We start from the raw sequence: 125,094 nt of genomic DNA, 5'->3' as shown, positions 1-125,094 counted from the left end.
TCAGGTGATGTCACTGTGTAGCCCTCCTGCATAACGGAGCTGTAATGTCAGTGTGTAGCCCTCCTGTGTAATATAGCTGTGATCAGGTGATGTCACTGTGTAGCCCTCCTGCATAACGGAGCTGTAATGTCAGTGTGTAGCCCTCCTATGTAATGTAGCTGGGATGTCACTGTGTAGCCCTGCTGTGTAATGTAGCTGTGATGTCAGTGTGTAGCCCTACTGTGTAATGCAGCTGTGATGTCAGTGTGTAGTCCTACTGTGTAATGTAGCTGTGATGTAAGTGTGTAGCCTTACTGTGTAATGTAGCTGTGATGTCAGTGTGTAGCCCTCCTGTGTAACAGAGCTGTGATGTCTGTGTGTAACCCTACTGTGTAATGTAGCTGTGATGTCAGTGTGTAGCCCTACTGTGTAATGTAGCTGTGATGTCAGTGTGTAGCCCTTCTGTGTAATGTAGCTGTGATGTCAGTGTCTAGCCCCCCTGTGTAATGTAGCTGTGATGTCACTGTGTAACCCTCCTGTGTAATGTAGCTGTGGTGTCAGTGTGTAGCCCTCCTGTGTAATGGAGCTGTAATGTCAGTGTGTAGCCCTACTGTGTAATGTAGCTGTGATGTCAGTGTGTAGCCCTCCTGTGTAATGTAGCTGTGATGTCAGTGTGTAGCCCTCCTGTGTAATGCAGCTGCGATGTCAGTGTGTAGCACTACTGTGTAACAGAGCTGTGATGTCAGTGTGTAGCCCTAATGTGTAATGTAGCTGTGATGTCAGTGTGTATCCTACTGTGTAATGTAGCTGTAATGTCAGTGTGAAGCCCCCCTGCGTAATGTAGCTGTGATGTCAGTGTGTATCCCTACTGTGTAATGTAGCTATGATGTCAGTGTGTAGCCCTACTGTGTAATGTAGCTGTGATGTCAGTGTGTAGCCCTCCTGTGTAATGTAGCTGTGATGTCAGTGTGTATCCCTACTGTGTAATGTAGCTGTGATGTCAGTGTGTATCCCTACTGTGTAATGTAGCTGTGATGTCAGGGTGTAGCCCTCCTGTGTAATGTAGCTGTGATGTCAGTGTATAGCCCTACTGTGTAATGTAGCTGTGATGTCAGTGAGTAGTCCTACTGTGTAATTTAGCTGTGATGTCAGTGTGTAGCCCTCCTGTGTAATGCAGCTGTGATGTCAGTGTGTAGCCCTACTGTGTAATTTAGCTGTGATGTCAGTGTGTAGCCCTCCTGTGTAATATAGCTGTGATCAGGTGATGTCACTGTGTAGCCCTCCTGCATAACGGAGCTGTAATGTCAGTGTGTAGCCCTCCTATGTAATGTAGCTGGGATGTCACTGTGTAACCCTGCTGCATAACGGAGCTGTAATGTCAGTGTGTAGCCCTCCTGTGTAATTTAGCTGTGATGTCACTGTGTAGCCCTGCTGTGTAATGTAGCTGTGATGTCAGTGTGTAGCCCTACTGTGTAATGCAGCTGTGATGTCAGTGTGTAGTCCTACTGTGTAATGTAGCTGTGATGTAAGTGTGTAGCCTTACTGTGTAATGTAGCTGTGATGTCAGTGTGTAGCCCTCCTGTGTATTATAGCTGTGATGTCACTGTGTAACCTTCCTGTGTAACGGAGCTGTGATGTCTGTGTGTAACCCTACTGTGTAATGTAGCTGTGATGTCAGTGTGTAGCCCTACTGTGTAATGTAGCTGTGATGTCAGTGTGTAGCCCTCCTGTGTAATGTAGCTGTGATGTCAGTGTCTAGCCCCCCTGTGTAATGTAGCTGTGATGTCACTGTGTAACCCTCCTGTGTAATGTAGCTGTGGTGTCAGTGTGTAGCCCTCCTGTGTAATGGAGCTGTAATGTCAGTGTGTAGCCCTACTGTGTAATGTAGCTGTGATGTCAGTGTGTAGCCCTCCTGTGTAATGTAGCTGTGATGTCAGTGTGTAGCCCTCCTGTGTAATGTAGCTGCGATGTCAGTGTGTAGCACTACTGTGTAACAGAGCTGTGATGTCAGTGTGTAGCCCTAATGTGTAATGTAGCTGTGATGTCAGTGTGTATCCCTACTGTGTAATGTAGCTGTAATGTCAGTGTGTAGCCCTCCTGCGTAATGTAGCTGTGATGTCAGTATGTATCCCTACTGTTTAATGTAGCTATGATGTCAGTGTGTAGCCCTACTGTGTAATGTAGCTGTGATGTCAGTGTGTAGCCCTCCTGTGTAATGTAGCTGTGATGTCAGTGTGTAGCCCTCCTGTGTAAAGCAGCTGTGATGTCAGTGTGTAGCCCTACTGTGTAATTTAGCTGTGATGTCAGTGTGTAGCCCTCCTGTGTAATATAGCTGTGATCAGGTGATGTCACTGTATAACCCTCCTGCGTAACGGAGCTGTAATGTCAGTGTGTAGCCCTCCTGTGTAATGTAGCTGTGATGTCAGTGTGTAGCCCTCTTGTGTAATGTAGCTGTGATGTCAGTGTGTAGCCCTACTGTGTAATGTAGTTGTGATATCAGTGTGTGTAGCCCTACTGTGTAATGTAGCTGTGAGGTCAGTGTGAAGCCCTCCTGTGTAATGTAGCTGTGATGTCAGTGTGTAGCCCTCCTGTGTAATATAGCTGTGATCAGGTGATGTCACTTTGTAACCCTCCTGTGTAACGGAGCTGTAATGTCAGTGTGTAGCCCTACTGTGTAATGTAGCTGTGATGTCAGTGTGTAGCCCTACTGTGTAATGTAGCTGTGATGTCAGTGTGTAACCCTCCTGTGTAACGTAGCTGTAATATCACTGTGTAGCCCTACTGTGTAATTTAGCTGTGATGTCAGTGTGTAGCACTACTGTGTAATGTAGCTGTAATGTCAGAGTGTAGCCAGTACTGTGCTTGGTACTTTAGGTTTAACCTGCCATTGCAGGACACGCCCCTGAGTGACAGTAAACACACCCCATGGGTAGAATGTGATACGCTCCCTCAACGGTGCACTGCACAATGCCTTACAGAGCAATCTATAATCTCCCTGAAACTACTTTTCAAAAGTAGGCAAGTATGATGTACAAACATTGTATCCCTCAGTATGTGGTTTTCTGACAGTGGGCCTTATTCTAGTTCACTCTTTCTGACAAAATCCTTCTTAGATGGACAAAACCATGTGCACTGCAGGTGGGGCAGATGTTACTTGTGCAGAGAGAATTAGATTTGGGTGGGGTTTTACTTCAAAGTGAGATCTATATTGCAGTGTAAAAATAAAGCAGCCAGTATTTACCCTGCACAGAAACAAAATAACTCCCCAAATCTAATTCTCTCTGCACATTTTACATCTGCCCCCCTGCAGTGCACATTGTTTTTTCCATCTAAGAAGGATTTTGTCAGAAAGAGTGAACTAGAATAAGGCTCAGTGTCACTAGGTTACAGGACCAGGAAGTTCTGTGGTTGGGGCAGTGACACAAAATATCTGCCCTATAACTAAACTAGGCACAGATTCCTCATTCTACAGATGATAAACAGGAGACACACTGAGCGGACATCTACAATGAGGGTCTGTGTAACAGCAGGTAAGGTGCCACATATATAATGATACATCTATACTATATTATTACATGAATATTATAGCACATATTACCATGGACCATACAGCACAGCATGTCAACCTTTACCATGTGTCAACCTTTTGCCAGTCAACCTAGACATTGTCCTCCTAATGACCCATGCCTGCAGGGGCTGGCTGGCAACTTTCAGCCTGGGGGGCAAAACAAGCAAGTGGGCCATCACCATCGCCATAATTTCACCACCCTACCCTCTTCCCTTTAGTATGCAGCAAGGATTAAACAATCCTTCCCCCCCCCCCCCACAGAAAAAAATTTACACTTTCATGCGCATTACACATAACGCCACACACCGTAATGCCCATTACACATAACGCCACACACCGTAATGCCCATTACACATAATGCCACACACCATAATGCCACACCGTAATGCCCACTACACATAATGCCAACACCCTAATGCCCATTACACATAATGCCACACACCGTAATGCTAATTAAACATAATGCCACACACCGTAATGCCCATTACACATAATGCCAATGCCGTAATGCCCATTACACATAATGCCAACACCCTAATGCCCATTACACATAATGCCAACACCCTAATGCCCATTACACATAATGCCAACACCCTAATGCCCATTACACATAATGCCACACACCATAATGCCAACACTGTAATGCCCATTACACATAATGTCACACACCGTAATGCCCATTACACATAATGCAACACACCGTAATGCCCACTACACATAATGCCAACACCCTAATGCCCATTACACATAATGCCACACACTGTAATGCTAATTAAACATAATGCCACACACCGTAATGCCCATTACACATAATGCCAACACCCTAATGCCCATTACACATAATGCCAACACCCTAATGCCCATTACACATAATGCCAATACCCTAATGCCCATTACACATAATGCCACACACCATAATGCCAACACTGTAATGCCCATTACACATAATGCCACACACCGTAATGCCCATTACACATAAAGCCATCACCATAATGCCCTTTACACATAATGCCAACACCATAATGCCCATTACACATAATGCCAACACCATAATTCCAACACCATAATGCCCATTACAAATAATACCAACAACATAATGCCCATAAAACATAATGCCACATGCTATAAAGCCCATTACACATAATGCCAATACCGTAATGCCCATTAAACATATTAATGCCAATTACATATTATACCATACGACTGCTGCTTACCTACATGTTCATTGTCAGAAGTATATCACTTGTTGCCAGGGGTTACAAGCTTCTTGCCATGTGTTTCATTCTTGTTTCTATGGGGATTTTTTGCCAGGGGGAAACCAGGGTACATACATGCTCATCGCCAAGGGGTACTATTTAAATAGCGCGCCAGCGCTACCCGAATCCGCACTTCCGGGTAGCGCTGGCCGCGCTGTTCACTTCTGACAGACACTAGAGGTATGGCAGTACCTCTAGTGTCTGTCTCCTATAAGGCGGCGGCCATTTTTGGAGAGGCCGTCTCCGTACATTTGTAGGACCAGGAAGCCGGGGATGAGCTGAAGTCACTGAAGTGACACACGGAGGCGGCCGGCAGCTGCGGCATCGTGTGCAAGATGCACACAGCGGCCCAGCCTGCACACAGTCCTACCGGCCTGGGGGGCATGTGGCACTCTGCCCCCCGGCCCAGCCCGCCCCTGCATGCCTGTTATAATGGATTATCAAGTCCGAAATATATAATTAGAAAATATAAGTCCCTGCCAATTGGTGCCATCTTCATTCCAGCATAGGAGAGAGTGCAGGACGGACCTCTGTCTGTCTGTGGGTGGTATCCTCAGTGGATGTTTGCTGTGTCTGATGTCTTACTCCAGGGTGCCCTGTCTGCCCTATAACAGGGCGCTGCTGCTCACTGCCCTATAACTGGGTGCTGCCGCTGTCTGCCCTATAACTGTGTGCTGCCGCTGTCTGCCCTATAACTGGGTGCTGCCGCTGTCTGCCCTATAACTGGGTGCTGCCGCTGTCTTGCCTATAACTGGGTGTGCCCACTGTCTGCCCTATACCTGGGTGCGCCCGCTGTCTGCCCTATAACTGGGTGCTGCCACTGTCTGCCCTATGACTTGGCGCTGCCGCTGTCTGCCCTATGACTGGGCGCTACCGCTGTCTGCCCTATGATTGGGGGTTGACGCTGTCTGCCCTATGACTGGGTGCTGCCGCTCCCAGCCCTATAACTGGGGGCTGCCGCTGTCTTCCCTATAACTGGGGGCTGCCGCTGTCTGCCCTATAACTGGGTGCTGCCGCTGTCTGCCCTATAACTGGGTGCTGCCGCTGTCTGCCCTATAACTGGGGGCTGCCGCTGTATGCCCTATAACTGGGTGCTGCCGCTGTCTGCCCTATAACTGGGTGCGGCCGCTGTCTGCCCTATAACTGGGTGCGGCCGCTGTCTGCCCTATAACTGGGTGCGGCCGCTGTCTGCCCTATAACTGGGTGCGGCCGCTGCCTGCGCTATAACTGGGTGCTGCCGCTTTCTGCCCTATAACTAGGTGCTGCCACTGTCTGCCCTATAACTGGGTGCTGCCGCTCCCTGCCCTATAACTGGGTGCTGCCGCTCCCAGCCCTATGACTGGGTGCTGACGCTGTCTGCCCTATGACTGGGTGCTGCCGCTGTCTGCCCTATAACTAGGTGCTGCCGCTGTCTGCCCTATAACTGGGTGCTGCCGCTGTCTGTCATATATCTGGGTTCTGCCGCTGTCTGCCCTATAACTGGGTGCTGCCGCTGTCTGCCCTATAACTGGGTGCTGCCGCTGTCTGCCCTAAAACTGGGTGCTGCCGCTGTCAGCCGTATAACTGTGTGCTTCCCCTGTCTGCCCTAAAACTGGGTGCTGTCGCTGTCTGCCCTATAACTGGGTGCTGCCGCTGTCTGCCCTATAACTGGGTGCTGCAGCTGTTTAACCTGTAACTGGGCGCTGCCACTCTCTGCCCTCTAACTGGGCGCTGCTGCTCCCTGCCCTGTAACTGGGCGCTGCTGCTCCCTACCCTGTAACTGGCCACTGCCGCTAACCTGCCCTGTAACTGGGTGCTGCCGCTAACCTGCCCTGTAACTGGGTGCTGCCGCTGTCTGCCCTATAACTGGGTGCTGCCGCTCTCTGCCCTATAACTGTCTGCTGCCGCTGTCTGCCCTATAACTGGGTGCGGCCACTGTCTGCGCTATAACTGGGTGCAGCCGCTTTCTGCCCTATAACTGGGTGCTGCCGCTGTCTGCCCTATAACTGGGTGCTGCCGCTCCCTGCCCTATAACTGGGTGCTGCCGCTCCCAGCCCTATGACTGGGTGCTGCCGCTGTCTGCCCTATGACTGGGTGCTGCCGCTGTCTGCCCTATAAAAAGGTGCTGCCGCTGTCTGCCCTATAACTGGGTGCTGCCGCTGTCTGTCATATATCTGGGTGCTGCCGCTGTCTGCCCTATAACTGGGTGCTGCCACTGTCTGCCCTATAACTGGGTGCTGCCGCTGTCTGCCCTATAACTGGGTGCTGCCGCTGTCTACCCTATAACTGGGTGCTGCCGCTGTCTGCCCTATAACTGGGTGCTGCCGCTGTCTGCCCTATATCTGGGTGCTGCTGTTGTCTGCCCTATAACTGGGTGCTGCTGCTGTCTGCCCTATAACTGGATGCTGCCGCTGTCTGCCCTATAACTGGGTGCAGCCGCTGTCTGCCCTATTACTGGGTGCTGCCGCTGTCTGCCCTATAACTGGGTGCTGCCGCTGTCTGCCCTATAACTGGGTGCGCCCACTGTCTGCCCTATACCTGGGTGCACCCGCTGTCTGCCCTATAACTGGGTGCTGCCGCTGTCTGCCCTATGACTGGGCGCTGCCGCTGTCTGCCCTATGACTGGGCGCTGCCGCTGTCTGCCCTATGATTGGGGGTTGACGCTGTCTGCCCTATGACTGGGTGCTGCCGCTCCCAGCCCTATAACTGGGGGCTGCCGCTGTCTTCCCTATAACTGGGGGCTGCCGCTGTCTGCCCTATAACTGGGGGCTGCCGCTGTCTGCCCTATAACTGGGTGCTGCCGCTGTCTGCCCTATAACTGGGGGCTGCCGCTGTTTGCCCTATAACTGGGTGCTGCCGCTCCCTGCCCTATAACTGGGTGCTGCCGCTCCCAGCCCTATGACTGGGTGCTGCCGCTGTCTGCCCTATGACTGGGTACTGCCGCTGTCTGCCCTATAACTAGGTGCTGCCGCTGTCTGCCCTATAACTGGGTGCTGCCGCTGTCAGCCCTATAACTGGGTGCTGCCGCTGTCTGCCCTAAAACTGGGTGCTGCCGCTCCCTGCCCTATAACTGGGTGCTGCCGCTCCCTGCCCTATAACTGGGTGCTGCCACTCCCTGCCCTATAACTGGGTGCTCCCTCTCTCTGCCCTATAACTGGGTGCTGCCGCTGTCTGCCCTATAACTAGGTGCTGCCGCTCCCAGCCCTATAACTTGGTGCTGACGCTCCCAGCCCTATAACTGGGTGCTGCCGCTCCCAGCCCTATAACTGGGTGCTGCCGCTCCCAGCCCTATAACTAGGTGCTGCCGCTGTCTGCCCTATAACTAGGTGCTGCCGCTGTCTGCCCTATAACTAGGTGCTGCCGCTGTCTGCCCTATAACTAGGTGCTGCCGCTCCCTGCCCTATAACTGGGTGCTGCCGCTTTCTGCCCTATAACTGGGTGCTGCCACTGTCTGCCCTATAACTGGGTGCTGCCGCTCCCTGCCCTATAACTGGGTGCTGCCGCTCCCAGCCCTATGACTGGGTGCTGACGCTGTCTGCCCTATGACTGGGTGCTGCCGCTGTCTGCCCTATAACTAGGTGCTGCCACTGTCTGCCCTATAACTGGGTGCTGCCGCTGTCTGTCATATATCTGGGTTCTGCCGCTGTCTGCCCTATAACTGGGTGCTGCCGCTGTCTGCCCTATAACTGGGTGCTGCCGCTGTCTGCCCTAAAACTGGGTGCTGCCGCTGTCAGCCGTATAACTGTGTGCTTCCCCTGTCTGCCCTAAAACTGGGTGCTGCCGCTGTCTGCCCTATAACTGGGTGCTGCCGCTGTCTGCCCTATAACTGGGTGCTGCAGCTGTTTAACCTGTAACTGGGCGCTGCCACTCTCTGCCCTCTAACTGGGCGCTGCTGCTCCCTGCCCTGTAACTGGGCGCTGCTGCTCCCTACCCTGTAACTGGCCACTGCCGCTAACCTGCCCTGTAACTGGGTGCTGCCGCTAACCTGCCCTGTAACTGGGTGCTGCCGCTGTCTGCCCTATAACTGGGTGCTGCCGCTCTCTGCCCTATAACTGTCTGCTGCCGCTGTCTGCCCTATAACTGGGTGCGGCCACTGTCTGCGCTATAACTGGGTGCAGCCGCTTTCTGCCCTATAACTGGGTGCTGCCGCTGTCTGCCCTATAACTGGGTGCTGCCGCTCCCTGCCCTATAACTGGGTGCTGCCGCTCCCAGCCCTATGACTGGGTGCTGCCGCTGTCTGCCCTATGACTGGGTGCTGCCGCTGTCTGCCCTATAAAAAGGTGCTGCCGCTTTCTGCCCTATAACTGGGTGCTGCCGCTGTCTGTCATATATCTGGGTGCTGCCGCTGTCTGCCCTATAACTGGGTGCTGCCACTGTCTGCCCTATAACTGGGTGCTGCCGCTGTCTGCCCTATAACTGGGTGCTGCCGCTGTCTACCCTATAACTGGGTGCTGCCGCTGTCTGCCCTATAACTGGGTGCTGCCGCTGTCTGCCCTATATCTGGGTGCTGCTGTTGTCTGCCCTATAACTGGGTGCTGCTGCTGTCTGCCCTATAACTGGATGCTGCCGCTGTCTGCCCTATAACTGGGTGCAGCCGCTGTCTGCCCTATTACTGGGTGCTGCCGCTGTCTGCCCTATAACTGGGTGCTGCCGCTGTCTGCCCTATAACTGGGTGCGCCCACTGTCTGCCCTATACCTGGGTGCACCCGCTGTCTGCCCTATAACTGGGTGCTGCCGCTGTCTGCCCTATGACTGGGCGCTGCCGCTGTCTGCCCTATGACTGGGCGCTGCCGCTGTCTGCCCTATGATTGGGGGTTGACGCTGTCTGCCCTATGACTGGGTGCTGCCGCTCCCAGCCCTATAACTGGGGGCTGCCGCTGTCTTCCCTATAACTGGGGGCTGCCGCTGTCTGCCCTATAACTGGGGGCTGCCGCTGTCTGCCCTATAACTGGGTGCTGCCGCTGTCTGCCCTATAACTGGGGGCTGCCGCTGTTTGCCCTATAACTGGGTGCTGCCGCTCCCTGCCCTATAACTGGGTGCTGCCGCTCCCAGCCCTATGACTGGGTGCTGCCGCTGTCTGCCCTATGACTGGGTACTGCCGCTGTCTGCCCTATAACTAGGTGCTGCCGCTGTCTGCCCTATAACTGGGTGCTGCCGCTGTCAGCCCTATAACTGGGTGCTGCCGCTGTCTGCCCTAAAACTGGGTGCTGCCGCTCCCTGCCCTATAACTGGGTGCTGCCGCTCCCTGCCCTATAACTGGGTGCTGCCACTCCCTGCCCTATAACTGGGTGCTCCCTCTCTCTGCCCTATAACTGGGTGCTGCCGCTGTCTGCCCTATAACTAGGTGCTGCCGCTCCCAGCCCTATAACTTGGTGCTGACGCTCCCAGCCCTATAACTGGGTGCTGCCGCTCCCAGCCCTATAACTGGGTGCTGCCGCTCCCAGCCCTATAACTAGGTGCTGCCGCTGTCTGCCCTATAACTAGGTGCTGCCGCTGTCTGCCCTATAACTAGGTGCTGCCGCTGTCTGCCCTATAACTAGGTGCTGCCGCTCCCTGCCCTATAACTGGGTGCCGCCGCTCCCAGCCCTATAACTGGGTGCTGCCGCTGTCTGCCCTATAACTGGGTGCTGCCGCTCCCTGCCCTATAACTAGGTGCTGCCGCTGTCTGCCCTATAACTAGGTGCTGCCGCTCCCAGCCCTATGACTGGGTGCTGACGCTGTCTGCCCTATAACTAGGTGCTGCCGCTCCCTGCCCTATAACTAGGTGCTGCCGCTGTCTGCCCTATAACTAGGTGCTGCCGCTGTCTGCCCTATAACTAGGTGCTGCCGCTCCCTGCCCTATAACTAGGTGCTGCCGCTGTCTGCCCTATAACTAGGTGCTGCCGCTCCCAGCCCTATGACTGGGTGCTGACGCTGTCTGGCTTCTCACAATGCAATCTACAGCGATTACCTTACATTAGGGGGGAAATTTACTAATATGAAAAACCTAGTTTTTCATATTAGTATTTCCCCTACGACTGCATAGGACTGTTTCAGTCGTATGCACAGTCGTGTTCAGGAGGGAAATTTACAAAGCAGTCAGATCCGACTGCTTTGTAACCCTCCGATGGTGTAATGATTCATATTAGCTGACCATATATACGGGCGCTAATATGAATTTTTCAGGCAGTCTGCACGGATCAGTCAGATCCGTGCAGGCTGCAAGGTGTAAAAAAAATAGAAAAATAAATAAATAATTTAAAAAAACAGCGTGGGGTCCCCCCCACAGCTGTAACCGGCTGAAAGAGCCGGGGCCGGTAATTAAGAACCCGACAAATAGGGGTTCCCTGATTTTTAACAACCAGCCCCAGGCTCCAGGTCCGGGACTGGTTCCCAAAATGAGTAGGGGTCCCCCGTATTTTAAGAACCAGCCCCAGGCACAACCAGCCAGCAGGGTAATGTCACACCCGGGGGACACTTATTATATAAGGTCCCGCGGCCAAAACATCACCCTACTGACCAGTCAGCCTGGCCAGGGGCCCTGGGGAAGTGGGGACCAACCCAATAAAGGGGTCCCCCCCCCCTCCAGGACTTACCTGACCAGGCTGAAGCCTGGTGCTGTCCCCGGTGGCCCTGTGCGGTGGCCAGCGGGCTGATTCTGTGTAAAAGAATAGATGAAAACCTATTTTTTAAAACTGTGGAAATATGAGTCCCAGCAAGCCTCTCCCGCAAGCTGGGACTTGGAGAACCACAAGTCTCAGCCTGCGGGGCATTAAAGGGCCCACTGGCACTTGTAGTTCCACAGTAATAAAAATAGTACAATAAACACACACTAACACAATGAACATAAAAGTGTTACGCTTGCCGTTAGGCACAGGGTGATGGTAACTTGGAACCGGGAATGGGAAGTTAGGCGTGAGCCCGCAGCCGGGACCGCCGGTTAGGACGGCCACAGCGAACCCTATACTAACTCTGTTGAGTACCCCGGGCAGATGACCAATCCCTGCGGAAGCTAGGCTTCACCTGTGGCCGCCGCGTTCGAAGGAGCGAGTTAGGCCCGCTCCAACCCCGATGCAGCTAGGTCTATGAATGGACAAAGGAGAAGTGATCGTCAGGGGTAACTCAAAAGGAAATACTAACTACCGGGCCTGACTGAAAGGTAACCCCTGTCTGCCGGCACCAGGCCAATAACGGGAATACGACCCAGTCGCAGACACCAGGAGAACTTAACGGGGAATCTCCAAAAGAATACAATATAATGCAAGAAAGTGAATCCCCAAAACCCCCCAGCAGGAGTGGAAAGGCAGGGAAGGCCCTGCCTAGGACAGACAGGAAAGAGAAGGCAAGAACAAGGGTAAAATACAGATGGAGTCAGGTTCTGAATAAGGCCCACGGCGGGGCAGGTCCGATGCCCCAGCAGGGGAGCGGAACCAGTGTGGGCACAGGCAGATCAGAGACAAAGGAGCTCAGAGGCTCCACATAATAAACCAGGCTCCAAGGAGCACTTACTTGACCCCCAAGATCTGCAGAGAAGCTGCACAGGTCACAGGAGAAGGCTGAGACGCTGACCTCCAACGATAGGCAGGCAGGGAGACTGGAGATCTTCCAGGAAGGGACCCAGGAGGGCTGGAGAGCGCTGGAGGATGCCAGGGACCGGGCAGGCGTATAGAAACGCTATAACCGGCGTCTGTGCCCAGCAGACGCCGGCTTCTTATTTGAATTTGGCGCCGCCTGCATGACGTCAGGCGCGCCGTACGGGTGCTGCTGCCGGGCGGAAGTTCGGGGACGTTGCCTAGCAACGCCCCGACGCCCGAGCTGACAGGGAGGCTTGGAACGCTGCCGAGCAGCGTCACCAGCCTCGCAGCCCCGCTCTCCATCCGCCGACCGTCCGGGTACTGGAGATACCGGACGGCGGCGTGTAACAAAAAGTTTAATACATCCATTACACACATACTGATACTTACCTATCTTGATCCCGTAGGTAGCCCTCTGTCCTGGTGTCCGGTGTCCTATGTCGTCCTCCAGGTCCATGTCGGCAGTCCGTGTCGTCCTCCAGGTCCATGGCGGTGTCCAGGTCCGAAGTAATCCATGGTGGAGCTGTTGAAGGAAATCCTACTCACCTGGTCCTGTGCTGAAGATGTCTTGTCTTGGTCCGACGTAGTCCAGGTAATCTTCAAGCTGTCGCCGGTCCCCGCACTGTCCGCATCGCACTGAGGAGAGATGCAGAGATATTTCATACTCGGCACCTCTCCTCAGAATGATTCCATTGGCCGCCTAGCGGTCAATCAGGAGCCAAGAAAGTCGGCTCCTGATTGGCCGCTAGGCGGCCAATGGAATCATTCTGAGGAGAGGCGCCGAGTATGTAATATCTCTGCATCTCTCCTCAGTGCGATGCGGACAGTGCAGGCACAGGCGACAGCTTGAAGATTACCTGGACTACGTCGGACCAAGACAAGACATCTTCAGCACAGGACCAGGTGAGTAGGATTTCCTTCCACAGCTCCAACATGGATTTCTTCAGACCCGGACACCGCCATGGACCTGGAGGACGACACGGACTGCCGACATGGACCTGGAGGACGACACAGGACACCAGGACAGAGGGCTACCTACGGGATCAAGATAGGTAAGTATCAGTATGTGTGTAATGGATGTATTAAACTTTTATTTTCATTGTGTCAGTGTGTGTTTATTGTACTATTTTTATTACTGCCCCACAGGCTGGGACTTGTGGTTCTCCAAGTCCCAGCTTGCGGGGGAGGCTTGCTGGGTCTTATAGTTCCACAGTTTTAAACAATAGGTTTTCATCTATTCTTTTACACAGAATCAGCCCGGTGGCCACCGCACAGGGCCACCTGGGACAGCACCAGGCTTCAGCCTGGTCAGGTAAGTCCTGGAGGGGAGGAGACCCCTTTATTGGGGGGGTCCCCTCTCCCCCAGGGCCCCTGGCCAGGCTGACTGGTCGGTAGGGTTAATGTTTTGGCCGCGGGACCTTATATAATAAGTGTCCCCCGGCTGTGACATTACCCGGCTGGCTGGTTGTGCCTGGGGCTGGTTCTTAAAATACGGGGGACCCCTACTCATTTTGTCCCCCATATTTTGGGAACCAGCCCCGGACCTAGAGCCTGGGGCTGGTTGTTAAAAATCAGGGTACCCCTATTTGTCGGGTTCCCTGATTTTTAATTACCGGCCCGGCTCCTTCAGCCTGGTGCTGGTTACAGCTGTGGGGGGGACCCCACGCTGTTTTTTTTTTATTATTTATTTCTTTTTCTATTTTTTTTACACTAAAGCCTGCACAGATCTGACTGATCCGTGCAGGCTTAAGCCCAATACGACAGGACAATCAAGGTGTATTTTTCTGTCGTATTTTCGGGCCTGTTTTACACCAATTAGCAGCCGTATTATCAGTACGGCTGCTTAGTAAATCAGGAACCACCATTCTTTTGAATGGTGATTCCTGTCGTATTCTATAGATGGTGTAGACATTCGTATTTGTAAATACAAATACGAATGTCCCATCATTAGGAATACGAATTGCTGTATTTTTGGGATAGTAAATCCTGAAAATACAAATGTGTAAAAAATAGGTGTATTTCTGCCTACGAATACACCTATTTTTTACGAATCCATATTGGTAAATATCCCCCTAGCTGTCATTAACACTGTATGCCTGTGTGGATCTCATATTGGAAGGTTGTTTATGCGTGCAGGTTGCTGATGTGTCACAGGATGGAGGAAGCCGCTGATACTCGGGGAAAGGCGGATAAATGCGTAATTTGAGCCCCTGGACAATTGTTGTTTTCTGGCATTGTCCCAACCATCGCCAAACAGGAATTCTGTGACAGGTCCAGAATCTGTACCCATAAATGACCCACACAGGCTTTCAGCGCTGGTGCCAGCTAATGGCCCTTATTCTAATCGGATCGGTACGGCCCGCGTGCGGCCGTACCGCCGATGTTTTTACTCTGCACATGCGCAGAGGTGAATCTGCGCATGTGCAGCCCCCTTCGCCGCAGACGTATTTCGTCCGCCGCAAAGGGGGCGTATAGGGGCGTGAGAGGCATCATGCCCTCATTTCCCTATGTGTACGCCCCGCGTTTCATGGGCGTTCCCATGCAAACGCGGGGCGTATGCATGGTAATGAGGCCATGACGCAACTCATGGGGGCGGAAAGCTGACGTCGCCGGATGTCAGCTTTCAGCCCCCATACAAGCTACCACACGGACGATTGTCCGTGTGGTCTCAGCTTGCGGGAGCTGCCGCGGCGTGCGGACCTGCCTTCGATGGTCGACGACCATCGAATGCAGGGGGCAGCTCCCACCATGGTGGAGGCGTAGCCTCCACCATTTTTATGCGGATCGCCAGCCGTCCGTGTACGGACGGCCGTGGCGATCCGTAGGGTGGGCGGGGATTGGTTTGTGCGGCCGGAGCCCCGTGTGCGGCTCTGGCCGCACCAACCAGAATAAGGGCCAATGTGAGGTCATCTCTGTAGACTGCACTGTGAGAGGTCAGTGCACTGTAAGGTTTTGCTCTGACATAAATGGGAGTATTGAATATTGGGGCTGATTGGCACTGCCTGTAATATCAGAGGAAGCTGATTCCAGTCACAGCACTGATAATATTAAGCCCTTCAAGCGACTATTCTATAGAAAGGGATAAGAATAATTATTAATCGCTATCACTGCGGAGAAGAAAAGCTAGAATATGTTTTTTTTTTATTAGAAATATATTTCTGATCAATAATTGTGTGGATAAAAGTATATCTCAGCAGCGCTACATATGATCCCTGCCAGGGATATAGGGTGACATTCTATGGGTTGCGATTAGCTTTTTTTGCGTTAATTAGTCCAAAAAATGGCGATATCGCATTTGTCCTTCAAAACGCATATTTAATAGGATGCGCTAAGAGACAGAAATCGCATATTATGTGCGTTAATGCATGCTGACCAAAAGTGCGAGATTAATTCGCATTTTGATCGCATCCAGATGTTTTCGTACAGAACAGTATACAACTCGCTTATTTAATGCAATGCGCATTTGCAAATCCCACTTTTTAGGTGTCTAATTAGCGCACTTATTTCAGACCAGGTTCTGTTTGGCGAAATAGCCAGAACCCTGCACAGATCGCAATGTTCTGTGCAGGGTTCTGGTGTTAAAATAAAAAAAAACGGTTAAAATGAAAAAAAAAAAACTAGCGCGGGGTCCCCCGCCCGAGCATAACCAGCCCCGGACTCATTGAGCCGGTGCTGGTGACATAAAATCAGGGTCCCCGACAAATAGGGGTCCCCTTGATTTCATGAAACCAGCACCAGGCTCAAGGTCCGGCGCTGGTTCCCAAAATGCGGGGGACAAAATGACTTGGGGTCCCCCGTATTTTAAGAACCAGCACCGGACCCAACCAGCCAGCAGGGTAATGCCACAGCCGGGGGACACTTATTATATAAGCTCCCGTGGACAAAGCATTAACCCCCTGGCTGGTCAGCATGGGCAGGGGTCCTGGGGAAGTTGGGACCCCCCCAATGAAGGGGTCCCCCCCCTCCAGGACTTACCAGCCCATGCTGACAGTCCGGGGCTGTCCCCGATGCCCCTGGGCGGTGGGCATCGGGCTGATGGATTGTGTAAAAAAAAGATGAAAAACTATTGTTTTCCACTGGCGAACTATGAGTCCCAGCAAGCCTACCCCGCATGCTGGGACTTGGAGAACCACAAGTCCCAGCATGCGGGGCATTAAAGGGCCCGCTGGCACTTGTAGTTCAACAGTACAAAAAATAGTTAAAGAAAATACACTGACACCCTGTAAAATAAAAGTTTAATACACACATAACACACACACACTGATACTTACCTACCTTGAGCCCGTCGGTCGGTCCCTGGATCCTGGGTCCGGGCTCCGGGGCTCCAGGGCAGAAGAGTCCGGTTCCGGGGCCTTGGTCCTGGTTCCGGGGCTGGTCCTGGGGTTCCGGGGCTCCTGGCCTGAAGAATCCGGGGTCCGGGATCCGAGGTAGTCCCCAGGGGTACCTAAGGAAGGAAATCCTACTCACCTGGTCCCCGGCGACGACCTCGGCATCCTCCAGGAGCCCCGGAACCCCAGGACCAGCCCCGGAACCAGGACCAAGGCCCCCGGAACCGGACTCTTCTGCCCCGGAGCCCCGGAGCCTGGACCCAGGATCCATGGACCGACCTACGGGCTCTAGGTAGGTAAGTATCTGTGTGTGTGTGTTATGTGTGTATTAACCCCTTCCTGACAGAGCCAGTTTTTGCGTTCCTGACAGAGCCCTTTTTTTCAAATCTGACATGTCTCACTTAAGTGGGGATAACTTTTTTTTGCTTTTACTTATCCCAGTGATTTTGAGATTGTTTTTTCGTGACACATTGTACTTCAAATTAGTGGTAAATTTGGGTCGATACAGTCTGTGTTTTTTTGTGAAAAATACCAAAATATCGTGAAAAAATGGAAAATTTAGCGATTTGCAAAATGTTAAATTTTCTGCTTGTGAGACAAATAATCTTACCACTCAAAATAGTGAATAACTAACATAGACCATATGTCTACTTTATGTTGACATCATTATTTCAACTTCCTTTTAATTTTTTGGGACACTAGGAGGCTTACAATATGAATAGCAAATTCTCAAATTTTCAAGAAAATTTCAAACACTGATTTTTTTAGGGACCAGTTTAGTTCTGATGTGACTTTGAGGGACTTGTATGTGAGACACCCCCATAAATGATACCATTTCAAAAACTGCACCCCTCACAGTATTCAAAACAGCATTTTGGAAGTTTGTTAACCCTTTAGGTGTTTCACAGGAATTAAAACAAAGTGTAGGTGAAATTTCAAAATTTCTTTTTTTTTGCAGATTTGCAATTTTAATACATTTTTCTAAGGAACACAGTACATTTTACTAGAGAAATGTGACTGAAAATTGATTCCCCCAATTCTTTTGTTTTCATAAATATCCTACATGTGGCCCTAGTGTGCACGGTGACCAAACCACAGGCTTCATAATAGAAGGAGCACCTACTTGATTTTGGAGCCTCCTTTTTATGAGATTATTTTTTAGGCACCATGTAGGTTTCTAGGCACCATAAAATGCTAAAAGTTAGGAACCCCCCCACAAGTGACCCCATTTTGCAAACTACACCCCTCAGGGAATTCATCTAGGGGTATAGTGTACATTTCAAACCCCCAGGGGTTTCACCAATTGTGGTACAACTGGGCAGTGAAAATGAAAAATTATTTTTTTTACACAAAAATACAGTTCTGGCTCCAAATTTGTCATTTTCAGAAGGTATGAAGGAGACAAAGCACCCCAAAATCTGTGCCCCAATTTCTCCCGAGTACGGCAATGCCTCACATGTGACCAAAAAATACCAGTTGGGTGCATGGCAGGACTCAGAAGGGAAGGAGTGATTTTTGGATTTTGCAGCTCAGATTCTGGTGGAATTTTGGTGGGTGCTATGTCGCATTAGCAAGACCCCCCAAGCACCAATACAGTGGAACCCCCCCACAAGTGACCCCATTTTGCAAAGTACACCCCTCAGGGAATTCATCTAGGGGTATAGTGTACATTTCAAACCCCCAGGGGTTTCACCAATTTTGATACAAGTGGGCAGTGAAAATGAAAAATTACATTTTTTTACACAAAAATGCAGTTCTGGCTCAAAATTTTTCATTTTCAGAAGGTATGAAGGAGAAAAAGCACCCCAAAATCTGTGCCCCAATTTCTCCCGAGTACGGCAATGCCTCACATGTGACCAAAAAATACCAGTTGGGTGCATGGCAGGACTCAGAAGGGAAGGAGTGATTTTTGGATTTTGCAGCACAGATTCTGGTGGAATGAATGGTGGGTGCTATGTTGCACCAATACAGTGGAACCCCCCCACAAGTCACCCCATTTTGCAAAGTACACCCCTCAGGGAATTCATCTAGGGGTATAGTGTACATTTCAAACCCCCAGGGGTTTCACCAATTTTGATACAAGTGGGCAGTGAAAATGAAAAATTACATTTTTTTACACAAAAATGCAGTTCTGGCTCAAAATTTTTCATTTTCAGAAGGTATGAAGGAGAAAAAGCACCCCAAAATATGTGCCCCAATTTCTCCCGAGTACGGAAATGCCTCACATGTGCCCCAAAAATACCAGTTGGGTGCATGGCAGGACTCAGAACGGAAGGAGTGATTTTTGGATTTTGCGGCTCAGATTCTGGTGGAATTTTGGTGGGTGCTATGTCGCATTAGCAAGACCCCCCAAGCACCAATACAGTGGAACCCCCCCACAAGTCACCCCATTTTGAAAACTACACCCCTCAGGGAATTCATCTAGGGGTATAGTGTACATTTCAAACCCCCAGGGGTTTCACCAATTTTGATACAAGTGGGCAGTGAAAATGAAAAATTACATTTTTTACACAAAAATGCAGTTCTGGCTCGAAATTTTTCATTTTCAGAAGGTATGAAGGAGAAAAAGCACCCCAAAATCTGTGCCCCAATTTCTCCCGAGTACGGCAATGCCTCACATGTGACCAAAAAATACCAGTTGGGTGCATGGCAGGACTCAGAACGGAAGGAGTGATTTTTGGATTTTGCAGCTCAGATTCTGGTGGAATTTTGGTGGGTGCTATGTCGCATTAGCAAGACCCCCCAAGCACCAATACAGTGGAACCCCCCCACAAGTCACCCCATTTTGAAAACTACACCCCTCAGGGAATTCATCTAGGGGTATAGTGTACATTTCAAACCCCCAGGGGTTTCACCAATTTTGATACAAGTGGGCAGTGAAAATGAAAAATTACATTTTTTTACACAAAAATGCAGTTCTGGCTCAAAATTTTTCATTTTCAGAAGGTATGAAGGAGAAAAAGCACCCCAAAATCTGTGCCCCAATTTCTCCCGAGTACGGAAATGCCTCACATGTGACCAAAAAATACCAGTTGGGTGCATGGCAGGACTCAGAACGGAAGGAGTGATTTTTGGATTTTGCAGCACAGATTTTGGTGGAATGAATGGTGGGTGCGATGTTGCACCAATACAGTGGAACCCCCCCACAAGTCACCCCATTTTGCAAAGTACACCCCTCAGGGAATTCATCTAGGGGTATAGTGTACATTTCAAACCCCCAGGGGTTTCACCAATTTTGATACAAGTGGGCAGTGAAAATGAAAAATTACATTTTTTTACACAAAAATGCAGTTCTGGCTCAAAATTTTTCATTTTCAGAAGGTATGAAGGAGACAAAGCACCCCAAAATCTGTGCCCCAATTTCTCCCGAGTACGGCAATGCCTCACATGTGACCAAAAAATACCATTTGGGTGCATGGCAGGACTCAGAAGGGAAGGAGTGATTTTTGGATTTTGCAGCTCAGATTCTGGTGGAATTTTGGTGGGTGCTATGTCGCATTAGCAAGACCCCCCAAGCACCAATACAGTGGAACCCCCCCACAAGTGACCCCATTTTGCAAACTACACCCCTCAGGGAATTCATCTAGGGGTATAGTGTACATTTCAAACCCCCAGGGGTTTCACCAATTTTGATACAAGTGGGCAGTGAACATGAAAAATTACATTTTTTACACAAAAATGCAGTTCTGGCTCAAAATTTTTCATTTTCAGAAGGTATGAAGGAGAAAAAGCACCCCAAAATCTGTGCCCCAATTTCTCCCGAGTACGGCAATGCCTCACATGTGACCAAAAAATACCATTTGGGCGCATGGCAGGACTCAGAAGGGAAGGAGTGATTTTTGGATTTTGCAGCTCAGATTCTGGTGGAATTTTGGTGGGTGCTATGTCGCATTAGCAAGACCCCCCAAGCACCAATACAGTGGAACCCCCCCACAAGTGACCCCATTTTGCAAACTACACCCCTCAGGGAATTCATCTAGGGGTATAGTGTACATTTAAAACCCCCAGGGGTTTCACCAATTTTGATACAAGTGGGCAGTGAAAATGAAAAATTACATTTTTTACACAAAAATGCAGTTCTGGCTCAAAATTTTTCATTTTCAGAAGGTATGAAGGAGAAAAAGCACCCCAAAATCTGTGCCCCAATTTCTCCCGAGTACGGCAATGCCTCACATGTGACCAAAAAATACCAGTTGGGTGCATGGCAGGACTCAGAAGGGAAGGAGTGATTTTTGGATTTTGCAGCACAGATTCTGGTGGAATGAATGGTGGGTGCTATGTTGCACCAATACAGTGGAACCCCCCCACAAGTCACCCCATTTTGCAAACTACACCCCTCAGGGAATTCATCTTGGGGTATAGTGTACATTTCAAACCCCCAGGGGTTTCACCAATTTTGATACAAGTGGGCAGTGAAAATGAAAAATTACATTTTTTTACACAAAAATGCAGTTCTGGCTCAAAATTTTTCATTTTCAGAAGGAATGAAGGAGACAAAGCACCCCAAAATCTGTGCCCCAATTTCTCCCGAGTACGGCAATGCCTCATGTGTGACCAAAAAGTGGCAGGACTCAGAAGGGAAGGAGTGATATTTGGATTTTGCAGCAGAAATTCTGGTGGAATGATGGTGGGTGCTATGTCGCATTAGCAAGACCCCCAAAGCACCAATACAGTGGAACCCCCCCACAAGTGACCCCATTTTGCAAACTACACCCCTCAGGGAATTCATCTAGGGGTATAGTGTACATTTCAAACCCCCAGGGGTTTCACCAATTTTGATAAAACTGGGCAGTGAACATGAAAAATTACATTTTTTTACACAAAAATGCAGTTCTGGCTCAAAATTTTTCATTTTCACAAGGAATGAAGGAGACAAAGTACCCCAAAATCTGTGCCCCAATTTCTCCCGAGTACGGCAATGCCTCACATGTGACCAAAAAATACCAGTTGGGTGCATGGCAGGACTCAGAAGGGAAGGAGTGATTTTTGGATTTTGCGGCTCAGATTCTGGTGGAATGAATGGTGGGTGCTATGTGGCATTAGCAAGACCCCCGAAGCACGGTGAAATTATGAACCTAATATTCCATAGATGTGTGGTATATTTTAAAACACTCCTTTATACATAGGCCGGGTTTGTCGGGGCAAGTGTCACACTGGAAAATAGTTTGCTTTCTTATTCCCTTTTTATAGCAAACTTTGCACCTTTTTTGTGTCCTGCCCTTTTTTCCAGTGGAGGGGATTTCATCAGGAAAATGCTGCCCTGGTACAATACGGGGGCCAGTACTAGAAGTACTGGGGCCCTCTGCCTGCTGGTTCCCAAATATTAGGCCCTTTATGACTTCCTCTTGAAAGTGCATAAATGTCCCCCTCTGGCCGGTAGAACGGAATAGCACGTAAGCGTTATACAGTGCCATCTGGATGATATACACGGCCACCTTCTTGTACCAGATTTTTGTTTTCCGCAGGGCACTGTACGGCTTCAGTACCTGATCTGAAAGATCCACTCCGCCCATGTACCTATTGTAATCCAGGATACAATTAGGTTTTGAGGTGTGGGTACTGGTACCTCGTACAGGGATGGAGGTGGTACTGTCTCCATGAATTGTTGTCAGTATAAGGACATCCCTCTTGTCCTTATATTTGACCAACAACATATTTTCGTTGCATATTCCCCTGCTTTCACCCCTTCTCATTACTTGGGCAATGTGCGTTTTTGGGAGGCCTCTTTGGTTCTTGCGCACAGTACCGCAAGCTGCTGTACCTCTTGAACCAAGGGCCTTAAACAGGGGGATGCTAGTGTAAAAGTTATCCACATAGAGGTGATAACCTTTATCCAGGAAGGGGTGCACTAAATCCCAGACAATTTTCCCACTAACACCTACGAGGGAGGGGGGGCATTCTGGCGGTTGAATTCTTGAATCCTTCCCTTCATAAACCCTAAACCTGTGGGTGTACCCTGAGGTGCTTTCACACAGTTTATACATTTTTATGCCATACCTTGCCCTCTTACTGGGAAGGTACTGGCGGAATTTAACCCTTCCTTTAAAATGTATAAGGGACTCGTCGATACAAATAAATTTTTCAGGGATGTACACCTCTTCAAATTTGGCACTGAAATGATCAATGACCGGCCTGACTTTGAATAGCCGGTCAAAGGTGGGATCATCTCTGGGTGGGCACTGTGCATTATCGGTGTAATGTATAAATTTAAGAATTGTCTCAAATCGAGTCCGGGGCATGGCCATACGGTAAAATGGAGTACTGTACAGAACATCTGTACTCCAATATTGCCTAATTTCTGGCTTTTTTACTATGCCCATATGAAACACCAGACCCCAAAACGTCATCATCTCTACTGCATCTACAGGGGTCCACCTAGCAAATGATGACGTGGGGTTTTGAGCAATAAACTGCTGGGCATATAAATTAGTTTGGTCCACCATTAAATTTATAAAATCATCAGAGAAAAATAATTTGAAAAAGTCAATTTCTCTGAGACCTGTGGAATCAAATTGGATTCCTGGCATGGCCAAAAACTCAGGAACCTGGGGCTCAAAATTGTCTGGTGGTGGGGTCCATACTAGATCAATTATTGGGGGGGGAATCTCAGCTGATCTACGGGGGCGTCTTTGAGGGGGTCCCTCATCACCAGAGGAGGAAGAGGAGCTTAAGACGAATCCTTCAAATTCCCCGCTTGCATCACTGCCTGTGTCAGAGTCAGAGGCAAGCATGGCATATGCCTCCTCCACTGAATACATTCTCCTGGATGACTGGGAGGACATTTGGGAGGACATTTGGGAGGACATTTGGGAGGACATTTGGGATGCCATTTTTATTTTTGTGTTACTGGTAGTGAAATGTTTCAACACGTGTATAGTGTAGGGGGGGGTACAAACTTTATTTCAACACGGGGGATATGTAGTGTGTATGTAGTGCAGAAAAAAAAAAATACTTTATACCAATAAAAAAAAAAAAAAATGAAGGGGTTAAAAATAAAAAATTGAAGGGGTTAAAAAAAAAAAAAAAAGGTCCTGCGCCAAAAATTGAGCACAGATGTTGGTCAGTAACGTCTGCCACTGAACAGCGCTCAAAGGCAACAGGAATCTGATCAAAAAAAAAAAAAAAATAGATCAACCCTGTGCCGAAAAAGCTGATCAGTGATGTACGTCACTGATCGGCGCACAGTGGCCACAGGACACCCACAAAATCAGTGTGTGTAAAAAAAAAATTAAAAAAAGACCCCACAGCACTCACAAAAAAAAAAAAGGTGATCAGTGATGCGACACTGATTACCAGTGAGGGACAGCAGGTGCACAACCTTTGGTGCAACTGACAGTGCAACTGGCAGCAACTGACAGGTATATATATAAAAAAAAAAACTCTGCGCCCCCAAAAAGTTGCTGATCAGCACAGATATACTGATCAGCACAAAAGGGGGGGTAGCAGACACAAAATATACACTCTCTATCACTCTCTGTCACTATCTCTCTCTATCTCTCTATCTCTCACTATCTCTCACTATCTATCACTCTAGGACACTGCAGCAGCAGCACTGACAGTTATATGTATAAAAAAAAACCTGCACCCCCAAAAAGGGGGGGTAGCAGACACAAAATATACACTCTCTATCACTCTCTGTCACTATCTCTCTATCTCTCACTATCTATCACTATCTATCACTCTATGACACTGCAGCAGCAGCACTGACAGTTATATATATATATAAAATAAAACCCCTGCACCCCCAAAAAGGGGGGGTAGCAGACACAAATCTCTCTATCTCTCTACCTCTCACTATCTATCACTATCTATCACTATCTATCACTGTATGACACTGCAGCAGCAGCACTGACAGTTATTTATTTATTTATATATAGAAAACCCCTGCACCCCCAAAAAGGGGGGGTAGCAGACACAAAATATAGCTCTCTCTGTCACTATCTCTCTCTATCTCTCTCTATCTCTCTCTATCTCTCTCTATCTCTCTCTCTATCTCTCTATCTCTCTATCACACTGCAGCAGCAGCAGGAAGTCTCAGGAAGTCAGATCCAGGAAGCGTCCAGCACGCTACAAGCAGTGATAAGGTGATCAGGTAAGGTATTTGCAAGGATCAGGTAAGTATTAGCAAGGATCAGGTCGGTATTCACGGCAGGCAGGCACGGTGACCGTTCTGCACGCTATTCCAGACCGGAATGGCGTCTGCAGCGCAGTCACCGTCAGTTTAAATGTCGCGCCTTGGCTGTGATTGGTCCGTGGGTCCCACGGACCAATCACAGCCTTGGGGGCAGGTGGGGTGAGGGTGGGGTGAGGTGTCATCGTCACCGATGACCCCCTCATGCCCCCTGACGCCCGGCGGTGATTGACACCTGTGTTACCGAGCGTCCGATTCGCTGGTAACACAGGAAAACGCTGTGAATGGCTGTTCACACTGAACAGCCAATCACAGCGATCGCCGACGGGGGGGCGGCATCGCAGCCCCCCCTGGGCATGCAGGGACATGTCTGCTGTCAGGGACAGCAGACATCGTCCCTCTGTCACTGCGTCTCGAGACGCAGTGACAGTTTAAACTCATGACGTACATTTATGCCATGTGTCGGGAAGTACCTCCCGGCCATGACGTAAATGTACGTCAAATGTCGGGAAGGGGTTAAACTTTTATTTTACAGGGTGTCAGTGTGTTTTCTTTATCTATTTTTTGTACTGTTGAACTACAAGTGCCAGCGGGCCCTTTAATGCCCCGCATGCTGGGACTTGTGGTTCTCCAAGTCCCAGCATGCGGGGTAGGCTTGCTGGGACTCATAGTTCACCAGTAGAAAACAATAGTTTTTCATCTTTTTTTTACACAATCCATCAGCCCGATGCCCACCGCCCAGGGGCATCGGGGACAGCCCCGTACTATCAGCATGGGCTGGTAAGTCCTGGAGGGGGGGACCCCTTCATTGGGGGGGTCCCCACTTCCCCAGGACCCCTGCCCATGCTGACCAGCCAGGGGGTTAATGCTTTGGCCGCGGGAGCTTATATAATAAGTGTCCCCCGGCTGTGGCATTACCCTGCTGGCTGGTTGGGTCCGGTGCTGGTTCTTAAAATACGGGGGACCCCTAGTCATTTTGTCCCCCGTATTTTGGGAACCAGCGCCGGACCTTGAGCCTGGTGCTGGTTTCATGAAATCAAGGGGACCACTATTTGTCGGGGACCCTGATTTTATGTCACCAGCACCGGCACAATGAGTCCGGGGCTGGTTATGCTCTGGCGGGGGACCCCGCGCGCGTTTTTTTTTTTTGACTTTGCGCTTTCCTGCAAACGTGCAATTTTCAGACATGAAAATCGCACATTTTCAGGACTAAAGACAGCGCACCAATTCGCCGCAAATCGCACCACTTCGCACTTTTCAGCCTCCAAAACGCATCCTATTAAATATGCGAATTTTGACTGAAAAGTGCGATTTGAAAAAGTGCGATTTGCGGCGATGTGGTGCGCTAAAAAAACATGCGCATTTATCTCAATCCATAGAATGTCACCCATAGAGTTATAAGGTGGTTGTATAGGACGTTTCTCCAATCACTTACTTACTATGAGCAGCAGCTGAGACAGATATAATCCCTACGGAATGGGATCATTCGTCAGACTGCATTTAGGTCTACAGTCATTAGGTCGACCCCACTAGGTCGACTGGCAGGAAGGTCGACCAGACTTAAGGTCGACATGGGCCAAGGTCGACATGACTTAAGGTCGAATTTGCATAAAGGTCGACATGAGGAAGGTCGACTGGTCATAAGGTCGACATGGGATTTTCACTGTTTTTTGATCCGAATGTCGACACAGTCGACATGGACACAGTTGGCAATGAGAATTGGACCCTCGCATCGCTCGCTTCGCTCGCAATGCTTCGGGCACGGTGCCTCGCTGCGCTCGGCACACTATTTTATTCTCCCACCACGCCCTAGTGGATGGTAGGGCATGAAATACCGCCTGTCGGCACATGTCGGCTCAAAAAACAGTGAAAAACCCACGTCGACCTTATGAGCAGTCGACCTTCCTCATGTCGACCTTTATGCAATTTCGACCTTAAGTCATGTCGACCTTGGCCCATGTCGACCTTAAGTCAGGTCAACCTTCCTTCCAGTCGACCTAGTGGGGTCGACCTAATGACTGTAGACCTAAATGCAGTCTGACGAATGACCGCATCCCATCCCTACACAGGGACTTTCTGAATTTGTCTCCACTGGTTAATAATCAGCCCCTGAACATTTGTGTTGTATTTCCTGTGGGTCATTAACGCCTCTTAAGAGTGCGCATTGTCAACAACAGTGAGTGTAGACCAGTGGTCTCCAACCTTTTTGTGGCGTGAGCTACTTAAGACAAAATAAACCACCTGAAGAGCTAATAAAAAAGAAAAAAAAGAAATTGGCATAATAATCGAAAAATGCCTTTACACATTACACCACACTCTGTAATGCCCCTGACACATTACGCCACACTCTGTAATGCACCAGACACATTATGCCACATACCGCAATGCCCCAGACACAATATGTCACACACTACAATGTCCAATATCTGCATACATACCTCCCAACACTGGAGGCAGAGGAGAAGGGACATCTGGGGGCATGACCTACTATCATGGTACTCCTGCAAGGCCACATCCCCCATTTTTTTCGCTCTGAGAGCTGTGCCATATATACACATGCCCCCCAGCAGTGCCAGATAAACAATGCCCATCCAATTGTGGTGTCATTCTAAATAAATAGTATGGCGGCACTGTCTCAAAAAATGGGTGATGCCACATGGGGTGAATCTAATGAAAATGGGGGTGTGATACACATATGCCCCAATAGTGCAGTGCCAGATATACATATGCCCAAATGGTGCCAAATGCACATATGCCCCCAATAGTGCCATATACACATATGCCCCCAATAGTGTCAGATACATATATGTCCCCAATAGTGCCAGAAACACATATGCTCACATGGTGCCAGGTATGTCCCCACAGTGCCAGAAACAGGTATGCCCCCACGGTGCCAAGTATGCCCCTACTGTACCAGATATGCCCCCACTGTGTTAGAAACAGGTATACCCTCACAGTGCCTGAAACAGGTATGCCCCCACTGTGCCAGATATGCCCCTAATGTGCCAGATATACCCCAACTGTGCCAGATATTACCCACTGTGCCAGCAGCAGTACAACTCACCATTGTTTCTCCTGCTGCTATCGGGGGTAGGAGAGTTCGGTGTCCCCCTGCTGGCTGGCCTGGTTGTCTGTCTCTGTCTCCTCTGTCTCCTCCTCCTACGCACTGCCGGTTCCCATATGAGGGCAGGAGAGCACAGCACATTGCGCGTCTCTCCTTCCCTGTGACTGGGCCGTCAGCAAATCAAAGCTCGCGGTCCGGCTCCTGATTGGCTGCTGGCCCGCGAGCTCTGATGGCTGACGGCACAGTCACAGGGATACACAGTGAGGGGAAGGAGAGAAGCATGATTCACTCTCCTCCCCTCAAAAGGCGAAGCAGTGGCAGCGGCGGGCAATGGAGGGATGGGCGGGCGGTTGCAGTGGTCGAGCCACCCAGATCGCTACTGCGAGCTACCAGTAGCTTGCAATAGAGGGGTTAGCGACCACTGGTGTACACAGGGGATGATATTACAAATGATCTGGTACAGAAGGGACAAAATTATCGATATCACTTGTACATTAGCGCTACTCTTTACAGTATAACCCAAGTGTTTATTTCCATATTTCATCTACATTATGTGCCCACATCAGGTCTCCTGCTATCACTAGAACCCTACAGATGTATTTGTCACCACCACATCCCGCAGTAACATTGTCAGATTGGCTGATGATTGATGTCTGGATTCTTCTCTTCCAGTTCTCCTCAGTCTGTGGATGGATCTGACCGGTGGAACCATCAGTATTCAGCTGATCCCTCAGTATCCGGCGATCCGGAAATCTGTCACCCTGGCTGTTACTGGGGTCACTGGGACGATTGTAGCTTTCGCTTGGTATAAAGGACCAAACACAGATGCTCGGTATCAAATCCTCGGATATTTTACTGCTGATAATTCCCCACTAGGTGCTGGGCCTCTATATGTCTCTCGGATCAGACCTTCCTCTGATGGCTCATTACTGATCACAGAGCTCCGTATAACTGATACTGGTAATTATATAGTGGTAATAAAGACAGATAAACCACAAGAACAAGCGTCTGTGACCCTGACTGTCTATGGTGAGTAGTAACAATGGTGTAACTTCCCCAGGTGGCCGTGTAACGGATAATGAGCTGGGCCTAATCCTTGTAACTCTGGGTACAGGGGTAGCTCCAGCCAGGGGTGTAAAGAGAACTTTGTGGGCCCCATAACAAATTTTTGAAAGGCCCAAACACCTCCATTATCACTACAATGGTGCTTAGGGGGACGGAACAAATTATATAAATTCAGATGTACTAAAGTAGAAATTCTGTAAAAAAAAAAAAACATGCATTGTAATGCTGCTGTGTGAGGGATCTGACAAGGATCTCTCCCAGCATGCACCTCTGTTGCATGCACAGAGGGCCTCCTGAGTTATGGACCCGGAGGTTCAGGTAGTGGCGGGGATAGCAATGGGCAGCGCTTATCGGAAGGGCTGCCCTTTGTGCTGCTCATTGTATATGTTAGTGCATATGTGATATGTGATGAGCGGCTGGATGTACCGCCACTGCTTGGTGCATTGTGCCACAAGAGAGAGTCAGAGAAAGAGAGAGAAGTGTGAACGAAGGAGAGAGGGGTGGTCAGGAAGAGAGAGAGGGCTTTGTGGAAAAAGAGGGAATAAGCAACTGAGAGAGGTGCGAGTGAGAGAATGTCAGGGAGGGAAAGAGAAAGATGAGATCAAGTGAGTGAGCGTGTCATGGAGAGAAGGAGGGGCAAACTTAGGCAACTTAGCTGGTTGCCTTCAGGCAGAATGACATCATCATTTCTTTTGTCAGTCGAGCTGCTACGTGATGCGTCATTCACTATGTAGTCTGTAACCATGGTAACTAAAAATAACAACAATATATTTAAAAACAGATGTCACAGGGATGCCTAGTTAATGGTAATTAAACAAAACATATGTATATCATAGTGTATTTTAACCCGGGACAATGAGACTGAGGCACATTGATCTCCCATTAGTAACAAGATATTGTGAGTGCAGTGAGCCACAGAGCCCGCAAGGGGATTTTTTGCGATTGCCCCTCTGTCGGAGTACCGTCGGGAGGGATTCCGATGTCTATATACTGACCATTGAGATCACCCCTCTCTGGAAACCCCCCCCCCATGCAAATCCTGCGTTAGCCCCCGTGACTCCTATCCTATGACCCTTGTTGATGGACAAGTGGAATATGTAACAAAAAGTCTGTATCACACTACTCGTCACTTAACAAAAGGGTACTGGAAAATTATAGTGACTGTGGCTGCCAAGGCCAAGACAGCCTTTTCCACCCCAGAGGGTCACTTGTAGTTGTGACTTTCTTTTATTGTCCACGTCATCTTATTTAATAGGTTCCCTATTACCAGTCCCCGGAAAAGGTAACCTGGCTGCCCCAACACATGGGGCATTATAAAGAAGTCAACAATTGCCCAATGCTTTCCTAGTGGCAATATGATACTTGGGCTCACATAGGATTGTTTTCCAATGATGGATCCTCTAGTAAATGAAATGATCTGTACAAGCACCATGGGGATATGATCATATAAAGGAGCAAAATGTCATTATTAGTTATCAAATTAATTTTATTTATGTGTAATTTTACATAGTGATATAATTAACAATATCTATATGTAACCTCTTAACAGCTTCTATGTTCCTCCATTCACAGAGCCGGTCAGTAAGCCTACGGTCACAGCGTCTAACTCCCAGCCCAAGGAGAATGGAACATTCTCCCTGACGTGTAACACCAATAAGAGAGCTGAGAGGATACTATGGCGTAAGAACAGCCTCAGTCTCCCCTCTGGTCCCAGCCTATCAGCAGATAACAGGACGGTCACCTTCTCCAGAGCTGAACGGTCAGACACAGGAGAATACAGATGCAGGGCTGAGAACCCAGTCAGTAAGAGTATCAGCGATCCCTACACAGTGACCGTATCCTGTGAGTACTTGAGACATTACTGACTATAAAGGTCAACATACATTAGGTCAACCACTAAAGATCAACAGGGCTTAGGTCAACACATAAAATAGGTCGACATGGCTAAGGTCAATAAGGGTCAGAAGGTCAACACAAGCATTTGGTCGGCAATGGTAAGGTCAACAGTCCAAAGGTCGATGAGTTTTTCAAATTTTTTCCCCAAAAAACAGGCGGTATTTCATACCCTAGGGCATGGAGGTGTCCATGTCAACTTACATCAAAATCACATTGTCAGCCTAATGCTGGTGTCGACCTTAGACAAGTTGGCCTAGTTCATGTGTCGTCCTAAACCATTTAGAGGCCAACCTAATGTGTGTCGACCTTCATAGTGTTGGACCTATGACCCTTAACCATTTCAGGCTCCTTCTCACCTGTCATTGCGCCCAGTTTCCTTCCTATAACGGACCCTCTCAGACCCCACCATTCCTGGGAATGTCACAATGAGTTCTGCAGGCTGTCACATATTGGGCGAGATGTATTAAAATACATCGCGCCCCCCCACTGCGATGCCAGCGCATATGTACTAACATATGCGACTGGCATCGCGGTGCGCTAACGGAGCCCCCCCGCGATACCTGTACTCTGGTCTGCATGGGGGGGGTCTCCGTCACCTCCCAGCCGGCTTCTGATGCCTACATGCCAGGGACAGCTAAGCAGGCTGTCCCCGGCGCCTCCTCCTCCCCCTGCAGCCAGAAGGACGTCCGGCTGCGTTGATAGGGGGAGAAAGGGCTTGCCTTCCTTTGTCCAGGAGGACCTGCAAGAAGGTAAGCCCAAGGGAGGGGGAGAGGGGGGGTCGGCGAGGCGGCGGGGTTGCGTAGGCATAGGCTTCTATAGGGTATCGCCACCCAAAGGTGATAATGGTGCGGCCGGGTAATAGTACATAGGAAAATGCGGTAAAACGGGGGTTTTACCGCATTTTCCCTTTAGTACATCTCACCCATTGTAGTTTAAAACAAATAAGCAATGGGTGGGCTATAGCACATCAGCACATCAGAAACATAAAGAAAGGATATGAACAACATAGCCTCTCATCACACTACAAAACAACACACGGACAAGACCCACACACCTTAAACTTTACTATCATCACACAAGTAAAACCAAACTGGAGAGGGGGGACCATGGCAAAAGACTTGACCGAGAGGAACTTAAATGGATTTACAACCTCAAAACGCTAGAACCAGCAGGAGGAACATTGATTTTAACATAGCGACCATAATGTGACACTAAACGGTTAAATCCTGATCACAAGACGACCAGCACATCAGTCGAACACAAAAATAGAATAGGTCCATCTGACAGACTTCTTTTTCTGACATTATCAATATTGCCATCCACTAAAGTGGCCCATACACACACATAGACCAGACCAGAAAGATTAACCCATATCCCCAATACCCAATACAACCACATCCCACAGATCAGCAACAGACCAGGACACAGAGCTACTTTATCTCTCCCACAGCAGCAAACACATTGACCAACATTATATAGCATCTAACATCAATCATCTCGAGTTAAACATGCCACAATAAGTACAGATAGGCAAATAATGACCAATACAATTACCAACTTTATCTCTCTCTTTTGAACAATATCCACACACAAAGGACAATATACAGACCACCACCAACCCCCCAGTAACGGAATCCACACATAGACATGAGATCATGTCCCCCTAACAACATCAAAGACTACACAGCTATCGACATAGTTGTCGACACGGACCAAGCATACTGTGTCAACTACCGCACAATTCAACATCACACGCTCACAGATCATTATCCCCATTAGAGATGAGGGGAGGGTGAATAGAACGGTAACCTCCCATAGAGACCGAGAAACCAGTTTGATTTTGCAGTGTAAATGATTGCCGCTTTAAAAAAACTGGAGATTTCTTCCCAAATCTCTCACTTTCTGAATCTCTCATCCTATTAAATCTCACCCAATGAGTTTGGTTTCAAATTCAACAAAATATAATAACATTTTTGGATATTGCACACTTTGTAGTAGGTACTAAGTTGGAAACAGAAACATATCCAACCTGTTGACCAAAATAGAAATTAAGACTATAACTGTTCACATGTGAAAATATGAAAGGAAAATGTTCCAAAAGGACAACTCATTAGAATTAAGAGAAATTGCTCTATTGGATGCATTCTACAGAGGAGAAAGGACTTACTTTTCAGCTGGCTTGTCTTCTGTGAATTGGTGTTGGGCACTTACGTCATACTGTATGAGCTGGTAGGCACATGCTTGCATTCACAGGTGTCCGTCCAGCCTGTCTGTTAGTCAGCCGTTTTTTACTTGCATGTTACATGTATGTGTCAGAAATGAATGGGTTCTTTCAGATGCGAGCCGAACTTTCCTGGGTTTTGGGTCCAATATAAGTCCCTGCCAATTGGTGCCATCCTCATTCCAGCATAGGAGAGAGCGCAGGACAGACCTCTGTCTGCCTGTGGGTGGTAATGTCAGTGGGTGCTAGCTGTGTCTGCTGTCTTACTCCAGGGTGCCTGGTCTGCCCTATAACTGGGTGCTGCCGCTGTCTGCCCTATAACTGGGTGCTGTAACTGTCTGCCCTATAACTGGGTGCTGCCTCTATCTGCTCTATAACTGGGTGCTGCCTCTGTCTGCCCTATAACTGGTGCTGCCGCTGTCTGCCCTATAACTGGGTGCTGTAACTGTCTGCCCTATAACTGGGTGCTGCCTCTATCTGCGCAATAACTGTGTGCTGCCTCTGTCTGTCCTATAACTGTGCGCTGCCTCTGTCTGTCCTATAACTGTGCGCTGCCTCTGTCTGTCCTATAACTGTGCGCTGCCTCTGTCTGTCCTATAACTAGGTGCTGCCTCTTTCTGTCATATAACTGTGCGCTGCCTCTGTCTGCCCTATAACTGGGTGCTGCCGCTGTCTGCCCTATAACTGGGTGCTGCCGCTGTCTGCCCTATAACTGGGTGCTGCCTCTATCTGCTCTATAACTGGGTGCTGCCTCTGTCTGCCCTATAACTGGTTGCTGCCACTCTCTGCCGTATAACCGGGCACTGCGGCTGTCTGCCATATAACTGGGCGCTGCCGCTGTCTGCTCTATAACCAGGTGCTGCCGCTGTCTGTCGTATTACTGGGTGCTGCCGCTGTCTGCTCTATAACCAGGTGCTGCCGCTGTCTGCCCTATAACTGGGTGCTGCCGCTGTCTGCCCTATAACTGGGAGCTTCCACTGTCTGCCCTATAACTGGGTGCTGCCGCTGTCTGCCCTATAACTGGGTGCTGCCGCTGTCTGCCCTATAACTGGGTGCTGCCTCTATCTGCTCTATAACTGGGTGCTGCCTCTGTCTGCCCTATAACTGGTGCTGCCACTGTCTGCCCTATAACTGGGTGCTGCCGCTGTCTGCCCTATAACTGGGTGCTGCCTCTGTCTGCCCTATAACTGGTGCTGCTGCTGTCTGCCGTATAACTGGTTGCTGCCACTCTCTGCCGTATAACCGGGAACTGCGGCTGTCTGCCATATAACTGGGCGCTGCCGCTGTCTGCTCTATAACCAGGTGCTGCCACTGTCTGCCCTATAACTGGGTGCTGCCTCTGTCTGCCCTATAACTGGGTGCTGCCTCTATCTGCTCTATAACTGGGTGCTGCCTCTGTCTGCCCTATAACTGGTGCTGCCACTGTCTGCCCTATAACTGGGTGCTGCCGCTGTCTGCCCTGTAACTGGGTGCTGCCTCTGTCTGCCCTATAACTGGTGCTGCCGCTCTCTGCCCTATAACTGGTTGCTGCCACTCTCTGCCGTATAACCGGGCACTGCGGCTGTCTGCCATATAACTGGGCGCTGCCGCTGTCTGCTCTATAACCAGGTGCTGCCGCTGTCTGTCCTATTACTGGGCGCTGCCGCTGTCTGCTCTATAACCAGGTGCTGCCGCTGTCTGCCGTATTACTGTGTGCTGCGGCTGTCTGCATATAACTGAGCGCTGCCACTGTCTGCTCTATAACCAGGTGCTGCCGCTGTCTGTCGTATTACTGGGTGCTGCGGCTGTCTGCCCTATAACTGGGAGCTTCCACTGTCTGCCCTATAACTGGGCGCTGCCGCTGTCTGCCCTATAACTGGGTGCTGCCGCTGTCTGCCCTATAAATGGGGGCTGCCGCTGTCTGCCCTATAACTGGGTGCTGCCTCTATCTGCTCTATAACTGGGTGCTGCCTCTGTCTGCCCTATAACTGGTGCTGCCGCTCTCTGCCCTATAACTGGTTGCTGCCACTCTCTGCCGTATAACCGGGAACTGCGGCTGTCTGCCATATAACTGGGCGCTGCCGCTGTCTGCTCTATAACCAGGTGCTGCCACTGTCTGCCCTATAACTGGGTGCTGCCTCTGTCTGCCCTATAACTGGTGCTGCCGCTCTCTGCCCTATAACTGGTTGCTGCCACTCTCTGCCGTATAACCGGGCACTGCGGCTGTCTGCCATATAACTGGGCGCTGCCGCTGTCTGCTCTATAACCAGGTGCTGCCGCTGTCTGTCCTATTACTGGGCGCTGCCGCTGTCTGCTCTATAACCAGGTGCTGCCGCTGTCTGCCGTATTACTGTGTGCTGCGGCTGTCTGCATATAACTGAGCGCTGCCACTGTCTGCTCTATAACCAGGTGCTGCCGCTGTCTGTCGTATTACTGGGTGCTGCGGCTGTCTGCCCTATAACTGGGAGCTTCCACTGTCTGCCCTATAACTGGGTGCTGCCGCTGTCTGCCCTATAACTGGGTGCTGCCGCTGTCTGCCCTATAAATGGGGGCTGCCGCTGTCTGCCCTATAACTGGGTGCTGCCACTGTCTGCCCTATAAATGGGTGCTGTCGCTGTCTGTTTTATAACTGGGTGCTGCCGCTGTCTGTGTGGCAGCCTCTACTTGCATAGAATTGTACATATGTAAATACGGCTTAAGTTTAGAACTGTATGATGCCTGATAAGCCTTGGAGAATATTAAGGGAGGCTGAGTAATCTGTGTATTGTATATATAGGGAACATTACAGTGACTTTATTGTTAAAACACTGAGCCCCCTTCCGAGGGGAGAATGGACTGGTCACCTCAGGAACAATAGTACCCGACTAGTCCACACACCCCGTACAGCGGGGGAGAGAATTTATGACAGTTAACTCCTTGTAAATAAAGTTGGCTGGCTCATGGAGCGAGTGGGGAGTAAGAACCACGAGGACAAGTAGATAAAAGGGACTAGGAGTAACGGCTGTGGCGCAGAAAGCGAAGAGAAAAAGAAACGAGCAGAGCTGCGCAGCCGGACAGTGAGTAGACAGCGTTGCTGAATAAAAATGCGAATTATACTCACCGATAATTCCTTTTCTTCTGAGATATCCCATGGCAGCCAGTATACTGGGATATTCCCCTTTCCAACCAATCAGACAGGTGATCTTTTGCAGGGACCGCCCACTCTGGGTACATCAGCTCCCTTCTACCTCCCTTCAGTGTCATTCGAGTGTCTCCGGACCAACAAAGTCCCTGCAAGAAGAACACATACATAGGGAGGGAACCATGGCTGCCATGGGATATCTCAGAAGAAAAGGAATTATCGGTGAGTATAATTCGCATTTTTCTTCCTACGATCCCCATGGCAGCCAGTATACTGGGACTTACCCAAGCAAACAAAAAATAGGGCGGGAACCAAGTGCTGCTTAAACAATTTATTGTACAGAATTACCCAAGAGGGCTTCTTCAAGCACATAATTCCCAAAGTGGGCAGAAGACACATTGAGAGCATAATGTTTCGAGAAAGTATGGAGTGAAGACCACGTAGCTGCGCGACACAGTTCTGACGCTGACACGTTAGCCTTCTTAGCCCACGAAGCTGCCACTGCCCTCGTAGAATGTGCCTTAATTACAAGTGGAACCGTCTTTCCTTCTTTATTGTAGGCAAATTGAATGACTTTTTTTAATCCACCTAGCTAAGGTTTGTTTAGAAGGCGTAAGACCTCTTCTGACTCCCTCAGGTATTACGAACAGACTCTTGGATCTCCTAAACGATTCCGTCCGTTTAAGGTAGATAGTAATAGCTCTCACGAGATCCAACGAGTGCCAAGATTTCTCTTTGTCATCCTTGGGATCTGGGCAAAAAGCTGGTAGGACAATCTCTTGATTGATATTAGCCTCAGAGACTACCTTAGGCAAGAATTCTGGATTAGTCTTCAGTATAACCTTGTTAGGTAGAAACTTCAGGTATGGTTCCTCCATCCATAAGGCCTGCAGTTCACTGACCCGTTTGGCTGATGTAATGGCCACTAGAAAAATGACCTTCCAGGTCATATATTTCCCAGGTACTTCCTCCAAAGGTTCAAATGGTTCGGTAGCTAGACTTTTAAGAACTAAATTTAAGTCCCAAGGTGTAACTAGAGGTTTCCTGAGAGGGCGAATTATTTTCATAGCATTACAGAACCTAATGATGAGGCTGTTCTCTGAGAGTCTACGCTCCAGCAGAATACTCAAGGCTGAGATTTGAGTTCTTAAGGTTGCAGGTGCGAGCCCCAACTCAAAACCTTCATAAAGAAATTGTAACACTTCTGCCATGGGTATCTTTAAGAAGTTACCTTCATATCCACCCCATGAGATGAATTTCTTCCAAACTTTATAGTATAGCAGAAAGGATACCGTTTTTCTCGCTTTCACCAACATATCTGAAACTGAATCGGTAACATGAGATTTTCTTAAAATCTGCAGCTCAATTTCCATGCCCTCAAGCATAACGTTGTGGGGTTTGGATGGGTCAAAGGGCCTTGTTTTAATAAGTCCTTTCTGGCCGGAAGGCACCAAGGGGAAACCTTCGACATCCTCAGTACATACGTGAACCAAGATCTCCTTGGCCAATAGGGAAGAATTATCACCATTTCTACTTGGTCCTCTCTGATTTTCTTCAGAGTCCTGGCTATCAGAGGAAACGGTGGAAACACGTATCCCAGCCTGAATTCCCATTTCACCGAAAAGGCATCTAGGACTGAGGCTTGTGGGTGATAATATTTTGAAAAGAATGTCTTCACCTTCTTGTTGCTGAAGGATGCCATTACATCTACTTCCGGTTGGCCAAAGATTCTGACCACCTCGAGAAAGACATCTGTATTCAACTCCCATTCGCCCGGGTCCATCGTCTTTCGGCTTAGGAAGTCTGCCTCTATATTCTCTATCCCAGGGATATGAACGGCTGAAATCGATAGCAGATTCTCTTCTGCCCATGTCATAATTTGACTTGCTATAAACATGAGTCTCTTGTTCCTTGTACCCCCTTGGTGGTTGATATACGATACCACTGTCACATTGTCTGTCATCACTCTTAAATGAGATTTCCTGATCTTCCAGTACACTTGCTTGATCGCCTTCCAAACCGCTAGCAATTCTCTTGCATTGGAGGACATTGCTTTTTCTACCTCTGACCACAGTCCTTGGATCGAGATGTCTTCTATATGAGCTCCCCAACCACTGCTGCTTGCGTCTGTGGTTAAAACCTGAAACTGCGGGTTCTCCAGACTCGATACCCTCAGGTGCAGGTCTTCTATCCACCAACGAACCGAGTCCCTTCCGGTTGATGACCAACTCAACATCTTTCTGTCGTCGCATCTTTTCCTTAAGAAGGGGAGTAGTAGCCACTGAAACCCTCTCATTCGCCACTGTGCCCAGGGCACTATGTGAATACAAGACGCCATCATTCCTAATAGCTTCAGTGCCACCTTGAGACAGAACTTGTTCGTAGATAACATTTCTCTTGCTAGAGCCTGGATCTTCGCCGCTCTTTCCAGAGACAACGCTACATGAAACTCTCTTGTATGTATCCTGACCCCTAGAAATTGAATTTGTTGTACTGGCTGGAGGCAACTCTTCTCTACATTCAGGATCCACCCATGGGAACTCAAGAACTCGGTTGTTCGGGCAATTTTTTGCTGAACCTCTTGACACGATCTCCCTGCTATCAACAGATCGTCCAGGTAAGCCCAGATTTGTACTCCTTCCTTCCTCAATTCTGCTAGCAAAGGGGCCAGGACTTTTGTAAACACCCTCGGCGAAGTTTTCAGCCCGAAAGGTAGACAAGTAAATTGGAAGTGACTGCGTCCCAGCGCAAATCTTAGGAACTTTCTGTCTCAATGTTCTATAGCGATGTGATAATATGCGTCTTTGAGATCCACCGATGCTAGAAATTCGTTCTTTGCTAGACCGGCGAGGATTGAAGTTATAGTCTCCATACGAAACTTCACTACTTTTATGTATTTGTTCAGCTGTCTCAGATCCAATATCATTCTGTATCCTCCTGAGCTTTTCTCTACTAGAAATAGTCTTGAATAGAACCCTTTCCTTCTTTGAGCAAAAGGAACTCTTTCTATAGCTCCTATTTCTTGAAGTTGTTGGACCTTCAACATCAGGTTGTCTCTGAGAATATTTGACTTGGAATTGCTGATCTTAGATATCTGTTCTGATAGGGCACCTCTAGGAACTCTATACTGTAGCCTTTGTGAATAATTTGCAGTACCCACTTGTCTGTAATGGACTCCTCCCATTCTCTCCAAAACAGAAGGAGTCTGGCGCCTACGCCAATCACCTCTGCATAGTCATGCTTTTCCTCCTCTTCGAAAGGACTGTCGGGATCCCAATCTGGAAGTATTCGGATTGCCCCTTCGATAGAATGTTTTGCCCGGCCTATAGCTTCTGGCTTCTTTATAGCTTTGCTTGTTGGTTGAGAAACTCTGAAATTTGTTTCTTCTATCCTGGGGCAGCCTAATAGACTTACCCCCTGATAGTTTCTGTATCAGAGTATCTAGTTTAGGGCCAAACAGGTATGAACCCTGAAAGGGTAGAGAGGCAAGAGTATTTTTAGAGCTTGCATCCGCGCTCCATGGTTTCAACCATAGCGCTCTTCTTCCACAGACCCCAGCTGCCATGGATCTAGCAGAGTACAGGACTGAGTCTAGCGAGGCTTCGCACAGGTATTCTACTGCCTTCTGCATAATACTCAGGTTTTTCAGAATATACTGTCTGGAGATTTTCTCTTCCACATCAGTGTGAAGATTGGATAACCATAAACGGAGGACTCTGGCCACCGAGGCTGTTGCTACGCCAGCTTTTAGGGATACTGCTGAGGCTGAGTGTATTTTCCTAAAGGAATTTTCCATTCTCTTATCCATGGAATCACAGAAAGCCGCTGCGTCTTCTACAGGAATAGTTGACTTCGATGTGAGCTCAGCTACTGCCGCATCAACCTTAGGAATCAGACACCAGCTCAGGAATTCTTCATCCCTGAATGGGTACATCTTATCGATTCTGTCACTGACACTGACATCCTCTTCTCCACAGTCGAATGTTCTTTTGATATAATATCTCGTACAACTTTATGCACTGGAAAGGCTCTACCTTTCCTTCCTCGTGTCTCAAACAAGGGATCCTTGTCCGTAGTCGCACCATCTTCCTTGTAGTCCATAGCTTTATATATATTTTTTAATAAAGCGTCAACTATCTCAAGGTCGAACGATCTGGTCTCCTCCACTTCTCCGGACTCTGCACCAGATCCTTCCACATATAATTCTTCCTCTGTGGAGGATTCACCTTCCTCATAGGACAACCCAGCCATAGATCTTGACCTTTTGACCACCTGCATCTGGGCGATATCTTCTTTGGACATGAATGACTTCTTCATCCAGTCCATTAAATTCCGTATCAATTCATCTTGTGAGCTAGGCTCCTTATCCTCTTTAGGAGAGGTATCACATTCTTCACAAACTGATTTCTTGTTTGCTGCAGAGATTTCTTTATCACATGCCAAACACCGAGAGGTAACATGCCTCTTCTTGGAAGTCCTCTTCTTAGGAGGTGAAGAAGGCACACTATATAAAAGATATATATATATATATATATATATATATATATATATATATATATATATAAAAAGTTAAACCAAGCTAACTAAAACACAAAATAATATCTAAGTGCCACAAAATCAGGAATACCTCTTGGGGGCACCATCAGGTCTTTGGGGGGAAGGCGCATCCATGCTGCAACACCAATACACTGGAACAGCGTGAAACAGGATAATTTTGCACAGGGGAGAGGCTAGGTTTAAATACCGCGCCTTAACCATTCACACTCCAGCGTTTTACACAAAAAACGGCAGGTGGAACCCATCTTCCCTGTTCCCAGTTTCCGGGGGGCGCCATTCACTTGTGCACCCATAGGAAATGCTGGGCGGAAGTAAGCGCCTGACGCACTTCCGCTCCTTCTGCCGGCGGCGTGGAACTAGAGCCGCGTTCTCCCCGCCGTGTGATAGTGCAAGCTCCTGCAGAGGTAAGCACCGGACCTCCAGGCAACACTAACATGGCAGCCTCTCACATTAGTAGCCGCTGCTTCTGCCGGCGGGATTAAGGTAGGAATACCCCGGCAATAAATACCTGTAACTTGCGGTTTACAGGAACGGCAGGCACAATACTGAGGGGAAAGGGCTTATAAATAAGGTCCTTCCCAACGTATTCTTCTTCCCCCCGGGGGACCTATCCCCATCCAAGCGAGGTATCCTTTCTGAAATAAATAAAAAAAACCTGCACTATCTGTCTATACCGGAGACAGGAGAAAATGACACTGAAGGGAGGTAGAAGGGAGCTGATGTACCCAGAGTGGGCGGTCCCTGCAAAAGATCACCTGTGTGATTGGTTGGAAAGGGGAATATCCCAGTATACTGGCTGCCATGGGGATCGTAGGAAGAAAGAAGTGTTATTACCGGGGATCCGTGGCTCGCCTGGCGGGACCGGGAGTCTGCGAGCAGCTAGGCGGAAGGGTCCGGTGATCGTCCGTGTACAGGAGGCGGCACCAGTGCAGGGAGGCGCGGCCGGCTTGGTGCGTCATCGCAGAGGCGGTGCCATTACTGAGAGGCCCGTTCGGCTGAGAGTGTCGTCACGGAGGCGGCACCATTACAGGGAGGTGCAGCGTCATCATCGAGGCGGTGCCAGGCTGAACAGCTGTCGGAAACCCTTGTGTGCGGTGGTGAGTGTAATTCTGCCTCGGGCAGCTCAGTGTCATACCCAGCACTACCACACTTTCATGAAAGCAGTAGGGAAAGGCTAAATCTGATTCACCTGATTAAGGGAAGCCCTGAGAGAGTGTAGCCTGAATCCTAGAACGATTAAGTAACTACTAATCAACTATCTGACACATTCTCTCATCTGCCAACCGGGCTAAACCCGACCCATCGTGTCAGGGGAGGTCCCGTCACCTATGACTATATTGCATGTGCAGACAGTATAACTATCCGACCAAGAGAGAGGAAGCCAGATTGAGAGTAGAAAAGTGAGGAGGAGGGATAAACCCGGCGCAGTTGCCAGGGGAAACCCACAGCGAGTGAACTAAGGAGGGATAAACCCGGCGCAATCGCCAGGGGAAACCCACTGCGATCGAGATAGAATAAAGGGATAAACCCGGCGCAGTTGCCAGGGGAAACCCATTGCACAAGCCAATTGTTAGAAGATTTTCAACTGAGTCGATAATAGAAGTTGATGCTGAGTGGAAGACTATACTAGTCAGCCATAGTTCCTGCAGTCATTTAAGACCAGTATCTGCTCAGTCACCAAAGTACTTTATAGGGACATAAAAAGGAGACTAATTTAGTAAGGTATCTATAGGACAGTTAAGGATTAGAGAAAGTTTCAATATATAACTTGTTGCATTAATACCAGGGACTGTGAATATACTTACCAAGTGTCACTTTGTATTTGCCTTTAGATAAAATAGGAAACTGTAATAGAAAACAACAGAATAGGATTTATTGCATTAATAGAGTGTAGCATGTTCATTATTGCGCAATAATATCCTAGCACAATTGAGTTGGTTCGTCAAAATATCCCTCAATAATATGTTATAGTAATCATAAGTGTTGTAGTTTTGAGGTTGTTGTCAAACCACAAAGGTAAAGGTGCATACACACTCGTAGAAACTGTGCATGAAAGATATTGGTGACAGATTTCCCTTGAACTTCCCAGAGTTGTTTACAAAACAGATGGTACATGTACACGAAAGATTTTTTAGACAGATGACAGATTTTCTTGAAAGATTAAAGATTTTTATGAAAGATAAACAAGTTACCGACCGTAGCAGCGCAACTAAAGGCCCATACACACTTGAAGATTTTCATTTCAAAAGACTTTGCCAAAATCTTTGATAGCTATATCTTTCACCAAAGTAGTGCGTACACACTGAGCTATTTTCCCCAAAGAGCAAGAGATTTTCAGGAGGCGAAAGACTTTGCTGAAAATCTTTCATTATAAATGGGCTGGGTTTGAATTCCAAGGGTTCCATATATACAGTACATTGGTGGCAGTGGGCATATAAATATATAAACATTGGTGGGCAGTGTTGATGCTAATTTATGATTTATGCATTGCTGGCACAGACCAGCAATGTATACGTTACTGCCAACACTGCCCACCAATGTTTATATATTTATATGCCCACTGCCACAAATGTATATTTATTTAAATGCAAAACCCCCCCCCCCCATGTGCCCCTGGAGCGACTCGACGGCCGTCACCGCATCCCCCTCCAGCCCCTTCCCTCCCTCGGTGAGATGTGGCTGCATAGATCCCCTGTGGAGCAAAGCGGGTAAGTGCCAAAGCGCCCTCCCTCCCCGCCTGGGGCGCCCCGTGCCCTACACTATCCATAGCCGTCCCCAGCAGATAGCGACGCACACAGCTGCCCACAAATGTTTATATTTTATATGCCCACTGCCACCAATGTATTCATTTAAATGCACTAACAATATATTATAATATAAATTAATATATATATATATATATATATATATAATAGAAATATATATTATATATATAATATAACATATATATATATATATATATATATATATATATAATATAACATATATATATATATATATATATATATATATATATATTATATATATATATATTGGTGCATTTAATGAATACATTGGTGGCAGTGGGGGTAGTTTCATATTATAATAAAGTAAAAAACGTGCTTCATGCATTGGTGGTCAGTGGGGTATAAAGGGTTAAAATGCATTGGTGGCAGTGTGAAAAAACAAAAAAGTGCTGTAAACATTGGTGGACAGTGGGGGCCCTGCATACTTACCACTGTTCTCCCGGCAGCGCGTCTTCTCCCAGCCGCAGCAGCGCCTCCGTCTTCAGCTCCGTCCTTTCAGTGTGATTGAGGAGGGCGGAGGGCAGGGGGCGCGGCTTCCAGCGGCAGTCTCCACTCTCCTCCTGGCGCATCCACACAGGCTTTCTCCAGACGAGCGGCGAACGACAGGTAAAAATTGACCTGTCTGGCTTGGGCGACGGCGGCGTGTGTTGACCGATCGGCGGGAACGCGCACTGTCGTTCGCCGCTCGTCGGTCTAACTGTACACACTCTTCAATTTTTTGACCAATATCGTTCATAAGGGCTAAAATGAACGATATTGGTCAGAAAATCGTAGAGTGTGTATGCACCTTAAGATTAATTGTGGTTAAAGAACGGAACCAGGAGGGATAGCAGGACAACTGGAATGTCAGTTCATGTTCCGGAATAATAAAATTGTATTGTAATTGTTGTGTATTTCATATTGGCTCTGTTTGCCATATTCTGTATCTTATTCATTTATCAATACCGATTATATGATTAAACATTCTTGAAAAATACTTACGTGTGGATATCTACAACAGAAGCAAATTGATTAAACCTGTTCCCCTCCCACTACTGACTGTTGGAGAGGGTGACATCTGCCCTATAACTGGGTGCTGCCGCTGTCTGCCCTATAACTGGGTGCTGCCGCTGTCTGCCCTATAACTGGGTGCTGCCGCTGTCTGCCCTATAACTGGGTGCTGCCGCTGTCTGCCTTATAACTGGGTGCTGCCGCTGTCTGCCTTATAACTGGGTGCTGCCGCTGTCTGCCCTATAACTGGGTGCGGCAGCTCTCTGCCCTATAACTGGGTGCTGCCGCTGTCTGCCTTATAACTGGGTGCTGCCGCTGTCTGCCTTATAACTGGGTGCTGCCGCTGTCTGCATTATAACTGGGTGCAGCCGCTGACTGCCCTATAACTGTGTGCTGCTGCCGCTGTCTGCCCTATAACTGGGTGCTGCCGCTGTCTGCCCTATAACTGGGTGCTGCCGCTGTCTGCCTTATAACTGGGTGCTGCCGCTGTCTGCCCTATAACTGGGTGCTGCCGCTGTCTGCCCTATAACTGGGTGCTGCCGCTGTCTGCCCTATAACTTGGTGCTGCCGCTGTCTGCCTTATAACTGGGTGCTGCCGCTGTCTGCCCTATAACTGGGTGCTGCCGATGTCTGCCCTATAACAGGGTGCTGCCGCTGTCTGTCCTATAACTGGGTGCAGCCGCTGTCTGTCCTATAACTGGGTGCAGCCGCTGTCTGCCCAATAACTGGGTGCGGCAGCTCTCTGCCCTATAACTGGGTGCTGCCGCTGTCTGCCTTATAACTGGGTGCTGCCGCTGTCTGCCTTATAACTGGGTGCTGCCGCTATCTGCCCTATAACTGGGTGCTGCCGCTGTCTGCCCTATAACTGGGTGCTGCCGCTGTCTGCCTTATAACTGGGTGCAGCCGCTGTCTGCCCTATAACTGGGTGCTGCCGCTGTCTGCCTTATAACTGGGTGCTGCCGCTGTCTGCCCTATAACTGGGTGCTGCCGCTGTCTGCCCTATAACTGGGTGCTGCCACTGTCTGTCCTATAACTGGGTGCAGCCGCTGTCTGCCTTATAACTGTGTGCTGCTGCCGCTGTCTGCCCAATAACCGGGTGCTGCCACTGTCTGCCCTATAACTGGGTGCAGCAGCTCTCTGCCCTATAACTGGGTGCTGCCGCTGTCTGCCTTATAACTGGGTGCTGCCGCTGTCTGCCCTATAACTGGGTGCTGCCGCTGTCTGCCCTATAACTGGGTGCTGCCGCTGTCTGCCTTATAACTGGGTGCTGCCGCTGTCTGCCCTATAACTGGGTGCTGCCGATTTCTGCCCTATAACAGGGTGCTGCCGCTGTCTGTCCTATAACTGGGTGCAGCCGCTGTCTGTCCTATAACTGGGTGCAGCCGCTGTCTGCCCTATAACTGGGTGCTGCCACTGTCTGCCCTATAACTGGGTGCAGCAGCTCTCTGCCCTATAACTGGGTGCTGCCGCTGTCTGCCTTATAACTGGGTGCTGCCGCTGTCTGCCTTATAACTGGGTGCTGCCGCTGTCTGCCCTATAACTGGGTGCTGCCGCTGTCTGCCCTATAACTGGGTGCTGCCGCTGTCTGTCCTATAACTGGGTGCAGCCGCTGTCTGCCTTATAACTGTGTGCTGCTGCCGCTGTCTGCCCAATAACTGGGTGCTGCCACTGTCTGTCCTATAACTGGGTGCAGCCGCTGTCTGCCTTATAACTGTGTGCTGCTGCCGCTGTCTGCCCAATAACCGGGTGCTGCCACTGTCTGCCCTATAACTGGGTGCGGCAGCTCTCTGCCCTATAACTGGGTGCTGCCGCTGTCTGCCTTATAACTGGGTGCTGCCGCTGTCTGCCCTATAACTGGGTGCTGCCGCTGTCTGCCCTATAACTGGGTGCTGCCGCTGTCTGCCTTATAACTGGGTGCTGCCGCTGTCTGCCCTATAACTGGATGCTGCCGCTGTCTGCCCTATAACTGGGTGCTGCCGCTGTCTGCCCTATAACTGGGTGCTGCCGCTGTCTGTCCTATAACTGGGTGCAGCCGCTGTCTGCCCTATAACTGGGTGCTTCCGCTGTCTGCCCTATAACTGTGTGCTGCTGCTGGCTGCCTTATAAATGGGTACTGCCACTGTCTGTCCTATAACTGGGTGCAGCCGCTGTATGCCTTATAACTGTGTGCTGCTGCCGCTGTCTGCCCAATAACTGGGTGCGGCAGCTCTCTGCCCTATAACTGGGTGCTGCCGCTGTCTGCCTTATAACTGGGTGCTGCCGCTGTCTGCCCTATAACTGGGTGCTGCCGCTGTCTGCCTTATAACTGGGTGCTGCCGCTGTCTGCCCTATAACTGGGTGCTGCCGCTGTCTGCCCTATAACTGGGTGCTGCCACTGTCTGTCCTATAACTGGGTGCAGCCGCTGTCTGCCTTATAACTGTGTGCTGCTGCCGCTGTCTGCCCAATAACCGGGTGCTGCCACTGTCTGCCCTATAACTGGGTGCGGCAGCTCTCTGCCCTATAACTGGGTGCTGCCGCTGTCTGCCTTATAACTGGGTGCTGCTGCTGTCTGCCCTATAACTGGGTGCTGCCGCTGTCTGCCCTATAACTGGGTGCTGCCGCTGTCTGCCCTATAACTGGGTACTGCCGCTGTCTGCCCTATAACTGGGTGCTGCCGCTGTCTGTCCTATAACTGGGTGCAGCCGCTGTCTGCCCTATAACTGGGTGCTTCCGCTGTCTGCCCTATAACTGTGTGCTGCTGCTGGCTGCCTTATAAATGGGTACTGCCACTGTCTGTCCTATAACTGGGTGCTGCTGCTGGCTGCCCTATAAATGGGTGCTGCCATGGTCTGGCCTCTCACAATGCAGTCTACAAAGATTGCCTCACAGTATCTGGCACCAACACTGTATGCCTATTATTGGTAGGTCGTTTATGTAGTAGTACGTTTATTTATAAGTCGCCACAAAGTGTCCGCAGCGCCGTACATAGCAAACAAAAAAACAAATTACAAGGTAACGTACAGGGTGTGTTGAAAAATACAGTATAAATAGGGGTATAGCTGGTAGAACTAAAATCAGCATCAGTTCAGAAGTAGGTGTGGAAATTGTCAAGGAGACTGTAGATGAAGTAGAGGAAGGGAAGAACAGGACAGGAGCACAGGTGAGGTAATGTCGTAGGGTGAGTACGTGAGGAAGGAGGGCCCTACTCATAAGAGTTAACATACTAAAAATAGGTGGGTGGACGAACGAAATACAATAGGATAAGTAGGAACGGAGGGGAACGGCGGCAGTATAGGAGGATCAAAAGAGGTTAGGAGGAGGGATAGGCTAGTCGAAAAAAGTGGGTTTTGAGGGAGCGCTTGAAGGAGGTAAGGGAATCAGATAGCCTGATGGGTGGCGGGAGGTTGTTCCAGTGCAGGGGGGCAGCGCGAGAGAAGTCTTGGACATGGGAGTGGGAGGAGGTGATTAGGTGAGAGGTCAGTCAGCGGTCAGCGATGGAGGGAAGAGGACGGGAGGGAGTGTGGATAGAGATCAGTGAAGAGAGGTTGGGAGCTGTGGAGGAGGAGAGAGCCTTGTAGGTGGTGGTGAGGAGTTTAAAGAGAACTCGGAAAGGAATGGGGATCCAGTGAAGAGATAGACAGAGGGGGGGAGGCGGAGGTAGAGCGGCGGGAGAGGAAGATGAGCCTAGCAGCAGCGTTAAGAATGGATTGGAGAGGTGCGAGGCGGGTGAGAGGTAGCCCAGAAAGAAGGATGTTGCAGTAGTCAAGGCGGGAGATGACAAGAGAGTGAATGAGAATTTTGGTGGCGTCAGTGGAGAGGAATGGTCTGATGCGTGAGATGTTGCATAGGTGAAAGCGGCAAGACTGTGAGAGAGCACGAATGTGGGGGGTGAAAGAGAGGGAGGAGTCAATGATGACACCGAGGCAGCGCGTTTGGTCGGTGGACGTGATCTCGGTTTCACCAATGCTGATGGAGATAGTGGGAGAAGAGGGGATGTTCGGGGGATGGTTTATGTGTACAGATTCCTGATGTGTCACAGGATGGTGGAAGCCTCTGATACTCGAGAAATGTGTAATTTGAGCCCCTGGACAATTGTTGTCAACAGGCATACAGCACTGGTGCCAGCTAATGTGAGGTCATCTGTGTAGACTGCACTGTGAGAGGTCAGTGCACTGTAAGGTTTTGCTCCTATAAAAAATGCAGTATTGAATACTGGGGCTGATTGGCACTGCCTGTAATATCATAGGCTGCTGATTGCAGGGAAAGGACATATAATATTAAGCCCTTCAAGTGACTATCCTATAGAAAGGAATAGGAATATTTTGTGAAGGATCTTCCAGCATTTATTTTTATTATAAATAAAAGGACCAAGCCTAATAATCATTCATCGATATCACTGCGGACAAGAAAAGCTAGAATATGTTTTCTTTATTTGATTTTCTAGGAAATATATTTTTGATCAATTAATGTGTATATACAGTAATAGTATATCTCAGCAGCGCTACATATGTTCTAGGACTTTGCCAGGGATATAGAGTTATATGGTGGTTGTATAGGACGTTTCTCCAATTACTTACTGAATATGAGCAGCAGGTGAGACAGATATAATCCCTACAGTATCACCCATATGTATATTTCCATATTACATCTACATTATGTGCCCACATCAGGTCTCCTGCCATCACTAGTACCCTACAGATGTATTTGTCATACCACCACATCCCGCAGTAACACTGTCAGATTGGCTGATGATTGATGTCTGGATTCTTCTCTTCCAGTTCTCCTCGGTCTGTGGATGAATCTGACCAGTGGAAACATCAGTATTCAGCTGATCCCTCAATATCCGGCGATAATGGAATCTGTATCCCTGAGAGTTACTGGGGTCAATGGGATGATTGTAGCTTTTTCTTGGTATAAAGGACCAAACACAGATCCTCAGTATCATATCCTCACATATATTCCTACTGATCCTTCCCCACTAGTTACTGGGCCTCTATATGTCTCTCGGATCACACCTTTCCCTAACGGCTCATTACTGATCACAGATCTCCATATAACTGATGCTGGTAATTATACAGTGAAGATACAGACATTGGATCCAGCAGAAATAGCGTCTGTGACCCTGACTGTCTATGGTGAGTAGTAACAATGGTTGTTGGCTGTGTAAGGCTGGTTATAGGGGTAGCTCCAGCTGGGGGCATAATGAGAACTTTTTGGGCTCCACATAAATTTTTTGAAAGACCCCAACACCACTATTGTCACTACAATGGTGCTTAGGGGACAGAAGAATATCCGGGATATACTTAAGTAGAAATTCTGTAAAAACCATGCATTGTAATGCTGCTGTGTGAGGGATCTGATACGGATCTCTCCCAGCATGCCCCGCTGTTGCAGGCATCTCTGCGCATGCACAGAGGGACTTCTGGGTTACAGACCCTGAGGTTCAGGTAGTGGCTGTCACACCAGGGGCTTAGTCGACGAGACTGAGACCTCTGGTGGGGACCTGGACCGGTACCTGAACCGGGAAGGTTGGAGAGGACCCTTGCGCATGGAGTGCGCGACAGTGCACCCAGAGCCAATAAGCAGTCAGAGGTAAAATACAACCGGAGTTTATTTGCAGATGGTTGTAGTATAAACAGACAGTAAAGTATGCAGGAGAAATGACAGAGTTCATGCAGATTGCAATACTTTACAGATGTGATGATATGTGGGATCGATGGTGGAACATCGGATGTGAAGACTGTGGGTCCGGAATGACGGACGGAAGACTGGAGCTTGACTGTGGGTCCGGAATGACGGACGGAAGCTTGGCTTGGAGATCCGGAATATCGGACTATCGATGATGATGTGGGAACATCGGATTCGGTTATCGGATATGGAAGGAGATTGTGGGTCCGGAATGACGGACGGGAGATGACTGTGGGTCCGGAATGACGGACGGAAGCAGGAGATCCGGAATATCGGACTAGCGATGGAACATCGATGGTGGATGATGCTGGAGCATCGGAAGGACCAGAGTCCCGGAGCTAGGCTTGGTCGCTGGGCTGACGAGGCAGGATCACAGGCGATGGAATAACCTGGACTTCACAGGAGATGGAACAACCTGGAACACACTGCAGCATGGAAGACAACACCAGCAGAGAAATACACTTGCACGGAGACAAGGACAGCTGACCATACACTGGAGACAACTGAAGCACTAGCAATGGTTCTGAGAGCTCCCAGCATACTTATCCCCACTGGGTGGCCAGGATTGGCCGAGGAAGTATGACAGGGAGATCATAACCAACAGGATTGGACAGCACAGACATGTGACTGGAAAGAACATGACAGCCCCCATGTCTGCTATGGCGGGAAAGTGTGTTTGTGCACACCATGCTGGATACTGGGAGCAATGGTGGTGGACAGGTGGATTGCCGTGCACTGGGGACTGTCACTGGGAGACAGGAGGCCGGCAGAGATGACGTCTGGACCGCAAGCTGAACCTGCGGAGGCACTTAGCCGGTAAGAAAGTCTGTCTGGCAGCTCGGATCGTGACAGCACCCCCCCCTTTAAGGGTGGCCCCAGGACACCTTTTAGGCTTGCGGGGAAACTTGGAGTGGAACGCCCGGATGAGTCTGGGAGCATGGACATCGATGGCATTGGTCCATGATCGCTCTTTGGGGCCGTAGCCCTTCCAATCGATCAGATATTGCAGACGACCATATCGGATGCGAGAGTCCAAGATTTTACTGACCTCATATTCTGTTCCACGCTGGGTGCAAACCTTAGGAGCCTTGGGGAGCTTGGAATGAAAGCGATTCAGAACCAGCGGCTTGAGCAGCGAAATGTGGAATGTAGCTGGCACTTTCAAATAGGGCGGCAACTTGAGCTTGTAAGCTACTGGATTGACGACTCGCTCAACTGGGAAAGGACCAATATATCGGGGAGCGAACTTCATCGATGGCACTCTCAATCGAAGATTCTTGGTTGACAACCAGACACGATCTCCTGGACGGAGGGCTGGCACAGCTCTGCGTTTCCTGTCGGCAAATTTTTTGTACCTGCTTGAAGCCTTCAGAAGTGAAGAACGAATGAGCTTCCAGGATTTGACGAACTGCCGGATGGTCATGTCGACCGCTGGAACAGAGGACACAGGTTGCAGAGTGAAGTCAGGAACTCGAGGATGAAACCCATAATTGGCAAGGAATGGAGTGACATTGGATGAATAATGATATTGGTTATTATGGCAGAACTCTGCCCATGGAAGGAGTTGAGCCCAGTCATCTTGGGAAGAAGAGACATATGTGCGGAGAAATGCTTCAAGGTCCTGATTCACCCTCTCCGTTTGGCCATTGGTTTGAGGGTGGTAGGCTGTGGAAAACTTTAACTTGATTTGAAGCAGGGAGCACAGGCTTCGCCAGAACTTGGCTACGAATTGGACTCCTCTATCGGAGATGATTTCAAGAGGCAGCCCATGAAGCTTGAATATCTCTTTGATGAAGAGCTGGGACAGCTTGGAAGCTGACGGAAGACCGGTGAGGGGAACGAAGTGAGCCATCTTGGTGAACCGGTCAACAATCACCCAGATGGTGGTGAATTTGTCAGACTCTGGAAGATCAGTTACAAAGTCCATAGAAATATGCGTCCAAGGACGATGTGGCACTGACAGTGGCATCAATTGCCCAGGAGGAGACTGACGACTGATCTTGTGCTGAGCACATTTAGCACAAGAGGAAACAAAGTCCTGTACATCCTGTTTGAGGGACGGCCACCAGTAGGACCTGGTGATAAACTCGTAAGTTTTCTGAATGCCTGCATGGCCAGCGAATTTTGAAGAATGCGCCCAACAAAGCAACTTCTTTCTTAGAGCTGGCTTTACATATCTTTTCCCTGTAGGGGGCGTGAGATTTGAAACTCCCGTTGCGGAGAAGGCCACTGGATCAATAATAAAATGTTGATGTGTGGACTTAGACTCACTTTCTTGCTCCCATGAGCGGGAAAGGGCATCAGCTTTTCGGTTTTGTGTCCCTGGACAGAACGACAGCTTGAAACGGAACCTGGAAAAGAAAAGTGTCCATCTGGCTTGACGGGGATTTAAACATTGAGCAGACTTGAGATACAGAAGATTCTTGTGGTCTGTGATAATTGTGATCTCATGGACAGCGCCCTCTAGAAGATATCTCCATTCTTCTAATGCCAACTTGATGGCGAGGAGCTCTTGGTCACCGATGGCATAATTACGCTCTGCAGGCAGGAGCTTACGGGAGTAGAACCCACAGGGATGAAGACGACCATCGGGCGCTTTCTGCGAGAGGACTGCCCCAACACCCACGGAGGAGGCATCGACCTCGAGAATAAAGGGCAAGGTGGTATCAGGTTGTCTTAAAACAGGAGCGGAAGTGAACCTCTGTTTCAACAGATGGAAGGCTTCGATGGCTTCTGCCGGCCACTTCGCTGGATTAGACCCCTTTTTAGTCAAGGCAGTGATGGGAGCCACAATAGAAGAGAAGTTACGAATGAATTTTCTGTAATAATTGGCAAAACCCAGGAAATGTTGAATACCTTTCAGCGAAGAGGGAATTGGCCAATCTTGGATGGCCTGCAGTTTTCCTGGATCCATTTGAAGACCAGAACCGGAGACAATGTACCCTAGGAAGGGTATAGACTTCACCTCGAAGACACACTTCTCCAGTTTACAGTAGAGATGATTAGCTCGCAGCCGGGACAGAACCTCTTTGACCCAATAACGATGTTCTGTGATGTTATTGGCGTAGATTAAAATGTCATCGAGATATACAACTACATGACGATACAGAATGTCCCGAAAAATCTCATTGACATAGTGCTGGAACACGGCTGGGGCATTGCTGAGCCCAAAGGGCATGACGAGGTACTCATAGTGGCCGTCTCTGGTATTAAACGCCGTCTTCCACTCGTCGCCCTCTCGTATGCGGATGAGATTGTATGCACCCCTCAAATCGAGTTTCGTAAAGATGGTTGCACTGCTGACACGGTCAAACAGCTCGGTGATAAGGGGCAACGGATATCGGTTCTTTACTGTAATGTCATTGAGGCCGCGATAATCAATGCAGGGACGTAGGCCTCCATCCTTCTTCTTGACGAAGAAGAATCCTGCGCCAGCATGAGAAGTCGAAGGACGGATGAATCCCTTTGCCAGATTTTCCTTGATGTAATTGGTCATGGCTTGAGTCTCTGGAAGAGAGAGAGGATAGGTTCTACCTCTAGGTGGTTCTTTGCCTGGGATAAGTTCGATAGGGCAATCCCACGGTCTGTGAGGAGGTAGGACATCAGCGCCAGACTTGCTGAATACATCTGAGTACTCTTGGTAGGGAAGAGGCGGAAGGTCTGCTGCATCGGCTGAAGAATGACGAGCTGGGAGTACCTTTTGGAGACAGGTACCGGAGCAGGAAGGATCCCAGGAAAGGATTTCCAATGTCTTCCAATCAAGACGAGGATTGTGAAGACGGAGCCAGGGTAAACCCAGAACCAGAGCATGAGTGGCTCGGGGTAAAACCAGGAAGGACAAAAGTTCAGTGTGCAGGACTCCCACTTTTACTGTAAGTGGCAAAGTTCTGCGGGAGACTGTCGCATCAGGAATCCTACTGCCATCCACAGCAGTGAGGAAGACAGTCTTGGAAAGACTTTCAGTGGGTAACCCCCACTTGCGGACCAGTTCTGCAGTAACGAAGTTGCCAGCGGCACCGGAATCAAGAAGTGCGGAGACAGTCTTGAAATGCTGACCAACTTGTAGGGAAACTGGAAGGACACAATCAGTTGCTGATGGAGAGGACTTAATTACTCCTAGCCTACCCTCTCCTTGACGGGCTAGGAGGAGGAGTTCTCCTTGATGCTTCGGGCATGCAGAAATTTGATGTGCAGGATCGGCACAATACAGGCAGAGCTGTGCCAACCGTCGACGTTCTCCTGGAGACAAACGGAAACGGTTTATCTCCATCGGTTCTTCTTTGGAATGGACCGCAGGAGCAGTGGGTAACGAAGGCGGAGGAGTTGGCACTTTAACTGGAGCGCTCTTGTGACGTTCTACAGCCCTTTCTCGGAAGCGTAGGTCTACTTTGATACACAATGAAATAAGGTCACTTAGACCTGAGGGTAAGTCTCTGGTAGCGAGTTCATCCTTAATATGATCGGATAGGCCATGCCAGAAAGCTGCGTATAAGGCCCCATCACACCAGGAGAGTTCAGACGCCAGAATCTGGAACTGGACCAGATATTGCCCGACGGAGCGGGATCCCTGTCTGAGACGGAGGAGTTCAGTGGAGGCAGATGCTGATCGCCCAGGCTCGTCGAAGATACGCCGGAATGTTGACACGAAGTCCTTGTAGTTGGACAGGATGGCATCAGATCTTTCCCATAAGGGAGACGCCCATTCTAACGCTGCTCCACACAGGAGGGAGATGATGTAGGCGATCTTGACCCTTTCAGTAGGGAAGTTGCTGGGTTGCAGCTCAAAGTGAATCTCACACTGATTGAGAAAACCTCGACAGGTCTTGGGATTCCCATCATACTTGGTGGGGACAGACAGATGAAGGCGCGGTGCAGCAGCCATTACAGGAGGATGAACTGGACTTGGAAGTTCTCTGACAGGCTCAGGGCCACTGAGAGTGGTCTGTAGCTTATCCAGCCGGGAAGACAGATCTTGCAGACAATGAATCACTTGGCTCTGCGCAGCCTCTTGCTGATCCAAGCGAACAGCCAGTTGCTGTACAGGGCTGGGTGGAGATGCTTGGTTTGCGGCTGGATCCATTTTGCTAGTGCTTACTGTCACACCAGGGGCTTAGTCGACGAGACTGAGACCTCTGGTGGGGACCTGGACCGGTACCTGAACCGGGAAGGTTGGAGAGGACCCTTGCGCATGGAGTGCGCGACAGTGCACCCAGAGCCAATAAGCAGTCAGAGGTAAAATACAACCGGAGTTTATTTGCAGATGGTTGTAATATAAACAGACAGTAAAGTATGCAGGAGATATGACAGAGTTCATGCAGATTGCAATACTTTACAGATGTGATGATATGTGGGATCGATGGTGGAACATCGGATGTGAAGACTGTGGGTCCGGAATGACGGACGGAAGACTGGAGCTTGACTGTGGGTCCGGAATGACGGACGGAAGCTTGGCTTGGAGATCCGGAATATCGGACTATCAATGATGATGTGGGAACATCGGATTCGGTTATCGGATATGGAAGGAGACTGTGGGTCCGGAATGACGGACGGGAGATGACTGTGGGTCCGGAATGACGGACGGAAGTAGTAGTAGTAGTAGTAGTAGTAGTAGTAGTACGTTTATTTATAGGGCGCCGCAAAGTGTCCGCAGTGCCGTACATAGCAAACAAAAAAAAAAAAAATGACGAGGTAACGTACAGGGTGTGTTGAAAAATACAGTATAAATGGGGGTATAGCTGGTAGAACTAAAGTCAGCATCAGTTCAGAAGTAGGTGTCAAAATTGTCAAGGAGACTAAAGATGAAGTAGAGGAAGGGAAGAACAGGACAGGAGCACAGGTGAGGTAAAGAGGTAGGGTGAGTACGTGAGGAAGGAGGGCCCTACTCATAAGAGTTAACATACTAAAAATAGGTGGGTGGACGAACGAAAAACAATAGGATAAGTAGGAACGGAGGGGAACGGAGGCAGGATAAGAGGATCAAAAGAGGTTAGGAGGAGGGATAGGCTAGTCGAAAAAAGTGGGTTTTGAGGGAGCGCTTGAAGGAGGTAAGGGAATCAGAAAGCCTAATGGGTGGCGGGAGGTTGTTCCAGTGCAGGGGGGCAGCGCGAGAGAAGTCTTGGACACGGGAGTGGGAGGAGGTGATTAGGTGAGAGGTCAGTCGGCGGTCAGCGATGGAGCGAAGAGGACGGGAGGGAGTGTGGATAGAGATCAGTGAAGAGAGGTAAGGAGCGGTGGAGGAGGAGAGAGCTTTGTAGGTGGTGGTGAGGAGTTTAAAGAGAACTCGGAAAGGAATGGGGAGCCAGTGAAGAGATAGACAGAGGGGGGAGGCGGAGGTAAGCAGGAGATCCGGAATATCGGACTAGCGATGGAACATCGATGGTGGATGATGCTGGAGCATCGGAAGGACCAGAGTCCCGGAGCTAGGCTTGGTCGCTGGGCTGACGAGGCAGGATCACAGGCGATGGAATAACCTGGACTTCACAGGAGATGGAACAACCTGGAACACACTGCAGCATGGAAGACAACACCAGCAGAGAAATACACTTGCACGGAGACAAGGACAGCTGACCATACACTGGAGACAACTGAAGCACTAGCAATGGTTCTGAGAGCTCCCAGCATACTTATCCCCACTGGGTGGCCAGGATTGGCCGAGGAAGTATGACAGGGAGATCAGAACCAACAGGATTGGACAGCACAGACATGTGACTGGAAAGAACATGGCAGCCCCCATGTCTGCTATGGCGGGAAAGTGTGTTTGTGCACACCATGCTGGATACTGGGAGCAATGGCGGCGGACAGGTGGATTGCCGTGCACTGGGGACTGTCACTGGGAGACAGGAGGCCGGCAGAGATGACGTCTGGACCGCAAGCTGAACCTGCGGAGGCACTTAGCCGGTAAGAAAGTCTGTCTGACAGCTCGGATCGTGACAGTGGCGGGGGATAGCAACAGGCAGTGCTTATCGGAAGGGCTACAATTTGTGTTGCACATTGTATATGTTAGTGAATATGTGATATGTGATGGGTGGCTGGATGTACAGCCACTGCTTAGTGCATTATCCCACAAGAGAGCATCGGAGAAAAAGAGAGAAGTGTGAACGAGGGAGAGAGAGGTCAGTGAGAGATCGAGAGGGCTTCATGTAAAAAGAGGGAATGAGCAAATGAGAGATGTGCGAGTGAGAGAATGTAAGGGAGGGAAAGAGAAAGATGGGATCAAGAGTGAGCGTGTCATGAGAAAGGAGGGGCAGACTTAGACAACTTAGCTGGTTGCCTTCAGGCAGAATGACATCATCATTTCTTATGTCAGTCGAGCTGCGTGATGCGTCATTCACTATGTAGTCTGTAACCATGGTAACTAAAAATAACAAAAATCTATTTAAAAACAGATGTCGCAGGGATGCCTAGTTAATGGTAATTAAACAAAACGTATGTATATTATGGTGTAATTTAACAAGGGACAATGAGACCGAGGCACATTGGTCTCCCATTAGTAACAAAATATGGTGAGTGCAGTGAGCACAGAGCCCGCAAGTGGAATTTTTGCGATTGCCCCTCTGTTGGAGTACTGTCAGGAGGGATTCCGATGTCTGTATACTGACCATCGAGATCACCCTCTCTGGAAACCCCCCCCCCCATGCAAATCCTGCGATAGTCCCCGTGACTCCTATCCTATGACCCCTGTTGATGGACAAGTGGAAAATGTAACAAAAAGTCTCTATCACACTACTCGTCACTTAACAAAAGGGTACTGGAAAATTATAGTGACTGAGGCTGCCAAGGCCAAGACAGCCTTTTCCACCCCAGAGGGTCACTTGTAGTTGTGACTTTCTTTTACTGTCCACGTCATCATATTTAATAGGCTCCCTACTATCAGTCTCTGGAAAAGGTAACCTGGCTGCCCCCACACATGGGGCATTATAAAGAAGTCAACAATTGCCCAATGCTTTCCTAGTGGCAATATGATACTTGGGCTCACATACTGTATGACTGTTTTCCAATGATGGATCCTCTAGTAAATGAAATGATCTCTACAAGCACCATGGGGATATGATCATATAAAGGAGCAAAATGTCATTGTTAGTTATCAAATTCATTTTATTTCTGTGTAATTTTACATAGTGATATAATTAACAATATCTATATGTAACCTCTTACCTGTCCCTATGTTCCTCCATCCACAGAGCGGGTCAGTAAGCCTACGGTCACAGCGTCTAACTCCCAGCCCAAGGAAAATGGAACATTCTCCCTGACGTGTGACACCAATAAGAGAGCTGAGAGGATACTATGGAGTAAGAACAACCTCAGTCTCCCCTCTGGTCCCAGCCTATCAGCAGATAACAGGACGGTCACCTTCTCCAGAGCTGAACGGTCAGACACAGGAGAATACAGATGCAGGGCTGAGAACCCAGTCAGTAAGAGTATCAGCGATCCCTACACAGTGACCGTATCCTGTGAGTACTTGAGACATTACTGACTATAAAGGTCAACATACATTAGGTCAACCACTAAAGATCAACAGGGCTTAGGTCAACACATAAAATAGGTCCTTGGGGGTAACCTGCGCACTGTGCCTTTGTTCGGTGCTAGCAGCGGCACCAGCCGTTTGACCTGGCTCGGCTAATTTTGATACGTAGAGAAAAAGGGTATTGGTACCGCGCTCTGCCCCTATAGTTCTTTTGTTGGTGTGGTGTATAGGAAATGACGATGTTAGCTGGAAACTGTGGTTGGATTTGTATAATTTGTAACTTTACTTATGAACAAAAGTACACAGTCTATACATTCCAAATGCTTTCACAGATAGGTTGATACAATGTCTGTATTCACGTGTATTGCTACAGATCAAAACAAAACATAACAGTGAAGTGGGGATTAATGATAAAGCATACAGATTTAAACATACAAATGCAGATGTACTGATCTATAATGCTGTGGTGAAGGGGTGCACAGGGGGTGGGCAGGGAGATGGATGGGGGGGCGTCTTGGACTGGTGGTTGGTTGCCTGGCTGGGATGTTGTTGGTCTCTCCGTTGGTTCTGGGCTCAGGGGGTGTTGGTGTTCCCTGGGCTGCTTGGGTCGATCAGCTTCCAGGCATCACGTCTGCGGGAGATGCCGGTGCACTGGGGGGTTGGCGGCGGTTGTTCTGGAGGAACGGCACTGACCTGTCACCCTGAAGAGGTACAGCACAAGGTTCCTCCAGAACAACCGCCGCCAACCCCCCAGTGCACCGGCATCTCCCGCAGACGTGACGCCTGGAAGCCGATCGACCCAAGCAGCCCAGGGAACACCAACACCCCCTGAGCCCAGAACCAACGGAGAGAGCAACAACATCCCAGCCAGGCAACCGACCCCCAATCCAAGACGGCCCCCCATCCATCTCCCTGCCCACCCCCTGTGCACCCCTACACCACAGCATTATAGATCAGTACATCTGCATTTGTATGTTTAAATCTGTATGCTTTATCATTAATCCCCACTTCACTGTTATGTTTTGTTTTGATCTGTAGCAATACACGTGAATACAGACATTGTATCAACCTATCTGTGAAAGCATTTGGAATGTATACACTGTGTACTTTTGTTCATAAGTAAAGTTACAAATTATTCAAATCCAACCACAGTTTCCAGCTAACATCGTTATTTCCTATACACCACACCAATAAAAGAACTATAGGGGCAGAGCGTGGTACCAATACCCTTTTTCTCTACATAAAATAGGTCGACATGGCTAAGGTCAACAAGGTCAGAAGATCAACACAAGCATTAGGTCGGCAATGGTAAGGTCAACAGTCCAAAGGTCGATGAGTTTTTAACATTTTTTCCCAAAAAAACAGACGGTATTTCATACACTACCATCCACTAGAGCAGGGCTGGGCAATTGCGGCCCTCCAGATGTTGAGGAACTACACATCCCAGGATGCTTTGCATTAGTTTTGCTATGTGGCCATGCTGAATCTGATGCAAGGCATGCTGGGATGTGTAGTTCCTCAACATCTGGAGGGCCGCAATTGCCCAGCCCTGCACTAGGGCATAGAGGTTGAATATACTGTAATAGTGTGCTGAGCACAAGGAGGCATCATGCACAAAGCATGGTAACAGCAAAATCCCATTGTCGGCCTAATGCTGGTGTCAACCTTAGACAAGTTGGCCTAGTTCATGTGTCGACCTAAGCCATGTCAACATTTACTGGTCAACCTAATGTGTGTCGACCGTCATAGTATTGGACCTATGACCCATACCCGTTTCAGGCTCCTTCTCACCTGTCATTGCTCCCAGTCTCCTTCCTGCAGACTTTAACATATTGGAGTTTAAAACAAATAAGCACCTGCTCAGATGCTGCCCGGCTTCTCCCGGACTCGGCTGTGCGGTTCTGCGCAGCATGACATGGTCACAGGTCACGCTCCGCAGGCCACACAGCCGCTCCGCCAGCCCCCGCTGCACCGCACACGTAAGTAAATATGTGGGGAGGCCGAGGTGATTTTTTTAAAGGAAGCTAGTCCTGGGAATCCTGATATTGAGTATTTTTTCAATCTATAATCCCGTATTGAAAAAATGCCCCAGGATTGTCTTCCCTACCCACATCTAGGATAAAAAGTACTGAAATTACCTGGGTTCCAGTGAACATAAATGACAATAGAATATGCAATTATTATGCAATAAAACAACGGAGGAGTGATGGTCAAAGTCTCATCAAACACAGGTGGTTGTGTTGGGTGTATAAACAGGTCCTGTGCTAAGCAGTTCGGCACCACTGCAAAAAGTTTACCTAAAGGTGATTACACAGTCTCCTCCATGGGCTGGATAATCCGTGCAACACGTTTTGGTAGTCCCACTTCAGGAACGGTATTGTAGTTTAGAACAGATACAATTAGTGAACAGGTAGTAGATCCCTGTGGCGCTTCTTCTCGGTATCGTGATGGATTTGGGGAGATAGAAAATACAGGTGAAGAGGAAAATGAAAATAAAATATTGCGTTCCATGTATATGGATTCCGGTATCTGCTTTCTAGTGAGTTGTTTTGAAGTTATTTCTGCTCCTGCTAATGATAGTCTAAAAGTTCTTGGTACAGATGATTATGAGGGGAAAAAAAGGGAATAATGTGTAATAACGTTTACCAAGAGGTAGTGTGGGGTCTTTACGACTCTCAGTGTGTATCAAGAAAGTGAGCGTACCCCAACTTACTCCAAAGGTGTGGTTTAGAAATACATTACGAAGGGGTGGCAAATATAATCTTGTGGGTACCCCACTCACCTCTTTAAGGAGTTCCGACAAAAACATCAAGGTATCTTTAAGATTCTTTAGTATTGCGTACTGGTATTCCAATGTAGAGATGTTTTACCGTACATCTTTCCCTTTCGTTATGAAAAAAATATCTCCATGAAGTGTACTTTCTTTAAAACGGTTTTAAGTGAAAATTTTCACATACTACACCAGGGACGTGCAGTCAGGGGAGGTAGGGGAGGCAGTGCCTCCCCTGTCATTAATGATTCAAATAATACAAAGAAGATACTTATGACACATATTCTGTGTCATAAGTATATTCTTTATATTAATGTAATCATTTTCTGCGCTGCATAGAGTTTAAATTGATTTTGGAGGCACCGCAAGTGGTGCCTCCAGTTTCTCATTAGAATAGGTGGAAGCAGGGGACAGGCAGGGGGTGGGGAAAAGCAGAGGGCTCTAAAAGCCCATTAAAAAACCTATTGGAAGCGGCACCTGTACAAGTGCCTCTGTGACAAGGGCGTGCTTTCAGCCAATATGAAAGCACGTTCCTGTCACTGAAGCTCGAACTGGGGCGGTATGCACCAGCATGTCATACCTCCACTTCCGCAATGTCATTTTCTTTTTCATGATAGCGGCTGGTATTGCAGAGGATCATCGGTCGGGGTGAGACAGCAGCAGTAGTTTACAACACATGATGCGCCAGCACCGGAGGGGGGCACTGAGTGGGGTAAAAAAAATGAAGGCACTGACAGGTTGTGAGTCACTCACTCCCTGCTCACTTGTTCTAATCACCCCAGCCGGTGCCGCCTCCTCCAGTGCACATACCCCTTTCCTCTGACTTGTTGATGACCCTGCAGAAGGGTGACCCTGGAGCGTTAGAGTGTTAGAAGATACGCTCCCTCCACCACTATCGCTGAGGAGCTGCAGTGGCACCACTTCACCCGCGGCGGCAGGTATGGGGAGAGAGGTGGAGGAAGAGTGCGCTATGCTGTCGGCATCGCAGTGCTGGAGGTGATGTCTTGGGTGCGATTTTGGGTGCCGCAATGTTCACTTGCACAGGGGGGTGCTATCAGCATTAGTAGCGTTGGGGGAAGGGAGGCCATTGGGGTGCTGTCACTGGTGGTAGGGAGGTCTTCGGCGAGAGGGGGGAGGAACACGGTGTGCGCTGTGTATATCTCTCTCACAGCAGGGTCGCTCTCATATTGCTGCAAAGTACTGTATATAATATGGTGCCAATCCAGGTTCCCCTGGCAGGGGGTCCAAAACATATGTAGCAGTCAGCCACACTGCTACATAGCCTATCAGCATTTCATATGCTTTAATATTGCATCTTTTGCTGAAGATGTAATAGATATTTCTGCGGATTAGCATACTACTTTAAAATTCGTGATGTGGTAACCATAAATACTGGACAAAAGAAATATATTTATTCTCTCTCTCTCATATCATACCCCTAACCTGACTGGATGATGGGCCAGAGGCTTGGTATGGCTGGGTAGTTTGCTGGAGATTTGCATAGAGTGCTGAGATACCTTGCCAACCACTGTTTTTATACCTTGCACCGACCCTGGCATTGTGCAGCCCAGATGGCCCCTGTTCCTACAGATGATCTAGGTCAGTGGTTCCCTACCCTGGTCCTCAAGTACCCCCAACAGTGCATGTTTTCCAGGTCACCCGGCAGGTGCACTCATTATTCAGACACATTTTAAAAGATCCACAGGTGGAGCTAATTATGTCACTTGTGATTCTGTGTGGGGTCCTGGAAAATGTGCACTGTTGGGGTACTTGAGGGCCAGGGTTGAGAACCACTGATCTAGGTCCTGCAGGGAGGCAGGGCCAGGCTATTAATGAAAGATGCAGTATTGATATAAGGAGGGAGTGAGAGGTACATTGGTTAGACAGGGAGGGAGGAGAGGTATATGGCTGTCAGGGAAGGAGGGAGTGAGAGGTACATACGTGCTTGAGGGGGGTGGAGAGTTATATGGCTGAAGGAGTGTGTGGCATGATGTGACCATGCCTCTATTGTTATGTAGCCACTCCTCTAGTTGCATGTGACCACACCCCCTCATGAGACACAACCACGACTATTTATGGTACCACTTAAGAAAAACATTCTACTTGCAAATCAGTGCCTCACCAGCCACTGACCTCACCGCATGTCACTGTACTACACATAACAAAGACTAAATCAGAGCCAGCCTTAGGCATAGGCAAACTAGGCAATTGCCTAGGGCATTTGGAATACCTTGGGGTACCAGCAGCTTCTGCTGATTAAAATGATATGCAGCATGCCTATATTCTGTGCGTGAGTGAGGCTGTATCTGCATATGAAATAGTGTATTCATGGAAATCACTGTAACATAGCATTCCGTATGCAAGTACAGCCACAGTCGCACACAGAATATAGGGGTGGGTTGGATGTGCAATAGTATTCGGCATATGTGTAACAGGCATTATGTGTGTCATGTGAATAAGGGCATTAATAATGTGCAACATATGTGTAATGGGCATTATGTGTGTCATGTGTATAAGGGCATTAATAATGTGCAACATATGTGTAAGGGGCATTATGTGTGTCATGTATAAGGACATTAATAATGTGCAACATATGTGTAAGGGGCATTATGTGTGTCATGTGTATAAGGGCATTAATAATGTGTGACATATGTGTAAGGGCCATTATGTGTGTCATTATGTGTATGAAGGGCATTAATAAAGTTTGGCATAATGTGTAAGGGGCATTATGGTTATAAGGACATTAATAATGTGTGTCATGTGTAAGGGGCATTACTGTGTGGTATTATCAGGGGTGCCAAGAGAAAGGGGTAGGGGGTGCAAATTACCCAGGCCAAAGTCTGATGGAAGGGCCCAGTGGGGGCCCCGGGCCCCCACCCCTTAAGTGACAGCAGCAGCTGCAGATCTTCTCCTCTGCCCAGCACAGGCTGCTTTGTGCTGGGTTGCAGAGTGGCCATGGAGGTGCTTACAATACAATATTTTCTCAGGATTTTTTTCTAAGGGTATAATGTGAATAATGTGAGGAGTAATGTATATAAGGTAAAGTGGTACTACTGTGTGATGTAACGTGAATAAGGGACACCATCGCATGATATAATGTGAATAAAGTTGCACTACTGTGTGGCATAATTTGAATTGGGGGTACTATTGTGTGGCCATGCCCCTTCCCAGCAAGAACACACCCCTGTTTGGGCTGCGCACCGAATATGTGCGGGTAGGAGCACCAAAATGATGACTGCTATGATGAGGGTTGATGGTGCTGGGAAAGGGGAACAGGGTCAGAGGCGGAACTAGTGGCGGTGCTAGGGGGCACCAGCCAAAATCTTGCCTAGGGTGTCATTTAGGGTAGGGCCGGCTCTGACCACAAACATATATCCCCTTAGTGCTGTGCACTGAATAAGCTCAATTTCCCTCAGCCTAGTAATCTAAGATCCGTCCAGCTCATAAAGGGACCTCCATCATCAAACATTCTTATTCATTGGTATATGATAAAACAAACCAACTGTAAGTTGTGTACTAAGGTTTAGAGGTAACTAATTTTGAGAGTTTGGATCCAGTTACTCCTATCTTCTCCCTATATACATTTATACATTGAGGGAAATTAAAGAACAGCGGGGGGTAGATATGGAATTTACTTGGAATAAGCACTATTGGACAACTATATTGGGGGAGGGGGCGCTTTGAAGTCTTTTAGTCAGCTACAAGCGGAGTTTAATCTACCAAAGGAAATGTTCTATAGATATTTGCAAGTGAGACCATGGCTCAGTATAGTAAGGGGGATCTGGAGCATATTGAAGAATCCCCATGTCAGAGATGTATTAAGCAAATAGATGTGGGTAAACGGTTGTCCAAAATTTATGGTTATCTCCACTCCTATGTACAAGCAGAGGAGTTGGGGGCCCTCAAGTGGATAGATAATATCCCCCGGATGGATGAGATGAGGTGGAGGGTTGCATTATCTGCTCCTAAACATGTTACTAACTCAGAGGTGGTAGAATGGGTTAATATAGTAAATGTTACCTTTGAGCATTAGAAATAAGTATATGCGTCCCATGGCACGTTTCAGAAATGTCATAGTATTTGGGGACACTGGAACCGATCAGTATATTATAAAGTCACAAATAGTAATAATTTACAGAAAGTGGCGTAGGAATATAAGCACTAAGTATGTTAGAAATGTATATTGTAATTCACAATTAGTAATAGCGCAGTAAATGGATTGTGTAGGTTAGACAACAAATACAATTCCTGAGTATACATAATAGTATTTTTGCACCAATGCACCGATTTATAAAAAAAAAAATTAGGACACAAGTACTTATACAATGATTTAACCCCTTCCTGACACAGCCAGTTTTTGCCTTCCTGACAGAGCCCTTTTTTTCAAATCTGACATGTATCACTTAAGTGGGGATAACTTTTTTTTGCTTTTACTTATCCCAGTGATTTTGAGATTGTTTTCTCGTGACACATTGTACTTCAAATTAGTGGTAAATTTGGGTCGATACAGTCTGTGTTTTTTTGTGAAAAATACCAAAATGTCGTAAAAAAATGGAAAATTTAGCAATTTGCAAAATGTTAAATTTTCTGCTTGTGAGACAAATAATCATACCACTCAAAATAGTTAATAACTAACATAGACCATATGTCTACTTTATGTTTCCATCATTATTTAAACTTCCTTTTAATTTTTTTGGACACTAGGAGGCTTACAATATGAATAGCAAATTCTCAAATTTTCAAGAAAATTTCAAACACTGATTTTTTTAGGGACCAGTTCAGTTCTGATGTGACTTTGAGGGACTTGTATGTGAGACACCCCCATAAATGATGCCATTTCAAAAACTGCACCCCTCACAGTATTCAAAACAGCATTTTGGAAGTTTGTTAACCCTTTAGGTGTTTCACAGGAATTAAAACAAAGTGTAGGTGACATTTCAAAATTTCATTTTTTTTGCAGATTTGCAATTTTAATACATTTTTCTAAGGAACACAGTAGATTTTACTAGAGAAATGTGACTAAAAATTGATTCCCCCAATTCTTTTGTTTTCAAAAATATCCTATATGTGGCCCTAGTGTGCACGTTGACCAAACCACAGGCTTCATAATAGAAGGAGCACCTACTTGATTTTGGAGCCTCCTTTTTATGGGATTATTTTTTAGGCACCATGTAGGTTTCTAGGCACCATAAGATGCTAAAAGTTAGGAACCCCCCCACAAGTGACCCCATTTTGCAAACTACACCCCTCAGGGAATTCATCTAGGGGTATAGTGTACATTTCAAACCCCCAGGGGTTTCACCAATTGTGGTACAACTGGGCAGTGAAAATGAAAAATTAATTTTTTTACACAAAAATGCAGTTCTGGCTCCAAATTTTTCATTTTCACAAGGAATGAAGGAGACAAAGCACCCCAAAATCTGTGCCCCAATTTCTCCCGAGTACGGCAATGCCTCACATGTGACCAAAAAATACCATTTGGGTGCATGGCAGGACTCAGAAGGGAAGGAGTGATTTTTGGATTTTGCAGCTCAGATTCTGGTGGAATGTTGGTGGGTGCTATGTTGCATTAGCAAGACCCCCGAAGCACCAATACAGTGGAACCCCCCCCACAAGTGACCCCATTTTGCAAACTACACCCCTCAGGGAATTCATCTAGGGGTATAGTGTACATTTCAAACCCCCAGGAGTTTCACCAATTTTGATACAACTGGGCTGTGCAAATGAAAAATTACATTTTTTACACAAAAATGCAGTTCTGGCTCAAAATTTTTCATTTTCACAAGGAATGAAGGAGACAAAGCACCCCAAAATCTGTGCCCCAATTTCTCCCGAGTATGGCAATGCCTCACATGTGACCAAAAAATACCAGTTGGGTGCATGGCAGGACTCAGAAGGGAAGGAGTGATTTTTGGATTTTGCAGCTCTGATTCTGGTGGAATTTTGGTGGGTGCTATGTCGCATTAGCAAGACCCCCGAAGCACCAATACAGTGGAAGCCCCCCACAAGTGACCCCATTTTGCAAACTACACCCCTCTGGGAATTCATCTAGGGGTATAATGTACATTTCAAACCCCCAGGGGTTTCACCAATTGTGGTACAACTGGGCAGTGAAAATGAAAAATTAAATTTTTTACACAAAAATGCAGTTCTGGCTCAAAATTTTTCATTTTCATAAGGTATGAAGGAGAAAAAGCACCCCAAAATCTGTGCCCCAATTTCTCCTGAGTATGGCAATGCCTCACATGTGACCAAAAAATACCATTTGGGTGCATGGCAGGACTCAGAAGGGAAGGAGTGATATTTGGATTTTGCAGCACAGATTCTGGTGGAATTTTGGTGGGTGCTATGTCGCATTAGCAAGACCCCCAAAGCACCAATACAGTGGAACCCCCCCACAAGTGACCCCATTTTGCAAACTACACCCCTCAGGGAATTCATCTAGGGGTATAGTGTACATTTCAAACCCCCAGAGGTTTCACCAATTTTGATACAACTGGGCTGTGCAAATGAAAAATTACATTTTTTTACACAAAAATGCAGTTCTGGCTCAAAATTTTTCATTTTCTTAAGGTATGAAGGAGAAAAAGCACCCCAAAATCTGTGCCCCAATTTCTCCCGAGTACGGCAATGCCTCACATGTGACCAAAAAATACCAGTTGGGTGCATGGCAGGACTCAGAAGGGAAGGAGTGATTTTTGGATTTTGCAGCTCAGATTCTGGTGGAATTTTGGTGGGTGCTATGTCGCATTAGCAAGACCCCCGAAGCACCAATACAGTGGAACCCCCCCCACAAGTGACCCCATTTTGCAAACTACACCCCTCAGGGAATTCAACTAGGGGTATAGTGTACATTTCAAACCCCCAGGGGTTTCACCAATTGTGGTACAACTGGGCAGTGAAAATGAAAAATTAATTTTTTTACACAAAAATGCAGTTCTGGCTCCAAATTTTTCATTTTCACAAGGAATGAAGGAGACAAAGCACCCCAAAATCTGTGCCCCAATTTATCCCGAATATGGCAATGCCTCACATGTGACCAAAAAATACCAGTTGGGTGCATGGCAGGACTCAGAAGGGAAGGAGTGATATTTGGATTTTGCAGCACAGATTCTGGTGGAATTTTGGTGGGTGCTATGTCGCATTAGCAAGACCCCCAAAGCACCAATACAGTGGAACCCCCCCACAAGTGACCCCATTTTGCAAACTACACCCGTCAGGGAATTCATCTAGGGGTATAGTGTACATTTCAAACCCCCAGGGGTTTCACCAATTTTGATACAACTGGGCAGTGAAAATGAAAAATTACATTTTTTTACACAAAAATGCAGTTCTGGCTCAAAATTTTTCATTTTCATAAGGTATGAATGAGACAGAGCACCCCAAAATCTGTGCCCCAATTTCTCCAGAGTATGGCAATGCCTCACATGTGACCAAAAAATACCAGTTGGGTGCATGGCAGGACTCAGAAGGGAAGGAGTGATATTTGGATTTTGCAGCACAGATTCTGTTGGAATTTTGGTGGGTGCTATGTCGCATTAGCAAGACCCCCAAAGCACCAATACAGTGGAACCCCCCCACAAGTGACCCCATTTTGCAAACTACACCCCTCAGGGAATTCATCTAGGGGTATAGTGTACATTTCAAACCCCCAGGGGTTTCACCAATTTTGATACAACTGGGCAGTGAAAATGAAAAATTACATTTTTTTTACACAAAAATGCAGTTCTGGCTCAAAATTTTTCATTTTCATAAGGTATGAAGGAGACAAAGCACCCCAAAATCTGTGCCCCAATTTCTCCCGAGTACGGCAATGCTTCATGTGTGACCAAAAAATGGCAGGACTCAGAAGGGAAGGAGTGATATTTGGATTTTGCAGCACAGATTCTGGTGGAATGTTGGTGGGTGCTATGTCGCATTAGCAAGACCCCCAAAGCACCAATACAGTGGAACCCCCCCACAAGTGACCCCATTTTGCAAACTACACCCCTCAGGGAATTCAACTAGGGGTATAGTGTACATTTCAAACCCCCAGGGGTTTCACCAATTGTGGTACAACTGGGCAGTGAAAATGAAAAATTAAATTTTTTACACAAAAATGCAGTTCTGGCTCAAAATTTTTCATTTTCACAAGGAATGAATGAGACAAAGCACCCCAAAATCTGTGCCCCAATTTCTCCCGAGTACGGCAATGCCTCATGTGTGACCAAAAAATGGCAGGACTCAGAAGGGAAGGAGTGATATTTGGATTTTGCAGCACAGATTCTGGTGGAATGTTGGTGGGTGCTATGTCGCATTAGCAAGACCCCCAAAGCACCAATACAGTGGAACCCCCCCACAATTGACCCCATTTTGCAAACTACACCCCTCAGGGAATTCATCTAGGGGTATAGTGTACATTTCAAACCCCCAGGGGTTTCACCAATTTTGATACAACTGGGCAGTGAAAATGAAAAATTACATTTTTTTTTACATAAAAATGCAGTTCTGGCTCAAAATTTTTCATTTTCAGAAGGTATGAAGGAGAAAAAGCACCCCAAAATCTGTGCCCCAATTTCTCCCGAGTACAGCAATGCCTCACATGTGACCAAAAAATACCAGTTGGGTGCATGGCAGGACTCAGAAGGGAAGGAGTGATTTTTGGATTTTGCGGCTCAGATTCTGGTGGAATGAATGGTGGGTGCTATGTGGCATTAGCAAGACCCCCGAAGCACGGTGAAATTATGAACCTAATAATCCATAGATGTGTGGTATATTTTAAAACACTCCTTTATACATAGGCCGGGTTTGTCGGGGCAAGTGTCACACTGGAAAATAGTTTGCTTTCTTATTCCCTTTTTATAGCAAACTTTGCACCTTTTTTGTGTCCTGCCCTTTTTTCCAGTGGAGGGGATTTCATCAGGAAAATGCTGCCCTGGTACAATACGGGGGCCAGTACTAGAAGTACTGGGGCCCTCTGCCTGCTGGTTCCCAAATATTAGGCCCTTTATGACTTCCTCTTGAAAGTGCATAAATGTCCCCCTCTGGCTGGTAGAACGGAATAGCACGTAAGCGTTATACAGTGCCATCTGGATGATATACACGGCCAGCTTCTTGTACCAGATTTTTGTTTTCCGCAGGGCACTGTACGGCTTCAGTACCTGATCTGAAAGATCCACTCCGCCCATGTACCTATTGTAATCCAGGATACAATTAGGTTTTGAGGTGTGGGTACTGGTACCTCGTACAGGGACGGAGGTGGTACTGTCTCCGTGAATTGTTGTCAGTATAAGGACATCCCTCTTGTCCTTATATTTGACCAACAACATATTTTCGGTGCATATTCCCCTGCTTTCACCCCTTCTCATTACTTGGGCAATGTGCGTTTTTGGGAGGCCTCTTTGGTTCTTGCGCACAGTACCGCAAGCTGCTGTACCTCTTGAACCAAGGGCCTTAAACAGGGGGATGCTGGTGTAAAAGTTATCCACATAGAGGTGATAACCTTTATCCAGGAAGGGGTGCACTAAATCCCAGACAATTTTTCCACTAACACCTACGAGGGAGGGGGGGCATTCTGGCGGTTCAATTCTTGAATCCTTCCCTTCATATACCCTAAACCTGTGGGTGTACCCTGAGGTGCTTTCACACAGATTATACATTTTTATGCCATACCTTGCCCTCTTACTGGGAAGGTACTGGCGGAATTTAACCCTTCCTTTAAAATGTATAAGGGACTCGTCTATGCAAATGAATTTATCTGGGATGTACATCTCTTCAAATTTGGCACTGAAGTGATCAATGACCGGCCTGACTTTGAATAGCCGGTCAAAGGTGGGATCATCTCTGGGTGGGTACTGTGCATTATCGTTGTAATGCAAAAATTTAAGGATTATCTCAAAACGAGCCCGAGTCATGGCCATACGGTAAAATGGGGTGCTGTACAGAACATCTGTACTCCAATATTGCCTAATTTCTGGCTTTTTTACTATGCCCATATGAAACACCAGACCCCAAAACGTCATCATCTCTACTGCATCTACAGGGGTCCACCTAGCAAATGATGACGTGGGGTTTTGAGCAATAAACTGCTGGGCATATAAATTAGTTTGGTCCACCATTAAATTTATAAAATCATCAGAGAAAAATAATTTGTAAAAGTCAATTTCTCTGAGACCTGTGGAATCAAATTGGATTCCTGGGATGGCCAAAAACTCAGGAACCTGGGGCTCAAAATTGTCTGGTGGTGGGGTCCATACGAGATCAATTATTGGGGGGGGGGGTCTCAGCTGCTCTACGGGGGCGTCTTTGAGGGGGTCCCTCATCACTAGAGGAGGAAGAGGAGCTTAAGATGAATCCTTCAAATTCCCCGCTTGCCTCACTGGCTGTGTCAGAGTCAGAGGCAAGCATGGCATATGCCTCCTCCGCTGAATACATTCTTCTGGATGACTGGGATGACATTTGGGATGACATTTGGGATGACATTTGGGATGCCATTTTTATTTTTGTGTTTCTGGTAGGGAAATGTTTCAACACGTGTATAGTGTAGGGGGGGGGGGGGGGTACAAACTTTATTTTAATGTAGTATGTAGTGTGTATGTAGTGCAGAAAAAAAAAAAAAAAGGTCCTGCGCCAAAAATTGAGCACAGATGTTGGTCAGTAACGTCCGTCACTGAACAGCGCTCAAAGGCAACAGGAATTTGATCAAAAAAATTTGATAAAAAAAAAATAAAAAAAGACCCCACAGCACCCTCAAAAAAAAAAAAAAAAAGGTGATCAGTGATGCGACACTGATTACCAGTGAGGGGCAGCAGGTGCACAACCTTTGGTGCAACTGACAGTGCAACTGGCAGGTATATATAAAAAAAAAAACTCTGCACCCCCAAAAAGTTGCTGATCACCTCAGATATAGTGATCAGCACAAAAGGGGGGGGGGGCAGCAGACACAAAATATAGCACTCTCTATCACTCTCTGTCACTATCTCTCTCTATCTCTCTCTATCTCTCTCTATCTCTCACTATCTATCACTCTATGACACTGCAGCAGCAGCACTGACAGTTATATATATAAAAAAAAACCCTGCACCCCCAAAAAGTTGCTGGGGGTGCACAAAAGGGGGGCAGCCGACACAAAATATAGCACTCTCTATCACTCTCTGTCACTATCTCTCTCTATCTCTCTCTATCTATCACTCTATGACACTGCAGCAGCAGCACTGAGAGTTATATATATAAAAAATAACCCCTGCACCCCCAAAAAGTTGCTGGGGGTGCACAAAAGGGGGGCAGCAGACACAAAATATAGCACTTTCTATCACTATCTCTCTCTATCTCTCTATCTCTCACTATCTATCACTCTATGACACTGCAGCAGCAGCACTGACAGGTATATATATAAAAAAAAAACCTGCGCCCCCAAAAAGTTGCTGATCAGTTAATTTATACTGATCAGCACAAAAGGGGGGGGGCAGCAGTCAGTTGCACACGCAGTACAGCTGTATATATATAAAAAATATATAGCACAATCTGTCACTATCTCTCTATCTCTCTCTATCTCTCTCTATCTCTCTATCTATAACTCTATCACACTGCAGCAGCACAAAATATAGCACTCTCTGTCACTAGCCCTCTCTATCTCTCTCTATCTCTCTCTCTCTATCTCTCTCTATCTATAACTCGAACACACTGCAGCAGCACAGCAGCACAACACAACACAGGAAGTCACAAGAAGTAACAAGATCCAGGAACGCTACAAGCAGTGATCAGGTAAGTGTTTGCAAGGATCAGGTCAGTATATCGCGGCAGATAGGCACGGTGACCGCACTGCACGCAATTCCAGACCGGAATGGCGTCTGCAGTGCAGTCACCGTTAGTTTAAATCACCCTCCATGGCTGTGATTGGTCCGTCGGTCCGGCGAACCAATCACGGCCTTTGGGGGCGGGTTGGGTGAGGTGGGGTGACACCAGTGTCACCCTTACACCCCGTGGTGATTGGTGCTGTACTTTACAGCACCAATCACCACCGATCCCTGTGTCACCGGCGAACGTTATTCGCCGGTGACATAGAAAACGCTGTAATTGGCTGTTCACACTGAACAGCCAATCACAGCGATCGCCGACGGGGGGCGGCATCGCAGCCCCCCCTGGGCATGCAGGGACATGTCTGCTGTCAGGGACAGCAGACATGTTTAAACTGTCATCGCGTCTATAGACGCGGTGACAGTTTAAAGCCATGACGTACATTTACGCCATGTGTCGGGAAGTACATCCCGGCCATGACGTAAATGTACGTCAAATGTCGGGAAGGGGTTAAAATAATTTAAAACAATCTAAGGAAAGGTACCGTAATGTTCACGATGGTGATAGAGTCTCAATAAGATCGGGTTCTGAACAGGGGTAAAAAATGTGCCGCTAATTGAAAGAGTTAAAAATGGTTGATATACTTGGGTAGGAGGGTTAGAGCTGTAAACAAGGCTAGGAAGGTAAAGATGTGGGGATACAAAGAAGGCAGGAAAGAAAAAGCGTACTGTGTACAGTATGTGTGGATGTGATTTAGAAACTGATAAGGGATCAATTATGGATCGATAGACCCAGATTTGTGTGTATATTTGTTAGTCCGGGGTTTTTGTCTAGTGTCTAATGTTATATGTCAAAGATATACCTGTAAATCTTGAAGTATATATATTTTTTCTGATTTGTGACATAATGTTTTATAATTGTTAATATAAATAAAGACTTAATTAAAAAAAAAAAAAGGTTTAGAGGTATTCTATCAATCTTCATGCTGATCATTGTCACACTTCTACTTCATAGCATGTGAAATAGAACAATTATCATTATATAGACAAATAAGGCACATGCCATGGGTGATATCCCTGTATATTATCTTACATTAACTGTAGTCAGTGGTAGAATTTACCTGTGATTGGGAGGACTGCAGACACCCAGTAAGACCCACCACTGCAGTGAGCCAGTTAGTTAATGACTGCCCTGGTACACTGAGGCTGGCAGTGACTTCCTATTGGAAGTGCTACCTGTCAGTCACCTGCAGGACAGGTGGTCCCATTTGGAGGTGGGCCTGCCAGAATGGGCTGCAATTAGCAAAGAGCTGGCTTCCTGTAGAACAACACTGACCTGCCTCATCATCAGCCCAAGTTGGCTTCTGCGGGCTGCAGCCAATGCACTCCATAGAAGCCAAGAGATTGCACTATGCAGCTGCCAGGCACCAGGGCATGGCCATAGGCTGGGGCTCTCTTCTGCTCCCCCACACCAGGCAGCCCCCTCCCCCACATAGGTAGGAGCCGCTGCTGATTGTTTATTGTATTCCTGTATACTATCTTGTACTTGCTAAAATATTCTAATAAGAACAGACATCCATCTATTGCACAGGTGCCTGGGGAGGCTCTGCTGGGCTCAGTGCTGGATGGACCGCTGGAATCATCTGTGGCACAGTCCTGGGAGTTGTGCTGATTGTTAGTGCAACCTTCCTGCTGTATAAGAGATGTGTCCTTCCCCTGAGACAGGAAGAGACAGGTAATTGGGGAGATGTGTAATGTACATGTCTTGTGAACAGAACATATGTGTTGCATGTTTGTTATGTGTGTATATTGTGTTACTACTATCTAACAACCAGACTGTCACACTGCTGTATAAGTAGCATTACACCCATGTTGGCATACTCTGCATAGTCATGTTGACATACTCACTGTTGACGTAGTAGTGGTAGATGACATACCTCCCATCTATCTGGCTGCTGTAGTCTGCGCGGGACCAGGAAGGGTGTGGTCTCACCACTAGGGGTGTGGTTTTACAGGACTAATGATCACTATGGGGGGCGTGGCCATCACTATGTGAGCTGCTGGGCACGCTCCCAGACCCTCTGTCTCCTGTGAATAGATGTTGAGCACATGCACCACTGCTTGCAGCAAAGGACAGGGGGATTTCCAACTCCCATCCCTCCTTCTTCCCATGGGACACTGCAGCCCATGGGTGGGAAACCGGGACAGTCCCCAAAAACCAACCATCCCTGGTAAATCGGGACAGTTGGGAGGTATGAGACAGCTTTCTAAATACAATGACAATATATCAATTTGACAAGTCACTTACAGTAGCATCAGTACATCTGTATAATACAGTAATACCCTACATGATAACCAATGTAAAGGCATCTAAGTATTTCTAATTACCAACAGTGACATCATATAAGAGGGACGCCCCAGAGTATTACAATGTACCGGCTGCTACAGTGGTGAGTATAGAACCGAGGTGTCCATAAAATCTCATCTGAAAGAATGTACTGTACATACTCTATGGGATCACTCGGAATTGCTGCTGTATGTAATGTGTAATTACTGTAAATGTAAAACAATTGAATTAGTACCAGGGATGCTACAACCTTTTTGGTGTGTGTGTGTGTGTGTGTGTGTGTTTGTGTGTGTGTGTGTGGGGGGGGGGGGATAGCATTTTATTTTGACACGCCTATATCACAAAATGGTGCCCCCTCAGAGGCAGCTGGACACTACCTGATGACAGAGATATATTATTCTATCTATCTATCTATCTATCTATCTATCTATCTATCTATCTATCTATATATAAAGCAGCATAAGGGACACTATGGGTACTCTAGATAATAGCCCTGTGATCAGGAATACGCCATCCCGCCCTGTGCAAGTCTGCGAATTGCTTAGCAGGGCTGTTAAAAAAAATTGCCCGCTAATTCGCTGTGAACCGTTCCACAATCACTCACCATCGGATGATTTTTCCACTTTGTGCAATCTGTGCATAGCCCAGGGCTTACTCGGTGGCTGCGATAGAAACAGGCTGATTGGGCTGGAGCTGACTCACATGACTTCCCCTCAAACACCTGGGCAGTCTGCATTTTCCCTGACACTTCCAGAAAACAAATGGTTACCACCCACAAACATCGGCTTCCTGTCAATCAACTTGCATAGGACGGCCTCACGCATGTGTACTATGGGCCGTATGTATGCGCAGTCTATTGATAATTACACGCCTGCAAATTTGCAGCTACGCCATGTTGTATATTATTTACTTGGCTTGGGGTGGAGGATGGGGGACCAAATTATATTTTTGCACCTGGATTCACCACCCACACGTTCCGCCACTGATCAGTGTACAGTATACTGTATATCTAAAATCAAATACTACATATTATACAGATACTGTAACACTCCTCTGTCTATTATCTGTTCTAGGTGTATCCTGCTACGCAAGAGCCTACATATACGGTGAGTGTCTCCAGAAAACCAATGATGTTATATGTACATGTACAGTAGTAGCATCATCATAATCCTGACATAGGGCTTATATCACTAAACTCTGAGAGTAAGGAAAGTAATGGTCACTTGGTCTCAGAAATTAGTGAAATGTGGAGGCCGAGGCATCACTTATCCCTGTGACACCTGGTGCAACCAAGTCGTGAAAAAGTGATGGGGCTTTGCAAATAGCGGGTGGGGCTTTCCAGAAAAGAGCAGGGAATTTGACCGGCTCAAGGGGGTGGGGCTGCATTGCAGTCCACAAATCAAATAGTAGAGTCCACCAACTGCCACCCAAATGCTGCCGAACATTGACAGTCAAGATTCACTGGCAGTTGGAGTTTCTCACCAATTTGAATTTTGGACTGTGCGGAAATTCCGAACCCCCATTTTCATCACTCTGATGGTCCAGGACATATGAGCACTATACTCCGACTCATCATACCCGATGGGATATCAAAACATCTGATTTGGACCAATTTCTCGGCCCGATCCTTCGGAATCAAGTGAAATCAGCCCAAATTGGACCAGTGCATGGGGGCCTTAACCTTACTCAGGCTGTCTGTTGCAGGGATGCTTGCAAGTCCTTGGCTTAGCCACTCCCAGAAAATGGGGGCGATATGCCCAGTTTCCAGAAATGCCAGTCACCCCCATTTCTCCCTACCAGAGCCTCTGCCTGTCAATTAGCCAGAGGCATTCTCTGTTCTGCGCTATAATCACAGGACCTGCATAAGCAATCCAACCTGAATTAGCCCCACAGTCTATTATTAATGTGTGTATAATATAGTGTGTTTGGTGTAACACTATATATCTGTATTTCTTGTAGGATTTGCAATACAATTCCCAGGACACTTACAGTGAACTAAAGGGAGGAGATGATACGCTGCAAAATCTTCTTGCGGCAGAAGCCATCTTGTAACCAAAACACCTTATAATAATTCTAATGATAACACAAACTAAAACTTCAGTGGAAGATGAAGCAGGGAGGCCGACCAATATGCTAATTCGATGGAATTAACGACTCAACTTCTGTAGCCTTAAAATGTCAAAAGGGGTGTAATGGATCATCCCAGAAATGGTGCACAGTCAATGACAAGCTTTCCACCATAACGGGCCTCAAGAACCCATCCAATAATATGAAGTTACAGGCCTCAGGACAAAGGCTAACAGCCAAAATGCCACTGTTATAGATGGCACACTTGCTGCCCACCAAATAGCTTGATCTGCCAGTCCTGTCTGCCACAACAAGGTTTGTACACCGAGTTGCTATCTTGTCACAAGAGCTACTCCAACGTAATCCAACAAATTCCCCAGCAAATGAAAGAAAGTGCTCAGAGAGAGAGAGAGAGAGAGAGAGGTCATAAGTCAAGTGGTCCCTGTCAGACTGGTAGAGATGATCAGAATTGGAGGACAACCGTCATTTTGAATTATGGTAATTAAGTAATCCAATTATAGTCTATCATAAATAGAACATACAGATAACAAGATGATACTATATAACGGTATATAACTCCGTAGTCGTTCAAACCTTTTGCAATAATAGAATAGAATCTGAACATCCAGAAAACGTCTTGTTTACTTAGTTTCTTTTACGGATCACCCAGTCATTAAGTGGTTACTTACAATATGCTCCAAACCAGTCAATTTTAGACATCTTGGATCCCCATTAAATACATGGTGAGTGCTTTTTATTCAAAAGATTCCATTGATGTTCTATTAATCTTGTTTTTAGCCAGCTAGTTGTTTGACCTATATATTTTTTTTCTTTTAATAATTATTTTTATTTGTGAGCAATGACTGTTATACTGTATACTGGAAATAAAAGCTATATTTCTGTTTGGAGTATTGTTTGTAAGCATGTAATGCCTCAGTAAATTAGTATTGTTATAAAGTCAGAATGATAGCTTATTGTATTTCACCAGTTAGTCATTAATAGTAACTTGCATTCTGTACATTATCGGTATTTGGGGGAGTCCTCCTTAAGTAGTTCTGATCATCTCGTAGAAATAGCAGCTAGACTGGTCACACTGGAACTCAATACTCTGATTATGCAGACACTCAGAGCCGGCCCTAGCCTAAATGACACCCTAGGCTAGATTTTGGCTGGTGCCCCATAGCACTGCCACTAGTTCCGCCTCTGACTCTGCTCCCCTTTCCCGGCACCATCAACCCTCATCATAGCAGTCATAATTTTGATGCCCCTACCCACAATATTTTAAATAGAAACAGAGCACACATTCGGTGCGCAGCCCAAACAGGGGTGTGTCCTTGCTCGGAAGGGACACGGCCACACAATAGTACCCCCAATTCAAATTATGCCACACAGTAGTGCAACTTTATTCACATTATATCATGCGATGGTGTCCCTTATTCACGTTACATCACACAGCAGTACCACTTTACCTTATATACATTACTCCTCACATTATTCACATTATACCCGTAGAAAAAAATCCTGATAAAATATTGTATTTTAAGCACTTCCATGGTCACACTGCAACCCAGCACAAAGCAGTGTGTGCTGGGCAGAGGAGAAGAGCTGCAGCTGCTTCTGCCACTTAAGGGGAGGAGGCCCGGGGCCCCCACTGGGCCCTTCCATCAGACTTTGGCCTTAGTAATTTGTACCCCCTACCCCTTTCTCTCGGCACCCCTGATAATACCACACAGTAATGCCCCTTACACATAGTATTAATGTCCTTATAACCATACACATTATGCCAACCTTTATTAATGCCCTTCATACACATAATGACACACATAATTCCCCTTACACATATGTTGCACATTATTAATGCCCTTATACACATGACACACATAATGCCTGTTACACATATGTAGCACATTTTTAATACATTTATACATGACACACATAATGCCCCTTACACATATGCCGAAAACTATTTCACAACCAACCCACCCGCAGACAGCACTCGCACAGCCGCTAACACTGTGATCTCTGCCTCTGCTTGGATACAGATGTTTCCTCATACATCTTGACTCAATAGGACATGCAGTTCCTGGCCAGTTCTGCTAATGTCGGGTGCCTTTTTTGCTGAAAATTTGTCTTATTTGCATTTTTATGATCAGCACACACAAGGAGCTTCTAATGATTAAAATTATATGTGGCATGCCTATATTCTTTGTGCGACTGTGGATGTACCTGCATACGGAATGCTATGTTACAGTGATTTCCATGAATACACTATTTCATATGCAGATACAGCCTCACTCGCACACAGAATATATGTGACACGCCAACGGCAGGGGTGTATGTTTTACCTTGAGTTACTGGATACTCTTGGTTCCGCACCGGTTCTTCTCCTCTTCGGCTGCAGGGAACGCACCGCCCCAAGAACTCAAGCAAGGCGCCCAGCAGGTACAACTGTTTGCGTTTTATTTAATACAGACATGACATCCAGGTTTAGCGTGCACTAAACTGGTAACGGTACTCTAACGACTTGCTTAACTAATAACGCTTACAAGCGACAGTATCACCCACTCGACTATACAATAGGAACGGAATAGCACTAGTCAACTATTACATCTGACTATTGGGTATCGGACATACCATATATCCCTAAGGCACTATAACATGTCATACAACATAAGAATCAACACAATAAATACAACATTGGGTGGACACCTGTGTTGGCATGCACCCTAGTGAATGTTCCTGGTACTACCAAACAAACACTGTAATATTAGATCCGGAGAGGATTGGTTTTCCTGGTGACAATCCCTTGGGCCACAAGGTGGCAGTGTTCTCCAAGTTAGGCTAGGGAAAAGTAGTGTCCGGAAACTTGCCGGGCTGCTAAATTGAGGTACTTTGAGAGCAAGAATAGTTCCTCTGGTTAGCTGGGGCAGTAGTAACTCTCTGGTGCTGCGGCACAAAGGGGTAGACTTCCCCAATAGCCAGGTGCTCCCCGGGTGTCCCGAATGCTTAGGCCCCCTGTGTGGCTGGCTGCCTATTCCCCCCCACTGGTTGCTAGTGGGGTGCTGGGCAGTGTAGAGTCTGGGCTGAACCTGTCCTAGCCCGTAGTGGAGGTGTCCGGGTATAGGGGTTATGGTAGTGACGGGGAGTGACGCTGGGCAGCCAGCACGTGGGGTACCTGTAGTCAGGATCAAGATGCGGGCTCCTGCCTGTCACGATCGGGTCCCCCGGCGTCTGGGTCATCTGGCGTGGGTCACACTGCTTGCAGGAGGGCTGCTAGTGTGGGCACTGCTATTGCAGCGTTGCCGCACTCAGCTGCGCGCTCCTGTTCTGCTGGGCTCTTTACTCCGGGTCTCTCCGGCTGCTCTCCCGCGTCACGGCGTCTTCTCCTTGCTGCTGCGGCGTCAGCTGTCTTCCGGTCAGGGTCTCCGGCTGCGTCCAGCACTCCCGCTGCTGTCCTCTTCTGGCCGCACTCTTCTCCTCCCCGGTACGCCACGCCGTTCCTCTCTCCCCACTCAGTCTGCCCACCACACGCTTCTCCTGCGACCTCCGACCTCTTCTTCCGCCTCCTCTCTCTGCTCTCTCATTGGTCGGTGCTTCCTGTCCATCAAACCGGAGGTTCTCCTTCGCGCCCTCCGCTGCCTACATTTTAACCCTTCTGGTGCTGGTCTATGTGAGCGCTGCGGTTGCCTAGCAACCCAGCGCACAGTGTACCCAGCCTGGGGCATCACAGGTTGGGGTGCCACATATCCACCCACTTAAAGGATGCTCGTCCTCGGCATCAAACTAAATAACAGGAATGTCCCGGAAGAAAGTCTACTGGGCTTGAGTTTAGGCCCCAATATTCACTGTCCTTAGGGAGAGGGCCACATACCTAAGTCACATCTACAGTTCTTTACACAAAATGTACATTACACAACATTGGGACATTATGCACGGCATATCTATTCCCTGTACCGCAGGGGTAGCACGCCTCGCGCGCTCCTAACTGACGCCTCGCTCCAGTCCCAGGGGGTGCGATCCCAACAGCCTCAGGAGCAAGCTCAACGATCCTCGGACTGGTCTGCGGCGGTACATCCAGAGAGAACGGCATGGACCATCTTGCGGCAGGATATTCGTTGTCCGGGCTTTCTTTGCTGCTTGACTTGAAAAGAACTGGGGTTTGAGTCGGATACGGTTTGATCCGATTGTGATGGGTCCGCTGTGAGTGGGCACCCTCCCACTTCGCATCGAATTTACTCTTGTGACGATTGTTTCTTTTGAACACCGGGGTACCAACAGGTATGCGGTCAGCGTGGGCCTTCTGGTCAGGGTGAATCTTCTGGCGGTCTCTACTTTGCGCCAACTCTTGGTCGCCCAAGGCACTCGTGTTAGTCATTCTGGGCTGATGTTCTTGCACCCAGGGTGCACATGGTTCCCAGCGGGACGGTACTGGATTGGTGAAAGTGGGTGTCTCTATATGCTCTCTGTTATCCTCCACCTCTCCCTCTGGGTGTAGAGGCAAGTGCGAGGGGGCATCGGCATTACTGTGGCAGCGCCCACTTCGGCACCGGTGGTAGCGCCTGCGGGCACCACGTCTGTCGGAATCAAACCGGCTTCCCCTTACTGGTACCCCACCTGGGCCCGTCACGTCTATCGCTTGAGCACCCTTTTCTCCTTCTACCACATCGAATTCCACCGTCTCGCCATCCTTGACACTGTGTAGGAACTTCTGCGGGTGGTTTCTCTTTATGGCCGTCCGGTGGACAAAAAACATCATCTTTTGTGTCATTTCGGTTAATGAAGCCATATCCCCTTCGGACGTTAAACCACTTGACAGTTCCTTGTGCCCGTGTGGCCAGCACTTTCTTCACCCCCTGACTTCTCTGGACGCAGATGATGTGTTGCAGGGTTACCTCCTCATCCTGATCCGGGTTAACCTGTTCCTGCTTAAGTGTCGCCATCAGCTCTTCGGGGCAATGTCTTAAGATGTTCATGCCCAGGATGATGGGGGAAACCTTTCCTTCCCCACAGGTGATCACCAGATATCCCTGTTTGGATAAGTGCGTTCGTCCGATCTTCAGGTCGGCTTCCCAGTACCCGTTGCAGGTGACCTCTCGGCCGTTGGCAGCAACCACTTTCACCTGCGTGGGGGGTGGTCTAAATGGTACTTCTTTTCCCCAATATTTTTGGAGAGTGGGTAATTGTATCATCGATACTTGCGACCCGGTGTCGATCATGGCTACCGTCTCTATCCCGTTGATCCACACCTTGGTCCTCGGGCACTGTCCTACATATTGGGCCCACCAGTCCTCCGGGTCTGGGTCTACTCCCGGTGTTCTCCCCGAGGTTCGGGCCCTGGCCAGGGCCGTTTCTAGACAATTTAGCTCCCAGGGCAAAGGAATGAAAATGCGCCCCCCCCCCCCCCCCCAAAAAAAAAGTGAACACGACATAGACGAAATTGCGCGCGCCGAAATAGGGGGCGTGGTTTATTTTTAAAAGGGGTGTGGCTTAATATAAGGGCGTGTTCTAGCAGGAAAACGATTACCTTACATCTCCCCTTTGCAACCTGCAGGTCCAGATTTTGGTTACCGCAGGAATTGTCATTGTACTGTGATGTCACTGTGTGAAGGCCACACAGTGACATAAAAATATAAAGGCCCACACAGTGACCTAGTACGCCTCACAGTCAAGGCCAAACAAAGACAGGCTACTTGAATCATTATACACTATTTATCCGTGATTCCAATTACACATGACGCCGCACACCATGATGACAATTACACATTGTCGCACACCGTGATGACAATTACACATTGTCGCACACCGTGATGACAATTACACATTATGTCGCACACCGTGATGACAATTACACATTACGCCGCTCACTGTGATGACAATTACACATTACGCCGCACACTGTGATGACAATTACACATTACGCCGCACACTGTGATGACAATTACACATTACGCCGCACACTGTGATGGCAATTACACATTACGCTGCACACTGTGATGACAATTACACATTACGCTGCACACTGTGATGACAATTACACATTACGCTGCACACTGTGATGACAATTACACATTACGCCGCACACTGTGATGACAGTTACACATTATGATGCACGTTACACCCCACACTGTGATGGCAATTACACAATACTCCCCACACCGTAATGCCTATTACACATTATGCCCCACACGCCGCTGCCGCACAACTCATGCCGTTTACTAATATGCCCCCACAGTGGCATATATGCCCCCACAGTGCCATACATATGCCCATACAGTGCCAGATACGCCCCCACAGTGCCACATATATATGCCCCCAGTGCCAAATATGCCCCTAGTGCCACAGATATGTCCCCAATGCCACACATATGCCCCCACAGTGACACACATATGCCCCCGCAGTGACACACATATGCCCCCACAGTGTCACACATATATGCCCCCACAGTGCCACACATATGCCCATACAGTGCCAGATATGCCGCCACAGTGCCACACATATGCCCATACAGTGCCACATATATATGCCCCCACAGTGCCAGATGTGCCAGATATGCCCCCACAGTGCCACACATATGCCCATACATTGCTACATATATATGCCCCCACAATGCCAAATATGCCCATAGTGCCACAGATGTGTCCCCAGTGCCACACATATGCCCCCACAGTGCCACACATATGGCCATACAGTGCCACACATATGCCCCCACAGTGCCACATATATATGCCCCCACAGTGCCAAATATGCCCATTGTGCCACAGATGTGTCCCCAGTGCCACACATATGCCCCCACATTGACACACATATGCCCCTACAGTGCCACATATATGCCCCCACAGTGCCACACATGCCCCCAAAGTGCCAGCAGCACAACTTACTGTCTCTCTGGGTCTCCCCCTCCAGTCCCCCGCCGCTGCCCGCTGGTGCTGTTGGTGCTGCTGCTTTCACTGTGTCCCTGAGCCGTCAGCCATTCATATCTCGCGGGCTGGCTCCTGATTGGCTGCCAGCCCGCGAGCTCCTATGATTGGCTGACAGCCTAATGACACAGTGAGCGAGGGGAAGGAGAGCGCCGCGCGATGCGCTCCCCTCCCCTCGGAAATCACTCACGCTGTGCCTGCCTGCTCTGTTCGTTGCGGACAGGGAGAGGGGGAGGAACTCGGAGGCGGCGGCGGGCAGGCGGCATTCGGGTGAGCTCAGCTGCCGGCCGGGCGCCCCGGCTGTTTAAAAGAGGTGGACAAGCCGTGCGGCGCCCCGGGCTGCTGCACGGCTTGTCCGCCTGTAGAAACGGCCCTGGCCCTGGCCTCGGGGCGTTGAAGTTTAAAGTAGCATTTTGAACTGGTCATCTGGTAGGTTCTGTGCAGCCTGTATGACCGTGTCTCTGTTCTTCTTTGCGCCTTCTGGGTTTGTAGGAGGCTCTCCGTGGGTACTGTTGCTCACGGAATCCTAACATTTCGGGGTATTCCTCCTCCTCTTCTTCTTCCTCTTGCGCCCCGACTACCCCAAGAGCAGCGTCTTTGAAGTCGGCAAAGGTCACGCCCGCCATCTGTCTTCGCAACAACCTCAGTTGTGCCCGTATGTTCTCTTGCCTGGACCCTTCGATCAGCTGAACTATCAGTGTCTCGTCCACGTTCCTCATTTCTTCCGGGTCGATGGCTTGTATTGCCTTACTTAATTCTATTAAGCTGAGGGCATAATCCCGTAACGTCTCGCCCACTCGTTGCTTCCTTCCGTACAACTTCAATTTTAATTCTGGGAGGCTTCGCGTCTCGAAGGTGGTGGATAGCTTCTTCAGTATCTGTGCTACCGTCATCCTGTGTTCGGGTGCCCATGACCTGACCTCCCGGAGAGCAGATCCCGTAAGTTGTCCTATCAGTATCTGAACCTTCTGTTGTTCTTGTAGGGTCTACAATAAGCTTGTTGACTCCATCCCCCTCTCGAATTCCTCGAATGTGGTTCCCGGCGCCTTCCTCTTGTCTCCACTGTAGCTGGGTAACCATGACGCCCCGAAATAGTACGGGAGTGTGATTGGGGTGGTTGGTGCAGCAACGGCTTGTCCCTGTTGTTCACCCCCGGGCGCTGGTATCTCTCCGCCTTGTGCTGGCGCAGCTGGTTGCGCCGGTGCTTGTACCGCCGGTTGTGCGGCTTGTTGCTCCATCTTCCTTGCTTGACTGTTCTCTCAGCCGACTCGCATCCTGTTCGGTCTGACGCCAAGTGTGACACGCCAACGGCAGGGGTGTATGTTTTACCTTGAGTTACTGGATACTCTCGGTTCCGCACCGGTTCTTCTCCTCTTCGGCTGCAGGGAACGCACCGCCCCAAGAACTCAAGCAAGGCGCCCAGCAGGTACAACTGTTTGCGTTTTATTTAATACAGACATGACATCCAGGTTTAGCGTGCACTAAACTGGTAACGGTACTCTAACGACTTGCTTAACTAATAACACTTACAAGCGACAGTATCCCCCACTCGACTATACAATAGGAACGGAATAGCACTAGTCAACTATTACATCTGACTATTGGGTATCGGACATACCATATATCCCTAAGGCACTATAAAATGTCATACAACATAAGAATCAACACAATAAATACAACATTGGGTGGACACCTGTGTTGGCATGCACCCTAGTGAATGTTCCTGGTACTACCAAACAAACACTGTAATATTAGATCCGGAGAGGATTGGTTTTCCTGGTGACAATCCCTTGGGCCACAAGGTGGCAGTGTTCTCCAAGTTAAGCTAGGGAAAAGTAGTGTCCGGAAACTTGCCGGGCTGCTAAATTGAGGTACTTTGAGAGCAAGAATAGTTCCTCTGGTTAGCTGGGGCAGTAGTAACTCTCTGGTGCTGCGGCACAAAGGGCTAGACTTCCCCAATAGCCAGGTGCTCCCCGGGTGTCCCGAATGCTTAGGCCCCCTGTGTGGCTGGCTGCCTATTCCCCCCCACTGGTTGCTAGTGGGGTGCTGGGCAGTGTAGAGTCTGGGCTGAACCTGTCCTAGCCCGTAGTGGAGGTGTCCGGGTATAGGGGTTATGGTAGTGACGGGGAGTGACGCTGGGCAGCCAGCACGTGGGGTACCTGTAGTCAGGATCAAGATGCGGGCTCCTGCCTGTCACGATCGGGTCCCCCGGCGTCTGGGTCATCTGGCGTGGGTCACACTGCTTGCAGGAGGGCTGCTAGTGTGGGCGCTGCTATTGCAGCGTTGCCGCACTCAGCTGCACGCTCCTGTTCTGCTGGGCTCTTTACTCCGGGTCTCTCCGGCTGCTCTCCCGCGTCACGGCGTCTTCTCCTTGCTGCTGCGGCGTCAGCTGTCTTCTGGTTAGGGTCTCCGGCTGCGTCCAGCACTCCCGCTGCTGTCCTCTTCTGGCCGCACTCTTCTCCTCCCCGGTACGCCACGCCGTTCCTCTCTCCCCACTCAGTCTGCCCACCACACGCTTCTCCTGCGACCTCCGACCTCTTCTTCCGCCTCCTCTCTCTGCTCTCTCATTGGTCGGTGCTTCCTGTCCATCAAACCGGAGGTTCTCCTTCGCGCCCTCCGCTGCCTCCATTTTAACCCTTCTGGTGCTGGTCTATGTGAGCGCTGCGGTTGCCTAGCAACCCAGCGCACAGTGTACCCGGCCTGGGGCATCACAGGTTGGGGTGCCACATATAGGCATGCTGCATATAATTTTAATCAGCAGAAGCTACTGATGCCCCTAGGCATTCCAAATGCCCTAGGCAATTGCCTAGTTTGACTATGCCTAAGGCCGGCTCTGCAGACACCGTTCCCACAGCTTCAGTGCCACTACAATTGCAAACTATACCAAAATCAGAAGGTTCTCTTGGTCAAACCTTCAATGACGCATGTAAGTGACCAATTTGCCATGCACCAAGGGCTCTCCCACTAGGCAATCCTCAGGAAAAGATAGATGCTGAATTAGGTGATACTAGGAGTCCTCTATGGGACAGACGCTTTGTATTTCCGGGAGGGAGACTCGGCGCCAAAATCAAGGAACATGTGAGGAAAAGAAAGAGCCTGCTCACAAATCCCGGAACTGGACTCATGCTTGTATACATGTAATGTGTGTGTGTCTTAGAAGGTTAGCAGTTCCATGTCTGGAATTAGATTATGCTTGGTTAAGTGGATAGAGGTGTATAAATACCCTCTTATGGTATTCAGTCTCTATGCCTTGAGAAAGGACAAACTTTGCTTGAAACGCGTTGGAAGCAGGGACTTGCATACAGTGGACCTATCACCAGGAATAACATCTATATCCAGCATCCAGGGAAGCCTGTGGTTTTCCATCCATTGCTGTTTTTGTCTACCATTTTGTGGACAAATTATTCTGGTGAGAGTCCAATACATGCACCCATATTGTATTTTAAATTGTATTTTTGAATTGAATAAAACGGTATTTCACCATTGGAGGCATATCTTTATTCTCTCCGCATGGTGACCCATTTACAAGTGACAGATGATCGTTTTTGGAGTTGATTCCTCTTCCATTGAGCCTAGTGTGTCTACTTAAAATAAGTGGACAACAACAGATGGTACAGTTCCCCATTTGGGGATTTCTTTTATAGAGTCCAACAAAATTAGGATATCACCCTATGCATGTTTTTTATTTTCTATGTACATTGAGAAACAATCAGTAGGAAGTACATTTGAACAAACAGAATTGAAAGTGAGGATCGCCTTAAGAAACTGTCAGTATCTTTCTTGTATTGATACTAGGAACATTCTTGGAGACCACCTTCCTCATAGATAGGACCAAATTTGGGAAGAGGTATGATGAGAGGTCCAGCCATGTTACCCAGATAAACTTCTTTCCTAATAAACCTGGTCTTTCATGACCGGAGGAAGACCAAATGAAGACTGTAGGTTCAAAGGCCTGTTTTTTTGTACCAGCCTGAAAAAGTGAACCACGGGGGTACAAAGCTAGCTAGGAGGCCAAGGCTCTCACCAAAACAGGAGTGGTTCCTACTATTTTGCAATGGCTGAGGCAGCAGGCCCAGCACTTGTGCCAAAAGCTACCCAGAGCTGATGAAAGTATGGAGCATCAGAAGGCATCTGGAGCTGAGTCACTTGTAGCCAAACCTCAATGTCCTTGCAGCTAAATGCCAGCACATAAAGACCATACTGTTTCAATTGAAAGAGTTTATCATATGACTTTGATACTATCCCTTGTGGTGACAGCAAGAGGCTAAGAATCAAGTAAAGATATCTCATAACCTAATCTCTCTACTCTAGCCAGGGGTGAATTGGCAATAGAAACCACAGGGAAGATCCTGATGGGTTGGGGCACCCGTGGGACCACCTGTGGCCAAAAGCGGTGATAGAAGGGTGGTGTGGGTGTGTTAGGCGGTAGAGGGTGGCATGTTGTGTAGGTGTTTTAGAGGGTAGAAGGTGACAGGCTGGAGATGTAAGCATATAATGGGGCCACACTTTAAATTTTTCCAGGGCCAATTTATATTCCCAATCTCAGGAAAAAATGGCAGCGCTAAATAAAATTAAACATATGGGATTGCCTGTAATTTCATTATTTAATAATACAAGTACTTAAATATACACATTAACACAATAAAAATTGAATAAAAATTGAATTACAATGTACCCTCCCCTGTGGCTGGCGTGTGATTGGGGACAGTCCTCCTTGAGGTAGAGCAAATTGGGCAATTGGCCAACTCAGAGTTTATGAGAAATATATAGATTGGATCTCACCACTTTGAAAAAGGGATTTTTTCGGGCTTGGGTCCGTGGTCCTCACTAGTTGTGCGGAATTTGTGGATGGATGTATATGTGACCGCTGGAGGATGTCCATGTCTCTTTTTTCATACTAATCAAAACACCTCACATCAGCGCCCGGTTCATTTACTTATTGGTAAATACCCCCTTTTATATTCCCAATCTGCCTGTGACACCAGGGAAGGACTTTGAATTGGAATTTTCATAAAGTCGCAGACACAACTGCAGAAAAATACACAAGGACGGCTGTAACTGTGTCCACTGAGGAGAGACTATGCCCCTTCAACAGGCCCCACCCCTCAACAGTCCACAGGTTGGTTTTCCATCCCAATCCATCCCTGTCTTTAGCCAAGACTCAAGTTAACAAGACATTAACATATCATTAAGCCAAATGTGATAGGAGCGATAGACGTCCTCCCCAGGTCCCCTTAGGGTTCTCTTTCCCTTCCAGTAATGGCACAAATATCTAAGCAAATCTTAAGTTAAAAGGTAGGCTAGGGGGTACATTTACTAACGTCTTAATATTTTTTTTTAGTCATCACTTTTTCTCTTGTGATGATGAGTAACAGGTACCAAATAAATAGGTGTGGATACTTTGGTCTACAACAACTAGGTCGATAATCATTGGGTCGACACCACTAGGTGGACATGCAGCACTAGGTGGACATGTCGGGTCAAAAAACAGTGAAAAAACCCATGTTGACCTCGCAACCTGTCGACCGAAAGTCATGTTGACTTTTTCACCTGTCTACATTCTATATGTCTGTATTTTGACCTTGTCGGGATTTTGACCTTGTCGGGATGTTGACCTTGTCGGGATTTTAAATGTCGGGATTTTGACCTTGTCGGGATTTTAAATGTTGGTATTTTGACCTTGTTGGGAATTTGACTGTTGGTCAATAGCTGTCTGTATTTTGACCGTCTGGATTTCTACCATCGGTATTTCATACGGAATCCATTAGATGCTTTTGTAAATTTACATTTTAGCTTTTGTAAATTTAATTTTGTACATTTTTGTAAATTTATTTTTTAAATTTGTAAATTTTGGAGATTTCTTTCTTTTCCTGCATTAATGGTTTATATCAGGGGTGGGGAACCCCAGGCACGGGGGCCGTATGCGGCCCCCGTAGCCGGTCTGAGTGGCCCGTCCACCCACCCCGCGGCTTTGCCGGGAGTCAAGTACAGGGGAATTCTCAGGAGAGGTCGGTAGTTCTCACGAGATTCCTCTTAATCACAGCAGCAGGAGACTGTCAGTCCTATTCAGGAGCATGAGACGTCTGCAGCAGGACAATTTGTAAGAGAAAATTTTACATATGGCCCACAAAGGATTTTTTCCCCATACAAATGGCCCTTGGCACAAAAAAGGTTCCCCACCCCTGGTTTAAATTGTACCTGTTAATCATCACAAGAGAGAGCTATAACAAAAAAAACTAAAAACTTACTGACAGAAATACATTTCAAGTTGACATAGAGTTTTGTTTCCATGAATGAGCCATTACCATAAAGTACCACCCAACTGTCCTGATTACAGTGGGACAATCCTGTTAATTGGACACTGTCCCATAGTCCTACCCGTGGGTCGCAGTGTCCCTCAGTCAGGAGGGGGGACAGGTGAGAGAGCCAGTGATCAGGGCTGCACTGCTCAACAAGCAGCTGGTGACCACTGAACAGATGACATGCGCTCAGCGTCTATCAGTACAGGGAGGGAAGATGGGGGCTGGTCAGAGAGCGTTGTGCACACACCCAAAATAATGGGGTTGTGTTGCTAGGCCATGTCCCCTCCGCCAGAGGCCACATCCACCTATCCCGGGGCCCTGCGCCATTTTTTTGGCCAGTTACCACACCTCTGGCAAGGCATGTCCTTTCGAAAGTTGAAAAGTATGGTTTTACTGTGTCTGGCTCAAAATATTTCTTGACGAGGTCATACTGTGACCCAGCTTCTTGTAACAGCACAGCAGGCCCCTTATTTAATCATATATGGTATTCCCCTGAAAATAGGTCATTTTACTGTCAATTTTTATTTAAGAGCTTTTCCTATTTCTTACAACATGTACAGGTTACACACATTTATTAGATAATAAAGATACAGTTATCCTGTCACCATAATCCACAGTGGCCAGATTGTCCGCGGGCATGTGTGTACAAATCTGCTTCTATTGGGAAGTGCTGGGTGTACACAAGATGTGATAGTCACGGCAGTGTGCGCATAATTGTTGCCGCTATGCGTACATACGTGGCAGGCGATATGTGCAGGAGGAACAGTGTCAGTGTGTTAGGAGTCATAATTTATTACTCCTTGTCTGTCATGGGTTAATTTCAGTCTGCGTTGGTAATCGACTCTCTGGTGGCCTCCAGTATGTGCCATTGCAGCCCTATCTCCTGTGAATTAATGTATGCACAAGTCTGACCTCATTAGCCCGGATGGGCTGGATTGTGCACAGCTGCCTTGATCACCTGAGGCCTTCATAAGGCATCCTGACCTGTTCAAACCTGCCAATCATACAGTAGCTCAAAGCTCCGTGTTCCTGAGCTCCTGTCCTGTGTGCAAGTCTGTTTGGTCTGAGCTTCCATGGTATCCTGCTACAGCCCAGTGAACTTCAGCTAGCCCTCCTGCTGAGCGTCCAGACCCAGCCTTGTGCTTGCGCCTGCGGTGTGTTCCTGGCTCTGGGTCCCCTTCCAGTCTGTCTCTTAGCTGCTGTCCGTGTACCAGTGTCACTGCTTGTTCCCTCCTTATCTGTGGTTCCATCTTCCCAGATAAGTCAGGGTTTTTCCCTGCAGCTTCTATTAGCTTGGTTTAGCAGCATATTTGGTTACATTTATTTTTGGGGTTACCCCTTTTGTATATCGGTGAGCTGTTTAGTAATTATACCATAACTGTGCATTGTTGCACCTGCACTGTAACTTTATCACCTCAGTTGTAGTAGCACCATTGTTATATTTTATATACCATCTCTGTGCATTGTTGCATTCACAGTGTGTTTGCCTACACCCTTGTGTGTGCAAGTCATCTCTTACGCAGTTACACCCGGGGTTGTTCTGGGGGTGTCCCAGCCTGTCCCATCCGAGTTAGTCAGGTTTCCTCTTGCAGTCTCCTTGCATTGGTGGACACGTTGTCCCACATAAGACCAAGGCATCGGGGACAGAGCCGGCATAACCAGCTTCGTCGAACGCGGCTGTTAGTGGTGAAGCCTAGCAACGCATGTGTCTGCCAACTACAAGGGGAAGCAACAGAGTTAGGGGGCAGGTCTGGCGGTATCTTCCATATCTTCCAGGGCCCCTTACACAGTGTCCCAACAATCGGAATCCCAGGCCGTTTTTCGTTCGACCTGACAGTAACTTGATAGCCGGAATTCAATGTTCCAGCTGTCGAGTGTCTGAAATACCGTGGATCGGCAAAAAAGGATGTCGATTGTTGAAAAACTTCCGTGAATTCAACAATCTGTGGCCGTTTCCAACATAACAAAAACGACTTCTGGCGAGATGATATATCTGAATTACCCACTCTAGTAACTATAACTAAGAATATTGATTGAACACTGCGCACTTTATTTTACTCAAGCTTTCGACAAGAAGTTCACTTGAAAACAATTCATAGAGCATATATTCTTTGTGAAATATGAATCGGGTAGATTTCCAAAATGTAAATATAGCTCAGCAACATAGAAAATTATTCTGAACCAATGGATATATCCAACTCCTCCCACCATAACAGAAGTCCATACTCTCCTTTTAAAAACACTTTATTTGGATAGATTCTCCTCTTCTCCGGTAGATGAAACAAGTGTTTTATAGGAAGTGGGGCCTAAACATTGAATCGCTACCACAAGATCAGCAAGCATCAATTATTAGAGTATTAGAAAAAACTGAGACAGACTGAAATGAGGTCACAACAATAAACAACAAAAATACAAGCCCCTATAGGAGTATAGAAGTATTTAAAAAGACCGAAAGCTAGGGCAAAACTAAGAACTTTGGAATACTATAGATACCATAGTAAAAAAAATATTAGGGTAAGTACAGTGAAGGATATTTGTACTAATAGGAAGTTCCATTCATTCTTAAGTAATATGTAAATGTAATATGTTTCGTATTGTGAGTTTTATGTATATGTATACATATCATGTTTGACTTGCTAACAAACAGAATGCTGATATGAAACAAATACTAATAATTGTCATCATGCAACTTATACAACTTATAATTTTACAGTCATGCATCCAGCTGCATACCCTCCAACATTTGAGGGGCAGAAACCGGTGTACACATTTATGAAGGGGGCGTGGCCACTGGCGAAGTGGGCGTGATCACGGGTAAAGTGGGCGTGACCACGTCCCCTTTCCGAATGTGTAATGAGCATTTATTTCCCCACATTATTCTTGAGGTCTTGAAGACAGTTTGAAGTAACATAGTGGCCCTGGGGGGCATATGGCAGTGACCCTGCCCCCAGGCCGAACACCTAATGAAGCTGATAGGCTGCTGGCATATCAAATCAATATATTTAATATCAGTGGTCGAAGTGGAAATTTTGAAGTGGGGGTATGGAAAAGTAAAGAGTGAATATAGTGCGCACCTTCGGACACCCCCTGTCCATCAACGTCCCCTGCCAGACTGCCCCGTTGTACGGGGGTATTACAAAAGCACAATATGCGCTGCTGAGTGATCAGAGAGCATCCTGAGGGGGAAAAAAAGTTTTTTTTTTTATCTTCAGATTAAAGTGGCGGTATGGCATACCCCCGTATACCGCCCCACTTCGACCACTGTTTAATATACTTATTTTTTAAATAAGTATAATTAAATTTACACAGTCACCTACTTGCTGCAGAGTCAATGGCTCTCTGGAGGATGATCCGGATCGAGCTGTGTGGCAGGCAGCGGCACCCGCTGCGTCCTCCTGTTGAGATTCCCACTCTTACGCGCCCCGGCTGGCCACCGCACCCTCTCTGGCCTCTCATCCGTCTCCTGAGTGCGCAGCATGGAGCGGCGCTGGCGGCACGTGACGTCATGACGTCATGCAATGCCTGCCCGCCGCAATGCACTCATCGGAACAGAGCCTAGGAGGGGAGAGCCGGCGCACCAAAATCGGTACAGTTGGAGGGTATGCAGCTGTGCACAGCTCTGCAGTGGGGTCTGGGCGTTGTGCAGAGGGGTTCAGACAGTGCAGAGGGGTGCTGTGCAGTGCAGACAGACAGAGGGGTGTTATGCAGTGCAGACTTCAGAGGGGTTTGTGCTGTGCAGACTCAGAGGGGTGTTGTGCAGTGCAGGGGGTGTTGTGCTGTGTAGATGGGTTTGTGTCAGTGCAGTGCAGAGCATAGGGGGTTGTGCAGAGCAGAGGGGTTTGTGCTGTGCAGACTGCAGAGGGGTTTGTGTGCTGGGGTTTGTGCTGGGTTATATATTACATATATACTTATTGTATATTGTAGTTATTGTACTGGTCGTGTGTTAGGCAGGCTGTCAGTCAGTGTAGTGGGGTACAATAATACACAGGCAGGCTGTCAGTCAGTGTAGTGGGGTACAGTAGTACACAGGCAGGATGTCAGTCAGTGTAGTGGGGTACAGTAGTACACAGGCAGGCTGTCAGTCAGTGTAGTGGGGTACAGTAGTACACAGGCAGGATGTCAGTCAGTGTAGTGGGGTACAGTAGTACACAGGCAGGCTGTCAGTCAGCTTTTAATTTTTTTTTTCATTGTGGTGTGTGGTCACTGTGGCGTGCTGCACTTGAATCCAATACACCATATACTACTATCAGAACAAGTTCTGCCTCCACGGTCCACGCAGTGTTCTACAGGATTCAGTATTGAATCCCGGCGGTCGGGATCCCGGCGTTCAGAATCCCGACGCCGGAATCCCGACAGCCGAAATGCCGACAAGGGGGGGACGTGGATCGCCCCCCCTTGCGGGCTCGCTGCGCTCGCCACGCAGCGGGCCCGGTGCCTCGCTACGCTCGGCACACTAATTTAGTCTCCCTCCAGGGGTGTCGTGGACACCCCAGGAGGGAGAATGTGTCGGAATTTCGGCGGTCGGGATTCCGGCGTCGGGATTCTGAACGCCGGGATCCCGACCGCCGGGATATTAACTGCATCCCGTTCTACAAGCTCCATCCCAAAAAAATACAATATAAAAATAAATCTTGCTGTTCTTTATTTTTTTGGTGTATACTGCACCCCAATAGTATACACCATAAGTTCTGTGTGTGATTGTTCTGCCTCCACGCAGCATTATACAAGCTGCACATTACAAAAATGCTGCACATTACAAAAAATCCAAATCAATTTTTCTCTTCTTTATTCATTGTTTGTGTATAGTGTACTGCACCCATAGTATACTGTCAGAAGGTCTGTGTGTGATTGTTTGGCCTTCACACAGCATTATACAAGCTGCGCATTAAAAATAAATAAATTCAAGTAAAAAAATCCAAATCAATTTTTTTTACATCTTTATTCTTTGTGTGTACTGCACCCATAGTATACTGTCAGAAGTTCCCTGTGTGATTGTTCGGCCTCCAAGCAGCGATGTACAGTACAAGCTGCGCATTAAAAAATAACTATTTTGCTTTTCTTTATTGTTTGTGTTTTCTGCACCCCAATACACCATACTGATACGGTCAGAAGTTTTGTGTGTTAATAACCAGCCAGCTTAATGCAGACCTTGGCCTAAATTAAATGAAAACAACATTGGAGGTTATTCTGGTTGGTGCGGAAATGTCCACGTGCGGTCGGTCCACCGATGTTTTGTGTTTGCGCATGTGCTGAGGCATATCTGCGCATGTGCGAAAGGGACATACGTCCAAATTCCGCATGAATTGTTTACACTACGAACAGGGGGAGGAGAGGGGTGTGAAAGGCTGTTTGGACTCATTACCATATGAGTACACCCCGCGTTTCATGGGCGTTCCCATGCAAACGCTGGGCGTACTTATGGTAATGCGGCCGTGACGCACGTGTAGGGGGCGGACATATGACATTGCCGGATGTCAGCTGCCCGCCCAGATCCCTGCTTTTGCACGGAGAAATGTCCGAGTGGTCTGAGCACGCGGGTGCTGCCTGACCACTCGGGCCTGCATTTGATGGTCTGCGACCATTATATAATGGGGGAGGTTCCCAGAGATTGAAGAGGTGTATTCATGAGAAATCCACTTGTGCTCCGTGCGGTCAGCGGCTTACCGCATTCGGACGCAGTGAGCGATCCATACGAAAGGCGGGGTTTAGGACGCTCGGTCCTGGCCGCATATTCGGATCCGGCCGCACCAACCAGAATAAGGCCCATTGTGACCTGTAATGTGGTCAAAATTGTCTGGAAAGGGCTGGAAATTAATGTTATTGGGTTAATATTCCTCTAGGGACAAAAAAAATGCAAAAATTACACGATTTGGGCGTTTTTTGACCATTTTTGTAAAAAAATCCGAATCCAAAGCCTTTAACCACTGTTTGACAAAGCCAGATCCAAATCCCGGTGACGAATCCAAATCCAAATTTTTTTTTTATTTTTTTTTAAACAATTATTTATTGTATTTTGTAATAAAGATGCAGTACGGTTACAGATGGATTCACATAATAACATGCAGTATGTGGTTGACAGAGAAACTCAGTAAATATCAAACATGAAGCTGTCTATATTAATATTAAAGTTAGAAAAATAAATTGTTGACACTGGGTGATCTATGGTTATATATCTATATAATAAGTTGAAGAGTCTGTGTGCGTGTGTGTGTGTGTGCATGTCCGTTGCATTGCGGGTACACCGTGGCACTCAGCGCTGCCAAATTTGGCAACAAGGTACCTCTGGACCTGGTGGTGTGCACCTCGAAGCCGTTTTTGGGAAATTTCACTTAGAAATTTAAAAAAACACCAAGTTTAAATTTGCCTTCATTGATGATCTGGGGGAAATGATTGACGATCGGGGAAACCGTAGTCGAAGGAACAACTCCACACCTATCATTGCTGTCATTGAGTATGAATGACACATTCTAACATTATGGTGAAGGCTTTAAACAATTATTAGGAATAACTGAGGATATACATAGACCACACATCACACACACACGTACACATTGTACACATGCACACACACACACACACAGTACACCACATATGCACACAACACACATATATATAGGTAGCGCACCTCACACACTTACACATTGGACAGATACACACAACAAAACAAACACATAACACACCACAAACCCATATACACTACAACACACACCCAAAAACAGTACAACAAACACACAGAACACACACACTTAAACATTGTGCAGATACAGAAACACACAGAACACACACACTTAAGCATTGTCAGGATACGCACAGCACACTACACGCACATATATATGTAGCGCACCTCACATTCAGCAGATACACATAACACAACACACACACATAACACACCACTAATGGTACAACACACACCCACATTCACTACAACACGCACCCAAAAACAGTACAATACAAAGAACACACACAAACATTGCACAGATACACACAGCACACTACACACACACACACACACACATTTATACGTAACACACTTACACATTGGGCAGATACACACAACACACACATAACATACCTCTAACAGCACAACACACACCCACATTCACCACACACACACACACACCCAAAAAACAGTACAACACACAAAACACATACTTAAACACTGCACAGATACACAAATGCACAACACACACATACACATACTGTATATACATAGCACACCTCACACACTTACCCATTGGACAGATACATACAACACAACACACACAACCACATACACTACAACACACACACAAAAACAGTAACACACACAAACACATTAAAAAAATAATTTGCCATTTATTTAACAGTCTGTACCGGCTAATAAAAACTGTACCTAATGTACCAGCTTTTCTTTTTTCCCCATATCCATCTCTGCGCACCCCGGCCAGTTGCACTGAGAAATCTTTGTCCTGGCCAATGCACCCCAAGATCAATACAAAGTGGGTACACTGCACTCACCCTGTTAGTCAGTTGGATATCAGGCACTGCTCTGCCTTAAGGGTTTCCCAGACTCTTTTGGTTCATAGATAATGTTTGGTCGATGGGCATGAGCGCTGCATGCATTTGTTTGAATGTTATGAGTGTAAGAAGTTGAAGAATAAGACTGAGATGAAGATTTGTCACGTTATAGTGTACAATTTACTCAATAAATCGTGAAAAAAATGTGTGCATAAAAGTACAATCAAGAAATGAAAGTAGGATTAAAAAATAAATTATGATTCAAACTGATAATTGTTTGGATGGCGGTGGGTTGCGAAACAAATCTATAGGTGGAGGGGGTATGGATATTGTGGGCATAATTGGTGTTTGGTACACCTACAGGGGGTACCCAGATGATGAGAAATTTTCACTACAGTGTCACCGTAGGGGGATTTCCAATTGGGGTTCAGGTGGTCTTTTAGGGACCCCTTTACAATTCCGTTGGTCTCTTCTCCTGGAGCCTATGGTCTCCCTCAGTGATTGACTATCATTAAGGGAGACCGTAAGCTCAAGGAGAATAGACCTACAGGATTGTAAAGGGTCCCTAAAAGACCACCTGGACCCCAATTGGGAATCCCCCTATTGTGACAATGTGACCGTGACACTGTAGTGAAAATCCCATCAATTGAGGGCCCCATGTAGGTGTAACAAACACCAATTATGCCCACAATATCCATACCCCCACCTATAGATTTGTTTCACAACCCACCCCATCCAAACAATTATCAGTTTGAATCAGAACTTATTTTTTAATCCTACTTTCATTTCTAGATTGTACTTCTATGTACGCTTAAATTTTTTCACGATTTATTGAGTAAATTGTACACTTTGTAACATGGCAATTCTTTTTCTCAGTCTTATTCTTCAACTTCTTACACTCAAACCTTATCAATGCACCCATTGATGATTGTGATGGCTGGATCAGTGGATTGGCTTGGCGGGTGTAGGGAAGAATTTGGCCCATTGCACCCATTCCCAGTGGGGCATTACAGTGGTGCGGGTAGCGTGCGTCACGTCATGACATCATGTGGCCAGGCCCATGGACCTGCTCCCACACTCAGGGGCTGCCCCACTGTTTGGTAGAGATGCCCGGTGCATGTGCTTTACAGATCCCCAGACCTCAGAGACTGCTGCAGGTTCGGTGAGGGGAGTGGCAGTGGCAGGGAGCAGTGAATTTTTAATTAAGTATGGCGGGGTAAGTAATGCCCACCCCGGTCCCTTCCCACTCAGCGCCTGTAATTACACACCCTAGAAACTGTACAATTTGAAAGTATAGAAATGGAGGTGTGGCCACGTCCCTTTCTGATTTTGTACCGATTTCTGACCCTCAGATGTTGGAGGATATGTCATACGGTAGGTGCTAAATCTCAGGAGTGGATGTGGAATTCATCAACACATACAAGTTATCAACTCAGAAGCGTTGTGTTTCAAACAACAACACCACACCTGATTTCATTGCCGTCATTGAGTATCAATGCAAACACATTCTAACATTATGGTGGAATCTATAACAAATTACAATCTTGGGTCTTTGGCACAGCATATTGTAAGATTACATTTTCCAGCAATTTTGGAAATAAAGAAACCCCAAGGGTTTCCCGGGCAACGCCGGGCGGGTCAGCTAGTGAAGTAATAAATCACATTATTTCAAACCGATATCTCCGCGTTTTCATTAATAATTCAATGTAACCGTAATTCTGTCATTGTATAGGAGGAAGCCTATCATTACATATCTCAATGACGACAGATTCTAACAGCATATATCTCTCTGTAAAAAGCAATCATCTACATATCCATCCTTATGAAAACAAAAACAGAACATCACAACAGTGCTAGCTTATATTATAGACAAGGGTAAAGGGAAAGGGTAGGATAAGGAGGGGAGGGGAAACAAAAACAGAACCATAGAAGAGTAGAGCTTGTAACAGTAAAATCACATCTTTTCTCATTTCTCATCTGGGGTCATTTAGATCCAAAACCCGAGGAGCATATTTAGGACTAAGGGGCAGATTTATTAAGCTTGGAGAAGAGATAAACTGGAGATAAAGCGGAAAAAAGGTAAAAGGAGATAAAGCACAGCCAATCAGCTGTGTTTGAAAAAGACAGTTGGGAGTTGATTGGCTGGTGCTTTCTCTCCTTTTACCTTTTCTCTGCTTTATCTCTAGTTTATATCTTCTCCAAGCTTAATAAATCTGCCCCCTATGAACCATACTATAACGATTAAAATATCGAATAGCACTAGGTGGAGATCTGTCTAAAAAGGTACCAGGTAGTAGACTAAAAAAAATGTGGTACTTGTGTATTTTGGCGGCGCCCATCGCATTGCATACCATAACGCATGCGATGGTATACGATGCAACGCGATTTCATGCCATAGTGTGCGATGGCATACAATTTTTTAAATTGTATGCCATTGTACATGGCATACAATGCCATACGATGCGATTAAACATTGTATAAGCACCCTAATGGGTGCTTATACAATGTTAAGCACCCTAATGGGTGCTTACAATGTTAAATGCACCCCCACGCCACCCCCCCCACTATAAACGTGAACCCGAAGCGTGGTGAGCGCAGCGAGCCCGCGAGGGGCGGCGGTACGCGTCCTACGACCTTTTCATACCCACACTATCCACGTCGGCGTGGAGTTGAGAATAGAAAGTGTGGCGAGCGCAGCGAGCCACCGAGCCCGAAGTGTGGCGAGCGGACGCGGATACCTTCACAGGTATCCGCGTCCCCTGGCGGGCTTCACAGGTGTCCGCGTGGCGAGCCACGCGAGGGGACGCGGACACCTGTGAAGCCCTCCGGGGGACGCGGATACCTGTGAAGGTATCCGCGTCCTCTCGAGGGGCTCGCTGCGCTTGCCACGCTTCGGGCTCGGTGGCTCGCTGCGCTCGCCACACTTTCTATTCTCAACTCCACGCCGACGTGGATAGTGGGGGTATGAAAAGGTCATAGGACGCGTACCGCCGCCACGCTTCGGGCTCGGTGGCTCGCTGCTCTCGCCACACTTTCTATTCTCAACTCCACGCCGACGTGGATAGTGGGGGAATGAAAAGGTCGTAGGACGCGTACCGACGCCCCTCGCGGGCTCGCTGCGCTCGCCACGCTTCGGGGTCGCATTTATAGTGGGGGGGTGGCGTGGGGGTGCATTTAACATTGTAAGCACCCATTAGGGTGCTCAAAAGCACCCTTTAGGGTGCTTATACGATTTTTCATCGCATAGGGGGTCAAAATCGAATCGCATCGCATGCCATCGGGTACATGGCATGCGATGCGATGCGTTCATCGAACGATGCTGAAATCGGGCGCCGCCAAAATACACAAGTACCAAAAATGTTGTATACGTGACTGGATCCGCTGGTCCGGGCTTTGTATATAAAGTTCCCACTTTTTATAAAAGCAGGGGGGGGGGGCACCCTTTTCCAAGTCTGACATCAATGCCTGTTTTTCACGAACAGTGTGGCCAGAATTGCTTTTTGAAGTTCCATAATAGAAGGATCCAGTGGGTAACAATCAGTATTTTGGCCACCGTTAGTATAATCGTCAGAACCGGTATGATCTGTTACATCTTAGGGCCAAGGTCCCATACTTGAAAATATAGGAATAGACAGGCCGCCAGATGCTTTCGGAGTTTAAGAGCATAGATATTATTAATATAGTTGATTAGTTTGTCCCAAAAGAACCTGATTCTCCTGCACTCCCAGAAGTTATGGTAGTATGAGGCATTAAAGTTCTGGCACTTGTAGCAGCATCCAGAGTCACTGAGGACAAAATGTGCCCTCTGCACTGGTGCAACATATGCTCTATTGAAAAACTTAATATGGGTCTCTTGCAAGTCAGCAGACTGTAAATATTTCATTGTAAATGGGAGTTTGTTAAACAAGCCAGGCAGTGAGGGAAGATCAGGAATATTCAGTAACCATTTAGAATGGAGCTGCTGGTGTTGGTATTGTTACCTAGGAGCAATAAGAGCGGAGTAGAGATATCTTATTCGATAGCTCAGAATACATTCAGGCCTCAACAAAGCCACTATTGGGTCTGTCTCAGTGTCCTTTTCCATAGGGGGTAGTTGAGACTGTGCAAAATGCCTGGATTGGAGGTACATGTAGAACTGGTGGTTAGGTAAATCAAAACTTCTCCACCAGTTTTGAATAAGGCATTATCATGCCTCCAGGGTCAAATACGTTGCATATATTAGAAATACCCTTGTTCCTCCAACCACGGAACTCCACGTTTTCAAGACACGGGACAAATTGGGGGTTACCCCACAAAGTAGTAAATGGGAAGCAAGTAAATTTTCTGTGCAACGTTTTATTTATCCTTTTCCAAGACCTGTAAGTGTCTCTGAACAATATGGACTCTTTTGATCTCTTTAGGTATCAATTTGAATGGGTATGTATCAGGGCAGCTTCCTTGAAAACGCATCTAATGGATGTGAAACGCATTGGTGGAAGGAGATGGTCCTGTGAAGCAAGACGCTTGTGTCCGCTAAGCCGCTAAGCCACGAAGCAAAAGCCGGAGTTTGCGGTGACGTCACCTGAAGCCGCGAGTACAAGTCGGAGCTGCTGATCATCATACAGCAAGCAGACAGCAACTCAGGTAGAAGTTAGGGACAACTAGCCAGCTTCCACCGGACCTCCCCAATATATCTTAAAATAGCATAAACATATTGTTGCGCTTTTTTTTTTTTATTATTATTATTATTATTTTTATTTTTATATTTCTTTTTATTTATTTTTATTATTTATTTTCTTATTTTTATCTCATTCTGTTTCACTGTTTTGTCTCTTACTCTGTTCTCCTTGACCAGAACCCCCAAGTGATCTTCTATCCCCATTATTTATCTAAACAATAAACAGAAGTATGTCATCAGAGAATAAACTAAGCTTAACCTCAGATGTATTTACCAGTATTCCCTTAAAATCCAGTTAAGCACGTAGGGTTATTGCTAGGGGTTCAACTGCTGGTGCAAATGTGATGTGCACGGTCAGGTTCAGATCTTTATCCGGCAGTCGGATGAAATTTAAAGAACAAATATAGATTTATTACTTACTAATCAGCATACACTGAATTCACACTCTTAGCCTACCATATGCTGCTCCCACGAGACAAGTCGTGCAAATCACTGTAATCAATAGTAGCACTTCAACGTACTGACATTTACATGACAACTATGCCCTAATTAGCACACTTTGGCATGAATAAGACTTTTCACAAAGATTGGACAGAACTTACACAGTCAAACAACATCAGGGTTACTCTGGACGTCTCCAGGTGAATAACTAACTTACTCTTCCTAAACAGGTATGTTATACCTGCACTATGTGAACCGATGGTACCGGTACCCGACTAATGCTCTGGCCACCAGCCTAGGGCTCGGCCTGTATACAGAAATTAATGTACATTTCCCCAGTATAGCATACCTAAGGGGTAACCCAGCCTTCCTACGGATCAATAGTCTGGGCCCCGTGATGTCAGGCCTTCCTACAGATCAATAGCCTGGGCCCCGTGATGTCAGGCCTTACTACGGATCAATATCCTGGGTACTACTGAGTGTGAAGAGTTGCCTTGAGGGTCCCCTTCTTCTGGGCCGGTGGGGCCGAACAATCTTAGTCTGTCCTGGAATCAATGACAGTATCTGAAGTTTAGGCAGGAGGGTCTCCTCTGTATAAAGGCATCACTCCTGGACACTGGTTTCCCACTTTAGAAGAAGGGGGCGACTATCCCACTATAAATGGCCCTTCAGCTGCGGAACTCCAATAGATCCCCCTGGTTTCCGGTGACAAGTTACACATGCTTGGCCACCAGGGCCATACTCACTGTTCTGTTGGGGTACTCGGGATGGGGAAGTCACTGCTCAACTGGGGTTATTCCAGCCGGAGTACTGCAGATATGCTGAGCCTGAGCCTCTGCTGTTATTGCTGCATTTGGTGAGGCCGTCAGGTGCCCCAGTCCAGCTGCTGACACGGACCCTGCCACCGGCTCCGTCAGCCACTTCGGCCGCCCACTCTGATGTCCCCTCCACTGGTGTCTAGGGCTCTGGCGCGGCCGTGACGTCATGGTCCTCCCACAGCCGCCCGCGACATGCTCCCTTGCCGTGCCCGGCATCTGCTCCTGCACCCCTGCTCTGAACGGTGCTGTGGGGCTCGTGTTCACCGCCGGCTCTCTTTCCTCTCTCACCCACTGGATCCATCTCATGGTGATCCCTGACCTCCTCGCTTCCGGCTCCTTAAAAGTAAAAAGGGGAGGTTCCTTCAGTGACTCAGGTAGGCCCACCGCCCTAAGGTTATTTCTACATGAACGATTTTCAAGATCGTCCAACTTAGACTGCATCTGATACTGTGCTTTCTGCATAGATGCAGACCGATCCTTCAGAGTAGTGACGTCCTGAAATATGTCACCCACAAGCGTTTCATTACCAGTGACTCTTTTAGACAGTTGCTTGAACTGAGATTTAATGTCCTGGACAGCCTGTGTGACTCTATTAGCATGGGACATCTTTTGGAGGAACGCCACCTCCTTAAAGGTCCAGTCAGTGCCAGTCTAAATGGGGCTGAAGGTGCCTGGAAAAGGCAGGGGGCTGGCATAGGAAAAATGCAAAGGGTTTAGTATAGGGTGAAAAATGGCAAAGAGGTTGGAATATGCAAGGGCCTGGCACAGAAAATAGGGGAAATAGAAGCTGCCTCCTAGTGTAGTAATTAATGTATTCAATGTTACACTTCCACCAATTTAGTAGCACCCCAAATTGTGAAGGTGTACCGTAAAGGGTGGTATCCAACCACCATGTGTAGCGTGTTCTAACGTCAATTCCAAGCCACAAACAGCATGTCAGGAGAAGATCCTTTCCCAGACTCAACTGGCAGTGTGTCTCCAAAACCTTTAGGAGTAATCAACACTTTCAGCGCCTCAGGGTAGTATGATTATCAGCCAGTGAAGGAGCTTGGAATTTTGCTACACTGTGGTGACTATTTGAGAGGCGATACTCTCTCTGGATTCCACCTTTTTCTCACAGGATCTATAAAGTCCTGTATTTGAGGATCTCATCCGTACGGGAATTCCTAACACAACAGGCCGGCCTGGCCTTCCCCAAACCCATTACTTTATCGGCCATACGAGCCCTATTTTCTAGGATCTGATTCTTACTGAAGTTATCCAGCACACTTAGCCAAATTGGCTTCCCCCAAAATTCAACATTTTAGGGGTCCTGTGAGCCCTACACTCAAGGACTTCATCTTTACAGAAAATATCCAATTCACTTAGCCAGACTGGCTTCCCCATAACTTATTGCCTTACTGATTTTACCATTGTCCTGAATGAAATATTAGTTGCCGCACAGGCCTAATAAATTAATTTTTTGTCATACCCCTGAAGAAACGCGTTGGGTTTCAATAAAGAACTTTTATCTTGAACGGATTCCACGTTTTATTCGGGAAGGGGACAAAGAATTGTCAATTGAAATGTGATTGGTGTCTCATTTAAGTCCAGCGCTCTCCGATAAATTCTTTTTCATATATATAATATGCCATATATATATATATATATATATATATATATATATATATATATATATATATATATATATAGGAACAGCATGCACAGGCACTCTTTCAATGACAACTGGTCCAATAAATGAAAGACACCACAACGGTGGGTACTGTCAACGTTTCGAGTTCTTAGACTCTTTATCAAGACATGATATATATATATATATATATATGGCATTTGGACTAACAAAACAGGTCGAATAAAGAAGAGGAATACTCCATCTGATGAGGTTTCAGTTTATTAACTGTTTTCAAGTCACATATATATATATATATATATATATATATATATATATATATATATATCTATATAATAAGTTGAAGAGTCTGTGTGCGTGTGTGCGTGTCCGTCGCATTGCGGACACACCGTGGCACTCAGAGACACCAAATTCGGCAACAAGATACCTCTGGACCCGGTGGTGTGCACCTCGAAGCCGTTTTTGGGAAATTTCACTTAGAAATTTAAAAAACACCAAGTTTTAATTTTCCTTCATTGATGATCTGGGGAAAAGATCGACGATCTGGGAAACTGTTGCGAAGGAACAACTCCACACCTGATTTAATTGCTGTCAGTGAGTATGAATGACACATTCTAACATTATGGTTAAGGCTTTAAACAATTAGGAAATAATTGAGGATATACATAGACCACACATAACACACACACACACACACACACACACACACGTACACATTGTACACGCACACACACAGTATACCACATACACACACATAGCACACATCACACACATTTATACGTAGAGCACCTCACACACCTACACATTGGACAGATACACACACACACCACATGCAGTACAATGCAAATCCATACTCACTACAACACACACCCCAAAAACAGTACAACAAACACACAGAACACACACACTTAAACATTGCCAGGATACGCACAGCACACTACACACACATATATACGTAGCACACCTCACAAACTTACAAATTCGGCAGATACACACAACACTCACAGTACAACACACACCCACATTCACTACAACGCACACCCAAAAACAGTACAATACACAGAACACACCCACTTAAACATTGCACAGATACACACAGCACACTACACACACACACACACACACACACAGATTTATACATACAGTAGCACACCTTACGCACTTACACATAGGGCAGATACACACAACACACACACACATAACATACCTCTAACAGCACAACACACACCCACATTCACCACATACACCCAAAAAACAGTACAACACACACACAGAACACACACTTAAACATTGCAAAGATACACAAAGACACAACACACACATACTGTATATACGTAGCACACCTCACGCACTTACGCATTGGACAGATACATACAATACAACACACACAACCACATCCAGTACAACACACACAAACACACAGAACACATAAAAAATAATTTGCAGTTTATTTAACAGTCTGTACCGGCAAACAAAAACTGTACCTAATGTACCATTTCTACTTTGTTCCCCATATCCGTCTCTCCAGTCCTCCAGTTGCACTGAGAAATCTTTGTCCTGGCCAATGCACCCATTGATCAATACAAAGTGGGTACGCTGCACTCACCCTGTTAGTCAGTTGGATATCAGGCACTGCTCTGCCTTAAGGGTTTCCCAGACTCTTTTTGTTCATAGATAATGTTTGGTCGATGGGCATGAGCGCTGCATGCATTTGTTTGAATGTTATGAGTGTAAGAAGTTGAAGAATAAGACTGAGATGAAGATTTGTCACGTGTACAATTTACTCAATGAATCGTGAAAAAAATATGTGTACATAGAAGTACAATCAAGAAATGAAAGTAGGATTAAAAAATAAATTCTGATTCAAACTGATAATTGTTTGGATGGCGGTGGGTTGCGAAACAAATCTATAGGTGGAGGGGGTATGGATATTGTGGGCATAATTGGTGTTTGGTACACCTACAGGGGGTCCCCAGTTGATGAGAAATGTTCACTACAGTGTCACCGTAGGGGGATTTCCAATTGGGGTTCAGGGGGTCTTTTAGGGACCCCTTTACAATCCCGTTGGTCTCTTCTCCTGGAGCCTACGGTCTCCCTCAGTGATTGACTATCATTAAGGGAGACCGTAAGCTCAAGGAGAAGAGACCTACAAGATTGTAAAGGGTCCCTAAAAGACCACCTGGACCTCAATTGGAAATCCCCCTATGGTGACACTGGGGCAGATGTACTGTATTAAGCCTGGCGAAGAGATAAACTGGAGAAAAAGTGGAAGGAGATAATGCACCACCCAATCAGCAGTGTTTGAAATATGACAGTTGAAAGTTGATTGGCTGGTGCGTTATCTCCTTCCACTTTATCTCCAGTTTATCTCTTCGCCAGGCTTAATACATCTGCCCCACTGTGACTGTGACACTGTAGTGAAAATCCCATCAATTGAGGGCCCCCTGTAGGTGTAACAAACACCAATTATGCCCACAATATCCATACCCCCACCTATAGATTTGTTGCACAACCCACCCCATCCAAACAATTATCAGTTTGAATCAGAACTTATTATTTAATCCTACATTCATTTCTTGATTGTACTTCTATGTACACTTACATTTTTTTTCACGATTAATTGAGTAAATTATACACTTTGTAACATGGCAATTCAACTTCTTACACTCCAAACCTTATCAATGCACCCATTGATGATTGTGATGGCTGGATCAGTGGATTGGCCCGGCGGGTGTAGGGAAGTATTTGGCCCATTGCACCCATTCCCAGTGGTGCATTACAGTGGTGCGGATAGTGTGCGTCGCGTCATGACATCATGTGGCCAGGCCCGCCGACCTGCTCCCACACTCAGGGGCTGCCCCACTGTTTGGTAGAGTTCGGTGCATGTGCTTTACAGATCCCCAGACCTCAGAGACTGCTGCAGGCAGGTTCGGTGAGGGGAGTGGCAGTGGCAGGGAGCAGTGAATTTTTTATTAATTATGGTGCGGTAAGTAATGCCCACCCCGGTCCCCACGCACTCAGTGCCTGTAATTACACACCCTAGAAACTGTAGCATTGAAAGTATAGAAATGGAGGTGTGGCCACGTCCCTTTCTGATTTTGTACCGATTTCTGACCCTCAGATGTTGGAGGATATGTCATACAGTAGGTGCTAAATCTCAGGAGTGGATGTGGAATTCATCAACACATACAAGTTATCAACTCAGGAGCGTTGTGTTTCAAACAACAACACCACACCTGATTTCATTGCCATCATTGAGTATCAGTGCAAACACATTCTAACATTATGGTGGAATCTATAACAAATTACAATCTTAGGTCTTTGGCACAGCATACTGTAAGATGACATTTTTCAGCAATTTTGGAAATAAAGAAACCCAAAGGTTTTCCCGGGCAACGCTGGGCGGGTCAGCTAGTATATATATATATATATATATATATATATACACCCACACAAGGGCCCTTATTCTGATCGGTGCGTACTTTCCCGAATTCTTACGGTGCGGTCCGCACGCCACGCTGTGCGGTGGCGTACAGCCAACGTCCGTAGAAACGCCCACGTGTCCTCCGCATTCGGATGGACTCACTCTTTAAGAACAGGGCGTGTGTACGGACGACATACAAACCGTGCGTGTGCGGTGGAAACGTACAGATTCTGCACGGTCTTCCCGCACAAGCACGGTCTTACCGCGTCAGAACGTACGGGAAGCTGTCCGTACGCCCCGATGCGGAGTATTTACGCTCAATCCCACACTTTTTTACTGAGTACACACAGCGATCACATGACCCACTTAGGCAATTAGGCAACCTCATGAAAAAGGGATTGTTATCAATTTCAATCAATTAAATGCTCATCTATACTGACCCACATTCCTACTACATTCATGACACACATTAACCCTTACAGCATATGACCCTAACATACATCTATATACACTATTTACATTTTGCTTATTTAAAAGATTTTAAACAAGTTACACATATACTTTTGCATGTTAGAAAAAAACACTGACAACTTTGAACTTTAAATAACTATTTATTATAATAAACACGAAAAAATAAATGTGTAAGAAATTAATTTTCCTCATCAATGAGCCGGTCCATTTCGTCCAAAATGTGCCGCATGTGGGCTCTAATTCTTAGGAGGGCCCCACGGCGACCCTCCTCTGCTTGGGCAGGCTCATCTGTGGAGGAAATACAAATAGAAAAATAAATAATGATATTCATGCATACATTTAACATAGTCATACCTACATTTTAAACATGCACCGTGACAGGTGTGTGTGTATATGTATATATATAGATATATATATATATATCTATATATATAGACACATATATAACTATATATATGACACATACACCTATACATACATGCATACATACTACATGGAAAGCCAGATTTTTGCCCTATACCCTTTACTCTGTAGAACACCTCACAGTCATACTGCTCCTTCTCAATCCAAACCCACCCATGACTAAGCTCTGAGAAGCATGTCACGCGCTGCACCAATCACAATTCTGCAAACAAAGTTCAGTGTCTGTTATATGATGGAGCCTGGCAGGGGAGTTACACAACTCTCAGGAATGCACAGTACATTGGTGCAATCAAGCATGGCTTGCCTGCTGATGGTCTGCTCCAGAAATCATTGTCATAATGCCAGTTAGGTGAAGCTGCAGCACTAACCCACTCCCATGCACAAAATCATTACTAAGATCAAATCATCAAACAATTATGGTGGCAAACATACATGCAGACCGCAGGGGGTGGTTAGCTAGAGGAGGGCCCAGGGGCACTGACCACTTGTTACTCCAGTCTAAGCCACGCCTGTCCATACTCCATTTATGCCATACTGAATCTAGTTTGGTCAAATTAAGCACCTGTAAACTATACTCACCTATATGAGCCTACAGATTGTACGCTTGCAGCAGGGACATGTAACCCTTACATGAGCACGTCATCACTTTCTTCCAGGATACAGATTAACTACTCTGGTTCATTGACACTTAAAATCGACCTGAAAGCCATCCCCACAACCTGTGTCATTAATATGTGTCCTGGATGAAAGGGATGGTTTGCCCACCCTATCTAACCCCTAAGTGTGTCTGTTGCTACCCAGTTTGTTTTATCACTTTATAGTATTGAAAAACACAATTGAATCACCAGTGCTACATAACAAATAGTAGATGACAAAAGGAAAAATTAATCCTTATGTATACATACCAATTTCTGCCGCCTGGACAACCTCACAGGCCTCAAACTCCTCCTCTTCCTCTTCATGAGGGGCCTCCACTGCTGGTACCTCCTCCTCTGGTGGCACGTCCTCCTCTGGTGGCAGCGCCTCCACAGCCCACCCCTCCTCCTCCTCCTCCACTTCCTGTGCCACCTCCTCCGCCATCCCTTCCTCCTGAGGCACCTCCTGGGCCCTTGGTTGGGCAAGCTCCTCCTGGCCCACCTCTGGCTCCTCCCGGGCCTGTCTTGCTCGATCCCGTGCTGTGTTTGGGGAAAAACAAAAAAGTGCTGATTAGGGGTCATTTGTATTAAGCCTTATCAAGCTATACATGCAAAGGTTATAAGTACAGATAATTGTACAGGCAAACAGCTCTTTAGTGGCCTTTACAAAACACAGCCTGTAACATGGCAGGTATGCTGTGACATTTGGGCCATTGTAAGCATCACAAACATTAATCCTACTCAATGACATATTTTATCACCATTACAGGGTGTCAAACAGGAAGTAGCACACATATAGTGTATGCCATGTTTCACTCATGATCAGGCTGGTGGCCTTATTGCCTTAAATAAGGTCATGTAAGCAATCATGTACAAATGGCCATTTAATGTATAAACACTCACATCTCGCTATGCTGGCCCTGATTTGCTGGAGCAAATCCGGCTGGCGTCGTCTCAAGTCGGACCACCGCCGCTCCAGCTGTGCGATGGTCTGCCGCACCTGCGTACGGGCGTATATGCGCCGGCGGGCCACCGCATAGGCATTACGTTTCTGCCGGTTGGTAATGAATGGCCCTGCACGGCCCAGCCTGGTCTCCATAATGGCGACCAGTGTCCTTAATTCTGCAGGGGAAAAAGGGGCTGCTCTGCCATAGGCCGCCATCTTAGCAATGGCACAAATCAAACAATCATGTGCTGTCATTGGTTGATCAGAGTGATATTTGGTATTAACTTTATTGTTCATTTTTACACTAACAGCGTGTATGCGCCCGAACAGACGGCTAACCCATTGCATCGCACACCCATCCTAAACAGACAGTGTAAACTAAGATGGAAACACATTATATATAATCTATAACATTCACCAAACATGGGTATAAGCAACAGGTGAAATAGTCTGCATCACTAGACACTTACACCTAACTCAACAAGGTACTAAACAGCTATTTTATAATGAAAGCTATGCAGCAGAAACATAGCAAATAGTGGCAGACCTTTTCCCAAAATTAGGCCATGCTGCCATGTGTACACTTACCTTCTACTGGCCCATACTACAGAGGTGGAATGAAAAGTAGCTAGCATCCAGCCAGAATTTGGAGTGCTTTCACATGTGATTTGGATGCTAGCACTGATTACTTTTGGCTAAGTGGTGGACTGGATTTACATATGGAATGGGTAGTGTCAGTTGTACTACATACCAAACAAGTGCACAGTACAGATGTACATTCAAATATACATTTCATGTGTGACCTCAGTTTTATTTGGTCATTGGTGTTCAAATCTGCATTTAGCTACTAAATCAGACTTACTGAGTTTGCCAGGTTTTTGAGAAATATTTATCCACACCAAGGGGCGTGCCGTATGCGCCGCACGGTTGACGCTGCCGTACGGAACGCGGCCGTACGGAACGCAGGTTGCAGCTGATTAACGCCAATTACAGAAATAGTATTTAAAGTTGTCCTAGAAAGGCAAACAGTTGTTGCAAACAAGGCTGGCTCAGAGTAAGAGGAAGAACAGGTGGTGCAGAACCTCTTGTCCCGCATGGAGTCCAACACCACCTATGTCCCCCTCAACCCAGAACAGCCAGATGGGCCATCAACATCAGGCCAATCAGCAGCTGGCCCATCCTCAGCATCAGCAGAATCATTGGGAACACAGCAGGTGGCTTCCCAACAGAGTAGCCAGGCCAGCACTTCAAGTACAGCAACCGGTGGCCGTGGCCGTGGCCGTGGCAGTGCCAGTGGCAGTGGCGGTGCCAGTGGTTGTGCCCGTGGCCGCAGTCGGGCAACAGAGGAACCAACCACAAGAAACATGGCATATGAACCGCAGGAGCTTGACATCCTGGTGACCCGGGCACATGATTTGATAGAGTGCCCACTGGTAAAGTTGACACACACAAGGCGATGGAAGATCTGGGAGGAGATAACGGCGGAGATTAATGCGGTGGCTCCACAAGTTCGTGAGGCGGAGCACGTTAAGAAGAGGCAAGTACATCTGTGTTACATTTGAGCAGTACAAGTCCAGTAATGTTTACATTCAATATTAGATGGAGTTGGTCAATGGGTGGTCATGTTGCTTGGAGGCACAGACATGTTTGCCATGACATTGAATTGATAGTTATTGTAGGGTGACTGTGGTTGTATCTTCTAAGGGTTGTTTTGCAAAATGAATATAATGTAAGTTTGGTGTCAGTAGGCACATGTTGTATTATGTTTCAGATTGCAATGGGTGCTACAGCAAACATGAGGAGTGACATGTATTAATATGTACACTTTGATTGCAGGTGGCACGACTTCAAAGGCAACCTCAAGAAGAAATTGACTCAGCGGTGGGAACACAGCCACACCTCTGGGGCTGGCCCCATGCCATCAAAGCTGAAGCTCACCCCCCTGGAAGAGATGGCACAGTGCTGCATTGCAGTGGAGGAGGTCCGGGGGGTGAGCACCATAGACAGCGAGTCCCCAGCGGAAGTGATGTCTTCTACGCTTGAAGGTAATTATTTGCCAGGCCATAAGTAGATGTTTTGAATTTTGCATGGAATGTGTGGTAATTGGTATTTTCTCGTTCAACAGCATCCCCACCGCTTGGTCAACAATCTCTTGAGGAGGTTGTGGAGTCTGTGCCACCTGGCCCCAGTAGCAGGCCCGTGCAGCAGCAGCCGGCAATGTCCGCGGCTGAATTGGCCACGTGGGGGCATGTGCTTGAAAGTATTGTGCAGCAGGGAGACTCTGCATCAGAGCGGGTGCGTAGGGCCGAGGAGGTGCTGCAGGGTTTGACCACCAGCCAGCAGAGTATTGCTGCGAGCCTGCAGGCTATGAGTGCCAGCCAGCAATCTATTGCTGCTAGCCTGCAGGTGCTGGCTGATCAAGCCCTGCGGCAAAATGAACTCCTCCTCCGCCATAATGAACTTATGGTGGAGCTAGTTACCACCAATAGGGTCCTAATGTCACCCGTTTCTGGTGCATTACCAACATCATCACTCCCTGCTGCCAGAGGGGGAAGAAGATCCACCCCCTCCCCAGCATGTGCTCCACGTGACCCACCATCTGACTGTGGCCGTGGGCGAGGCCGAAGAGCTGCTGCACGTGGCAAGGAGCCTGCCAGGGGCAAACGTGCCCGCAAATGAACTTGTGTCCCCATTAATCTCCACCGTTATGTCTTCCCAAATCTTCCATTGAGCTGTGTGTGTCAGCATCCTGTGTCAAATTCCGTGCCGAGGGTCACCACATTTGCCCGCGGTTCAAATGTCATGTTTGGTTCCCCTGTTGCCCTGTTTGGCCTAGCATTACTGTGTGCTGTACTTGAAGTGTTGGTGCTCTACTTTTGTTGTGAAGCTACCTGATGTGTTCCTAATGATTCTGCTGTGGCTATTTATTATATATTATTTACTTTTAGTCCTGTTATGGTACCATTTATTTTGTGATGGTTTCGAAATTATTTTCTAAGTTTCTTTAATAAATGTTATTTTGGCCCCCCAAATGTCTGTATTAATTGATACATGCAGAAGTGACATGTGTATTAGTATTATTAATATTAAGTTGTGTTCATTATTTGCAGTGTAAAAGTGTGTGAAAAATGCAGCATATATGTGTGTGTTTAGTAATGGTCCATTTAAGCTGCAATGGTTCCAATTGAAGCAGTGACAAGCGTGTAATTAACAAGTAATGAGTAAAGTAGGTGATTGTATTGTGTTCAGCTGACATTGGTTGAGGTGCGTCCGTCCTGATTAGGCGTTCCGATTGCCTAGCGCATGACCGAGTGGTGTCCGCTAAGCAATACTAGCCTTTTGGACACCGCACATTTCTTCCCTTTTTGTTCGCGTGCATTCGGCGTGCTGTCCGAATGCACGCCTACCAAAATATGTGTACTCCCCCGTGTCCGCCCATGTTTCCGCCCAGTTTAGCCCACTTTGAAACTACGCCCCTGTGTCATTCCGCATGACGCCCATAACACGCCCATATTGCCCGAGTGATTGCGGTGCACATTTCTGTACGGTATTAGTGAGAAAAAGTACGGAGACCATGCGTGGCACATGCGCATGGCGTTCCCCACGCATGCGCAGACGGCTAAAAAACACGACCCGAAAGAATTCGGGAAAGTACGCACCGATCAGAATAAGGGCCCATATCTTCTCCGGCATTCAGGTGTCCCAAGTCTGGGTTACCTATGGGTTATTTATATATATATATATATATATTACAATTTCTAACACTCACAGGATGCAGGGAGATAAATTGCCGGGTGCCCTCCAAAGGTGCACCCGCAGGACGCCGATGTCCTAAGATACATCTTTGCAGGGGCTGGAGGTGGATTGACATGCCAGCCACCGGAAGGGGATGTATGTGCACGAGACGCGCGTGCCTATCCTTACAACAGGGCTCCCCCCCTGGTTCCCGCCGCCTCACTGCCAGTCCCCGACGCATTCCCCCACCTCCCCGCTCCCCCCCCTAACCCTGCCCATCTCTCTGAAGAGGCGATGGGCAGGGTTCCCATTCTCCCGCCGGCGGGAAACTGGGACGCGCGTGCGTGTGGGACACTCACGCATCCCAGTCAGATGTACCGCTGATCGCTAGTGGGGGTTGTCTGACGAGCGGTGCTACATCTGTACTTGCGGGGTGAGGTGACATTCCAATCATAAAAAAATACTGAAAGCCAAAACTTGGTAGAAAACATTTCAGTACCTTTTATCTGGTCACCTAAGTTTACCACAACTTATACAAATCATGTAACATAATAGTAACCCCCTTATACTGTACTTGCCTCTTACACATCATGGGCCTTATTCTGGTTAGGTCGGTGCAACGTACGTACGGTCCGTTTCACTGTACGTTTCCCGTACGCGGACGGTGAGCGTAAGTCCGCCCACAAAACATCCGCACACGGACGGTCACAAACACCGACAAAGGGGAGTGGTGTACACTTGAGCGTACAACACCGTACACGGACGGATCTCCTCTTAGCCACCGATAACTGGCATACAACAGAACGTACGCCACCGTATACGGACGGGTATCGTCCATTTCTTGCGTATATCTGAGCGTACGCCACATTGCAAGTACAAATTGAATCCAAAAACATCCTTGTTGCTCTTAGATGTGGTTTATGTGTATTTTTCCTAATAAAAAACTGGTATGTTTGTGTTACAGTGAAAAAGCTGACACATGTCGACTTCTGTAAATTGAGTGTCCTGCTTTTTAAAGTATATAAAAACACTTACTGAATGGGTGTAGATGGTTATAAACTAACTACCTTGCCATATATAAGCAGGTCTTAGAATGAAGGTTACCTAAAATTAAACCAACCTTTACATGTAGAGAAGTGTAGAAAGATAAGCTTCCAATGTGTTTGAGTGCTGTGTGTGGCTTGCAGGTAGTGAAATAATGGTTTTCACTTACTAGGCTGCAGCATTGCTTATTACATTCAGGTGTATGTGTTTGAGTAGTAATCAGCGTTAATTAGCAGACCCAGGCGTCCGCTCTCATATGGTATCTCTAGGGGGGGTCTGGAGCTATCTTTGGCATCTGCCTGTTTTTGGCCCAAAATGCACGGTGCGTTCGCCAATCAAGCGGTTGTAGCACCCTACATTTTTGGTGCACACCCCGTGTACGCCCATGTTTACGCCCAGTTTCCCTCATTATTCCGGCCGCTCCCCTAAAAACACCCCCATGCCGCCCACAATGTCCATACTCTTGCGGACAGGTTTTTTCGCACGGAGAGACCAGTCCATGAGCGGTGTGAGGTCGACGCACCTGCGCATTGTGAAAGCTACGCAAGCGCAGATGAAAAAACCCGATCCACCCGTTTACGGTCCCACCGTAGCGGGCAGAATAAGGCCCCATGCCACATGGAATAAGCCAAAATTCACACTGACTAAGCCAAAATTCACACTATGGCACACGGCTTGATTCAAAATTCACGTTATGCCACACAGATTAAGGCAAAATTCACACAATACAGTACAAAACGGATTGAGCAAAAATTCAAAATATGCTTCATAAACAGGGGTATTGCACGCCAAAGGCACACATTAAAAATTTACAACATAATGCCCATTGCATGTTAAGCCAAACACCATAATGCCTATTAAAAATTATGCTACATAAGTGCTGTTTACCTACATGCTCATTGCCAGGGGTTTCATGCTCATTGCCAGGGGTTCCATGCTCGTTGCCATGTGGGATTACATTCCCCGAAGGGGAATACATGCTTGCCGTAACTGGGGGACAGCCGCCGCCGGGCAGAAGTGACAGCCATTGACAGCCAGGCTGGCAGTTGCAGGGTCTTACCCTGGAATGTGGTCCCTTTTCTGGTGTGAGGGGGGAGTGAAAACCACCCCCCTCTCACCCCCCCCCACCCTTTAACCAACCAGCTATATCAACTGACCCATTTACATGAGACCAGTATCATATTGAAGAACTTTTTTTGCCTTTGAATGATTTTGGTCTTGTGAAAGTGGGCCATTTGGATCCAGAGAAATCTGCCCTCAAACAACATGAACAGCCATGAAATTACATTTCAGAAATGAAAAAATCGGTTTACCCACAATATCTCTGGACAGTGGCGTAACTATAAATTTTGCTCCCCCAAGCCAAAATAGTTTTGGGCGCCCCCCCCATAATGCCCCTTACACATTACGCCACACACCATAATTCCACATGCCTTAATGCCACAGAATTCCCCAAAACAGCGAGACCCTCGGCTAATGCAGAAAACTCGCTGTATTTAGCCGCGAGTCTCGCTGCTTCTGGAGCCACATACGCCAATTCCCCCTCGCTCAAAAAATGGAGCGAGGGGAAATTGGCGTATGAGGGGGCTGCGTTGAATACTGACAGGGTGAGTGGTGACAGCGAGCAGGAAGCTCTGCTCGCTGTCGCCGCTCGCCCACAGCATTGAATACCTGCCATTATGGCACACAGATTGAGCCAAAATTCAGGTAAAACGAGGACTCAGAGAGGATGTGGGGACACAGAGAGATGGAGGGGATGTGGGGGAAGAGGTGATGTGGAGACAGAGGCAGAAAGGACAGTGACAGGGATGCAGGGACAGAGACAGAGGGGACGCAGGGACAGAGGCGGAAGGGATTCAGGGACTGAGATGGTAGGGACATAGGCAGAGGGGATGTGGGAACAGAGGTGGTGGGGACATAGATGGCAGGGATGTGGATACAAAGATGGAAGGGGCATGGAGACAGAGGTGGAGGGGGTGCAGGGACTGAAATGGTGGGGAGAGAGGCAGAGGGGATGTGGGGGCAGAGGCAGAAGGGATGCTGGGACAAAGGCAGTGGGGACAGAGATGGCAGGGATGCAGAGAAAGAGACATAGGGGATGCGAGTAGAGGACAGTGACGGAGGGACAGAGCTCTGCAGGAGGCTACCTTTCCAGTAGGGTGTTAGTGCAACATGGCTATTATGAGGCAATGGGCTTTTCTGGATGCCCCCCCCCCCCTCCCCACTACTGTTTTTTTTTTTCTTTTTTACAGAGACCTTTGTTACAGAGACCCCCTCCCACCACCTTGTTTCCTAAAAAAAAAATTAACATATAATTTCCTTGCCCCAGTGTGTACTCACACATACACACAAATATACTCACCTTGGCTGTCTTTTGGCTCCATGAGAGGAGGAGAGGGGCAGGCAGAAAGCTTTGCAGTACGGAAAAGCAGTGCGGCACCTGGGGCCTCGGGGAACAGGATGGAGGTTGTCAGGCTGGTTACTGTGCCGGCTGGCTTCAGACGCTGCGGGTTGTTCCCAGCGCGCAGTGACCCGACAGACTGCTGCCCGCGGCAATAATAGGGCTGCCACGTTCTGCGTTCTGCTGCTCAGTCCCTCAGGCCAGGGATGAAGAAGCGAGCAGCGTCGGCGGCGTGTAGGGAAGGGGAGGAGTCAGAGATGTGAGGGCTTCCTCCGCGTCCCTAACTAATATCATCTTTTTAAGCAGCAATGCCGCTTCTGATCTTGGCGCCCCCGCAGCGCTGTCTCCTCCAAGCCACTGCGGGGGCTGCCTCATTATAGCTACGCCACTGTCTCTGGAACCCATATGGACCAACCTGGTACTGTATCCGATTGAATGCCAGGTTGAACTAGATGGACGCAAGTCTTTTTTTCAGCCTTACCTACTATGTAACTAAATGCTGGCAGCCGGTGGAACCGGGTGGGGGTCAGAATTAGCGATTCCCATGTTATCCTATGTTGAAAATGTTCTAGCTTTGCCAGGTGGTATCTTTGGTTCCCGGGGGGCTAGCGACACAGGGCCAGGCTTGTTGGAAAGCCCTATTTTCAGAGTGGGCTTGGAGCTACAGCTCCATCAGGCCCATTGTTAATACGCCCTAGGTCCAGTCATCAGAAGTGGGTGCGGACTTTTTCATCTAATATTGCAAACATTACCCCAGAAATTGGTGAACGCTAAATATGGCTGTCTTTGGACTGGAAGTTAACATGGGTGACAATTAATCTTTACCATCATTGCATCTCTGGTTACACAACAATGATTTGCTTTTAATATTTGACAGTCTTATTAAATTTTAATTATTTATGTCACACCTGACCACTTATTATTATTAGGGATGTGCACCGGCCACTTTTCGGGTTTTGGGTTCTGATTACCTTGAGGTTTTGGGTTCTAATGGGTTTTGGCAAAACACCTCCTAAGTGTTTTGTGTTTGGATTTTTGGGGTTTTGGGTTCTGATTTTTTTGTTAAAAACGCATAAAAACTGCTAAAATCGCAGAATTTGTTTTTTTTTTTTGCTCCTACGCTATATTAACCTCAATAACATTCATTTCCCCTCATTTCCAGTCTATTCTGAACACCTCACACCTCACAATATTGTTTTTAGGGCAAAAGGTTGCACCGAGGTAGCTGGATAACTATGCTAAGCCACACAAGTGTGCGGCATAAACACGTGGCTCATGTAAGAGTGGCCCTGCAGCGGCAGACAGGATGGCAGTTTAAAAAACTAGGCCCCCAAAAAGACCCCTATCTGGCTTGATCGTGCACTGTTTACCATGTGCAGCCAAGGAGTAGTGGGCATTTCGTGCAGCACAGAGTTTGTCTGCAAGTGTGTAACTGTTTCGATCAGTTTAACATCCAACAAGACCCCTATCTGGCTTGATTGTGCACTGTTTACACAGTGCAGCCGAGGAGCAGTGGGCAATTGGTGCAGCAATCAATTACTCTCATTAGTGGAATGCAATCAGTTGTATGCATTGAAAAGACAAGTCCCTCATACGAATGACTCTCAGCAGTGGGCACCAGATCAGACAGGTAGATGAGGCAGTAGTAGGCACCACACGGTAGATACTGCAGTACTAGGCACAAGACTGTTAGATAAGGCAGTACTAGGCAGTACTAGGCACCAGATGGTAGATACGGCAGTACTAGGCAGTGGGCCCCAGACCAGACAGGTAGATATGGCAGTATTAGGCAGTGAGCCCCATACCAGACAGTAGATACGGCAGTATTAGGCAGTGAGCCCCAAAACAGACGGTAGATACGGCAGTATTAGGCAGTGAGCCCCAGACCACACAGGTAGACACAGCAGTATTAGTCAGTGAGCCGCAGACCAGACGGTAGATACGGCAGTATTAGGCAGTGAGCCCCAGACCAGACAGGTAGACACGGCAGTATTAGGCAGTGAGCCCAGACCAGACGGTACATACGGCAGTATTAGGCAGTGAGCCCCAGACCAGACAGGTAGACACTGCAGTATTAGGCAGTGAGCCCCTGACCAGACGGTAGATACGGCAGTATTAGGCAGTGAGCCCCAGACCAGACAGGTAGACACAGCAGTATTAGGCAGTGAGCCCCAGACCAGACGGTAGATACGGCAGTATTAGGCAGTGAGCCCCAGACCACACAGGTAGATACGGCAGTATTAGGCAGTGAGCCCCAGACCAGATGGTAGATATGGCAGTATTAGGCAGTGAGCCTCAGACCAGATGGTAGATATGGCAGTATTAGGCAGTGAGCCCCAGACCAGACAGGTAGATACACCAGTATTAGGCAGTGAGCCCCAGACCAGACGGTAGATATGGCAGTACTAGGCACCAGACAGGTAGATAAGACAGTACTAGGCACAAGACAGGTAGATACGTCAGCAATACTAGTATTGTGCACCAACAGAATTTATAATAATTAATTGTATTATTAGGTACTGCTTGGCAGTGGCACTCAGTGCACCAGCAGCATTGAATTATTTTTTACAGTCCCACACAGCACAAGTATTATTTTTTTATTAAATTAGATATAGCAGCCTAGTATGTAGTTGTACTACTAGGTAGGTACACTTAGGCATTAACACTGCCAGTGGCAACAGTGGACTGAGTAAATAATACTGGCAACTTCTATTCACAGTATTCAGTGCAGGCAGCACCAGTGGATTATATATAATTAAATTAATTATTAATAATATAGCAGCCTAGTAGGTAGAGAAAATAAACTACTACAGTAGGTAGGTAGGCAGGCAGGCAGTAGCACTGCCAGTGGTCACCACAAAAGGTAGTTATTATATTACACACCACCATTAGCTTTATGCAGTGCACCAGCAGAATTTATAATAATTAATTTTATATTAGGTACTGCTTGGCAGTGGCACTCAGTGGCACACGTCAGTGCACCAGCAGCATGGAATTATTTTTTACAGTCCCACACAGCACAAGTATTATTTTTTAATTAAATTAGATATAGCAGCCTAGTATGTACTAGGTAGGTACACTAGGTAGGCAGTAGCACTGCCAGTGGCAACAGTGGACTGAGTAACTAAATAATACTGGCAGATTCAGTGCAGGAAGCACCAGTGGACTGTATATATAATATAATTAATTAATTAATATAATATATAATATTACAGCACAGCACCAGAGGTAGGCCCCAGCACAGAGGAGACAGTAGTACTACAGGTACACAGTTAGACTGTTCTCCTAAGCAGAGAGGAGAACAGAGTACACAGTAGCACTGAGGGAGACAGCCCCAGCGAATAAAATAATTAATTACAGCACAGCACACCAGAGGTAGACCTCACAGAGGAGACAGTAGTACTACAAGTACACAGTTAGACTACACAGCAGCACTGAGAGACAGCCCCAGCGAATAAAAAATATTGTGTTCAAGGTCAAGCTCAAACTCAAGTTTAAGCCCCAGCAGCAGCACCAACACACCCTCTCCCAACCCACTACTAGACTGGAGTGAAGATGGCGGGCGCAGTAGCCGCTATTTAAAGCCTCGCGAAATCCAGTGCCGGGAGATGACGTTCTGACCACGCGGACGGACCCGAATCAGGCGGGAATCTCCGAGCGATGATGACGTCCATGGGGGCTTGAATCTCCGGAATCCGAGTCTGCACATCTCTAATTATTATAGCGCAGTTATATCCCTTCCTGTTTCTTCTAAGAAGGATAAAAGTCAGGAGTGTAAATGACTATGGGAGTTATACAATACTGCAGCCACATGCATTTGTGTAGTATGTGGTATTCTTGCTGAGTCTCGGAATAGTCTCCTATACTGTAGTTCCTCTTACAGCTTCTGCTTTGCAGATGATGACAACATGCCCAAAATAAATGTTAGTTATTGCATATTATTATCCCAAGAACCATCAGTCCTAATATTATCATCATGAGCAGGATGTACCAAACATGATTTGAGAAGCCTGTCTTGGGCCTGCCAATGGATTGATTTGGAAGAAAACATCAAAGAGTAAAACATTGGATCCCAGAAGTCTTACTAGAGGGTTGAGGGTGGTCGGACCTCATGGTGGAATGCGCTGAATGAACTGAGACCCAAGTAGCCTGTTCTGAATTAATGTGTTTACAAAACTTTAAGCATATCACTGGAAGCTGCTTAAGGTCCCTAGAGGATTTAGGGACTGTTATAGTAAGTAATGCTTTTTAACACTGCTGCTACCAGCTGGGACAACAACAACAAAGTGTATACACAGATATCACAGGGACATCTGCCCATTTCTTGAAAACCAAGAACTTGCACTACCCTACATCTCACCTTTTTAAAGTCTCCCAACACCAAATATAGGGTAAAATGTAATAGGGTGCAATTTTTAGATATGTTTTAAACTCGCACTAAATTGCATCAGGAGCAGAGACTTCCCAAAGGCCACTCCTGATTGGATGGTGGGCGGGACCAACCCCCGGCATGTGAGAGGAGCTGAGAATGTCAACAAACATTCCGGATTCTCTCACATGAGTACGGGCAGGTGGCGAAGGCAACTATCTATCCCGGAGGCGTGTGATGAGTATAATTTCCCTCAACAGGTACCCATTTGGACTCTTCTTGGAGGAGAGGACAGGCCTTTGAAGGAATATATTGGTAATGTATACTGTACGTGAGTGATTGTAGTGTGTAATAAAGTTATACTGTTCGTGTGTGTGTTTTATTTCACTATTTGTCATGTTCTGGAACTAGAAGACTCAGCGGGCCCTTTAATGCCCTGCATATTGTTACTTGTGGTGCAGGCTTACTGGTACTTGTAGTTCAACAACATCACACAATATTTTCTTCTATTATTAACCATTTATCAGCCCACTGCCCCTGGCGTACTGAGGACAGCCCTGAACTTCAGCCTGGGCAGGGTTAATCCTGGAGGGGGCCCCAGGCTGACCAGTCAGGAGGTATAATGCTTTGGCCAGGGGGACCTTACATAATAAGTGTCCCCCAGCTGTTGCATTACCCTGGGGGACCCCTTCTCATTTTGTCCACCGTATTTTGGGAACTAGAGCCTAGCCTTGAGCCTGGTGCTAGTTTTAGAAATCCTGGGAATCCCCTGTTTTTTGTCCCCTGATTTTCTAAAACCAGGACTGGTACAAGAGCTGGTTCTGGTTTCTTAAATACAGGGGATCCCCACAATTCCCCACCAGAGGCTGGCTGGCAACTTTTAACCTGGGGTCAAGAGGGCAGAGCTGTGATGTTAGTGTGTAGCCCTCCTGTGTAATGTAGCTGTGATGTCAGTGTGTAACCCTCCTGTGTAATGTAGCTGTGATGTCAGTGTGTAACCCTCCTGTGTAATGTAGCTGTGATGTCACTGTGTAACCCTCCTGTGTAATGTAGCTGTGATGTCAGTGTGTATCCCTCCTGTGTAATGTAGCGGTGGTGTCAGTGTGTAGCCCTCCTGTGTAATGTAGCTGTGATGTCAGTGTGTAACCCTCCTGTGTAATGTAGCTGTGATGTCAGCGTGTAGCCCTCCTGTGTAACAGAGCTGTGATGTCACTGTGTAACCCTCCTGTGTAATGAAGCGGTGGTGTCAGTGTGTAGCCCTCCTGTGTAATGTAGCTGTGATGTCACTGTGTAACCCTCCTGTGTAATGTAGCTGTGATGTCAGTGTGTAGCCCTCCTGTGTAATGTAGCTGTGATGTCAGTGTGTAGCCCTCCTGTGTAATGTAGCTGTGATGTCACTGTGTAACCCTCCTGTGTAATGTAGCTGTGATGTCAGTGTGTAGCCCTCCAGTGTAATGTAGCTGTGATGTCAATGTGTAGCCCTCCGGTGTAATGTAGCTGTGATGTCAGTGTGTAGCCCTCCAATGTTATGTAGCTGTGATGTCAGTGTGTAGCCCTCCGATGAAAGGTAGCTGTGATGTCAGTGTGTAGCCCTCCAATGTAATGTAGCTGTAATGTCAGTGTGTAGCCCTCCGGTGTAATGTAGCTGTGATGTCACTGTGTAGCCCTCTGGTGTAATGTAGCTGTGATGTCAGTGTGTAACCCTCCGGTGTAATGTAGCTGTGATGTCATTGTGTAGCCCTCCTGTGTAATGTAGCTGTTATGTTAGTGTGTAACCCTCCGGTGTAATGTAGCTGCGGTGTCAATGTGTAACCCTCCTGT

At 47.5% G+C, this 125,094-nt stretch overlaps 1 protein-coding gene across 1 annotated transcript; it reads left to right on the top strand.

Moving 5' to 3' along the window:
* The first annotated feature begins 3,464 nt into the window (after positions 1 to 3,464).
* On the top strand, positions 3,465 to 78,413 carry LOC146042236 (cell adhesion molecule CEACAM1-like). The gene is made up of 9 exons (XM_083162157.1): positions 3,465 to 3,509; positions 28,531 to 28,887; positions 30,496 to 30,765; positions 49,232 to 49,588; positions 58,322 to 58,591; positions 74,741 to 74,884; positions 75,544 to 75,599; positions 76,570 to 76,602; positions 77,456 to 78,413. Exons 1-9 carry the CDS (start codon positions 3,488 to 3,490, stop codon positions 77,546 to 77,548), a joined length of 1,602 nt encoding a protein of 533 aa, XP_083018283.1. The 5' UTR covers positions 3,465 to 3,487; the 3' UTR covers positions 77,549 to 78,413.
* The last annotated feature ends 46,681 nt before the right edge of the window (positions 78,414 to 125,094 follow it).

The sequence above is a fragment of the Crinia signifera genome, chromosome 19 (genome assembly GCF_055691185.1).
Source record: "Crinia signifera chromosome 19, ASM5569118v1, whole genome shotgun sequence".
NCBI lineage: Eukaryota > Metazoa > Chordata > Amphibia > Anura > Myobatrachidae > Crinia > Crinia signifera.
Note: the sequence above shows the minus strand (reverse complement) of the source record. Positions and strands in the feature narration are given on the sequence as shown.

What these genes read in the sequence shown, in the direction of transcription:
- LOC146042236 (XM_083162157.1), top strand. Translation starts at nt 3,488, where the DNA reads ATGAGGGTCTGTGTAACAGCAG. An exon ending in GAGGGTCTGTGTAACAGCAG is followed by an intron (nt 3,510 to 28,530) that starts GTAAGGTGCCAC and finishes CTTCTCTTCCAG; the next exon opens with TTCTCCTCAGTCTGTGGATG. An exon ending in TGTGACCCTGACTGTCTATG is followed by an intron (nt 49,589 to 58,321) that starts GTGAGTAGTAAC and finishes CTCCATCCACAG; the next exon opens with AGCGGGTCAGTAAGCCTACG.